Source organism: Heptranchias perlo, chromosome 40, assembly GCF_035084215.1.
Source record: "Heptranchias perlo isolate sHepPer1 chromosome 40, sHepPer1.hap1, whole genome shotgun sequence".
NCBI classification, from domain to species: domain Eukaryota; kingdom Metazoa; phylum Chordata; class Chondrichthyes; order Hexanchiformes; family Hexanchidae; genus Heptranchias; species Heptranchias perlo.
Genome location: NC_090364.1, coordinates 10,955,198 through 11,099,376, shown reverse-complemented (window position 1 = coordinate 11,099,376; position 144,179 = coordinate 10,955,198). Strand labels below are relative to the sequence as shown.

General features: G+C 44.0%; 5 protein-coding genes across 5 annotated transcripts in view; 3 read left to right on the top strand and 2 right to left on the bottom strand.

The window, feature by feature from the left end:
- rps19bp1 (ribosomal protein S19 binding protein 1) overlaps positions 1-112 on the bottom strand; it is a 6,946-nt gene extending 6,834 nt beyond the window's left edge. The window contains exon 1 of the mRNA XM_067974213.1: positions 1-112. This exon is cut by the window's left edge and continues 53 nt beyond it. Within this exon, the coding sequence (XP_067830314.1) occupies positions 1-8 (8 nt within the window). The 5' untranslated portion in view covers positions 9-112.
- Positions 113-2,879: 2,767 nt separating this feature from the next.
- Positions 2,880-9,772, bottom strand: mpst (mercaptopyruvate sulfurtransferase). Its single transcript, XM_067974582.1, has 2 exons — positions 9,165-9,772; positions 2,880-5,851 (listed from the first exon to the last, which is right to left on the bottom strand). Exons 1-2 carry the CDS (start codon positions 9,742-9,744, stop codon positions 5,550-5,552), a joined length of 882 nt encoding a protein of 293 aa, XP_067830683.1. The 5' UTR covers positions 9,745-9,772; the 3' UTR covers positions 2,880-5,549.
- Positions 9,773-27,578: 17,806 nt separating this feature from the next.
- Positions 27,579-67,258, top strand: LOC137305678 (SUMO-conjugating enzyme UBC9). The gene is made up of 8 exons (XM_067974581.1): positions 27,579-27,777; positions 42,290-42,349; positions 50,177-50,262; positions 52,966-53,049; positions 55,889-55,961; positions 59,348-59,457; positions 59,555-59,634; positions 60,885-67,258. Exons 3-8 carry the CDS (start codon positions 50,197-50,199, stop codon positions 60,946-60,948), a joined length of 477 nt encoding a protein of 158 aa, XP_067830682.1. The 5' UTR covers positions 27,579-27,777; positions 42,290-42,349; positions 50,177-50,196; the 3' UTR covers positions 60,949-67,258.
- A 6,787-nt stretch (positions 67,259-74,045) lies between these two features.
- LOC137305375 (uncharacterized) lies at positions 74,046-95,394 on the top strand. Its single transcript, XM_067974212.1, has 7 exons — positions 74,046-74,096; positions 74,187-74,210; positions 75,398-75,499; positions 80,644-81,125; positions 87,347-87,491; positions 91,901-92,011; positions 95,291-95,394. Exons 1-7 carry the CDS (start codon positions 74,069-74,071, stop codon positions 95,371-95,373), a joined length of 975 nt encoding a protein of 324 aa, XP_067830313.1. The 5' UTR covers positions 74,046-74,068; the 3' UTR covers positions 95,374-95,394.
- Positions 95,395-109,660: 14,266 nt separating this feature from the next.
- On the top strand, positions 109,661-137,715 carry LOC137305677 (BTB/POZ domain-containing protein KCTD5-like). The gene is made up of 6 exons (XM_067974580.1): positions 109,661-109,835; positions 115,374-115,482; positions 121,164-121,255; positions 123,095-123,190; positions 124,063-124,188; positions 134,628-137,715. The coding sequence occupies exons 1-6, from the start codon at positions 109,680-109,682 to the stop codon at positions 134,655-134,657; spliced, it is 609 nt and encodes a 202-aa protein (XP_067830681.1). The 5' UTR covers positions 109,661-109,679; the 3' UTR covers positions 134,658-137,715.
- The last annotated feature ends 6,464 nt before the right edge of the window (positions 137,716-144,179 follow it).

Here is a 144,179-nt window from a genome sequence, read left to right as displayed (position 1 = left end):
GCCGACATCGCGCTCGGACCCGCCGCACTCCCACGGTCAGTTTAAACCACGCTGCGGGCAGGCCGGAGCAGCGTCGGGCCTTTAGCGATCAGCCAGCCAAGAGGGCCCGTCGGCGGCAAATGCGCCCGCCCGCTCCTGCACAGCGCCACCTGCAGGTCGGGCAGACCACTATCGGGTTGCAGGCGGAGCATTGCATCTCGGCTCAGACTCAGAATCATAGAATGGTTACAGCGGAAGGAGGCGATTCGGCCCATCGAGCCCATGCCAGCACTTTGTAAGAGCAATCCAGTTAGTCCCATTCCCCTGTAGCCCTGCGATTTTTTCCCCCCCTTCAAGTATTTATCCAATTCCTTTTTTAAAGCAACAATTGCATCTGCTGCCACCACGTATCATGCAGTTCATTCCAGATCATAACCACTCGCTGCGTAAAAAAAGTTTTTCCTCATGTTGCCTTTGGTTCTTTTGTCAATCATCTTAAACCTGTGTCCTCTGGTTCTCGACCCTTCCACCAATGGGAACAGTTTCTCTTTATTTACTTTATCTAAACCCTTCATGATTTTGAACGCTTCTATCAAATTTCCTCTTAACCTTCTCTGCTCTAAGGAGAATGACACCACCTTCTCCAGTCTATCCACGTAACTGAAGTCCCTCATTTCTGAAGCCATTCTGGTAAATGGTGGTGCCAGAGACGTACTGCCCTGGAACCACTTTCGAATATTTTGTCTCTGCCCACCCCCCCTCTCAGGAGAGAGCAGTATTTTAATTAATGGAAATTAAAGATTATAAATAACTAATTTATCACTGAGCACATAATCTGCTCTGATACTCCAGTGCACTACTGAAGGAGTGTTGTTTGGTCAGAAGTGCCCTCTTTCAAATGTGATGTTAAACAGAAGTTTGTTTACTTGTTCAGGTGAACGTGGTCTATTCATCTAGAAAACAAAAATATAATAGTCAGCACGGATTTCAGAAGGGAAAGTTATGCTTGACCAGCCTTATTGGACTCTTTGAAGAAGTAGCAGAAAGAGTAGACAAGGGTATTGTAGTAGATGTAATATATGTGGATTTTCAAAAGGCCTTCAATAAGGTACCACATTGTATACTCATGATTAAGGTCAGAGAATGTGGAGTCAGGGGATAGGTAGCAGAATGGCTAACAAGCTGGCTACAAAACAAAAAAAGAGTAGGAGCTAAGGGTAGCTACTCAGACTAGGAAAAGGTGGGAGGTGGTGTTCCACAGGGATTGGTGCTGGCACCACTGTTCACAATTTACATCAACGATTTGGACTCAGGAATTGGAAGTATAATTTCAAAATTTGCAGACGACACAAAATTGCAGGGTGTAGTTAATATAAAGGAAGAATGTGTTAAAATGCAAGAGGTCATTAATAAACTTGCAGAATGGGCATGTAATTGGCAAATGAGTTTCAATATAGATAAGTGTGAGGTGGTGCATTTTGGTAGGAAGAATAAGGAGGCCACATATTGTTTGGATAATAAGTCTAAATGGGAAAGAAGAGCAAAAGGATCTGGGGTACAGATACACAAATCACTAAAAGTAGCAACGCAGGTTAATAAGGCCATAAAAAAAATACAAACAAAGCACTGGGGTTCATTTCTAAAGGGATAGAATTGAAAAGCAGAGAAGTTATGTTAAACTTGTATAGAACCTTGGTTAGACCACACTTGGGAGTGCTGTGAACAGGTCTGATCTCCATATTATAAATAGGATACAGAGGCACTGGAGAAGGTACAAAAAAGATTCACAAGGATGATACCAGAATTGAGAGGATATACTTATCAGGAAAGGCTGAACAGGCTGGGGCTCTATCATCTAGAAAAGAGAAGGCTGAGAGATGACCACATAGAGGTCTTTAAGATAATGAAAGGGTTTGATAGGGTAGATGTAGAGAAAATGTTTCCACTTGTGGGGGGAGTCCAAAACTAGAGGCCATCAATATAAGGTAGTCACTAATAAATCCAATAGGGAATTCAGGAAAAATTTCTTTACCCAAAGAGTGGTTAGAATGTGGAACATACTACCAGAAGGAGTGGTTGAGGCAAATAGCATAGATGCATTTAAGGGGAAGCTGGATAAGCACATGAAGGAGAAAGGAATACAAGGGTATGCTGATAGGGGTAGATGGAGTAGGGAGTGAGAAGGCTCGTGTGGAGCATAAACACCGGCGTAGACCAGTTGGGCCAAATGGCCCGTTTCTGTGCTGTACATTCTATGTAATCAAAGAGCACTATGAGATCGCCCAGTGGCCTAATCAACACCCTTCCCTCAACCAACATCACCAAAAATAGATTAAGTACAAGCAGCCATTTAGGGGAAAACATTTTTGGAACAGTCCTTTATGCCTTTTGTTAATGGAACTTAGTGGAGGGAATATTAATGCAATTTTAGTAAAAAGGTTAGCTTGGGTATAAAATATAATTTCAGTTTTGTACTCATCCCCACTTTTTCACTAAAGTTAATCGGCAGGAGAAAATTCACCCCCCGAAAAATCTCTTTTCCTTCCTTCACACCGTAGTTGTGGACGTGGCACAATTGAGGATCACATTTTCCTTGAGTTTTGCTGACTCAGTGGATCTGTGGCTTAAAATGCACACCCCATTGCATGATCTTCTCACAGCTAATGCTTTGGTCCTTCAACTTAGGAGCAAACAGTTGGTCCAAACGAACCACAGTGAAATCATTATCTGATTAGCTTATTTCTAAGAATGGTCTTGTACATGATGTGTTGCTGTATTTTGATGGAATCTGTAGCCATGTCAGCAACATTCTAATTCCTACCCAACATAAAACACACGATAGAAAGCGCACAATCTTAAACAAACTACTTTGATGCAAAAGATAGAATGAAACAACTTACTCAACTGAATGTACCTTAGTTTTATTGAAAGAATATAATTACAATTAGCATCCATTGGGTTCAATGTCACATTTAGCAATTAATGTACAAAAGTATCAACACTTCATTCAATGGAAAGTTAATGGCCTGATGCTGTAATGTTATGTATTTCACTCTCCCTTTTACATCCACTTATGAGGGCAGACGGGGCCTCGGTTTAATGTCTCTTCCGAAAGACGGCATCTCCGACAGTGCAGCACTCCCTCAGTACTGCTCTGAAACGTCAGCCTAGATTTTGTGCTCAAGTCTCGGGAGTGGGACTTGAATCCACAACCTTCTAACTGAGAGGGGCAGAGTGCTACCACTGAGCCACAGCTAACACCATCTAACCATGAGGGATGTTCACAAATGAGAGAGCCAGATACAGTGGACAGGTGAAGGGATGGGAAAGCTTAAAGAAGAGTTATGGCTTTAGACAGCAAGGTACAGGAATTATCACTGTATACTGTCCACTTAAAACCTCCATGATATTTCACTAGTTTTAATGTCCTTACAAATACATTAGCTATCCAAGAAAATGGACTCTATTGGTAGAAATTTCATCATCCATTACGTTTATCCAACAGGCAAAGCCTTGTACCCACTGTAATGTAATATATGTAAGAATTTCTAGACACATGCAATTAGTACACAGAATGCAGAGTAACACTGGAAGCCTCATGGGAAGAAAGCTACAGCACCAAGCCTTGCATTACTCCTAAAATTAGAGTCGGTTGTCTGTTAGAGACCCACTTAATGGTTCAAATTATATTTTACATAGTTAGTATTTTTATTCATAGAATAATCCAGGTCTAACCAAACCAACTTTACCACCCTCTTTACCTCTTCAAATATTCATCTTGATTAAGGCTCCCTCTAAAGACCTTTTAACACATTTGTCTCTCACAAATTTTAAAAAAATTGTTAGTCTCTAATCAAATACTTCAGCTAGCCTGATAGCAAATTTATAGAGTCAAAAATAGGTTCTCTCGATGTTGACCCTGCAACTTCCATTTCATTGTTCCTTTTACGTGCAGTAAGAGTTTATGGGAAGGCATTGGCTATATAATTTTTAAACAATGTCCCCCTCCTTCTCCAATGTATTAGTTAAATCTGCATCACAGCACACTTGGCCAGTGTGTGAAATTCAGAAGATCTCAGGCACATTTGGTATGTAGTGAGGATTGAGAAAGGGCCTGAAATAACGACAGGACATGTTGCTGGATAACAGTACTCAGTGTTACCCAAAGGAATCATTCATTGCAACATGTGGAATTGGTCATTACATGCAAGTATCAGACTCCACACAGATACTATTTATACAGCAAAGCAAACCAACTTTACTGCCTTAATTGACCACTGGAACAGTTTGCAATTTATTCTTCCCTCTTAAAACAGGAAGCAGCTACAGCTGTGACACACACTGTCCACCAGGAAGGCAGATTTACTGAAAACTGGCTTCGAAACCTCTTCTGCCCAGAAGGCAGGCATGTCACTAGCTCCAGTGAAGCATTTCCAGTGGGCTGCCAGGTGTCATTAAGGACTGCTCAGGTGCTATTCTCCTCTCCAATATGTCTTCCTTGCTGAAGGGAAATGTATAGCCTCTGCTTGGCATGGCTTAGATCAAGAATAGGATTGTGGGGTGGAGCATGAGCAATCTAACTCCTGGGCCAAACACACATGGACTGAAAAACTGCACAGTTTGCATGGTTCCAGATATTAAAAACAAATGAAACTTTGGCCTTTTGACAAACAATTTCACTTAGAAAAAGGCAGATATTCCAGACACAGCTTCCAAATTCTGGATCCTAAACACATCAAAAACATCTGGTCTCACTTTGAAATCTGGGATGCACATATAACAGTCGCTGCATTCAAGGAATAATTCATTGTGTGAAGCACTTTGAGACATGTTACTGGACAGCTGACACTCAGTTAATTTGAACCATGTGCACATAGCAGCTGAGCACACCAAGTATCCTGGGTAAATGCCAATATAGTGCCTCAAAGAAGCACGTGGTTGATTCTGGCAGATGTCTGCTTTCATCAGAAATGGACTGTCCCCTCGTTTTCAGGTTTTCCCCTCACCCCAACCACACCATTTTGTCGCCAAGGCACCATTCTCAATGCCACTTGTCACTCGAGACAAACCATCCTTGGCTTTTCCCTGATCCCCTCCCCCTGTTCTTTGTGAAAGGCTGAGCCTCCAGTTTATTCACCAACTTCAGAAACTCACAAATATGCATAGAAACAATATTACAAAGGCAGGTCCTTTATTGTTGAAGAGGAAAAATTTGCAGGGCTATGGGGAAAGAGCAGGGGAGCGGGACTCATTGGATAGTTCTTTCAAACAGCCGGCACAGGCACGATGGGCTGAATGGCCTCCTTCTGTGCTGTATGATTCTATGATTGTTGCCACAAACTACATTGAAGAACACCAGCCAAGTACTTGAAGTACCCCTTTAACAGGGAGTAGACTGAACCTTTAAAATAGCTCCACAAGCTTTGCTTTAAAGGCTCCACTCTCTTATCTCCCAACACAATGAAAGATAAGAGTTAAAAAAAACTTAAAAGGGAATCTCACTAGCTACATTTTTCCAGTAATCTCAACCGCTGGAGCAGCACAATCTGAAATGTTGATTTCAGTGCTGCCTAGTTCATATTCCCTTTTCTATCGGAGATGACGTTATCTGGGTCGGCTCGGGAGAACCACTCCACCCAGGCGCCATCGTAGATCATGACGTCTTCGATCCCACAGAGGTAGGCAGCAAGAGCGACATGGCAGGCGGTGACCCCAGTGCCACAGGTCCCCACCAGCGGTTTGGTCAAGTTGACGGCGTGTTCCTCAAATAATCGCCGCAGCTCCTCAACGCTCTTCACCTTTAGAGACTCTGGATTCAGGAAGGTGCTAAAGGGGATATTGATACTGCCGGGGATGTGACCAGGTTCAAATCCTGTAAAATTAGACAAAAAATGATGAGTTGGGGCAAACGCAGTTGCAGATAAACACCACACATAGCAACGGTCAAATACTATATGGATCAGATTACCACACCATATAATACTTCATGTCTTTTCTCACAATCTGTCTCCAATCCCTTCTCGGGTCGTCCTCCTAAAATCTATAGGTTTTTGAAATCCCACCTAACCACAACTTCTTGGTTTACCTAGTCTTTTCAACCTTGGACTGCAAGGCAGAGGGTCCTGCACCATTGGCCTTGGCTGGTCACCCAGGTTTAATAAGAATAAATTTGCCTCTTTTCAGCTACCTTATTTGCCAGTGGTGATCATTCCAAATGTTCACGTTGCTTTCTAGCAATCTTATCGGCCAACATTAAGGATAGTAACAGACTTCAGGAGGACATAGGCACATTGGTGAAATGGGCAGACACATGGCAGATGAAATATAATGCACAGAAGTGTGAAGTGATACATTTTGGTAGGAAGAATGAGGAGAGGCCATAAAGACTAAATGGTACAATTTTAAAAGGGGGTTCAGGAACAGAGAGACCTGGGGATGCACATACACAAATCTTTGAAGGTGGCAGGCAAGTTGAGAAGGCTGTTAAAAAAGTATATGGGATCCTGGGCTTTATTAATAGAAGCATCGGGTACAAAAGCAAGGAAGTTATGTGTTCAATTCTGGGCACCACACTTCAGGAAGGATGTCAAGGCCTTAGAGAGGGTGCAGAAGAGATTTACTGGAATGGTATCAGGGATGAGGAACTTCAATTATGTGGTGAGACTGGAGAAGCTGGGGTTGTTCTCCTCAGAACAGAAAAGGTTAAGGGAAGATTTGACAGAGGTGTTCTAAATCATGAATGGTTTTGATAGGGGAAATAAGGAGAAACTGTTTCCAGTGGCAGAAGGGTTGGTAACCAGAGGACACAGATTTAAGGTGATCAGAAAAGAGCCAGTTGACGAGTAAACATTTTTTACGCAGCGAGTTGTAATGCACTTCCTGAAAGGGTGGTGGAAGCAGATTCAATAGTACCTTTCAAAAGGAAATTGGATAAATGGTTCAAGGGAGAAATTTGCAGAGTTATGGGGAAAGAGCAGGGGAATGGGTCTAATTAGATAGCTTTTTCAAAGAGTCAGCACAGGCACAATGGGCCGAATGGCCTCCTCCTGTGCTGTACCATCTATGATATAACTATTCTAGGAGTGTCGGTCTTGAACAGTAACATTCTACCAAAGTGACAATAATGTAACTGTCGGTGATAGTTGGTAATCATAACAACAAATGACATTATTAAGCAATTAGATTTTTCTTGGGCTACAGAAATTCACAAATGTGTTACCGGGATCATAAATAAACAGAATATAAATTGGGATAGTTGAACATTTTAGAATTATAATACGTGACAGCATTGAAATAGCATGTGATCCAGTTCCTGTCTTTATTCCGTGTCCTTAATTGCAGAATATTAGGCAAGAATCACTGAACAGTAATCAGGAGTTGGGACCATGGTACAATTTTCCAGACCTGTGCACACTTGGAACTTCCCCAAGTCTTTTCTCTTGCTAATCTGTGCCTAACTTCCCTGGAATTATGTAAATGGGGAGTGTATCTACGTTGAGGAGAGAGTATTCACAGCCTGACAGAATCTCTACCTCTGTGGATTTCTGAGTAACTTGGTGAGGAGACTCAAACATCGTGATGCATTTTCATAAGTGTCAGAAACCCAGTTGATCAAAAAAACACCATGGCCAATTATTGTAGCTCTGCTACTGGCCATGGCCAGTATTTTTGATATAAAGGAGATCTCTACTGCTTGGTTAATGTGTTACAGGCTATACATAAAGGACAACGGTACCTTCAGGACCCTTAAATTGGACACAGTGGAAATCCCTGGTACAGGGAGACTCCAGTGGAATATTTCAAAATGACTGATTACAATCTGAAATCTGGTTGGTGATAAGCACTGATGCGTGCAGATGTTCCCATGCCCATGAAAAAATAAATTAAATAGTAAACTCCAGGTCCTTGAAGTTGACCTTTGAATGCCCGATCAATCATTTGCAAAGCTCTATTTGTTGCTCTGAATCAACATGGATGTTAATCATCACAGAGATTTGTCAGAAATCAAATAACTGTCCTGCTCAGACTCTCACTGAACTAGTAACCAGGAGGGGGTAGCTTCACACAGTGCAGAACATAATCAACAACACCCCACATGTGGAAATTTGGCCCGTATCCAGCTCAAGGGGAGTCAGGTTTAACACCCATCAGTTTTGGATCAGAGTATTCTAAAATGTAAACCCAAGAAAGAAAGAAACAATTTAAATAGCACCTTTCACAACCAATGAAGTATTTTTGAAGTGCAGTCACTATTGTAATGTAGGGAAACGTGGCAGCTAATTTGCACACAGCAAGATCCCACAAACAGCAATGAGATAAATGTCCAGCTAAGCTGCGTTAGTGATGTTGGTGGAGAGATAAATATTGGCCAGGACACCGAGAGAACTCCCCAGCTCTTCTTTGAACAGTGTCATGGGATCTTTTACGACCACCTGAGAAGGCAGACAAGGCCTCGGTTTAACGTCTTATCCAAAAGTTAGCACCTCCGACAGTGCAGTAATCCTTCAGCCAAATGCACATTTCTGGAAGTCACAGGAATTAAGAAACTGGAAATTGCAAACCACAGACCCAAGATTTCCCAACATGCATGACCAGCAGGCAAGGATTTCCAGCTGTACTGCAAACTTACAACACTAGCTGCTTCTAACGTTCACCGCCAGCAGATAAGCACCAGCCAGATTACACTAATTTGATAATTTCGATGGCCATGGCAATTTGAGTTCAGTTTTAAAAATCTGGTAATAAAAAGCTGTTGTTATCAGTAAAAATGATCATGAACCCAAACAGTCTGGCCTATAATGTGACTCCAGTCTTAAGCCAACGTGGTTGACTCATAACTGGCCTCTTAAGTGGCCTGGCAAGTCACTTAGTTGCTTCAAACAGCTACAAAGAATAACACCACAGACTGTGGCAGTTCAAGGCAGCCGCCCACCACCACTACCTTCTCAGAGCAACTGGCAATAAATGCCAGCCTTGCTAGTGATGCCCACATCCCAAGAATGAAGTTTTAAAAATGTTTGTGTTCACAACAAAAACTGGAAACAAAAATGACGTTTTAAAAATTGTTATATAAAACTCAGTGCACTATGCTGCAGGACTCAAACTTCAGCTGAATGTAATAGGGAATAATACATAAAACAGGAATTGGGAGGAATAAATAAAAGTTTCAAGATCTTTTAAGAAACCTTCTCTGGGTTCAGGCTGTGTTCCTCGGAATCGCCCCTCTGGTCTGGCATCCACCAGCTGAAAGCCCTTGTTCTTGATGTTGTCCAGGACCTCCTGGTAAGATTTGACCCAGGGTTTGCCGTTCGCCTTGTACTCGGCGGGCTGAGAAACCTCCAGGTCTGAAGTGACCGGGAGACCCTCCCGACACCAGTTCACGAAGCCGCCGTCCAACACCGACACCCGCTCGTGCCCGAAAGCCCGGAACATCCACCAGACCCGGGAGGCGCAGAAAAGCCCGAAGTCGCTGGCGTCGTAGACCACTACGTGAGTGTTGTTGCCGATGCCCAGGCTACCCACGTACTCGGAGAAATGCTCCTCCCGGGGCATCATATGTTCGTAAGGGGAGGACCGGTTACTACATTCATCCAGGTCGAAATGAACGGCGCCGGGGATGTGCCTCTCCTTAAATTCCTTCTTCCCGTCCCGCTGCATCTTCGGCAGGTACCAGGAGGAGTCCAGGACCCGCAGGGCTCGTCCCTGGGGAGTTCTGATGGCCTCTAACAGCCACTTTGCCGACACCACTGTCCGGATCATCGCCATGCTTGGAGTCCCCGACTGGGGGCGGGGCCACGATAAGCTAATCAGAAGCCTGGAATCGATTGCAACACGCTCGAGTAGCAGAGTATCGTCCAATACAAAATCGTGGATCAGTCACAAGATACAGTTGCACAACTTGCATTTATATAGCGCCTTTCACTGCCTCAGGACGTCCTAAAGCGCTTCAGAGCCAATGGAGTACTTACCATGTGTAGACACTGATGCAATGTACCACAGTCCAACAAACAGCAGTGAAATAAATGACTGGATCATTTTAATTTAGGTGTTGGTTCAGGGATAAAACCTGGGGAATTATATAACATAGGAAATAGGAGCAGGAGTAGGCCATAAGGCCCCTCGAGCCTGCTGCGCCATTACTACTGCCTCCACTACTCGCCTTCAAACAGCCACCTAACCTCAAACAGACCATCATTCGCAGCAAATTACCCAGCTTTCAGGAGAACAGCGTCCACGACACCACACAACCCTGCCACGGCAACCTCTGCAAGACATGCCAGATCATCGACACAGATACCACCATCACACGAGAGGTCACCACCCACCAGGTATATGGTTCCTACTCCTGTGACTCGGCCAACGTTGTCTACCTCATACGTTGCAGGAAAGGATGCCCCGGAGCATGGTACATCGGCGAGACCATGCAGACACTGCGACAACGGATGAACAGACACCGCGCAACAATCGCCAGACAGGAGGGTTCCCTCCCAGTCGGGGAACACTTCAGCAGTCAAGGACATTCAGCCTCCGATCTTCGGGTAAGCGTTCTCCAAGGCGGCCTTCGAGACACACGACAACGCAAAATCGTCGAGCAGAAATTGATAGCCAAGTTCCGCACCCAGGAGGACGGCCTCAACCGGGATCTTGGGTTCATGTCACGCTACATGTAACCCCACCAGCGAAAAAAAGTTTTCTGTTTTTAATACAACTGGTCATTCTCTCTCTCTCTCTCTCTGTCTTTGTGATCTGACCGCTTGTGTATTCAGTATTCTTGGATGTAATGTTTCCCTGTCTGAACACCATCCACTCCTTTGATTGCTGTGATTATCTCTCTGCCGAGGTGTGATAACGGGCAGTTGGAAAGATTATCTGTAATCACCAGGCATTGTCCTCTGACTGTATATGCTGTGCTTTTATGGAACCCTTCACTCACCTGACGAAGGAGCAAAGTTCCGAAAGCTTGTGATTTCAAATAAAGCTGTTGGACTATAACCTGGTGTTGTACGACTCCGTACATTTGTCCACCCCAGTCCATCACCGGCATCTCCGCATCATGGCCATTCAATAAGATTATGGCTGATCTTCGACCTCAACTCCACTTTCCTGCCCGATTCCCATATCCCATGTCCAAAAATCTATCGATCTCAGTCCTGAATATACTCAATGGCTGAGCATCCACAGCCCTCTAGGGTAGAGAATTCCAAAAATTCACAACCCTGAGTGAAGAAATTTTTCCTCATCTCGGTCCGAAATGGCAGACCTCTTATCTTGAGACTAGTCCTCGACTTTCCAGCTAGGGGAAACAGCCTCTCAGCATCTACCCTGTCAAACCCTCTAAGAATTTTATATGTTTCAATAAGATCACCTCTCATTCTTCTAAACTCTAGAGAATATGGGCCCATTCTACTCAATCTCTCCTCATAGGGCAACTCCCTCATCCCAGGAATCAATCTAGTGAACCTTCGTTGCACCCACTCTAATGCAAGTATATCCTTTCTTAGGTAAGGAGACCAAAACTGTACACAGTACTCCAGGTGTGGTCTCACCAGAGCCCTATATAATTCCAGCAAGACCACTTATTCTTACACTCCAACCCCTTGCAATAAAGGCTAACATATTGCAGTTGGTGAGACCACACCTGGAGTATTGTGTGTGGTTTCGGTCTCCTTACCCAACGAAGGATACACTTGCCATAGAGGGAGTGCAGCAAAGGTTCACCAGACTGATCCCTGGGATGGCAGGACTGTCGTATGAGGAGAGATTGGGTCGACTCGACCTGTATTCACTTGAGTTTAGAAGAATGAGAGAGGATCTCATTGAAACATATAAAATTCTGACAGGGCTAGACAGACTGGATGCAGGGAGGATGTGTCCCCTGGCTGGAGGGGTCCAGAACGAGGGGTCACAGTCTCAGGATATGGGGTAGGACATTTAGGATTGAGATGAGGAGAAATTTCTTCACTGGTGAACCTGTGGAATTCTCTACCACAGAAGGCTGTGGAGGCCAAGAAGGAGCTAGATAGATTTCTAGACACAAAAGGCATCAAGGGGAATGGGGAGAGAGCGGGAATATGGTATTGAGGTAGACGATGAGCCATGATCATATTGAATGATGGAGCAGGCTCGAAGGGCCGAATGGCCTACTCCTGCTCTTATTTTCTATGTCTATGTTTCTAATACCATTTGCTTTCCTAATTGTTTGCTGTACCTGCATGTTAACTTTCTGTGATTCGTGTACAAGGACATCCAAATCCCTCTGACTACTAACATTTCTTAGACTCTCACCTTTTAAAAAGATTCTGCTTTTCTATTCTTCCTACCAAAATGAATAATTTCACATTTCCCCAAATTATACTCCATTTGCCACCTTCTTGGCCACTCACTTAAACTGTCTATATCCCTTTGCAGACTCTTTGCGTCCTCCTCACAGCTTACCTTCCCACCTAGCTTTGTATCGTCATCAAACTTGGATACATTACACTCAGTCCCCACATCTAAGTCATTGATTTATACTGAAAACAGCTGAGGCCCAAACACTGATCCTTACAGCACCCCATTAGTTACAACCTGCGAACCCAAAAACTCCCTGTTCTTCTTTGAATAGTGCCGTGAGGTCTTTTAAGTCCACCTTGCCAAGCCTGCCAGATTGCCCGAGGGTCTTCGGGAATGGGATATGCGACTGCTGGGCGCTGCTGCTTGCAACCCAGGAGATCTTCATGCTTTAAATTTCCCATTGCAGCAGCGCCCACCCCCTGCCACTATGTCACCCTCGCCGCCGCAGAGCCAGGTCTAGATGATGTGCCTGGAACAATCAAGAGTTGGAAGGAGGTGGGGGGGGGACTCGATAGTTGGAACTCAGGATAGGTCGGGTGTCGGAGAGCAGGGCTTAGAAGTCAGAGGAGTTCGAGACTCGGAGGCGCAAGAGTCGGGAGTTGTCGGGGGGCTCAGGAGTTGAGGGGGCTCGAGAGTCAGGGGACTCGGAAGTCGGACGGGTGAGGTAGATTGCGGAATGGGGGCCTGGAAAGATGGTGTCTGGGTAGACAGGGAGAATGGGAAAATTGGGGGTAAGAGAATGGGAGAATTAGAGGTTGGGGAGAAAGGAAGACGGGTTTGTGCGATTTCTCGGATTGGTTCAGGTCGGTCTGTGCTGGCTGGTTTTGATGTGTGAAGTCCAAGTACGGATCGGTTCTGAATGAGGTTCAGAGTTCAGTGTCGATGATGTCAGACAGATCCAGCTGATGACTCGACTGCAGCTCTCAAATTTTCTGCAGAATATCGTTTGTGATTTTCAGTTCATAGTTCACCAGTAAAATGCCCATGACTGTCACCATAATCTCTTTCACCAGCTCTCCATCAGAAAACAGTTTCTTTTCTCGTGCCAGAATCCAAGCAGTTTTGTAACTAGCTAAAGTTATAAGTTCCAAAGATGACAGAAATTGTTTCAGAACTCTTTTCTGTTGATTAAGAGTTGATAACCTTCTACTCCTTTCTTCCATATGTGTTTATCTCGCTTCCCCTTAAATGCATCTACGCTATTTACCTCAACTACTCCATGTGGTAGCGAGTTCCACATTCTAACCTTTCTGACTGGAGGCTCCACTGGGGCTTCAGTCAGCTCTCCTAAAGAACTATTCACAGAAACTGTTGCTATTTCCCGTTTTCTTGTGACAAATCCATCTGACGTTAAGTACGATTAATTGACAGCCCTAGTTTAATAACATCATAAAATTATTGAAACAGATGTAAATAATAGAACATTTTAATGCAAAAAGAACTGATATAAACCTAAGCACAACTTATATTTCTATAGCACTCCTCAGGTGCAGGAAGATATTTTATTATGCTTTAAGTTAAGTGGGAATAAAATAACAAATAGTCAATAAATGATATTACAGGAGCACCAGTTAATCTTTTAAATATTTTCAAAAGTCACTCTCCTGCATTCAATCCCCTGTTAGTAAATTATGTCCCGTGTCTCTAAATATAATTTGGGTTCAGGCTTGTTGAATCAGACATGACTACATATATGTGCATTTTAAATCACTTTAATCTTTATTTATGACGGATTTCAGATATACCAGTAAAGCAGCAACATGTCCCTAGCAGAAGGAGCACAAGCCACTATGGGACAACCTTACTAATCAGAACAGAGTGATTGGGCTCAATTTTCAAATGAAAGTCCGGGTACGTTGGTGGGGGAACGGTGGCAGCGAAAGTCGGTAAAATCTGGAGCGAGTAAGGAACCCGGCTCCAACTCGCCGACTTCCGCGTCTCACACAGACGCATCTGTATGCGCGCGGGATTCTGGAATCTGGAAGTCCTGCCAGCAATTAAAGCCGGCGAGACGATATTTAAAGAAGCAAATGTACCTGAGGTACTTAAGGTACTTTATTTGTTACATAGTAGGTAGTTGCAACGATTTTCAACTTGCCTGGGCGGCTTTCGATTCACGAAGGGCCGGATCAGGCAAAGTAAACTAAATAAATTAAATAAAATAACATTTCACAAAGTTAAAAAAATAAATAAACCTACCTTTCAAATGATCTCACCTGCACCCTCCTGCTCCGATGTCTCCCTCCCCACTCCGACGATGTCCGATGTACCCCCCGATCTTTGTCCCCCCCCCCACTCTCTGTTCCAGCGCCTGATGACGTTTCTCTCTCTATTTCTCTTCCTTCCTCCCCCCCCCAACCCTGGGGTTGCAGGCTCCTGTCGGCAGGCAAAAATAAACTAAATAAATTAAATAAAGTAACATTTCACAAAGTTAAAAAAATAAATAAATCTACCTTTCAAACGATCCCATCTGCACCCTCACGCTCCAATGTCCGATGTCTCACCCCCCCCCCACCGATGTCTCCACCCCCCCTCCTCCGGCTGCCTGCCAGGCGCGAAACCCGGAAACAAGATTAATGAGCATCAATTACCTTGCGATTGCTTGGGGAATGGTGAGATTTTATTATCCGGGTTTGCCGTGAGCCCATTGACCACCACCCCTCCCCCACCGCTGCCATCTGAAAATCGAGCCCATTATCTCTGTCACCAAGTTTTTTTCTTCTGTGCAGGATTCATTGTAGTACCCTGCCTAGGTGCAGACCCTCGATATATTCTTTCTCATCACTACTATGTGACAGCTCTGGCTGCACCTTCTCGGTTTCCCAGACTTTACATTAACTTTATTACATCTGACTGAGCCCTCTTACCAAATTAACGCTCTGGTGTCCTTGCAATTGGCACCAGTAAATGCTAACTATTTTGTCACCCAGCACACTCTGTCCATCTCTTATAACGAGTCTGCTGTTGACTCCAGGTCCACAGACCCCTCCAATCCACCCAAACTCAGCACTTACCACGAGAGCATTTGTATACTGTCTTGTCTATTCCCACAGATTTCACTCTCTTATTCATTTCCCATGCAGGACAATCAACTCAAAACATTCAGAACAGTCCAGACATTGATTAGCTATTCCAAAATATTTTGGCTCAGGTGACAAGTAAAATTCCCCACAGCTACAATGCGCTCAGTAACCTCATTATCTAAAAAAGCAGAATTTCTGCTGCTGCCCTGATTAACTCATTCTATTCTGATCTATTACATTCAACAAAGTGCAGGGAAGAACAGGCAGGTGTGAAGTGACTGTTTGGTGAGTCAACCTTTATTCATTGACAGTATCGGGCTATAAATTTGTCCTTTCTCTGGCTGCTGCCTGTCCTAATCCACATCCTCCCCTTCCTGTGTACCCTCCTGATGCTGCAGAGATGGAAGTGCTTTCCTCCCTATCTTCATCATCATTGCCTTCAGTTTTCAGAAGCAGCGAGCCTTTTGTCATTGTGGTATTATGTAGTACACAGCAAGCTACAATAAAGAGATGGAAGAGGCTAGATTGGCGCTCTTAGAGTGTCGCCTTACAGACTCTTGCCAGGCTACACTGCAGGCCTCTGCCAGATTTATCCAGGTACCTAAAATTAAATTTTAAAATGACTAGTCTGCTCTATGATATTTTTTGTAGTTACTTGGACCTCATTATATCTGTTGTCTCTCCCTTTCGGTAGAAATCTTACTGGCATCATTAGCCTGGACTGCAGGGGTTGGTCCTGATCATCAATCAACCATCTCAATAGATGGCTCCAAATCACGAGGGTGGGCATTGTAGATTGTTGCATGAAAGTTCCATGACAGCTTCCTGGGTATCAGGGATTCACGGGTAGGATAAGGTAATTCGCATCGCACACTAGTTGTATATTAATAGAATTAAAGCCTTTTCTGTTCGTACGAGCAAAGGAGTTGTCACATGAGGCTTTGAGTGCCACATGCATTCTGTCAATTACTCCCAGCCACCCTGTAGATATGGATAGTTCTCTCTTTGTTTGTCTGCTTCTATTAGGAAGGATATGAATTGTGAAGCCTTCCTGAATAGAGCATCAATCGTCTTTATGCAGTGATGAATTGCTGCCTGACTAATGTGGAAAAAGTCACCAGATGCTGTTTGGAAAGATCCAATTGCAAAGATAGTCAAGGGAGTGAAGACCTTGATTTGTACAGGCAATGCTGCTCTGGTGGAAGTAGGCTGTAGGTCTTCATCCAGCAGTTGACAGATCTCTCCAGTAACCTTAGTGGGGAGTGACCGCGGGGGGGGGTGAAAGAGTACACCTTCTGAGGCACTGACTTTCAGAAAATTCTATGTTAAACCTTCATGGTTTGGAAACCCTGGTGAGGGAGTATCTGCGTGTAGGAAACAAACACTTTCCGTAAAGCCACACTCTAAAAGCGCCAATCTAGCCTCTTCCATCTCTTTAAAACAAAGGAATATAGGGATTACCATTGGGAAATCCTTCTCCCACATCCAACGTTGTACTCTTTATAGAGCTAACTAAAACTAATGGCAAAAGTCCTGACAGGAGCTGCAAAGTACCGAACAGTTGGATACGCAGACAAAGAAACACCAACCTTTAGTTGCAGCAAATAAAATGGATTCCTCCAAGCAGAATCTACCTCAGGTATCCTTTACTGGTACTCCTACTGTCATTTACATAGTAGCGAAAATAATTTGGGGTTGAATTTGTGCAAAATGGTGTGCAGAGGTTGGCCAAGCCTATTTGACCCAATTTTTTAAATGCAGTGGGGTGGGTTCCTGCTGGGCCTTAAAGGGGACTGGCAATTTTTTGAAAGGATAATTCTAATGCAATATTATATCGGTGGTTTTGAGACAGTCGGCATTACTGCTCCATTTTACTCTGTGTATTCCCAACAATCTCTCTGCTTTAACAGTAAAGTACTACTTCAAAAATTATTTGTGAGTTGTTTTAATATTCTGTCCTTTCTTGAAACCTTCCAACAACTTTCTAATCGTCTTGGAAACCTTTTAATTTGGGGATGGGCCAAGCTATCTCTCTCTATCGAAGATATGTTAAATTTGCTATGGATGTCACACAATCCCATTTGGGTATCATCATTCTGTGACACAGTTATGCCATCTACTCCACACTTCTACCACTAGATGGAGTTTCATAAGCTCCAGAAACTGCAAATCCCCATACAGCACTAAAGCATTCGGAGGGAAATTCATTTTGTCCTGACTTTCTGTGAGCAAAGCATAGGAGATCCACTAGTACATCTTTAGTTTTAATAAGTCAATCCCATTTAAGGGACAGGGCCTTTAGTGACCAATCCAGACCATCAAATCTGTCACGTGGATTTTTTCCAAGGTGTCATCAACTGGAAAGTTAAGTGTCGGAGACAACGATCGCCAGATGTCAATTAGTTTGACAAAGGACAGTACTCCAATTAGGTGCTATATTCCTTTCCTTTTCGCTAATCTCCAGATCATAACCAGGACAACAGGGCCCTGCTATGAACTGTCTTCCTGGATTCTTTCTTGCAAAGACTCATAGCCATTCAACCAGTGCAGTCTACAACTTTGAGCGGTCTCGTTCAGACTGCAGCCAAGCAGGCATCGGTTTCAACTAGGAACTCTGGATACTGCAGGATGTATAAGCCTCTGTCTGAGTTTCAGCTTTGAAGAATTCAAAGATTAGCGCTTTGTTTTACAGAATGTTTTTTTTTATTCGTTCATGGGATGTGGGCATCGCTGGCAAGGCCAGCATTTATTGCCCATCCCTAATTGCCCTTGAGAAGGTGGTGGTGAGCAGCCATCTTGAACCACTGCAGTCCATGTGGTGAAGGTTCTCCCAAGTGCTGTTAGGTAGGGAGTTCCAGGATTTTGACCCAGCAACAATGAAGGAAGGGCAATATATTTCCAAGTCGGAATGGTGTGTGACTTGGAGAGGAACGTGCAGGTGGTGTTGTTCCCATGTGCCTGCTGCCCATGTCCTTCTAGGTGGTAGAGGTCGCGGGTTTGGGAGGTGCTGTTGTAGAAGCCTTGGTGAGTTGCTGCAGTGCATCCTGTAGCTGGTACACACTGCACCCACGGTGCGCCGGTGGTGAAGGGAGTGAATGTTTAGGGTGGTGGATGGGGTGCCAATCAAGATGGTGTCGAGCTTCTTGAGTGTTGTTGGAGCTGCACTCATCCAGGCAAGTGGAGAGTATTCCATCACACTCCTGACTTGTGCCTTGTAGATGGAGGTGAGTCACTTGCCACAGAATACCCAGCCTTTGACCTGCTCTTGTAGCCACAGTATTTATGTGGCTGGTCCAGTTAAGTTTCTGGTCCATGGTGACCCCCAGGATGTTGATGGTGGGGGATTCGGCGATGGTAATGCTGTTGAATGTCAAGGGGAGGTGGTTAGACTCTCTCTTGTTGGAGATGGTCATTGCCTGGGACTTGCTGGCACGAATGTTACTTGCTAATTATCAGCCCAAGCCTGGATGTTGTCCAGGTCTTGCTGCATGCGGGCTCGGACTGCTTCATTATCTGACGGGTTGCGAATGGAACTGAACACTGTGCAATCATCAGCGAACATCCCCATTTCTGACCTTATGATGGAGGGAAGGTCATTGATGAAGCAGCTGAAGATGGTTGGGCCTAGGACAATGCCCTGAGGAACTCCTGCAGCAATGTCCTGGGGTGAGACGATTGGCCTCCAACAACCACTACCATCTTCCTTTGTGCTAGGTATGACTCCAGCCACTGGAGGGTTTTCCCCCCGATTCCCATTGACTTCAATTTTACTAGGGCTCCTTGGTGCCACACTCGGTCGAATGCTGCCTTGATGTCAAGGGCAGTTACTCTCACCCCACCTCTGGAATTCAGCTCTTTTGTCCATGTTTGGACCAAGGCTGTAATGAAGTCTGGAGCCGAGTGGTCCTGGTGGAACCCAAACTGAGCATCGGTGAGCAGGTTATTGGTGAGTAAGTGCCGCTTGATAGCACTGTTGACGACACCTTCCATCACTTTGCTGATGATGTGTCACTTAACCTTTCTGAGGCGACTTAGCCAAGATTGAAAACTTAACATAAGGAAATAATTTTTGACATATGCCTTCTCTTCTCTGTGACCAATGCACTCCATACTTTCCAGTCTCTGCATGGGTCGATTGTATCAGTTCCTGAAGTTACATTCCATCACATTATCTAGCCATATTTATCTCTGCCTGTCTCTTGATCAAGAACCATCACCTTTTCCAGACATTAACAACCCAAATAACTTTCCTGGTGAATCTTGAATGTGTCCCCAATGTGTCATCTTTCTGATAATAATTAGCCTCATCGTTTCTCTCATTTCTTATGCTGGTTCATGGACTGTCTCTAGTTATTTTTCTTGCCAAGTTTCAACGTGCACAGATTGAAGTGAATAGCAAGAGAAAATCCATGCTGTATCACCATGAGGATTTGTGGGTCACAACATTATGACACCTTTTCCCGTGAGACATGGAAAGAGTAGCGTAGAATACAAATTTCATAGTCTGGATTGAGAGACACAGAAGAGTTCTTGTTCTGGCACTTTTAATTGAGCTCTGCTTATTGGGAATGGTTAAAGAGGCAAAGACCGTGCATTGTGAATGCAGAACAGTTATAAATCTAGAACACAGAAGTGGGTTTTTATTTTCCTTCCTTTGACTATATTCTTCCAAAAGTATTGCCTTGCACCATCAAAATGTATTAAATATAATATAAATGGAGTTCTGATGAAACAACTGTTCCCAGCTCTCCCAGTTCCTCAATTGTCTTTTTTGTTTTATAGAAATCAAAATTAGATTCATATATTCTGTGGAAGTCAGTGACAGCTTTGTTGTATGTTACTTGCAAAAGAACAATTTGGCACATTAGCAGTGTCAGTATGATATTCACATGCAAGCAGCAAGCACTGTCTGGAGGAGGGGGTTAAGATAATTTGAAACAGTCCCTGATGTTCAGCTGCATTACGGAAATATCAAGGGTCCTGCCTTACATAGAGACAGTTCTTGCAGGGTTAGGTCAATTATATGGCAAATTGTTATTCATGGCTGATTTGTCCTGAAGAGCCACTATCCCTTTTGGTCACGTCCAAATCATTGCTCCTTAGAGAGGAGTGACCTGGAGTGGAGATGGTGAAGGAGGGGGTGTGGGGAATGATGGGAGTTTTTCCCTCTTCAGACCAAATTTTAAATGTGATTTTCCTGCTCATGCAGGAATCCCTGTTGTACACAGTATCCCTCCTGTGTTCCTAAGCACTGGAGGCAGAGGGCATCTCAAAGACATTCCAGTTAGAAAGCAGGCGTACAGATCCTTCTTTCTCTCTATGTACATATTAATAGCCATGCCTGCAAGATACCTCAAACATTTTCCCTTCAAAAGATTGTAATTAGGTTTTTTGTTAAAAATACATTAACCTGGAAATTACTGTTGGGCTATTAGCTGATGAACAGATTAACACCTGGATTTAAAAAGTGGGGCGGGGGGGGAGGAATATCACATGAATCTGTTAAAAGTTCATCCACTAATATCACCAACAGTAATTTCTAGTCTGTTAAAAGGGGCCACAAATTGGAATAGGCCATTCAGCCCAGCTGCAATTTTAAGATTATGCTCCCTTGTTCTGGAGTCCCCCACCAGAGAAAATAGTTTCTATGTATCTACTCTATCGAGTCCCTTTATCATTTTAAAGACCTCAATTAGATCACCACTCAACCTTCTAAACTCAAGGGAGTACAAGCCAAGTCTATGCAATCTGTCATCATAATTTAACCCTTTAAACCCTGGTATAATTCTGGTAAATCTGTGCTGTACCCCCTCCAAGGCCAATATATCTTTCTTGAGGTTTGACGCCCAAATCTAAAATGCAGTACTCCAGATGGGGTCTGACCAAGGCTCTGTACAGCCAAAGTTTCACTTCCAAACTTTTGTATGCCAACCCTCGAGATAAATGCCAACATTCCATTAGCCTTTTTGATTACTTGTTGTACCTGTGCACTAGTTTTTAGTGATCTATGTACATAGACACCTAAATCCCTTTGCTCCTCCATAGCTCTCAGTCTCTCACTGTTAAGACAATATTCCAATTTTGCTTTCTCGGATCCAAAGTATATGACCTCACACTTCCCCACATTGAACTGCATCTGCCATCGTTATGCACAATCACTTAGTCTGTCTACATCCCTTTGTAACTTCCTGCTCCCATCTACACAACATACTGTGCCTCCTAACTCAGTGACATCTGCAAACTTGGATGTACAACTGTTTATTCCTTCATTCAAGTCATATATGGTGATATATATGTTCACTGCTGTTCACTGGGTTGTTGTACAGATGATCCTTAAGTTTATTCCTGATAATCAATTCCATTACTTTACACAGAATTGAAGCAAGACTAATAGGTCTGTAGTTCCTTGTATCTGTTTTGTCACCCTTTCTGAATATAGGTATCGTAATAATACGTTTCCTATTTCCTGGTACTGTCCCAGAGTCAATGGACTCCCTCAGAATGATGCCAGTGCCTCACAAATGTCCTTGTTAGTACCTCTAAACATTCTGGGATAAATATCATGTAACCCTTGGGATTTATTTGGTTGAAGCCCTTTTAGCTTGTCTGGGACTTCATCTTATTTATATCAAAGTCCTCAATTTTGCCTTTGTCCTTTTTTATTGTGGGGGGGTGGGGCTTGCTGTTCAGGAGCTCCCATGCAAATGTGTTGAGGAAATAATTATTCAAAATACTTACTATCCTTTGCTCATCCTCATTTCAAACCTATTGGCATTTTTAATGTTCTGATCTCTTCACTGACAATTTTGTTGCTATTGTAGTACCAAAAGGGGTGACAGTAGCTGCCCCTGACATGAAGGCAGCATAAGATGGAGTATGGCACCAAGGAGCAGTAGCAAAATTGAGGTCAATGGGATAACCTTCCAGCAGCTAGAGTCACATCTGATGCAAAGGAAGATGGTTATAGTTGTTAGAGGCCAATCATCATAGCCCCTAGGACATTACTGCAGATGTTCCTCAAGAAAGCATCCTGAGCCCAAACATCTTCACCTGCTTCATCAATGACTTTCCCTCTATCATAGCCAGGAGTGGGACTGTTCACTGACAATTCCACAGTGTTCAGCTCCATTCACAGTTCCTCTGATAGTGAAGCAGCCCATGCCAGCCTCATCCAGGCTTGTCCTGACAGGTGGCAGGTACCATTTACACTATGTTCTGGCCAACATTTATCCTTCAACCAACACCACTAAAACACATTATCTGGTCATTATCTCATTGCTGTTTGTGGGAGTTTGCTGTGTACAAATTAGCTTCCGCATTTCCTACATAACAACAGTGACTACACTGCAAAAAAAGTACTTCATTGGCTGTAAAGCGCCTCTGGGACGTCCTGAGGTCATGAAAGGCGTTATATAAATGCAAGTCTTTCTTTCTTTCATATAAGTGCCAGACAATGATTATCTCAAACAAGAGAAGCCTTCCCCCTAACTTTCAACAGCACCAGTATCACCAGGTCCCCCAGAATCAACTTCTGGGGTGGAGGGGGGGGGGAGGGTCATCATTGACCATAAGATTAACTGGCCCAGTCATATCAACACTGTAGCTATAAATGCAGGGTACAGGCTGGATACTTTGTGACAAGTGGCTCAGCTCATGACTCCACAGAACCTCGCCACCATCTACAAGGCTCAAGTCAGAAGTGTGATGGAACACTCACTACTTGCCTGGATAGGTGAAGCTGCAACAGCATTCAAGCAGCCCAATAAGATCCAGGTCGAAGCAGTTTGCTTGATCGGCATCCCTGCTATTGGATTCAATCTCCACCCCCACCACCACTGGCACAACAGCATGTACAATTTACAGGATGCACTGCAGCAACTCACTAAGGTTACTTCAACAACACCTCCAACCCCTGTGGTCTCTGCTACCAAGAAAGGCAAAAGCAGCAATGTCATGGGAACGCCATCAGGTCCAGTTTCCTCTCTGAGTCACGCACCATTTGGACATGGACATATATCGCCATTCCATATTGTTGGCTCAAAATGCTGGGATTCCCTACCTAATAGCATTGTAGGAGCACTATCAACAACAATAACTTGCATTTATATAGCATAGTAAGATATCCCAAGGTGCTTCACAGGAGCATTATCAAACAAAATCTGATACCGAGCCACATAAGGAGATTATTAGGACAGGTAACCAAAAGCTTGGCCAAAGAGTTAGGTTTTTTGGAGCGTTTTAAAGGAGGAGAGAGAGGTAGAGAGACAGAGGTTTGAGGAAGGAATTCCAGAGCTTAGGGCCTAGGCAGCGAAAGGCATGGCCACCAATGGCGGAGCAATTAAAATCAGGGATGCGCAAGAGGCAAGAATTGGAGGAGCGCAGAATTATCACCGGAAGGAATACAGTGATTCAAGAACCATGAGAAGGCCCATCAGCACATTCTCAGGGCAACTAGGGATGGATAATAAAAGTGGCCTTGCCAGTGTCACCCATATCCCAAGAACAAAAAAAGTACTGTTATATTTTCTCTCTGCGGTTATTTTTTTTCCCTAGGTCTCTTTGCTCCTGATCATCCTTTATACTTGTTTCTCTGTGATCCTATATTCTTCCCAGATTTGTAATCATTTTTCCTCTTTCTTTCACTTTTAATTTATTAATCCACTTAGGTCAAGCTTGTTTAGTCTGAACTTGTTGATCTTAAGTATGTACTTATGCTGAATTTCCAGCATTATGCTTTTAAAGTTGTTCTATTTGTCTTCTATGGAATTGTTGACAATCCCCTCAAAACCATTTGTTTTAATTCTTTCCTCATCTCTTTGATGAATGCTCTTTTGAGCTTGTGGGATAGTAAAAGGGTGTTTTTAACATGCATTAAAGCTGACCTGAGGGTTCTTGATATTCACACAGTGTCCCTAAAGTGGAAGAACATTTCACTGTCAGCACTGATAATCCTCAAAAAGGGTAAAAATGCACAGATTTTTTAAAAATTACAAATCGCCAGTTCCTTGATTCATCTGGTTAAAACATATATTCCAGATACATTTCTGCTTATTCAGAGCACCTTCTGATATATGACCAAACAGTAACACTGCTGACTGATTAGGAGTGGCCGATGAATTATAATGAACATGTTTTTTTGAATACCCATGCCAAAAATCAAAGATAAACAAAGCAAAACTAACTAGCCTTGCATCCTACACTATACATCATTGACCAGTCGTCTTGCTTGACATTTTATTTTCTCAAATTAAAAATTCTCATCCATGTCTTTAAATCCCTTCACGTTCTTGCCCCACCCTATCTCCATAACTTCCTCCAGTCCTACAACCTCCTCAACTCTCCATTCCTCCAACTCTGTTTAACCCCCCTCTCCTTTCACCTGACCACTGGCAGCCGTGCCTTCAGCTGCTTAGGGCCTATATTCTTCTTTGGCTCAGTGCCCATTTGTTTTCCGACTACGCCTCTGTGAAGTGCCTTGGGACTTTGTCTACATTAAAAGCGTTATATAAATGCAAGTTGTTGCTGTTATTGTAGTCCCAGCAGGAAGTATCTTGTTCTGCACAACATTCTATCATCTCAATCAATACTCATTACAACTTCCAATCCCACCTTTCACCATGTATAAAAGAGCACCTCCAATTTTATACCATTTAATAAAGCAACTATTTGTGCAATGCAGCATAGAAGCAGGAGTAGGGCATTTGGACCACTGAGCCTGCTCTGCAATTTAGTTTTTATAACACCGGTCCCCCTCATGTCCTTTAACTCCCAAGTAAATATCTCTGACCCTTTAAAACATCTTAATTGCTTCTGCATCTATGGCATTCTGGGGCACTGCATTCCATACACTCCCAACCCAATGTGTGAAGATTTTTTTTCTGGATTTGCTTCCAGCTCAGTACAAATTTTATTTCTGCTTGTTCTGAATTTCCTTACTACCTGAAACAGATCACTCCTTAATCTCCTCATGTTTAGGCAATATCATCGAATCTTACAACACAGAGGAGGCCATATAACCTAAAATTTACCCAGTCTCTCCTCACAGTTAAGTCCCTTCATTCCAGGTATCATTTGGTGAATAATCACTGCACTCCTTCCAAGGCCATTGTTTCCTTCTTAAGGTGGAGAGCCCAAAACTGACCATGATACTCCAATGTTTTTATATTCTATACCTCTGATGATAAAGCCCAGCATCCCATTAGCCCTTTTGGATTGCTTTTGGCAGCAGTGAGCTAGTTTTTAATGACTGTATCTGTACCCCTAAATCCCATTGTTCATTTATTCCCTTTGTGCTTCCTATTTAGACTGTATGTTCTTGTGGCCAAAGTGTACTGCCTAATGAATTGCATCTGCCATCAATCTGCTCTACTACTTAAACTACCTATGTCTTTTTTGCAATTTTCTGCTTCCTTCTTCACAAATTACAAGACCTAATTTGGTATAATTGGCAAACTTGGATATACTCCCATCTATTCCCAAATCCAGCTTACAAGTAGGGAAGACAAGCTAGGCTCCATCAAAGATCCCTGGATGACACCACTTGTCACTTCCTGTCAGAAAATGTCTCTTTTATCTTAACTCCGCCTCTTACTGCCCTACTGGAGCGAGCCTTTGGCTTGGCTGTGGAATTCTCATCCTACTCCACAGTCCCAGTGAGAGGAGACCAGAGCTCAGGATCTGAAAACTCACTGGACATCCAGAAGGAAATTTGTGTCTGGTGGGTGTGGGTGCCTCCTCTCCCATTGTATGGGTTGTGGGAGCCCATAAAATCCTCTCGCCATATAGGACTAACCATCCTGTTGGTTGGTATAAAGATGGTTATGGCTTTGGAAGGAGCATTCAAGTTGTGGCTGTTAATCCTTCCACTACTTCACATTACTTTCTCCAAGGGAAGAGTGTGAACATGTGTAAACAACAGCTTCCCTACCTATTTCCTAGTCACGTCACAAAGCCGCACCAAAACCATATACCTCAATCCCTTGCCGATTTATATTAATGCACAACATTGGGTTAACACCTTTTACCAAGATTAAGGCAAGGCAGCAGCTGCAATCATGACATGAGTTCTAGGGCATATAGGAACTTAGAAGTAGGCCATTCAGCCTGTTTGACCATTCAATTAAATCACAGCTGATCTGTGTCTTAACTCCATCTTATGATGAAAAGGTGTTAAAAAAAAAACGAAGATTTATAGGAACAGGAGGAGGCCATTCAGCCCCTCCGGCCTATTCTACCCTTCAATTAGATCATGGCTGATCTGTATCAACTCCATTTTATGGTGAAAAGGAATTAAAAACAATACGAAGACTTATAATAACAAAGGAACAGGAGTAGGCCATTCAGCCCCTCGAGCCTGTTCCGCCGTTCAATTAGATCATGGCTGATCTGTATCTTAACTCCATTTTACGGTGAAAAGGAATTAAAAACAATACAAAGACTTATAGGAACAGGAGGAGGCCATTCAGCCCCTCCGGCCTATTCCACCCATCAATTAAATCATAACTAATCTGTATCTTAACTCCATCGTCCGGTGAAAAGGAACCAAAAATGATACTAACTTTAACAACTAATGGTCCCACATTGTGTGACACCAAAGTAGATAATAAAATGAACTTCCATTTGGAGCTTCTGTTCAAACTATGAATACATACTTGAATATTGGAAGAGTTTGGAACTGCAGTGTGAAATTCCTCCACCCCACAGAAGTTTAAAGAGTTAACCATGACGTCATCGCAACACCCGCGTGACGCCATGTGGCGGCTTCCAGAATATTCTTTGGCGTTTTCCCCTTTAAAAGAACTTTTTTTTTTGTCTGCGAAAAATAACAACCCCAGTTTTTGTTTTTTTTTTGTTTAATCAAAGTCCGCAAATGAGATTAAAAAAAGAGCAAAATATGAAGAGAATGCCTGAAGGAACGCTCCGTAACGGATTTTTTTTTTCAAACCGGGACCGGATCGAACCGGTTCCAACCGGTTTGCGATTCTGGCTTTTAGGTAGCAAAATACGCGCCTATTTCATTTCCCCCCCCTCACAAATAAATATTTTAATTTCTTAAGAGGGGGTTATAATAAAATGCGATATTTTACTTGAGCGATGTAATTTTTTTTAACACACACACACACACACACGGTGGTGTGAAAGTTCATCGCTGACGGTGGGTTGGGATTGGTGAATGGGTTTTTTTTTGGTTGGGGGGGGGGAAGTTCTGGTTCTTTTCTTTTTTTTTTCCGCTGGCGGAAGGTAGCCCTGGTCGGGGGCCTGACGGGGTGGACGGGTCCTGGCGCCGCCATATTGCAGCAGTCCCTTGTTGTTCTGTGGATGTGAATGAGTAGCGGGAGATAGATAGAGAGAGAGAGAGAGTGTGTGTGAGAGAGAATTACTTAAAACGCTCCAGCTCCGCCACGTAAAATACCCCTGCAAAAAAAAAAAACACCCACTGAAGGTAAGAAGCGCGGCATGTCAAAATAATAATAATAACAACAATAATAACATCCCAATAACTGGGCGTGGTTCACATGAGGACAGTTTTCTGACTGATCCAGAGCTGACTCCATGCATGGTCCTCTGTGGAAGATACAAACTGGATGCGAACGGAGGGAAACGAGAGGAGGAGGAGGGGGTTGGGGGAGGAGAGAATGGATAAACTGGGAAGTGTTTACACTTTTTTTACACACTCACATTTACACCTCTCTTCCCACCTTTTATTCCAGGTGTTGTACAGTGTAATAATCTCTCACATGCTTTTTTTTTTAATCTTGCACTGGCATTAAGCTTCATAAAGTTCAATCAAAATATTTGCCCTGGTTAATTTTAAAAATGGAAATTAATGTTTACCAATAAAACATACTTTTTTGGGGGGGGGGGTGGGGCTAAAATAGTAACTTGAATTGGAGGCTTTTGTAATTTTGAATGAAATTTGGTAGTTTCAAATATGAATTTATGTGGCAATTGGAAGGGATTCAAACCAAGCATATGTATGTAATACATTAAAGAGGTCCTTTTTTAAACAAAGTTTGGCAACCCATGATATTTGTAGGGGGGGGTAACGATACCCCTGTGCTGAACTATCTCACTGCTAATCCTATTAATTTTTCAAAACTTTACCATTCACTTTGTGTTAAATCTCTTAAAAATTTTGAAAGCATTTGGTAAAGTCTTATCCTAGTATGTCCTGCTATCTTAGGATCAAGTATACTGAATTTTACTAGCTCATTGTTGTGTCTGCTCCTGTATTGTGTAAAGAGTAGAAAATGTGCATGTGGGAGATGCTTCTGGCAGAGCAGTGGGAGTGTTCTTCTGAAAATCTAATGTTTGTTGGTGTTCTGGTAGAGGAAGGATCTATGACTCTAAATTAAAAATACTCTTGCACTGATTCTAGAAATGAGCAGCATAAAGTACTGTATTAAAGTTAACTTTTTGAAAAATGATTTATACATAGTGTATGTAGAAGTAGGTAACTGCTGCTAACATTCAATTGAAGAATGGCTTTAGTGCAGACATTAACCCCCATATGTGAGTATGAGAGCCTTGTTTTCAATAGACTATATTGATTACATAGAATTTCACAGTACAGAAACAGGCCATTTGGCCCAATAGGTCTATGCTGGTGTTTATACTCCATTTGAGCCTCCTCCCACTGTACTTCATTGTGCCCTATCAACATATATCCTTTTATTCTTTAAATAAAAAATCAGAAAATGCTGGAAATACTCCAAGTTGGGCAGCATCTGTGGAGAAAGAAAGTTAACTTTTCAGGTCAAGGATCTTTCGTCAGACCTTTCTGTACCTTTCTCCTTCATGTACCTATCCAGCTTCCCCTTAAATGCATTTATGCTAATTGCATATTGTAATATCATAATCATATGATCAGTATGAGCATGTTAAATGCCATCACAGCTAAGGCTGATTCTGTTCTCCCCTGTCTGCGCTCATGTGTTTCAAACAGTGGTCACTAGATAGCAGTTAAAACTCTGGCCATTTCTTCCTCTTCCCCAATATATATTGCCGCTGGCTGTAGCATCCCTACTGTGGTCCTGGCTGAAATCAGTTAATTTGCCACAGACCAAGTGTTGAATCTAGAACTTTTCTGTGAGTCAGCTATTCTGGATAAACTTGTTGAGCTTTTGGGAGGCCACAACATTTTTCACACTTTTCTCCCCTCTCCTGTGGTGGAGTTCCATGAGTGTTGCAGCTTTCCCAGGCAGTTATTCAGGACAGTGATGTTAATAGGCTGTTGGACTGTGGAGGAAATGACAGCTGGGCCTGACCCTATCCTCGTTTGACATCCCTTCTGTAGCTCAGGGGTGCTTAGTTCAATTGTTGTGCCCCAACTGCTTTTCCAGTTAACTGCAGCTAATTCAAGGCAGACGAGGAATTGAACCTGGGACTTTCTGGTTTTCATGGCTCTGATACATGTCACTTTTACCAACTGAGCCATCAGGGGAGCTTTGAAATTCTCTTTGTAAAATAAAGTTAACCATTTAAAAAAAAGGTGTCTTTAGCATTACTAATTAAACTCATTACCTTTTAGGAATGAGTTCCATAACTTCAACCTAGCAGTCAGATTGAGCAGCTTCTGGTTACTGAGCACTCCCATTTCCATGTGGATAGAAAAATATCAGGCAGACCATTATGTTCGTAGTGTTTCTCGTGTTGACCTATATGCAGCAACCTCAGAGGAATCTATTTAGTTTGTAAGTAGGTGAGAGGTGTTCTCTTGCTCAGATCCAGACTATGCCCATCTGCTTGAGCATCTTGATTTTGTTCCTTTAGATTCTTTCATCTTTTTTGAAATGAGTGTTGCAATCACAAGCCCAACCTTTTTTTAAAAAAAAAAATAACCTGCCTAGATTGATCCTAAGATCCCTCCCCCCCCCCCCCCCCCCCCGAAGACGCTGACTTGTCCCTAGGCTGGCCACCTTCCAGTATTTTGGCCAAGTGCTGCTCTTCATGTGAGACTAAACAGTTGTGTTGGCAGGCTATTCAACTGTAGGAAGCACCACAACTGCATCTGCCTTCAGTCATGCACATGTGCAACAGACTAGCAGAGATCACTGGATCATGGTGATTCTTTTCCCTCACTTCCCCTGCTGAGCCCTTCAACTACCTGCCTGAGATCAGCTAACGCAAAAAGTTCAGATTTATGTTTTATCCACCATTAAGGCAAATAGTCCTTTTTAAAGCTCAAACAAGACAAACCAACACTTGAACAATGGAAGTGAAAATAGTTGCATGGGCTGCAAGGATTGCATTATCAGGGCTTGGCTGCACATGCTTGTAGGACCACATAGGAACAGGAGTAGGCCGTTCAGCCCCTCAAGCCTTTTCCGACAGTCAGTTAGATCGTGGCTGCTCTGTATCTTGTCTCCATCTACCCACCTTGGTTCCATAACCCTTAATATCCTTGCTTAACGAAAACCTATCAATCTCTTTGAAATTTTCAATTGATCTAAACTCAACAGCTTTTTTGGGGAGAGTGTTCCAGATTTCCACTACTTTGTGTGAAGTGCCTCTTGTTGGACGTCCCAGCCTTGTGGTAACTTAATGAACATGAACATTTACTTAAGTTTGTTTAATGACTGTCGCAAAATGATTTTGAAACTTTCTGTCTCTGGGACCCCCACATATATTGATTTGAGCCTGGGTGCCTCAGTCGCGAAAGACGTAGCACAGTTTTCCTTTGAGTAATTGGCAATCATTGCAGAAAACATTCTTGTAGACTAAGTGGTTGCTGTGTATGGTATGTCTGACCCCATGTAGACAGACCTTGCTCTCTCTTAGACTCAGTGGACCTGAGTTTGGAAAAAAACTGCTTTACGGTGTAGTAATTTCCTCCGCCTGTAGAAAGTTTGCAGATCCAATAACTTCCGAAATTGCTAAGTGTGGCTGTGGAAACATAAAGGTGATTGTGGAGTAGTAGAAAGTCAAAGTTAACACAAAAGCACTATAATACGGGAGTGGGGTAGAAATTAAGTTAATTTTTTTTTAGGGCTCCCACAATGCTGTAAGTTAATGTTAAGTGATGTGTTACTGAACAGTGTGGACTAGGAGGTTCCCAGGTTTAATCTGTGATTTGTGCCGAGCTGGCTGCTTTCAGCTGGGGATGTCACAGTTAGCCTCAATATTCTGGGTTAGGGAGTGGAAAATTCTTGATTGCTTTCCAATGATCCCTGCTGAAAGTGCGTGTGGATATTGGATGAGGATAGATTAGGCACCACCTATCTCCCTGAAATCAAGCAACCTAATGATGCTTATCTAGGCTTACATAAAGAATGGCTGCTGACAGTTATGAATTGGTGCCCCAGCATCAGACAGCACCTTCAATGTGGAGGGGGTAGAGGGAAGAAGAATTATTTTTTCTTTTGTCAAGTGTTCATACATCAACTTTGCTTATATTTCATTGAAGGGAATGTGTCCCATAAGTTAAAATGGAAGATACTAGAATTCTGACTTTCAGCTAGAGGTAAGAAATTTGAAATATGGTGTGTACTGTAAAATGTTCTTCCTTCCCCTCCCCACCTGCGCTGTTAACCAGTCTGGAGAAGGGCAATACCCTATGCTCCTTGCCGATGCTGCTGCATAACTGAATGTTTAGAGTCAGTCTGGGATAACTCGCAGTCATGCTTTATTTCCCCCAAGCTAGCTGGGACTCTGTATGGTGCCGGCTAATGTTGTATACCGAAGCTTTAACCAAAGTGTTCTTAAAGAAAAATGTGCTGTTTTGGTCCACATGTAAGATGGAACATTGCTGTGAGATGCCATTATGTATCAGCAGCTTATGGTTGAGGGACATTGTTTGTAAGCTGGCAGGACACTTTTTTCCCACCCAGCTTGGCCAAAGCTGGAAAGAAATGTGCCCTTGGCTAGCCAGAATGGAATTTTCTAGCCATGTTGGAAACTTCCAGTTAACTCTGTGCTTTGGATTTGAAAAGCTTTGCAGGGGTAGATATGTAAGAAGAGTTTTCGAGTAGTATTTATTAAAGCTGCTAATCAAAGGGTCTCCAAATTTTCTAGCCTAAAAGAATCCAGTGCTCTGATGGTGGAGGCAAACCCACATTCCACTACTGTGATTTTTCCACCTGCTGTTTATTGGCCAGTCCATTAGAGGGAAGCAATGAGCAGAGGCCAAATCCTTTTCCACAGTGATGGAAAGAAAATTGACACATTGCTCTCTGAATCTCTTGGGTGTTGGTTTGTGAGATATTGGCAGGGAACTGGGAGCAGGATGGGTGGAGATAAGTAATAAGATATGAGCTTTTTAATTTGATGTGACCAATGCAATGGACCTTAAAACCAACACTGCCTCAGATACTAGTTCAGCAGTTTATTAAATGCATACTAGTGAGGGCGTGCTTGCAACATTTTTTTTGCACAAGGTGTGACTTTCAACTGGGTTGAACTGGCTGAGTTGGTAAAAGCAGGTTTGGTGCCTAGTCTGTGCTGAGTTTGTTGATCTTGGTTGGGATGGCATCAGGGGCACTAAAATGAACTCAGTGCCCTGGGTTTGGAATAGGAAAATCAGCCAGGGTTCCTGTTCTCAATGGCTGTCTAGCAGACTCTGCTGGAAAATGTGTGTGTGGGGCCTGGGATTGGGTTCTGCTGTGGTGTCTCCCATGATGGAATAGGCCGTCTTTGGATAGGTATACAGTACTGGAGGGCTTTGTTTCCTGTGAAAATGTACCTGTGTGGGTGTATTTGTAGGAATTGGGTATATTTGTAGGAATTATGTAAGCATCTTATAAAATGCACTGACCTTTGACATAGTCCTCCTGGAGCTATTTGGAATTGACTGTTCCTCTTTTAAGTAAATTAAGTTTTACTAGTGTTCTGTAGGCACTAAGTTCCCCTAATTGTGTTGTCCAGTTCAGTGGGATTGTACTCGCTTAGTTCCACTCTTACCTATCTGATTATAGCCGGACTATCCTCAGCAATAGCTTTTCTTCCCATCTCTGCACTGTTGCCTGTGGAGTCCCTCAAGGATTTGTCCTTGGAACCCTCCTCTTCCTCATCTACACTTTGCACCTTGATGACATCATCTGCAGACACGAGGTCAGCTTCCACACGTATGTTGATAACATCCAGATCTACCTCTCTCGACCTCTCCGCTGCCTTTGTGTCGTCAGACTGCTTGTCCGATAACCAGCCTTGGATGAGCCACCATTTCCTTCAGTTAAACATTGGAAAACCATTGTCTTCGGTCCCAGTGCAAACTCTGTATATTTGCCGCCGATTCCATCCCCCATCCCAGCTATTGTCCTGGGCTGAACCATTCTAGGAACATTGGGACTAGGGGTAGGCCATTTAGTCCAGCTGGTCTGCTCTGCCATTCAATTAGATTATGGCTGATCTGCTCCTCAAATCCATTTTCCTGGCTTTGCTCCATTTCCCTTGTTATCCGTACCTAATAAAAATCTATTGATCTCAGTCTTGAAAGCTTCAATTGACCCAGCATCCACAGCCTTTTGGAGGAGTGTGTTCCAGATTTCTGTTACCCTTTGTGTGAAAAAGTGCTTCCTAATTTCGTTCCTGAATGGCCTAGCTCTAAATTTAAGATTATGTCTCCTTGCTCTTGATTCTCTCACCAGAGGAAATAGTTTCTCCGTATCTACCCTATCACACCCTTTCAACATTTTAAACACCGTGATCATATCACTTCAATCTCCTATACTCAAGGGAACACAAGCCAAGTTTGTGCAGCCTGTCCTCATAATTTAACCTTCCAAGCCCCAGTATCATTCTGGTGAATCTGCATTGCAGCCTCTTCAAGGCCAATATTTCCTTCCTGAGGTGCGGTGTCCAAAACTGAATGCAGTACTACACATGGGGTCTGGCCAAGACTCTATACAACTGATGCATAACTTATTCCCCTTTGTATTCCAAGCTCCTTGAGATAAAGGTCAACGTCCCATTAGCCTTTTTGATTGCTTTTCGAACCTGTCCACTGGCTTTTAACGATTTGACACTTGCAGTACTGAGGGAGTGCTGCGCTGTTGGAGGTGCTGCCTTTTGGATGAGATGTTAAACTGGGGCCCCGTCTGCCCCCTCAGGTGGAGTAAAAGATCCCAAGGCTTTATTTCGAAGAAGAGCAGGAGAGTTCTCCCCGCTGTCCTGGCCAACATTTATCCCTCAACGAACATCACTAAAATAAATTATCTGGTCATTATCGCATTACTGATTGTGGAACTTTGCTGTGCACAATTTGAATGCTGTGTTTCCTACATTACAACAGTGACTACACTTTAAATGTACTTCATTGGCTGTAAAGCGCTTTGGGGTGTCCTGGGGTCATGAAAGGTGCTATAAAAATACAAGTTTTTTTTCTTTGAACTCCCACATCTCTCTGCTCCTCTATTGTCCCTACTTTCTCACTGTTTAGAAAATACTCCGATTATTATTCTTGGGTCCACGTTGAACTCCTTTTGCCCACATTGAACTCCATTTGCCATAGTTTTGCCCACTCACTTAATTTATCAATGTCCCATTGCAATTTCCTGCTCTTGTCTGCACCACGTACTACGCCTAACTTCAGCTCATCCAAAACTCTGCCTGTATCCTGTCCCGCACCAATTCCTGCTGACATATGTTGGTTCCCGGTGGCCCAATGCCTCGCATTTAAAATTCTCATCCTAGTTTTTAAATCCCTTCATGTCCTTTCCCTCCCTATCTCTAATTTCCATGTTCCCCCCCTCCCCCCCCCCCCCCCCCCCCCAACCTTGCGTCCCATTGAATGGCCTTTTGCGCACTTCTCTTTTTCCCCCCCCCCAGCTCCACCATTGGCGGCCGCACCTTCAGCTAACTAGACCCCAAGCTCTGGAATTCCCTCCCGAAACCCTTTTGATTGATTGCATCTCTGTAAAGCACCATGGGCCATTTTTTGACGTTAAAGGCACTGTATGAATGCAAGTTCTAGTTGAATGTCAGTAATTGCTGCTCCCTGCAAACTTTTGTACCTTCAGTACGGGTGCTGGGAAGAATTGTTCATAGTGATATGTGGTTGGGAGATCATGAGCACTTCAGACTTCAAACTGTGAAAGTTACGCTGGGACAGAAATGGAATTTTACATCAATTCCTTGCTGTAATTGCAGGTGACTTAAAATGTTCCCCCCCTGTAATCTGATAAAACAAATGCCTGCTTTGTGACCAGGCTTATTTAGCTTATTGGTAACAATATGTTCTAGGAAAATCATTTGAGCTAGTACGTTTTATTGTTATGCCATTTATACTTGTGTGATTGCTAATTCATCTCAAACCATTTCCACCAGTGACGGTTCTATAACCTGCAGCACTTCAGTCTAATGTTATGCAACACAAAATGCTTTCTCCAGAGAAATACCATAAACAGTACTGCAGGTATTTTCAGTTTAAGTGGACATAATGTAAACATTTCATACACCCACAGTTATCCTTCACTGATATTCCAGTGACATTGATGTCAGCTTTGAGAACAACAGAAATGATCCTATTCAAGAGAGGAGGGAGAGAACTATAGGCCAGTTAGCCTGACCATTGTAGGGAAAATGCTAGAATCTGTTATTAAGGAAGTGGTAACAGGACACTTAGAAAATTATAATATGATTAGGCAGTCAGCATGGTTTTATGAAAGAGAAATCATGTTTGACAAATTTTAGAGTTTTTTGAGGATGTAACTAGCAGGGTAGACAAGGGGGAACCAGTGGATGTAGTATATTTGGATTTTCGAAAGGTATTCGATAAAGTGCCACATAAGAGGTTTGTACACGAGATTAGGGCTCATGGGATTGGGGGTAATATATTGGCATGTTGGTTAACGGACAGAAAACAGTAGGAATAAACGGGTCACTTTTGGGTTGGCAGCTTGTAACTAATGGGGTGCTGCAGGGATCGGTGCTTGGGCCTCAGCTATATACAATCTATATTAGTGACTTAGATGAAGGGACCAAGTGTAATGTATCCAAGTTTGCTGATGATACAAAGCTAGGTGCGAACGTAAGCTGTGAGGAGGATGCAGAGAGTCTGCAAAGGGATATAGACAGGCTAAGTGAGTGGGCAAGAAGGTGGCAGATGGAGTATAATGTGGGGAAATGTGAGGTTATTCACTTTGGTAGGAACAATAGAAAAATTGAATTTTTTTAAATGGTGAGAAACTATTGAGTGTTAGTGTTCAGGGGGATTTGGGTGTCGTTGTACACGAAACACAAAGTTAGCATGCAGGTACAGTAAGCAATTGGGAAGGAAAATGGTATGTTGGCTTGTGTTGCAAGGGGTTTGGAGTACAAGAGTAAGGAAATCTTGCTGCAATTGTACAGAGCTTTGGTGAGACCATACCTGGAGTACTGTGCACAGTTTTGGCCTCCTTACCTAAGGATGGATATACTTGCCTTGGAGATGGTGCAACGAAGGTTCTCTAGATTGATTCCTGGGATGAGAGGGTTGTCCTATGGGGAGAGATTGAATCGAATGGGCCTATATTCTCTGGAGTTTAGAAGAATGAGAAGTGATCTCATTGAAACATAAGATTCTAAAGGCTTGATGGGGTAGATGCTGAGAGGATGTCTCCCCTGGCTGCAGAGTCTAGAACTAGGGGACATAGTCTCTGGATAAGGGGTCGGACATTTAGGACTGAGAGATGAGGAATTTCTTCACTCAGTTGTGAATATTTGGAATTCTCTACCCCAGAGGGCTGTGGATGCTCAGTCATTGAGTATATTCAAGGCTGAGATCGATAGAATTTTGGACTCTAGGGGAATCAAGGGATATGGACATTGGGTGGGAAAGTGGAGTTGAGGTCAAAGATCAGCTATGATCTTATTGAATGGTGGAGCAGGCTCGAAGGGCTGTATGGCCTAATCCTCCCATTTCTTATGTTCTTATCCAGTGCCATTTGGGTGGCTCTGTGACTGCCATGTCTTCCCCCTTTTGTGTAAACTTTCCATTTTGTGAATGCTGTAAGCTCTGTACTGAACTCTGTACTCAGTTTATAGTAAAACTCTACTGATGGCTTCTAAACATACTGACAGCCATCAATCATTTTAACTTATTAATTATCAGATTAATTGCCACAATCCCTCATTCATTGTTAAAAGGGTTATGAACTGAAATTGGCAATTAAAAACATGAAAATGACAGGCAGGAAAAGACTATCGAGCCTGACCCACACATAATGCCTGGAGCACTTCCTACCTCCCCGCAGCCACAGAATCTCTTGGGGCAAAAAAAGGGGGGATAAAACCTAGGGCCAGTAAGGATTTAAAAGAAAAAATTGGTAAATTTCTCTCCGACCTCCCCTCAGGTAATTGAAACTAGTCCAGGAGATCACATTGACCATGCGTACGTCAACTGTTAACCCACGTACTTTTTATATGATGCGATCTCTACCCCAGCCAAGAGCCGATCCAGATCCCTCTTGAAGTAGTAAAATATTTAATTAATGACCAAAAACTTTTTTTAAGTCATTGAGGGTTTTAAAAAAATGACAGAACTAAAATTTCCTCCTAGCCATTTTTCCTCCCACACAAATTGCAGCAGTCTAGACTGTGACCTGTTTCCTTTTTTAAAAAAAATTCTCACTTTTGACACATCATCCATAAATCAGTGTATGAAAATAACGAACAATTGATTGCAATTTCTAAAATCTTGCATCAGTGATTTAAACATTTTCTTTCGCTATCAACTCTCTACAGTATCCTAGACAGCAGTGATTTAACAGTTTGAAGTTTCATTGTGTACGTGAAGAGGTTTGTTACTTAAACTTAATATGGGTTGGTGGCAGTGCAGCATTTTACTGTAACAACACATTGTCTGTTTGCTTATATGATTCCTAGCTTGGGAAGTTTGCGATGTAGGTGCAATCACCTAGAGGAGGCTTTGAAGTCCTGCAAGAATTATGTGACCTGAGCTGCTTTTGCAGTGAAGTAGAAATGTGTTACCAGCCTGCCCTCTGACCGGGGCAGTGATGGAGAGGGATGCAAATAAAAAAAAAATGGGGAAGAACATAAGAAATAGGAGCAGGCCATAAGGCCCTTCAAGCCTGCTCTGCCATTCAATCAGATCATGGCTGATCTTCGACCTCAACTGCACTTTCCTGCCTGATCCCCATAGAGTCCAAAAATCTATCTAATTCAGCCTTGAATATACTCAACGACTCAGCATCCACAACCCTCTGGAGTAGAGAATTCCAAAGATTCACAACCTTCTGAGTGAAGAAGTTCCTCCCCATCTCAGTCTTAAATGGCTGACCCAGGACTGAGGGAAGAATGTTTCAAGTAAACCCTCTTGGGAACTTTAACGCCCATTGGTATTTAATGTTGTGATTAAAAATGCTAGTAGTGTGAAAACAATGGAACTCTGCTAACCCAATGATAATTAAAACCAGCATTGCATATGGAAATAGTCTTAACCTAGCCAGTATATAGCTCTCTGACTATTTTGAAGTGTTTTCTACTATTTTAATCTCTCTCCATGTAATGGCTGCCAATGGCTTTAATTAAAACAAAATCATATTGAGCCATTCGGTACTTTTTTTTTGAAGTCTTTAATTTTTTGATGGTTCTGAAGTCCTCAAGTCAATGGTGGATTGTAAAATAGGGAGTAGTGATCCTGTAGCACAGAATTATAGAAAGCATGCCCCTCAGTAGTTTGTGTTTAGCTAAATTACTTACATCTGTGGAAATGCCTGGACAAGATTGTCCTGCTCTCTTGACATGGGACGATTTATGCTCATGAAACAATCAGGAAATTGGTTGAAAGAAAATAACATTGCTATTTACATAGCGCCTTTCAAGACATTTCAGGATGTCCCTAAAAATCTTAGCCAATGCGTTACTTTTAAAGCGTAGTCACTGTTGGGGCAGGTTGCATAAATGGTTTGTATACCCTTGAGTTCAGAAGTTTGAGGGGTGATCTAATCGAGACGTTTAAAATAATAAAGGGATTCGATAGGGTAGATAACAAGGGGACATAATCTTAAAGGTAGAGCTGTGCCATTCAGGAGTGAAATTAGGAAGCACTTTTTCATAAAAAGGGTAGCGGCAATCTGGAACACTCTGCTAAAAGGCTGTGCATGCTGGGTCAATTGAAATTTTCAAGACTGAGATTGATTTTTTTTTGTTAGGTAAGGGTATCAAGGGATATGGATCAAAGGTGGGTAATTGGAGCTGAGGTATACACGAGCCACGGTCTAATTGAATAGTGGAACATGCTCGATGGGCTGAATGGCCTACTCTAGTTCCTATGAAATGTGGCAGCCAATTTGCACACAGCAAAACCACAGTGAGATAAATGACCAATTAAATTGTTTTAGTAGTGTTGGTTGAGGCATAAATATTGGCCCGAACACTGGGAAAATTCCCCTACTGCTCTTTGAATGATGTCATGGGATCTTTTATGTCTTCCCGAGAGGGTAGGCAGGACCTTGGCTTAAAGTCTCATCTGAAATACTGCACCTCTGACAGTGCAGCACCCGCTCAGTATTACACTGGGGTGTTAGCTGAGATTGTGTGCTCAGGTCTCTGGAGTGGGGCTTGAACCTACAACCGTCTGCCACTGAGCTACGGCTGATATCTAAATGCACAAGCGGAGAGATAAATTTCCTTCTAGGAGATGGCTTGCAAATGTCTTTTTCAGTACAGAAAATACAACCATGCAACTTTTACAGTTTGGGCTAATCGAGCTCAGTTAAACTCTATTAAAATTCATGGGCTAGATTTTGCTGGAACACGATATCTTGCAGCATGCCCCGTTAGACTTACAATTGCATGTTTTTAAATTTTTTTCCCCACAAAGTTGCTGAATGTGCAAGCTGACAACAGCGCTGAGGGGGCCGGGGCATCTGGGACCTTGGTGAATGACGGGGCCAATGATTGGTTAAGGAAATAGCCAATGAGATTAAAAGATTGAGAAATAAACAGAGGAAGGGCTAAGAACGAGAGTGAATTAGTGGGTGAATTCAATGTCCAATCAGGTACAGAAAGAGAAATAGAGGGAAAGAATGATTGGATTAAGAGAAAGAAAAAGAGACAAAGGAAAAGTAAAAATTTTTGACATTTTAAAAATCTATAAGAAATCACAAGCTGTAGGAATGAGACTCTACACTTAATTGTTTAATTTCTGGGTCAGATTGATTGGCAGTCATTAACAATTATCACATTGTTAAAAGGGTACTTACGCTGATCACTGGACTTAATTTTCTGTGGCGAGTTTAATGGGCAATTAATGTGCAAATGCAGCAACTTCATGAAAATCACGGGAGTGAGATGCCGTTATCGCGAAGCTAACAGCGGAGTGGCGCAAATCGGTCAGCAACTTGTGGTGATTCGCAATTCATGGGATATCTCTTCCTTGCCAAAAGTTGCTGGCTGATTTGCGTATTAACGGCATGCGTCGTTCAGACACTTTTTCAGCAAAATCTGGCCCATAATTTTGTCAAATAGAATTTTCTTTTGGGTCCTTGCACCCAGTGGCAGGCTATGCATACAAAGTTTTGTAATCTTTTGAGAAACCATGAGAGGGGGGACAATTGAAAAGACAATTGTTTTTCAGCACTTCACCCAGTGCTGGTGGGTACAGACCAGCATTGTTAGGACGTAGGGTAACATTTCTGTCAGTTGCTTGTTTCCCACCCCCACCTCCCCCCTTTCCAGGTAGGCTACCTTCAAAAAAATGGTAAAACAGCCTCCATTTTTAAGAGACTTTGAAAGACAACAATATCTAGGACTGTACAAAATTAAATCTGTGACCTTCCAATTCTTCAGGATTTCAATTTGGGAACATATGAAAACTCACTGGACACAGTCCCTTAAAGTTCGTTTACTATTGTGATGATATGAGATGAAATAGGTGTCATTTTGTGGGTGCTCTGAATAAATTTTTTGTGATGAGTGAGTTTGAAGCTAACTGCATATTTTTTTCCCTCCTCTCCTGAAAGTGCAGGCTCATAGAGTAGCAGCCCTTTGGTCACATTCCTCATGCGAGTATTGGTGGGCTGTTTGCACAACTGGGCCCAAGCCACTGGACACTTTCCTCTGACATCCATTGTACACTTTCCAGAAGAGGTCGCTAAACAGCAGCCAGGAACTAAATTATTGCCTGCTTACCTCGCTCTCCTTTAGGAGCACTGAAGCCAGTTGTAGTGTCCATTTGATTGATGTCACTAACCAGGCCAGAGACCTTCCTGGACTGTGGTACATTACCCAACCGACATTAGGGAGAAATAGTTAAATATAATGTTTCAGTTCACAGTTTTATGGTTGCTTGGAAATAATTAAAAGGAAAACAAAACCATTATAGTTTGGAGTTCTGAGTTTGATTGAGCCAAAAACTGTTGGAGCAAAATATTGTATGTTTGCTCCCATTCTGCGTTTGTACTATCCACCTTTGTCCAGCTGCTTCTGGTTGCATTTTGTTGAGGAATGTTCTTAAATAGCTGGATTGAACCATGTTTAAAGAATGTTAGCATGGTGGGGTTTAAGGGAAAGCTGCATAAGTGATTTACTCCATACTCTTCTTGAATGATGGTTGTGGTAAGAAGGGAAAGGCTCTTGATGATGGCTATCCTGCGAGTGTATCATAGCCATGCATGGGTAACCATTTGCATTTTATTGACTTACCAATTGGCTGCAAAGCTATTGATAATTTTCGGGACAAAGGGCTCCTGGTAGTTTGTTGACCTCAGGACATGAACTGACTTCCCTTAAAAGATTCAATGGCCTCTGCCTGAACCACTCCCGGTGGCAAAGCATTCTGTGCTCCCACAGCCCTCTGTGTAAAGACATTTCTGTTAATCACCCATCTCACTTTCTTGCTGCAAATAGTGCTGAATTGCCTGGGCTTCGAGGGTGAGATTGCCAAAGCTCTGGGCCACAGTTTGGGCACCCCTACTGTACTTTGTACATTTGTCAGGGCAGTTAAATTTAAGATGGTAAAGCCAGTGTGCAGTCTTCACATTTCCATTCTTCCATCTCTTTTGATTTACACACAGGACTGTGAAAGAGCGCGTGGTGACGAGACAACACTGAAAGTGCCCACGTCCAACTTGAAGGTACAGAACTTGAAAACATTTCTCCATCCAATGATTAATTACTTGCATTTATTTACATACCGATGTGGTAACATTTCAGGTGTAGACCCTGCGTTAAAACTGATCTTGGGGCTCTATCCAAAATATTAACCTTTCCTTTCTTTCAGATGTTGGTTGACTTGCTGTGTATTTCCACCATTTGCAGTTTTGTTTCCATCTTTACTTGCTTATAGTAAACAAATGAGTTAAGTTTAATTTTTAACAAACTACCCAAAGCACGCTATTGTACATTTATACTGTAAAACAAAAGCATTGGTGGACAATCTCGGGTTGTTGATGATATAAAGCTGTTGACTTGAGCTCCTGAATTTTAAAAAAAAAAAATTTTTTTTAAATGTATTTGTGCGATGTGGGCGTTGCTGGCAAGGCCAGCATTTGGTGCACATCCCTAGTTGCCCTTGAGAAAGTGTTGGTGAGCTGCCTTCTTGAACTGCTGCAGTCCATGTGGTGAAGGTGCTCCCACACTGCTAATAGGTAGGGAGTTCCATGCTTTTGATCCAGCGACGATGAAGGAATGGTGATATATGTCCAAGTCAGGATGGTGTGTGACTTGGAGGTGATGGTGTTCCCATGCGCCTGCTGCCCTTGTCCTTAGAGGTCACTGGTTTGGGAGGTGCTGTTGGAGAAGCCTTGGCGAGTTGCTGCAGTGTTCCCCAAGATGGCACACACTGCAGCGGTGGTGTGCCGGTGGTGGAGGGAGTGAATGTGGATGGGGTGCTGATCAAGCAGACTGTTTTGTCCTGGATGGTGTCGAGCTTCTTCAGTGTTGCAGTTGCACGCATCCAGGCAAGTGGAGAGTATTCCATCACACTCCTGACTTGTGCCTTGTAGATGGTGGAAAAGCTTTGGGGAGTCAGGAGTTGAGTCACTTGCTGCAGAATACCCAGCCTCTGACCTGCTCTTGTAGCCACAGTATGTATGTGGCTGGTCCAGTTAAGTTTCTGGTCAGTGGTGACTCTCCAGGATGTTGATGGTGCGTATTAGATGATGGTAATGCCATTGAATGTCATGTGGGGGTGGTTAGACTCTTTTTTGTTGATGGTCATTGCCTGGCACTTGTGTGATGCGAATGTTACTTGCCGCTTATCAGCCCAAGCCTGTGTGTTGTCCACGTCTGCTGTGCAGGCATGGAATGCATTATCTGAGGATCTGCGAATGGAGCTGAACACTGTGCAATCATCAGCGAACAGCCCCGCTTCTGACCTGATGATGGAGGGAAGGTCATTGATGAAGCAGCTGAAGATGGTTTGGCCTAGGATGATGTCCTGGGACTGAGATGATTGGCCTCCAACAACCACAACCATCTTCCTTTCTGCTAGGTATGACTCCAGCCACTGGAGAGTTTCCCCCCTTATCCCCATTGACTTCAGTTTTACTAGGGCTCCTTGGTGCCGCACTCGGTCGGATGCTGCCTTGATGTTAAGGGCGGTCACTCACCTCACCTCTGGAATTCAGCTCTTTCGTCCATGTTTGGACCAAGGCTGTAATGAAGTCTGGAGCCGAGTGGTCCTGGCGGAACCCAAACTGAGCATTTGTGAGCAGGTTATTGGAGAGTAAGTGCCGCTTGATAGCAGTCGACGACACCTTCCATCATTTTGATGATTGAGAGCTGATGGGGTGGTAATTGGCTGGATTGGATTTGTCCTGCTTTTTGTGAATAGGACATACCTGGGCAATTTTCCACTTTGTCGGGTGGATGCTATCAGGTCACTTGCCTCTTAATAGTAAATTTGTTTTTCATGGTTGGAGGCACCAAAAAAATATAATTGGTAGAGTAGCACATATAGGTGGGTAGATGGACTTAAGATATGATCAGCCATGATCTAATTGAATGGCAGAACAGGCTCAAGGGGCTGAATGGCCTATATTCCCAGGTTGTGAGCCTCCTTTTGAGGGCTGCTCGTCTGAGACCATGTAAAAATCCAACTGTAAAGAGCAGATTATTGGTGTACATTTGGGTAGACCACTTGTATTTCAGCAACAAGACTCCTTTTGGTGTAGCGTGATGGTTAAGGGGGTTTTCAGGATTTGTGCCATGGATACAACTGCTTCTTTGCTAATGTTGATTGACTTGTAGGGCACAGTCTATAAAAATTTCCACATCGTTCACCTGAGGAAGGAGGTAGCCTCCGAAAGCTTGTGAATTTAAAATAAAATTGCTGGACTATAACTTGGTGTTGTAAAATTGTTTACAATTATAAAAATCTATTAACCATTGCTGTAAGAGGTTTGATCGGAACTGTATATTTCAGTGAAGGGGCTGAAAGTTTTCATAGAACTGCTGTTAAAGGAAAGTGAATTTGAGATTTTTTTTTTATTCGTTCACGGGATGTGGGCGTCGCTGGCGAGGCCAGCATTTATTGCCCATCCCTAATTGCCCTCGAAGGTGGTGGTGAGCCGCCTTCTTGAACCGCTGCAGTCCGTGTGGTGACGGTTCTCCCACAGTGCTGTTAGGAAGGGAGTTCCAGGATTTTGACCCAGCGACAATGAAGGAACGGCGATATATTTCCAAGTCGGGATGGTGTGTGACTTGGAGGGGAACGTGCAGGTGGTGTTGTTCCCATGTGCCTGCTGCTCTTGTCCTTCTAGGTGGTAGAGGTCGCGGGTTTGGGAGGTGCTGTCGAAGAAGCCTTGGCGAGTTGCTGCAGTGCATCCTGTGGATGGTACACACTGCAGCCACAGTGCGCCGGTGGTGAAGGGAGTGAATGTTTAGGGTGATGGATGGGGTGCCAATCAAGCGGGCTGCTTTATCTTGGATGGTGTCGAGCTTCTTGAGTGTTGTTGGAGCTGCACTCATCCAGGCAAGTGGAGAGTATTCCATCACACTCCTGACTTATGCCTTGTAGATGGTGGAAAGGCTTTGGGGAGTCAGGAGGTGAGTCACTCGCCGCAGAACACCCAGCCTCTGACCTGCTCTCGTAGCCACAGTATTTATATGGCTGGTCCAGTTCAGTTTCTGGTCAATGGTGACCCCCAGGATGTTGATGGTGGGGGATTCGGCGATGGTAATGCCGTTGAATGTCAAGGGGAGGTGGTTAGACTTTCTCTTGTTGGAGATGGTCATTGCCTGGCACTTATCTGGCGCAAATGTTACTTGCCACTTATGAGCCCAAGCCTGGATGTTGTCCAGGTCTTGCTGCATGCGGGCTCGGACTGCTTCATTATCTGAGGGGTTGCGAATGGAACTGAACACTGTGCAGTCATCAGCGAACATCCCCATTTCTGACCTTATGATGGAGGGAAGGTCATTGATGAAGCAGCTGAAGATGGTTGGGCCTAGGACACTGCCCTGAGGAACTCCTGCAGCAATGCCCTGGGGCTGAGATGATTGGCCTCCAACAACCACTACCATCTTCCTTTGTGCTCGGTATGACTCCAGCCACTGGAGAGTTTTCCCCCTGATTCCCATTGACTTCAATTTTACTAGGGCTCCTTGGTGCCACACTCGGTCAAATGCTGCCTTGATGTCAAGGGCAGTCACTCTCACCTCACCTCTGGAATTCAGCTCTTTTGTCCATGTTTGGACCAAGGCTGTAATGAGGTCTGGAGCCGAGTGGTCCTGGCGGAACCCAAACTGAGCATCGGTGAGCAGGTTATTGGTGAGTAAGTGCCGCTTGATAGCACTGTCGACGACACCTTCCATCACTTTGCTGATGATTGAGAGTAGACTGATGGGGCGGTAATTGGCCGGATTGGATTTGTCCTGCTTTTTGTGGACAGGACATACCTGGGCAATTTTCCACATTGTCGGGTAGATGCCAGTGTTGTAGCTGTACTGGAACAGCTTGGCTAGAGGCGCAGCTAGTTCTGGAGCACAAGTCTTCAGCACTACAGCTGGGTTGTTGTCGGGGCCCATAGCCTTTGCTGTATCCAGTGCACTCAGCCGTTTCTTGATATCACGTGGAGTGAATCGAATTGGCCGAAGACTGGCTTCCGTGATGGTGGGGATATCGGGAGGAGGCTGAGATGGATCATCCACTCGGCACTTCTGGCTGAAGATGGTTGCAAACGCTTCAGCCTTGTCTTTTGCACTCACGTGCTGGACTCCGCCATCATTGAGAATGGGGATGTTTGCAGAGCCTCCTCCTCCCGTTAGTTGTTTAATTGTCCACCACCATTCACGACTGGATGTGGCAGGACTGCAGAGCTTTGATCTGATCCGTTGGTTGTGGAATCGCTTAGCTCTGTCTATAGCATGTTGCTTCCGCTGTTTAGCATGCAGGTAGTCCTGAGTTGTAGCTTCACCAGGTTGGTACCTCATTTTTAGGTGAGCCTGGTGCTGCTCCTGGCATGCTCTTCTACACTCCTCATTGAACCAGGGTTGATCCCCTAGCTTGTTGGTAATGGTAGAGTGAGGAATATGCCGGGCCATGAGGTTACAGATTGTGGTGGAATACAATTCTGCTGCTGCTGATGGCCCACAGCGCCTCATGGATGCCCAATTTTGAGCTGCTAGATCCGTTCTGAATCTATCCCATTTAGCACGGTGGTCGTGCCACACAACACGTTGGATGGTGTCCTCAGTGCGAAGACGGGACTTCATCTCCACGAGGACTGTGCGGTGGTCACTCCTACCAATACTGTCATGGACAGATGCATTTGCGACAGGGAGATTGGTGAGGACAAGGTCAAGTAAGTTTTTCCCTCGTGTTGGTTCGCTCACCACCTGCCGCAGGCCCAGTCTGGCAGCTATGTCCTTCAGGACTCGGCCAGCTCGGTCAGTAGTGGTGCTACCGAGCCACTCTTGGTGATGGACATTGAAGTCCCCCACCCAGAGTACATTTTGTGCCCTTGCTACCCTCAGTGCTTCCTCCAAGTGGTGCTCAACATGGAGGAGGACTAATTCATCAGCTGAGGGAGGACGGTAGGTGGTAATCAGCAGGAGGTTTCCTTGCCCATGTTTGACCTGATGCCATGAGATTTCATGGGGTCCAGAATCAATGTTGAGGACTCCCAGGGCCACTCCCTCCTGACTGTATATCACTGTACCGCCACCTCTGGTGGGTCTGTCCTGCCGGTGGGACAGGACATACCCAGGGATGGTGATGGAAGAGTCTGGGACGTTGGCTGAAAGATATGATTCTGTAAGTATGGCTATGTCAGGCTGTTGCTTGACTAGTCTGTGGGACAGCTCTATATAGGACAACCTATGTGTGCTACTCCTATCAATAAATTGTAATTAAAGTGGAAAATGTCTGATTTTTGTGTCTGTATAGTTCAGACTTTGTTAATGGCTCATTTAGAACAAGACCACAGTTAAATCCATACCTAACCCTGATGTGCATAATTAAAGTTCCAGTTTTGCTCGGCATTGTCTGTTACAATAGATTTGGAGAGGAAAGCATTTTATGTCGCTGGATTCCAATGTATTTTCTAAATTGTGAACGGGTGCAATGCAGATTTGACTTTTCTATCTCTCCGCACATTTACAATCTTTTTCTGCCCTTTCCCCTCTCTCCAAACCTCTGGTTCCGATTTTAGAAGACTTATAAGCTAGGAAAGAGATGCCTTAGAATTTTTGTGCACACTGCAGACTGACCAGTTTGGTGGCGGCCTAGGAGCAGATCAGCCGTAGCTCCTGGTCCGGCAACACCTTGATTTTTAAAAAAATTCTCATTCTTGTTTTCAAATCCCTTTGTGGCCGTGGCCTCGCCCCCTCCCTATCTCTGTAACCTCCTCCAGCCGTTCAGATCTTTGAGATCTCTGTGTTCCTCTAATTCTGGCCTCTTGCGCATCCCCCGATTTTCATCGCTGCACCATTGGTGGCCGTGCCTTCAGCTGCCTAGACCTTAAGCTCTGGAATTCTCTCCCTAAACCTCTCCGCCTCTCTACCCCTCTCCTCCTTTAAGTCACTCCTTAAAACCTACCTCTTCGACCAAGCTTTTGGCCATCTGACCTAATATCTCCTTACGTGACTGGGTGTCAAATTTTGTTTGATCACGCTCCTGTGAAGTGAGTCATAGAGTCATAGAGTCATACAGCACGGATAGAGGCCCTTCGGCCCATCGTGTCCGCGCCGGCCATCAGCCCTGTCTACTCTAATCCCATATTCCAGCATTTGGTCCGTAGCCTTGTATGCTATGGCATTTCAAGTGCTCATCCAAATGCTTCTTGAATGTTGTGAGGGTTCCTGCCTCCACAACCCTTTCAGGCAGTGAGTTCCAGACTCCAACCACCCTCTGGGTGAAAAAGTTCTTTCTCAAATCCCCTCTAAACCTCCCGCCTTTTACCTTGAATCTATGTCCCCTTGTTATAGAACCCTCATTGAAGGGAAAAAGCTCCTTAGTATCCATCCTATCTGTGCCCCTCATAATTTTGTACACCTCAATCATGTCCCCCCTCAGCCTCCTCTGCTCCAAGGAAAACAAACCCAATCTTCCCAGTCTCTCTTCATAGCTGAAGCGCTTCAGCCCTGGTAACATCCTGGTGAATCTCCTCTGCACCCTCTCCAAAGCGATCACATCCTTCCTGTAGTGTGGCGACCAGAACTGCACCCAGTACTCCAGCTGTGGCCTAACCAGTGTTTTATACAGCTCCATCATAACCTCCTTGCTCTTATATTCTATGCCTCGGCTAATAAAGGCAAGTATCCCATATGCCTTCTTTACCACCTTATCTACCTGTTCCGCCGCCTTCAGGGATCTGTGAACTTGCACACCAAGATCCCTCTGACCCTCTGTCTTGCCTAGGGTCCTCCCATTCATTGTGTATTCCCTTGCCTTGTTAGTCCCTCCAAAGTGCATCACCTCGCACTTTTCTGGGTTAAATTCCATTTGCCACTGTTCCGCCCATCTGACCAACCCATCTATATCGTCCTGCAGACTGAGGCTATCCTCCTCACTATTTACCACCCTACCAATCTTTGTATCATCAGCGAACTTACTGATCATACCTTTTAGTGCCTTGAGATGTTTTACTATGTTAAAGGTGCTATCTAAATTCAAGTTGTTGTGAGGTAGGGCCCAGAGCAATGAGTGAAACTTAGTATGAAATGTCTTTTCATTCAACACAAAAAGTGGAAGATCGTCATGATTTTGAATCTCAAGGTTTGATGATATATTGTTTCTTCTACTTTTAGAAATCCCTAGTGGCGTTCTGCTTTGTTTCTGCTGTGGAAAATGTCAGACCTATCTGGGAATGGCTTGAGATGACACTGACTGTGCTACTGTAATATGAGCATGCTTAGCCAATGGATGTTTCTCACTTTTGTTTTGAAGGATTTTTTGGGGCTGCTTCTCCTTTTTTGGTACCATATGTGGATACAGAGTTCTGTGTATCTTCCTTTTTCATTATTTCACTTTTAATTGCGCTGCTTCAGTTTGTCATTCATTTTATCGCCTTTTTCCTCAAATTCATGGTTTTCATTAGGATTTTTTCCTATTGGAGAAACGGGCACAGGCTTGTTTGTGTATACTATAGAAAATGTTGCATTTAAACAAATGCATTTTAAGGTTGTGCCATTGTATTTCTTTGCTTTTAATTTGTTGCCTTAAGTTGCTCCATTCACTCCATACCATGAGTGATGTACCTGTAACTACTGTCCTACTGCCCAAGTTTGGAGGAACAAAACATGTAATTGTTCTGTTGTATTTTTTTAAACACTCCTCAGTACAGCTGCTTAAAAATTTCACCCACCTGTCATTTGTTCTTTACTGAAATCCCTGAGAGAGCACTGGACAGGGCTAAAAATCTGGACGATAGATGATATACTCACCTATTCAATAGGTGAATATATATATAACTGGACAATTCATGAAAACCTTGGCTAATTGCTTATTTATTCTGCAGGGGACTGTTGAAGTAAAACAATGTCTGGAATTGCTTTGAGTCGACTTGCACAAGAAAGAAAAGCCTGGAGGAAGGATCATCCTTTTGTAAGTACACTTTTTGGCAACTATGTTTGTCACTCCTTTGCGAATGTTTGGGTATTGGGGATAGGAAGCCTGTTAGATCAAGAAGTGGAGTACTGGAATCCTTGAAGGGTTGTAAGCCATGACCCCAGACTTGACTTCTGTTTTACCAGTGTTTTGCTTGGACTATTAGTGTTGACTCCACATCATGGATTACAGTGGAAAATGAAAATCTAGCTGATTCTTGCTTCATAAAAGCTTGTCTGCGTGATAATTGTGGCAGCATTGGTACATTAAACCAAGAAATTTGCTATTTTAGCTAAGTGAGGAAATTTGGTATGGGAGGGGGGGCAATGTGACTAGTACTCCCCTCTTCAAAAAATGCGTTTCATTTTCTACGCTGGGAAAACCACTGTGCTACCAGTACAAAGATCAATGTAATCACCTCCCTGCTTGTCCTTTGTAGCTAAAAATACAGATTAATCTAGGGATAAGCTATTTTGAGGTTTTTATATTACGCAAGAAAGAACAAACCTGAGCTTTTTCAGAGCTTCAAAAGGCACCTGCTTTGAGTTAAATTGAAATTATTTTGCATTCCATTGGATGACCTTTGTAGAATTTAATATTTAGTGTAATGAAGGACAAGGTGAGGCATGTCTTGTGCTGTGGGCTTGTGTCCACTTGGCTAGGTTCAGCCTGTTGAAATGCATTCCACATAAGATCCTTGTAGTCTTAGAAATGAAAAAGGCCGAAGAAAATTTTTTGTTGCATTTATATAACAGCATCTTTCATGTGGTCAGGACATCCAAAAGTGCTTTATAACCAATGGAATGCTTTTTGAAGCACATTCACTGCTATGTAGGCAACTCGCTAGCAGTCTAATAACCAACTGTGTCACTCAGTCTTGTTGAATTGCCGTGACATATAAGCATTGGCATTGTTGCACTGAAGGGTCAGGAATTTCGAGTATTTTGTTAAAATGCGTTTCTTTAAATTATACTGAGTGTATTTCCCAGAAAATAAAAATGATGAAACTAAGTATCCTCCAGAGGAGGGCTACGAAGGGTGATTCCTGAACTAAGAGGGATGAGTTAGGAAGAAAGATTTGTCTACCTGGGGACTTTACTCTGGTAAGAAGGCACTCGCAATTATGAAGAATTTACATCCAGAAGAGATCTTCTGATGCAGGATTTGAGTATTGGGACAGAATTGGTGTCAAAAGAAAATAATAAGAGGGTGATAGAATAGGTTACCGGTGGGGGTGATAGAACAGGAATTTATGGCAGGTTTTTTTTAAAAAAGGATGGGATAAATAAACAACTTTCATTTATACAGCACCTATAACGTAGTAAAAGGTCCCAAGGCGCTTCACGGGAGAGTTATCAGACAAAATTTAACTGAGCCACGTGAGATATCAGGACAGGTGACCAAAAGCTTGGTCAAAGAAGTAGGTTTTAAGGAGCGTCTTGACGGTGGAGAGGTTTGGGGAGGGAATACTAGAGTTTAAGGCCTAGCCAGCTGAAGGCAAGGCCACCAATGGTGGGGCAAAGGAAATTGGGGGTGCACAAGAGGCCAGAATTGGAGTAACGCAGAGTTCTCGAAGGGTTGTAGGGCTGGAGGAGGCTACAGAGATAGGGAGGACAGAGGTCATGGAGGGATTTGAACACAAGGATGAGGATTTTAAATTTGAGGCATTGCTGGATTGGGAGACAATGTAGATCAGCTAGCACAGGGGTGATGGGTGATTGGTGCAAGTTAGGTTACGGGCAGCAGAGTTTTGGATGAGCTGAAGTTTATGGAGGATGGAAGGCTGGTCAGGAGAGTATTGGAATAAGCTGTTGGTTAAGGGGTACAGGACTGTTGGTTCTAGAATCACATTAAGGAACCTGATGGGATGTTTAGGAGAATGGGTTAGATGGGCCAATGCCTGTCTCCTTGCCAAAACTTTACTATGTAAATGTAATTTTGACAGTGGTCCTGGACTAGTTGCCTCCAAGCAAAAAGTACCACATCTGATTTGACCAGATTAGAATTTGAAATTCTATTCTAAACAATTTTTGGCCTTCCTTCAGACAGATATTGCCAGTAGTTAGCTCCCACCTACCGTATGCCATAGGGCAAATAAACTCAATGTTAAACTTCTGATTTTTAAAATATATCCCTATTCCTAACTAGTGGAATACCACACAACTCCTGCTCTTAGGCAGAGGGCTGAAAGAAAGAAGAAATTTGGTCTCGCAGACCAGTGTGCTATGTGCTGTCAACAAGTTTTCTTATTGTAGTGTTGCTGTTTGTGCCTTGGCAGTAGGAAACAGATCAACTTGAAAGGAAAAGTGCCTGCTACTCATTGTATGGCTCATTATTGAATTGGGATCTAGAACAGGGTATTTTTTTTTAGATTGAGCTATAAAGTAAAAGACAGTTTGTCTGCCCTCTAAATAACAGCAGCCAACAAATGGAATCTTCATGACTAGTTTCATGTAATTTAATGAAAGTCCCTCTCCTCTCCAAGTGTGTGTCCTAGTTAAATACAGCCGTAAATCAATTCTTTTTACTGTAAAATCCAGTGTACCCCGTCTTGCTATTTGGTGATGTGTTATAACATTATATTCCTGTATGGATTCGCACATGCATGAACATAGATTATACTTCATATATAAGTATAATCTTATATATGACTTGTACAGTCATATCAGCTCTAACTCTTGTCTTCTGTTTTACTGACAGGGCTTTGTTGCAGTGCCCACGAAGAATCCAGATGGTACTCTAAACTTAATGAACTGGGAATGCGCTATTCCAGGCAAAAAGGCGGTAAGTATAATGTGCATTGACGCATCACCTGATTTATGAGACCCTTCCTGCAGTCCTCTTTGTGGGAAGGATGGTTGCTTGGAACAGGAGACATTTGTGACTTATTACTGACTCAACACTGATCTAATTAGCTGTGGCATCAACTAGGCTAAACCTGTGTGCATATGTAGATGAAAGGTTAAAGAATTAATAGAAGCTGCATGTTGTTAGCATGGTGGTATTGGAGCACAATAATGTGATAGTGATAGGTTGGAGTTTGTTGATTTGTTCTTTCTGCCTCCACAATGAAGCTTCAGAGACCAGCTCAGTAGCATGAAAAGTATTATTTCCACATGGGAAAGGGAGTGGGGGAACCTGAGGGAGTCATTTCTGGGCAGCTGCACATCTAGTAGCAGGGTGACACTGGCAGCATACCAACAACAAGAAGCCCACCTTCTCTTTTGGACCCAGTTGGTGAGATGGGAGAGAATGTCACCTTTTTTAAAATGACCCAGCACTTTCTGTAGGTTGAGTCTGTAGAGGAGTAGCTGCCGTTGAATTTCTTGCTTTAGTTATCTTGCTTGACATACTAATACTTTCCATGCCTTTCATCATTAAGGGAATGATTGCAATGTACTGGCACATTAGTTATCTACTTTTGAGTTGTCCGTTGAGTGAGATGTTTTAGAGATTGATGTAGACGACCTACACTTGGAGTAAAGTCAACTTTTTCTCTTCAGTGAAGGAGATTTGGGAGGGTGGAGAAACAACTTTTAAAAAGTTATTTAAAAATCTGTGCCACTGCCTTAAATCTTGTTTACAAGCTCAAGCAAAATTATTGATTATCCTACAGTGTACATTTATTTAAAAGGTTAGTGGTTCTTCAGACTTGCAGTATTGCCTTGGAGAAGTTACTGTGCCCAATAGAGTGTAAAATTGAACCATTTCTGGTGCGTTGCTGAGGAGATGCCCTCTTTCACTCGGTGTAAATTTAGTCCTCAGCTCCCTCTGCTTGGCTGAAGCCCTGCAGTTTGACAGTGTGGGAGGGAATCTCAAGAGGCCCACTCCTTGGCTACTATAAAACTAAAGTATCGCACTATAGTTTTATTACTTCTGAAAATGCTACCTGCAAGAGTGGTGAAGTGTTGAGTTTTACCTTTTTGATCTTTTTATTCTTTCATTCCCAAATAATTGTGGTATGTCTCTTTTGAACATTGATCCCAGTCACTAAGCACTTTTTAAAAAAAAAAGTCCACTTTAATTTTATAATCGCAAGGAGTGGACACCTTGAGACTGCCTCCCACACTGTCAAACTGTAGGGCTGAGCTGAGGACTAAATTCGCACCGAGTTAAGCACCTCTTTGACCAGTGATTATTTCATTGTTTTTAGAATCTGAGAAATGCTGCCTAGCTGGAGCCCCAACACACGAGTGTTTCCGTGGTAACAGTGGTTGAGCAGTTGTATGTTCCAGGCATGTTTTAGTTTCAAGTGTCTCTGACTCTGTAAAATGACTGCAAATTTCTTGCTGGTACTTAATTTATTTGTAAGGCACCTTAACCAACAACTACTTGGATTTATATGGGGCCTTTAACGTAGGAAGACATCCTAAGGTGCTTCATGGGTGTAAATAGGTAAAAATTGACATTGAGCCAAAGGAGGAGATAGAGTCATAGAGTTATACAGCACGGATAGAGGCCCTTCGGCCCATCGTGTCCGCGCCGGCCATCAGCCCTGTCTACTCTAATCCCATATTCCAGCAATAGATATTAGGAGGCACGGCCACCAATGGTGGGGGCAGGGAATGGGGAATGCGCAAGAGGCCTGAATTGTACGAATGCAGAATTCTTGGAGGGTTGTAGGTCTGGAAGGACTTAGAGATAGAAAGGGTTGATGCCATGGTGGGATTTAAACATGAGGATGAGACTTTTAAATTTGAGGGATTGGTGGACTGGGAGCCAAATTAGGTCAGCAGCCACAGGGGTGATGGGTGAGAGGAACTTGGTGCGGATTAGGATGCCGGCGCAGAGTTTTGGATGAACTCATGTTTTGGAGGGTGAATGATGGGGAGGTCGGCCAGGAGCACATTGGAATAGTCGCCTGAAGGTAACACAAGCGTAGATGAGGGTTTCAGCAGCAGATTGGCTGAGGCAGGGGTGGAGACGGGCGATGATAGAGGTGGATGAGAATGAGTTCAAACCCCACAATGGGAGTTTTGAATTTGAATTCAGTTTTAATAAATCTGGAAATAAGATTATACATAATAATAAAAGATTTATAAAGCTGTCTTAAAAACCAAACTGGTTGACTAATGCCTTTTTTTAAAGAAGGAAAGCCTAGGCCCTACATGAATTTGGTTGACTTTTAACTCCACTGTGAAGTGGACCAGCAAGCCACTCTGCTGTATTAAACCACAAGAAGGTGGCCCACCACCACGTCAGGGAAACCCCAAGGTATCCTCCTTTCAGATTAGATCTGTACAAAAATAATTGCGATAGCAAGGTAAATTTCAGCTGTGGGGCTGAGTTCCCAGTCCTCCTCTATACTCCTCAGTATACCTTTTATTTTCTTGAGGAAAAAATGAAGAGGGCTCCTGAAGCTTTAAGTAGCACTTTAGAATAAGAACTCTAGTGCAACTGAATTGTTTACAGAAAATAGTAATTTGTGCATTGTTCTCGGTTATTGCCAGTACATTGAGAGTTGGTTTGGGTTGGTATTTGTTTTTATACCCATGTTTTGTTTGACTCTGCCAAATAACTAATGATTGTGAACTGATGGTTTACTCAACCCACTAAAGCAATATTGATTAGTAACCTGGACGGGTGTATTTGGTTGCCTGGTAACGACATTCTTCTCTTCCAGACGCCGTGGGAAGGTGGGCAGTATAAGCTTCGAATGCTGTTTAAGGATGACTACCCCTCATCGCCACCGAAGTGTAAGTGTGCAAACACTTCTGTTTTTTTTGTGCGTCAAGGGGGAAGCCAGATGACTGATCTGTTCCAGACCCCTCTCAATGCTCCAGAGTTGGATGCTCTGGGGTGAACGAGGCTTGGTGACTGGCATAGTCTGTTCATATTTTTTTCCCTCTTTGCTTGCCCTAGTTCAATTCATCTTCGATCTTCTATGATTAGAACTTTTGAGATTTGGTTTTTTACTTTTGGAATTTTTCAGTGTTCATTTTGAACCTTTCAGAACAGGTTAAAAATTGTTGGCAGTATTTAATTATTTATGAATGTTAATTTGGTTTTAATGAATTCCGTGTGTGTAAATGCAGAAGTATTCTTTAACAATTAGCATGTAGGGTTAAAAAAAAACACTCAGGTTTTTTGGGGAATCAGATGTGGCATTTGCAGTTCAAACCAGTTTAAATTGCAAATCCACATTTCTCCCCCCTCCTTCCTCTCTAAGGTCCTTAAATGCATCATTCCTACCCAACACTACTTGCCCCTCCAACTGCCCTGTCCACAGCACCTGTCCAAACTCGCAAATATCCTATGACTGATGTGCTATTCTTCCTCCATCTCTCTGCAGCTTTCAACAGTTGATCACTCCATTCTCCTCCACTCCCTTTCTTCTGTCTTTACCTCTATGGCACTCCACTATCCTGATTCCACTCCTAACTGTCTGAATATAGTCAGCACATCTCCTCCAGTGGCATCATCTCTGGCAGTCCCTCCCTATTCTATGATCTACCTTGGCAATGTTGATAAGTACAAGATTAGCTTCCATATGCATGCTCACAGCAGATGCCTTTACCTGTTGACAACCATACTTGACTCCACAATTACAGTAGCGATGTCAGACTGCGTGTCCCACATCAAATTGTGGGCGGGTCAGATGTTGTCCGGCTCGACATTGACCAAACCAAAGCCGTCCTATTCGCTTCTGCCTGAATATTTGCACCATGTGCAACTTGCTTGGGTTGAACCCGATGCACAACTGCAGTTCCTTCAACTCCAGAGCTGAGCTTTAAATCCCACATTCTGTCCTTACCAAGACCACCTACTTCCACTGTGGCAGTATCACTTATTTATATCCCTGCCTCATCCATTCTGTTGCCACCTCCTAGATTTGATTTCCGATGCTCTTCCAGTCTCCCAAGCTCAATGTTACATAAACTCCAACTAGTTCAGAGCTTTGTCACTTGTATTAGATGACTTCAATTGCCTACCTCCCATATTTTTCCCTTTCCTAATTGTCATTTTCATGGCCGTGCTCCTATATCCCAACATACATCTGACTCTGGTCTACTGTGGGCCCCTCCTCCCTGTGCTGTACTGTTGGCTGACCCTTCAGCAGTCATGCCCCAGCACCTCTGAATTCTCTTCCCAAACACTTGTATCTCCCTACCCCTTTCCTCCCCCTCAATGTCTCCTCAAAACCAACCCTTTCGACTGTAGCTTCAGTCACTGTGCTTAACTTCTCTCCCTCTTCCTGCCCAGATCCCCTTCCGTAAAGCACCTTGGGATGTTTCATCCTGAAAATATATTACATATATTTTTACACACACGAGTTTTTATTGGGAGGTAATGGGATGCTGAACAAAAGAATAATAGTTTCTCAGGGGGGAAGTGGAACTATTTTTGGTGAAAATCAGCTTTTTTTAAAAAAAAAATGAAAATGTGCAGTCCTATTTATGATCAAATCAAAAACAGAAAATGCTAAAAATGCATAGCAGGTCAGTCATCATCTGTGGAGAGAACAGAAAAGTTTACATTTCTGGTATGGGCCCTTGGTCAGAACCCAAAATGCAAACTTGTCTGTTCTCTCCACAGATGCTGACTGACCTGCTGTGCGTTTCCAGCATCTGCAGTATTTTGCTTTTTACCTGTTTGGCTGTGTTCTGCGCTGTAAGGTGGAAATCTCCAACTGACAATTTTGTCAAGAACAATGTGGAAAGCATTAAGTGGGGTAAATATTTTGAATGCAAAGCACTTAACTCCTATCACTTTTTTTACATTTTTGGAAATTGCAATCTGGTGTCTAGTGGAACAAATCGCTTGTAGGCTCAAGGCCTAATCGTAGCTGATGGTAAAGCAGTCGCCATAATGACAGATGGATCAATTCTTCAAGCCTGCAGCTAAAACGCTAATTGTGCAAATGTGATTTGCCTGCTATATGTGATGGCCGGTATATCGGGGTATGCTTTCTTCGATTTTTCCCTACCCATTTCACGCTGGGCTGCTCAACAATTCAAATGACTGAAGAAGCCACATGGCTAGAATCTTCTACTTTTATAATAGGACAGTAAGTAGAAATGCAGGCTCGAAAAACCAAAATAGAGCTAAAGAGGGAAAGGAAAATAAGGATGTTAAAAGATTGAATCAAGGTGAGTAAATAAAACAGGATAAAGTTAATGCAGTGAATGAAAAGTAAAATGGAGCCATAGCTGGGTTGGATTTAAAGCTGAAGTACCAGATTCCCTCCAAGGTCAAGTAGAGCAGATGCAAAGTAAAGCATTTTCTCCAGGCCAAACTCAACGGCAGCCCCTACTGCATCTAACTTTAAAAGGATTTTGAATTAGTAAATCCATGAAGCCTAGAAATTGCCTTTAGTGTAAAGCTGGTGGCAATTAAGCCAAATTTGTGGTATAGCCTCTTAATTTGAAGACAGTTTGTCATATCGAGTGAGTAAACACATGCTTCAGCCCAAAATAAATGGAGCCCATAAGACGCTATAACCGGCAACTTGAAAATTGACAATGCAGATGGATAATGGTTATCCCTTTGTGGCCGATATAAGCGACTGCCCTTTTTAAACGTGGACATTTTAAGTGGTGAGGACTGTACCCAAATTCTGCTACTGGAATATTAACTGACGTGACCGCCTGCTAATGAAATGTTTAGTATGGGAACGTCACCATATTGAGGGGACGTCTGCACACACCCACGACCCACACCATTAATACTACAAAAGTGTTCATGTCCTGAAAAATTTTGGTTTGAGACTTCAGGTGGTACCTGATTAGGTCTGTTTATTATGACTGCTTTTAAAAAAAAAACCATTGGTACTTCAGATGCAAAAGATAAAAAGGCTTTTCAGTAAGAAGATCAAACCGTTTGTAAATGGAGGAAGCAGAATGGGGCAGGGTGATTGAAGAATGAGGTATGTGCCAGAAGGAACTTGGTCTAGCACAAATGAAACCTGAAAACTTTGCAAACATTGTATATTTATGTTCTATTTTAGTGGCAACTGGAACAGAAGGAATATAGTGCAAAATAGGAATTTATTCTTTGTACCTGCCCCTGGGCAATCTTACATATCCTGTAATTCTATCTGCATGATTCAAGATTAAATTTTCTCTTTTTTACTGCTCAACAGGTAAATTTGAGCCTCCAATATTCCACCCGAATGTGTATCCCTCTGGCACGGTGTGTCTATCCATTCTAGAGGAGGATAAGGATTGGAGGCCAGCCATCACTATCAAGCAGGTCAGAAATAATTTTCACATTTAAAAAAAAATATTTGGTTAGCTGCTGCAATTGTCTTACTCTCCAACATTGACTCGCGATCTATTTTTCAAAATAGATATTACTAGGAATTCAAGAACTTCTTAACGAGCCAAACATTCAAGACCCAGCACAAGCAGAAGCATACACAATCTACTGGTATGTAGGACATGTTACGACAAATGAAATGAACAGCTTTAGTAAGCAGTGTGTTGGAGTTTTGCTTCCCATCCCGTGACCAGTCGCCTTAAGAGTAATGCCACAAGAAAGAACATAGTTAACTGAACCACTGGGACACATTGTTTACTTTTTCTTTTCAAATGTTTATCCTGTTAGCTATGAAATGTTAGGAAGTGGATTGCTTAATGAACACAAATGGATGGTACCACTGAAGCCATTTAATTACTATCCTGTCCCATTGTGATTGGATGTTTCAGATGCTGGATGATCATTGTAATAAAGATGGTGATATTTTCCTGGCTCTGGTGCTGGGAGTATCTACAGATCAAGCATGGAACAAACTGCCAGCCCATTCTTAGCATCTCACCTTTAATCCAGTTACTTGGTTATGTGCTCTAGCCCAACTTCTGATTTGAAATGATACCTGGTTAGGTGATCTTTAGTACCTCTGTTACATTACCAAACCGTTTAGTGCTTTGCTAATATTTGTCTTGGACGTAAACACTAACAATTAGACCAGGGAAGATGTAATTTAATCATCATGTGGGCTGAAACTGACCTCAAGTTCAGAGGAAGAAGATATGCAGACTTAAATAATCCAATCTGATACCTGCCTGGAAACAAGTTGCAGAGTACATTGTGTTTATGCAGCCCATGTGTTTTTGAAGGGGAGGTAGCCAATACAGGATTTATTTTTTCTCTTGTTCGCACGTGCACGCACACACGCGCACACACACATTAGTACAGATGATAGGGGCATACATTTTTGGGATCTAGGTTGAAATCCAGTTTAGATTGGGATGAGAGTTGCCCCCCTCCTGCATTAGGCTTACATGCAATTAGTTTGAGCAGTTTCGGTCCTGTGGGATAGGTCTATGATGCATTCTTACCCACAGAGATTATTAGGATAGCTGGAGTGGGGAAGTGGCAAAATTCATCCTGATGCTGCTCTTGAGTTTTCTAAGAACTGCATTTCCTTGTTGTTGGACACCTGGAAGCAAGCTGCTTGCCTTCTTGGCAGTGATTATGGGGCCGGAGCTAATGGAAGAAACTTCTTTATTGTAGTGTCCTCGGGGGGGAAAAAAAATGGAGTGGCTCTGAGCAGTTTGTGTCACCTAATGGATTCGGGATTATAAGATAAACTAATTGCGCTTGAGATGAAAAAGTATTCAAAAGATTTCTGTTCTCATCAAATATGTAACTCCTTGATATATGTTTCTCATTCACAGCCAGAACAGAGTAGAGTATGAAAAACGAGTGCGAGCACAGGCCAAGAAATTCGCTCCAACATAAAAACAAAGCAACAAAAGGATGTGGATTTCTGACTGTCGGCTGAGAAAAGAAGGCACGCTTTTCACATTTAGCAAGTTCCTGTTACAAGCAATTGGCTGTCTTTGGGGAAAATAAATTTGCATCATTACTCGGACAGTTCTAGTTCACAACAAAAAAAAATGAGGCAAATCATCTCGGCACGAAACTTGCTGTGTTTCTGTGGTGGCTGTAGTAAAATGGTTTTTTCAATCAAAAAAAACCCCTAGTGTTCGGTGGGTCGATTGGACATCAGTGTAGCCAGAATCGGGGCTCCTATTTAATGCTGGCTGACTAGCAAAATGCGGTTGGATTTTTTTTTTTCCATCTTGCTAGCCAGCTTACGTCCACTATGAGTGGTTTTCAGGCCTATCTCTAAGCATCCTGGCACAGTTGTCAAGCCTCCAGGTCCATTCATCGGGAGGAAGATTTTACAAGAAGAAAGTGAGAACAGTTACAAACCCATTTAAATACAGTGATCTGCATTTTGCTCTTAACGTCAAGGTTTTCTTCAATCCAAAGTCGCCCTTTAAAAGAGACTTGGAAGTCCTGTAACAAACGGTGTATTTTAAAAAAGAAACCTTTAATAAAAATGTCTTTCTGTCCACCCATTCTGCCCCCTTCCCCTGTACTTGTATAAAATGCACGTGGGATGTTGCCCTGTATAAAGCATCTCTGCGGTGTCACAGGTTGCTGTCTTAGTTGAAAGAACCTGCAGCTCTTCCTGAGCAATTTGTTCTTAGTTCTCATTCAGACAAGCTGGCTGGGTGAGCCTAGTTAGCAGAGTGGATGCTCTCGGCCCGCAGTGTGGCATGTTTGCTTTTAACTTTTTTTTTATTTGGTAACTCCTTTTTAAATGCGGTGGCATGGTACATGTGACTTGTCTGACTGCAACTCCCGGCATGTGTGTACTCTTGTCACCTGCTCTCACTTTTTTTTGCTCTAGACTTCCTCCCTGTGCATTGTAGTTTGGAGTAAAGTTACACTCATTATTTTCTCCCTGGAAAGTTAAGTAAACCTTTACAGGTGCCACAATTTTTAAAATCTGGAAGTGATCTTTTAAGTGGAATGAAGATATGTTGTGACATCTTTGTGCACGTTTGCTGGTTTTGCAAAAGACGTTTTAAATAAAATGTAAAGCTGGTTTAAAAATGCCTAACCATAAAAAGAAAATGCATGTTTAAGATTGGAATTTAGACTGTTGTATTTCACTTGCGAGGAGGGATTCTACTCCTGAACCTGCATTTTCCTGTATTTTGCAATTAGTGTTTTCGGTGAGGAGAGAATTTGGCAGTAATTGTTTTAAGCAGTCGTGCCCCTGGGAATAGTGCAGAAGGTGTTTTTTATATATGGTTACAGTTTAATTGGGTACGGCTAATCTCTTGATCCCTTTCACCTGTTTTGGGCGTGAATGAGGTTTGGGTTTTACATGTTAAGGGCATTGGGTGGTGACTGGTCCTCTTCCATTTGCTTTCCTTTCAGAACTGATTGTAGGTCTTATTTTGGTTTAGTTGTGCAGTGTTATGCTGCTTTTCTGGAGGCCAGTTGCGTTATCAGAACAAAGGGGAAAAAGTGGCTACTTTTTGGGGGAAACTAGAAGAAAGAATACACAGTGAAGCATGTTCTTTAATGGTCGTCTTACTTTCAGGAGCAATGTAAAATCTCAACCTGTTGCTGGTATTGGGTCACATTACCAATAGGATCTCTTGTTAAACTGTTCTGAATTTAGTTTATTTTCTAAACAGTTAGAGAGCTTGTACCGTTTGGTGTCTTTCAGGCTTGAGTCTAAAACCTGCTGGACAGTTTGATATAATTATGGAAATGCCTGTAATTCATGAGATTCAATCAGGGCAGACAGCAGTATGGTAATAAACTTTTGTGGCCATTTTTACTACTGAGGCTTCAGAAATCCAATTTGATTTGCATGTTGGGATGTACATTTATTAAGTAGTTAACAACGTCACATTTTGGAATTGCAACCTTTACATCGGTGGCATGGTGTATAATGGATCTGGAGCCCAATATGTGAGACTGTTTTAGTATCCGTGGATACAGCTCCTGTCAGTAATATTATAGATGAAGGATGCTTATGATTCAACTGCTAAAAGCTTGACCACCTGTACTAGAAACCACGTGGCAAGTAGTACAATGCTACTGTTTACTTCTGAAAAGATTGTTCCGCCAGTACCAAAAACACACCTACTTGCTGACCCACGTGAGGTGCTTGTTCTCTGCAAAGTTATTGTTTTCAAAGTGTACCTTTGGTATTGTCATCAGGTATTTAAAGTACAGGCGACCTGATCTGTTAAGGTAGTGGATGCCCAATGCACTTTAAATGGCCCCTGATTTCCACCTAGCTTTGTGCTGTCTGACTTCTGGGTTTGATGTGCAACATGCTGTAGAGCCCTCCCCGCGCACTCAGATTGCTACCTGCACTGGGATCACACCTAATGGCCAATTATTAATAGAATAGCTCTCTTTGGCTTGCTTCATTTAAATTTGAGGCTGCTTGATCTGCTCAGTTCGGTCACATTTTCTACAAGTCAATTTTTAAAAATTAATTCTCGGAGTGTGGGCATACATGGGCAAGGCTGGCATTTATTGCCCGCCCTTAGTTGAGCTCTGCTGCACAGCCTGCTCCTCTGGAAAAATAGTGTCTCCAGTTTTGAAAAGGATTTGTATACAATATAAGGAAACATCCATCAGTGTTCTTTGCTGAAATCCTAGTGAAAACATTACCTTTTCTACATCTAACACTTCATGCTGGTTAGCACTTGGATTAAGTTCGTATCTTAGTATATATTCCTTAAAACATCTCAACACTTTTATTAAATGACAAAAACAAAAAATCTCTTCAAATTTCTTTTTTTTTTACATCAGTTTATTACACATATCTAGTTGAAAATGTACAGAATTATATCTCACTTCTTCCTCCCCACCTTTTGCAATACATTTGTTTCCAAAAGCTGCAATATATTAGTTGCATTATTGATCCGCATCATAAATTGAACTACAACTCTCTCTCTCAACCCACCCTTGCAGTTCCCTTACTGCTGTATCTTTTTTGTAATCTGAATTGGGTCCAGACATGCTCTAGGCTCTTATCGCCATGCTCCACGCCCAGTGATTTAGTTTTTGTTTCAATGCCTCGTGTTTCACAATTTTTAAAAATGTGACCAGGCTGTCTGTGCCCAGCATGGGTGAATTGGTCTAGTCTTTGGGTGAAATAAGCCTGTTACACTCCTCGCTCTGAGCAGATAGCACTATATGGGAGAAGGTTTTTGGTGACGTTGGAACAAGTCCCCAATCTACATATTAATATTGTGGGCCTCTGAAATTTATATTTTTTTATTGTTTTAATTCCCCAATGTGGTATAAATAGAATACACTGAGCCATAGGATATAATCTAAATCCCATTCTTGGCTATGACGGTTGCTTTTAAGTTATCTGCTCCTAAATCATATCCCACAGTTCCTCGTTTATCCTTTATATACATTCCATGGAAGGCATTGGTTGCTGATTTTGTTGGTACTGCCATTTTAGTCATGTGAAAGAAAGAAATGGGACTATATAAATGGTGATAAAACACAAAATCTGTCTTGTGTGACATCTTGTTGAAATTCTTCATAAGTATTGCCTTTCACATTTGAGTTATTACAAATGTGAATTGGACCACAACAGAGCAGCAGCGTGGCTGAATTCCTACGGTGTCCTTGAGACTTGGTGGGAAACAGGTGCCCATAGGAGAAATGTCACTTCTTTTCATTCACGAAGATAGATTTTTGACTTGGTCGTGCCTAATGGGCATTTCACACTCGGAAGAAATTCTGTCAGTCACCGGTGTTATACCCTTCGTGTAAACGTTTATGTATCTTCATTGTATGTGTACAGTGCCGAGCATGAAGTAGTAATGTATGTAAACTGTAACGCTCACCAAGAAGGTTCTGCTGTCTCCTTAGATATCAACTAGCAACAAACCTCTCTCCGCAGTCTGGTTTCGAACAGTTGGTTGCCTCGTGAACCTGTGGAATCATGAGTTAAGGATGTTCTCTCCCAGTGTGTTCCTGGCCAGATGTATAATTGTTTGGCACAGTGGTGCATTCACATGTACAGCATTGAGAAGTGAGACTTTGTCGTAAAATTTGAAAACGCTGATTCCATAGAAGAAAAGGGAATTTATGCTTTTTTAATATATTTATGGAATATCTTTTTCAATTCAAAATTCTTGTCTAAATAGCTTATCTGAAGTAATACAGTAGTTGAAAATTATGGCAAAATGTAAAAAAAAATTTTGGGAATGAGGGCTGATCACCAAGGACTCACTTTCTCTCTCCCTGTATGGATAAAATATAATTCACAGTGAACCTCCTTAATTGTGCATCCATTCCAATTGACCCAGAACAGGCACTTGCTAAAGTAATAATAAAAAAATAAAGAAAACACCCTTGGAATACTGGTACATCCATTTCTTTGTTTATATTTTTTGATGGATAAAGCAACAAAAATAAAATTTAAAAAAACGTAAACCAGTATTCCAGGGTGGTGCTGTAAACTTGTACAATACTTTTATATCTTTTTTTCATAGTCCATTGGATTTTGAGTATGAGATTGGCATGTCTTTAGAATACATGCTAATTTTAATGTCCCCCAACCCTGCCCCCTGGGAAAAGAAACAAAAAAAAACAAAAAAAAAATATTGATGGTTGTAATGGTTGCCTATTGCATGGCCTCGTGCGGTTGGGACTACGTAGTGTTTCTGTGTCTTAAGTGTGTCACCTTGCTCACCATGTTGTAAAGCTGGAAGACCTTGAAACTGTGGTTATTGCATGACTGAATCAATCTCTTAAACCTGTGGTTAAAATTTTTACTATGCTCAAGTCGATATGATTTTGAGTGAAGCCAAAGTAACATTTTAATTCAAAGAGTTAAGTGCCCTTGCATTCCCTGACCTTCATTACTTTCATTGGTTTTTTTTTGCATCCCTCAGATTGGAAATCGTTACCTTTTCACTGAATTGTGATGAAGTTTTTGAGCTATCTATATCATACTTTTCAAAATAGTGTTTGAGCTTTGCACCAAGCACCAACCTTTTTTTAAAAAAAAATTGAAAAAATTCTATGGGTTAAATATGAAGGGAGTTCCCAACATGTATTAAATGTTTTGTAGATTTATGCAATTGTCTGAACTTTGTAATTGCTTTTAGATTTTGGTAGAAATGTAGGTTTAGGTTTGGGTGCTTTGCTTTCTCTTCTCCCCCCCCCCCCCCCCCCCCCAACTTGTATTCATCTGCATTCAAAGCTGCATGACTGGTTTGTTTCTAACATCTGACCATGTAATCATCCAAACTTGGGGTGATTGAGAACCAGTTCACTACTTACCAGCTTTGATTTGCCACAGTTATGCAATATTTGAGTATAAGAGCTGGAGTTACTTGTATATCTTGCTCATGTACAGTAGTATTTATTTCAACTGGACAAAGTACTGATGGAGCACACTTGGCAGAGCACCTATTTGGACAATTGAAGTTCTTTTAAAAGTTTGACTCAAGCTTTGTTTTTCTTGTCCTTTTTATAACACACTGAATGAAGTGCAGTTGGAGGACTGTTGACTTGTGCCAGGGCTCAATATTAATGCTACAGGACTAGTTGACAAGTTGGTGGCCCACAGCATTTCCTCACTGGACCTCCAATGTTATACGAGCTAAAAGATTGTAACTTTGCTTTAGTATACACTGGTGTTTTTGGAGTCTGGAAAAGCAGGCAGAAGGTTATTGCTTCAGCACACGAGCTTAATCTGATGTATATACTGTTTCGCTGTTTAAACAACTTCCATCAGAATTGGACACAAACCCACTGTTAACTGGTCCATTGCTAGGTTACTTGTTTATCCAGGCCCTTGTTCATTTCGAAGCCTGATTGTGTGAAATGTGCATCATTCTATAATAATACAATATGGTGGCATGTGAGACATTATTGACATGGAATCTGCTGCCTTCCCAAGCACACCTTTCCAAAGGCCATGTTTGCTCTCTTATCTCTTGCTTGCCCGAAAAGTGAAATTGTAATATTGAGAAAAGCAGCTCGGACAGCGAGAAAATGCGCTTGTTTAAAATAAATTTCTAATGAATGGAAAGTTTAAACGTGAAGAAATCATTCCATTGTTGAGGCTCAAGCGGCCTCTGAACACCATGTACCATTGCAGCACACGCACCATTTCAATCACTGATACCTCTGTTTGTATGCTGTTTGTTAATGTATTTGTGTTTAGAAAAAGAAATTAAAAAGAGAAAAGTAAGCATGGTTTCCTTGTCTTTTGTAAATCGCTCAGACAAATCAACATTTACGTTTTTTTGTCTAACATGTAATGCTACTCTGGTGACAGGTTTACTTAACGGTCTTATGGCAAGATCTATATGCATTCCAACAGTGATGGTGTAGTGATGGTTCTACCTTATTAACACTTTTAAGCAGTTTAGCAATGTTAGAATTCTCCTTGACTTATAACCATTAAGAAAAGTGAGGATGCCTTAATGTTGGGTTTCTGTTCTCTTTTAATGCCAAGCCTTTTGCCTTCTAATCACAGGAAGGTCATTACTGCAGGTACAGAGATGAGCAATGCAGTTTATTCCAGTTATGAGGATTTCATGTTCTGAGTAAAGGTTATGGAAGTTTGGTCTGGTTTCCTTTATTTAATGTCACATAATTAAAGTCTTCAGGACCACGAGAGAAATTGGTAAAATTGATCCAGGCTAATTGTTCACTGATGAAAGACACTGCCTTTAACAATAACTGCTTACATTTCAGTAGTGTCTCTCATTTAGAGCCGTATCTGATTGCCTTGGATCCAAGAAAGACAAATCGGAATATTTTCTAAAAATAGTGGGACTTAAAGGGTTGAATTATGAGGACAGGTAGCATCAACTTGAGTTATATTCCCTTGAGTTTAGAAGGTTGTGGGGTGACCTAATTGAGGTGTTTAAAATGACAAAAGGATTCGATAAGGTAGAGAAGCTATTTCCTCTGGTGGGGGAATCCAGAACAAGGGGGACATATATTTTAAAATTAGAGCTAGGCCATTCAGGAGTAAAATCAGGAAATACTTTTTCACACAAAGGATAGTGGAAATCTGCAACAATTCTCTTCCCCTCAAAGGCTGTAAATGTTGGGTCAGTTGAAATTTTCAAGACTGAGATTGATAGATTTTTTTTTTAATAGGCAATGGTATCAAGGGATATGGATCACAGGTGGGTAAATGGAGTTGAGGGACACATCAGCCATAATCTAATTGAATGGTGGGACAGGCTTGAGGGGCTGAATAGCCTCCTATGATCCTTTTACAGAGTAGTGAACAAAAAGTAGACACTTAAACAGGATGGAGAAAAGGAAAAGGGTGAGTAGTTGTGACAGCACAGTGGTGGGAAGAGTCTTTTGAAAGCCGGGAGAAAGAACATGAATTTATATAGTGCCTTTCATGAACTCAGCTGTTCACAGCTAATTAATAACTTTTGAAGTGCGGGCACTTAAGTAGATATATGCGGCAGACATTTTGAGCACAGCTTGGTCGTGCAAACAGCAGATAAGAGGAATGACTGACTGACTGTTTTTGTGGTGATTGAGGGGGTGAATGTTGGCCAGGGCACCAGAACAACCCGCTGCTCTTTGAAAAAGTGGTATGGGAACCTAAATGTGGCTCAGCTTATTGTCTCGTTCAAAAGGCAGCACCTCTGACAATATAGCATTCCCTCAGTACTGCACTGAACAATCTTCTCATAAAATTATACAGTAGAGAAGGAGGTCATTAGGCCCATCGTGCCTGTGCCGGCTCTTTGAGAAAGCTTTCCAATGAGTCCCACTGCACTGCTGTTTCCCCATAGCCCTGCAAATTTTTCCTTTTCAAGTATATAACCCAATTCCCTTTGAAAGTTGCTATCGAATTTACTTCAACCACCCTTTTGGGTAGAGCATTCCAGATCACAACTCGCTATGTTTATAAAAAAAAAAAAAAAAAATTCTCTGCATCTCCCCCTAGTTCTTTTGCCAATTATCTTAAATCCGTGTCTGCCGGTTACTGACCCTCCTGCCAGCGGTAACAGTTTCTCATTATTTACTCATCAAAACCCTTCATGATTTTGAACACCTATCAAATCTCCCCTTGACCTTCTTAGCTCTTAAGGAGAACAATCCCAGCTTCTCCAGAGTCTTCATTTAACTGAAGTCTCTATTCCTGGTACCCTTCTAGTAAATCTCTCTAAGGCCTTCCTGAAGTGTGGTACACAGAATTGGACACAATACTCCAGCTGAGACTTAACCAGTGATTTATGGTTTAGCACAACTTCCTTGCTTTTGTACTCTATGCCTCTATTTATAAATTGTAAACAATTTTACAACACCAAGTTATAGTCCAACAATTTTATTTGAAAATCACAAGCTTTCGGAGGCTTCCTCCTTCCTCAGGTGAATGTCAAGAAATCCTCGAACCTTTCGCATTTATAAATCACAGAACAATATCTGTAATCACCAGGTATTGTTCTGTGATTTATAAATGCGAAAGGTTCGAGGATTTCTTGACATTCACCTGAGGAAGGAGGAAGCCTCCGAAAGCTTGTGATTTTCAAATAAAATTGTTGGACTATAACTTGGTGTTGTAAAATTGTTTACAATTGTCAACCCCAGTCCATCACCGGCATCTCCACATCTATTTATAAAGCCCAGGATTCTGACACTGAGACGAGGGTGCTGTCCACTTACCCAAGCTGATTGAGGCTAAGAGCAAGAGGAGAAGTCGGGGAAAAATTTTCCATCCAAAGTGTGATAAGAGTATTATACTTTTGGATGGAAAGGCTCTGCCCGACATCAACTATTCCAATGGATGGCCTCCCACCCCTCACCCTACGTAAACTCAACTGCTCATATCACATCCTGCATCAGCTCCTACTCTCCCATCAACCTTCATGGCCTTGCCTCTCTTATCTTTGTAACTGCCTCCAGCCTCCCACCGAACTTGCCGTTCCTCTGATTCAAGCCTCGTGAATCCCTAATGCCTTGCCTTACAATTGGGGGTCGTGCCTTCAGTTGCCTGGACCCTAAGCTGTGGAATACCCTCCTAAGACTTACCTTCTTGCCACCTCCCTCTCCTTTTAAGACCCTCCCTAAAACACACCTTTGACCAAGCTCTTGGTCACCCCTCCTAATATTTCTTTGGACATTTTTCTATGTTTAAAGGCACTATATAAATGCAAATTGTTGCTGAGTTGTGGAATAAATTACTAGGGAAAGTCATTAAGACAATCTGTAAACAATGTGTTTGTGCAGACAGAAAAAAGTGAAGGATGTGAGAGGAGACTGGTAGCTGGGGCTTATTTATGAAAAAGGGTCTTGGATTAAATGGGTTGTCCAGCCTGTGCTGTCAGCTGGTTGGTACTATAGGGCACTACAGTGGCCTGAGTAATGGAGTGCAAATTTTGGCCATGGTTTTGGCTTCTAACTGGTGACCTGTGCGGTACGTGGAGATGTCGATTGAGGGCAAACTGGTTTCTGTTACGATGCCCCCAAGGCTCACGTGAATAATGAGGTACCCCATGGTTCTTGTGGAACTCTGCCCAGTCAGGAGTCTATGCCTTCAGGAGAGGAGAAAATTGATAAAAATGTATGGAGAGAAGAATTAGTTTATTTTTAAAAAGGCACAAAAGACCTTTTGATCTGTCTGGTCATCCTCTGCCCAAAAAAAGCTGTGCTAATTTGTAACATGGGTACAGGAGGAGGCCATTCAGCCCCTCAAGCCTGTTCTGCCATTCAATTAGGTAATGGCTGATCTGTATGTTATCTCCATCTTGGTTCTGTAGCCCTTAATACCCTCGCCTAACAAAAATCTATCAATCTCAGTTTTGACATTTTTAACTGATCCCCAGCCTTAACAGTTTTTTTTTGGGGGGTGGGGGGGGTGGGAAAGAGTTCCAGATTTCCACTACTCTTTGTGTGAAGAAGTGCTTCCTGACATCACCCCTGAATGGCCTAGCTCTAATTTTAAGGTTATGCCCCCTTGTGGACTCTTCCAACAGAGAAAATAGTTTCTCTGTATAAGGTAGTCACTAATAAATCCAATAAGGAATTCAGGAGAAACTTGTTTACCCAGAGAATGGTTAGAATGTGGAACTCGCTACCATATGGAATAATTGAGGCGAATAGCATAGATCCATTTAAGGGGAATCTAGATAAATAAATAAGGGAGAAAGGAATAGAAGATTAGTCCGATGGGGTTAGATGAAGAGGGGTGGGAGGAGACTTGTGTGGAGAATAACCACCGGCATAGACCAATTGGGCTGAATACCCTCTCTGTGTTCTCTGTACATTCTATGAAGCCTACATTAATCTTTGTACATGATTTTCACTTAATTTTTGGAGACAACAAATCTTTGAAATTAAATATCTATAATATTTTATAATCCTTCTTGAATGTTTTCATATTGGTAGGTGGCAATATAGCTCTTCTGTGTGACTAGGAGGCAGAGAAGGCTGTGCATGTGACTTTTGTTGATGTTTCTCCATTTAAAACAATGGGAATATAGCAAAAGTTGCCCTGCAATTTTTGATCAGTGAGCGTATTGGGGATATATTATAAAGGTCCCAGTATTGCATGCAGTGAATTGAGGGAACCGATGATTAACCTTCAGCAAAACTAGGAGGAAATGTGATTTTGAGTATGAAATTTGGGGAGAAACTTAAATGGAAGGTACTGAATTCTTCGATCTGGATGTAGGCCAAGGAAGTAAGGTTTCAGATGTAAGGAGTATGTGAAATGAGAATTCACAATAAGTCTGCAGCTTGCTTCAAACCCGCCAGATAAAATGGGGTTGATAAAACAGCTAGTCACTGCATCAACTTGTGTACTGAGCTAGTTATTTTGCAGGTCAGTTTGGAGAACATGGTCACATATTGGGAGCTGGACCCTCACTGGAATATCTTCAGTTTACACTGCAGGCTTCAGTCCAGGTTCAGTGCTGCAACAGATACATATTGAATAAACTCTGAATTACAATACAGTGCTTTTGCAAACATTAACCTTTTTGGAAACGACCGAATAAATTAGCAATCGGGCATGCTGTTTCACCAAATATTGAAGTCCCGATTTCTGGAAACACTCAAATTATGCCAAGTTCAAAGTAATGGAATGGATTTTTTGCATACCATGCTGGAATTGTGAATTTGTTCAGCTGGAGTGTTTGTGATGCCGCTTCTGTTACCGTTATAACCTGCCCTTCAAAATGGTAAGCTAAAATAGTACAGGATCCACTTAACCAGTCAACTGTGACTAGGCCTCAAACCGTACAGAATCCTGTAGCACTGTTAACAGTTGCAAAACTATTCTCACTTTTATACAACCAACTCCAAGTAATTGGGTAACAAAGTAACCCAAACTCACTGTGCTTTGAGTTTTTAACTGCTGAGAAGTGGAACTTTTTTCTTTCTTTCTCTTCCTATGTCGTCTCCTTCTGCCCACTTTTGGTTCTCTCTCTCTTGATTCAATCGCCTGGGCTCATAATTGAAAGTGCCCTTGTGTATTGCACTACCTAGTTCCATGAAGAAAGAATCTGGCATCAGGAGGGGAGGGCTTCTTAAACTGGAACAGCAAACTTTGAAATGATAGGAAATAAATAGGAGGCCGGTCAGCATCTGAAAAAGAAAAGGTAGGTCACATGGGCTTCAGCTGTGATCAAGCGTTACATCCAAAACATTCGCATTTCCAGCATTATCTATTTTTATTTAAGGGTTCGAGCAATTCAGTCTTAATTTTCAATAGGTGATGCTTTTGAACACTGGCTCTGCTCTAGTATGAATACCTACCCTCTACAAGGTAATATATTCCTATAAAACCTTGTTACTTCAACATATCTTTAATGATAACAGCTTGTATTTCTAAAGTTCCCTCCATATCTGAACACTTCACTACAGCAGTGGACAGAAAGAGTAGACACTGAGCAGGGTGGGAAAGCACGGTGGAAGAGAGGTTTTTAGATGGCCTTTGAAAGCAGGGCCACTGATGGTAGCGTGGGAAACGAGGAGCAAGCTGGTGTTGGAAGGGGCTGGAGGACATTGCTGAGGTTGGGCGGTATGAGATCATGGACAGATTTGAAAGAGAGGGCAAAAATCTTAAGTCAGTTTGTTGTGAGACGGGGAATCAGTGAAGCTTGCAGAGTGCGGGGATGCTGGTGTTCGTGTGAATGTGACCGACAGGAGCAAATTCTACAAATGGAAGAAAATGCACTTGGTGGAAAAAGTCTGAAGTGAGGGAAAGCTGGAGACTGAACAAAAACTTTAAACCCCCCTGTTTCCCCCTAGGCTTTTCCCTTTTTTTCCTCCTTCCACCCTCCAACAAAAGTTGCTGGATTAAAGTGTACCTCCAAGACCTGTCTGGCAACAATGGCAAAGACGCCAATGGCTTATGTTGTTTGTCCGTGTTAAGAACGCTTCAGTGTACTGCTGTGGAAAACACTTTATTCACTCTACAGCATCTTGATGCAATAATGGCTTTGAGCTCATCTTTAAGGTAAATGCTCAACAAACAATTTAACACTGAAAACTAATGGCACGGTTTATGTGAACACATGTTAAAAGCAATGCAATAACTTAAGATGCCAGTGTGACAGAGTTCCCCCTGCAATATGGACGACCTCTCTCTGTAAGGACCTGCCCAGTTTTGTTTGTGGAGCCGTCTATTGCTCTAAAAGGAATATACTCGGAGGATTAACGGTGCACCTCTCGCAATTGCACCTTTAGATTTTGTCTATAGTGCTGGAGGGAGATGTTACATTTAACAAACGTTATCCTTTCTGTGAACTAACAGCGTTAGTGGTAATTACTGCTCCAATAGTCCCTAAGAATGACAATCTCTTTGTAATTCTTTCCAAACTGTTGCACTTTAATAGAATGTTGATACATGTTCCCATGGTAACTGGCGATACTTTTCTACATCACGTGACCTGCTAACTGGCTGCCGGTTGGTAGAGCGCATGTAGCGAAAGCCCTGATTGGCAAGGCGACAAACCAATCTTAACTACAGTCAAGTTAGATAGGCCGGAACCATAAGTCTATTTCAACAGGAGTTACAATGGATCCCGACTGTCCTCAGCTCCAAGGTTTGTTGTTTCACAGCACTGAAAATACAAAATGTTTAAAATCTTAAAAATGCTAAATTAACTTATTGTTTTTATTTTTTTCCCCCACAGTTGCTGAAATTAAAAAATTGACAGGTAATAACTTTTTAAAATGTTTCTCTCTCTTACTTGAAGCTCCTTGATGAGCCTTTAACTCAAATCTGTGGGTTTTACAATTGGGCTCCAGCAACACTTGAAATCCGAAGATGAAAAATCCGCTTGGTTCCTGGCTTCTGAAAGCCCTCCAAGATAGTAAAAGGAAGGGGGAGATGGGATTGTGGGCTTTGAAGTCCTGGAAAAGAATGGATGAGAGAGGATGTGCAATAAATGTAAACGATAGACATTTGAAATAAAAGCAGCAATTGCTGGAAACACAGCAGGCCTCTCAGCACCTGTAAAGAGAAAAGACACATGTTTTTGTGTAAAGATCGTGTCAGTCTTGGCTCAGTGGTAGCACTCTCGCCTTTAACTCAGAAGGTTGTGGGTTCAAGTCTGGAATGCACTGGCTGAAAGGGTGATGGAAGCAGATTCAATAATAACTTTCAAAGGGAATTGGATAAACACTTGAAGGGGAAAAATTTGCAGGGCTATGGGGAAGGAGCGGGACTAATTGGATAGATCTTTCAAAGAGCTGGCACAGGCACGATGGGCCGAATGGCCTCCTTCTGTGCTGTAGCATTCTGTTTCATCAGAACTCAGTTCTAAGGCCAGGAAAATTGGGGGATTGGTGGGGGGGGGTTGCAAAGTAAACCCAATATGGAGAAGCCTAGGCCACCACAAACATTTCACCAACTGAGGAATATCTCCCTGTAGACCAAATCCAACAGTCATTGACTCATTCATTGTGAAATCTCCTTATATTGGTAAACAGAAGAAGGAGAAATCAAAAAGCACTTTCCTGTGAAGATAAATAATCCTGCCCCCAATCCCTCCAGGTAAAAAGAAAAAAGAACACAATTCCTATTGTGCTCGCTCTTAATTATGTCTTGCTGTTCCAAAAGGTGGAAAATTTTGTTGCGATCTGGGTAAGGCATCAATGTATGGATAACACGTGGAATCTGATAGCTATCGCGCTGAGAGTTCCCCTTAATATGTGCTAATTAAAATGGCAGTCTTCAGGTCCGTGGGGAGGAGCCCTTCATTTAAGAAATACTCTTCAACGGGAGGCAGTTATTAAAGAAAAGAAGCGCACAAGGCGGCTAGTAATTTTATTTAAAGTATGCTTCTCTACAGCTATTAACTTTTAAAAGAGCTTTTTTAAATTAAGGGTGGTTCTTTTCTAGCTGAGCTGTTGAAGAACAAAACATCAATGGGTGAAAAGGGCCAGAGGTACCCTGGTCGAACACTTTTTGGCACTACGTTGGATAGCAAAGGTATCAATAAAGGTAAAGAACTACATAAACTGTAATGTTTTATAGCTGGATTTGTAAGGTTGCTGCACCAATAACTGTATTTTTCTTGTAAAATGAAGGCAAGTGGCATCACAACATGTTGGACCACCATTGTGCCAGACCGTGGAGTGTTTGGATGTTTTTCATCCTGGATTTTTCCCTACGCACATGTGCACACATACACCCGCCCATTCACACACACACACACACCCGCCCATTCACACACACACACACACACACACACACCCGCCCATTCACACACACACACACACACCCGCCCATTCACACACACACACACACCCGCCCATTCACACACACACACATACACCCGCCCATTCACACACACACACACACCCGCCCATTCACACACACACACATACACCCGCCCATTCACACACACACACACACACCCGCCCATTCACACACACACATACACCCGCCCATTCACACACACACACACACACGCCCATTCACACACACACACACACACACCCGCCCATTCACACACACACACATACACCCGCCCATTCACACACACACACATACACCCGCCCATTCACACACACACACACACACCCGCCCATTCACACACACACATACACCCGCCCATTCACACACACACACACACACACGCCCATTCACACACACACACACACATACACCCGCCCATTCACACACACACACACACGCCCATTCACACACACACACACACACACCCGCCCATTCACACACACACACACACACACACACGCCCATTCACACACACACACACACACACACCCGCCCATTCACACACACACACACACACACCCGCCCATTCACACACACACACGCGCCCATTCACACACACACACGCGCCCATTCACACACACACACGCGCCCATTCACACACACACACCCGCCCATTCACACACACACACACACACGCGCCCATTCACACACACACACGCGCCCATTCACACACACACACACCCGCCCATTCACACACACACACACACACCCGCCCATTCACACACACACACACACACGCGCCCATTCACACACACACACGCGCCCATTCACACACACACACACACCCGCCCATTCACACACACACATACACCCGCCCATTCACACACACACACACACACACACACACACCCGCCCATTCACACACACACACACACACCCGCCCATTCACACACACACACACACACCCGCCCATTCACACACACACACACACACGCGCCCATTCACACACACACACACGCGCCCATTCACACACACACACGCGCCCATTCACACACGCACACGCGCCCATTCACACACGCACACGCGCCCATTCACACACGCACACGCGCCCATTCACACACGCACACGCGCCCATTCACACACGCACACGCGCCCATTCACACACGCACACGCGCCCATTCACACACGCACACGCGCCCATTCACACACGCACACGCGCCCATTCACACACGCACACGCGCCCATTCACACACGCACACGCGCCCATTCACACACGCACACGCGCCCATTCACACACGCACACGCGCCCATTCACACACGCACACGCGCCCATTCACACACGCACACGCGCCCATTCACACACGCACACGCGCCCATTCACACACGCACACGCGCCCATTCACACACGCACACGCGCCCATTCACACACGCACACGCGCCCATTCACACACACACACGCGCCCATTCACACACACACACGCGCCCATTCACACACACACACGCGCCCATTCACACACACACACCCGCCCATTCACACACACACACACACACACACACCCGCCCATTCACACACACACTCACACACACACACCCGCCCATTCACACACACACACACCCGCCCATTCACACACACACACACCCGCCCATTCACACACACACACACCCGCCCATTCACACACACACACACACACACACACCCGCCCATTCACACACACACTCACACACACACACCCGCCCATTCACACACACACACACCCGCCCATTCACACACACACACACACACATACACCCGCCCATTCACACACACACACACACACACACACACACAAACACCCGCCCATTCACACACACACACACACACACACACACACACCCGCCCATTCACACACACACACACACACACACATACACCCGCCCATTCACACACACACACACACACACACAAACACCCGCCCATTCACACACACACACCCGCCCATTCACACACACACACACACGCCCATTCACACACACACACCCGCCCATTCACACACACACACCCGCCCATTCACACACACACACCCGCCCATTCACACACACACACACACACATACACCTGCCCATTCACACACACATACACCTGCCCATTCACACACACACACACCCGCCCATTCACACACACACACCCGCCCATTCACACACACACACACACACACACACCCGCCCATTCACACACACACACCCGCCCATTCACACACACACACACACACACACACACACACCCGCCCATTCACACACACACACACACACACACACACCCGCCCATTCACACACACACACACACACACACACACATACACCCGCCCATTCACACACACACACACACACACAAACACCCGCCCATTCACACACACACACCCGCCCATTCACACACACACACACACGCCCATTCACACACACACACCCGCCCATTCACACACACACACCCGCCCATTCACACACACACACACACACATACACCTGCCCATTCACACACACACACACCCGCCCATTCACACACACACACCCGCCCATTCACACACACACACACACACACACACCCGCCCATTCACACACACACACACACACACACACCCGCCCATTCACACACATACACCTGCCCATTCACACACACACACATACACCTGCCCATTCACACACACACATACACCCGGCCATTCACACGCACACGCGCCCACTCACTCGCACGCGCCCACTCACAAACGCAACTCTCACACATGCAGTTAAATTCCCAATTTTGATTTTGTTGCAGTGCATAGTGATTTCTCCACAGGACCTTCGTTTAGTGGCTCATCCTTGTGCTGTGGCTCAGTGGGCAGCACTCTCGCCTCTGAGTCAGAAGATTGTGGGTTCAAGCCCCCACTCCAGAGACTTGAGCACAAAATCTAGGCTGACACTTTAATGCAGTACTGAGAGAGTGCTGCACTGTCGGCGGTGCCGTCTTTCGGATAAGGTCCCATCTGCCCTCTCGGGTGAACGTAAAAGATCCCATGGAACTATTTCGAAGAAGAGCAGGGGAGTTCTCCCCGGTGTCTTGGCCAATATTTAACCCTCAACCAACATCACTAAAATAAATTATCTGGTCATTATCACATTGCGTTAAGTGGCACAAATTGGTTGCCGCGTTTCCTAAATTGCAACAGTGACCTCACTTTAAAAGTACATCATTGGCTGTAAAGTGCTTTGGGACATCCAGATATCGTGAAAAGTGATTTATAAATGCAGGTTTTTTTTTGTGCTTTCACCTCCTGGCTGCTAGTCAGAGAAGCATTGACAAAGGGCTGGGAGCATTTACTGACTTGGCCTTTTTGAGTGTATTTGTTATGTGGCCAAGGAATATGGAGAAACCTGGAGACGGTCTTGCCCCTTGAATCGAAAAGGACAGCAAACATTTTAATGGCTTCCTACCGACAATAATCCCTTTACTGCCAACAGTAATGAGCACAAAATCCAGTGAGGGAGTATCACATTGTCAAAGGTGGCGTCTTTTGGATGAGACATTCAACCAAGGCCCCATCAGCCTGCTCAGGTGGACTAAAAGATCCCCTGGCACTGTTTGGGAGAACCCCATGCTCTTCTTCAATGTCCTGTTTAACTTTCCTCCATCAACCACCACCAACAACAACAACTTGCATTCATATAGCGCCTTCAATGTGGTAAAATGTCCCAAGGAGCTTCACAGGAACGATTATCAAACAAGATTTGACACTGAGCCATAAGGGGACATTACGATAGGCTTGGTCAAAGAGGTAGGTTTTAAGGAGCGTCCCAACCCCACCAAAACAGATTGTCTGGTTATTTCATTCATTTGCTGTTTGTGGGATGTTGCTGTGTACAAATTGGCTGCCACGTTTGCCTACATAACCAGAGCAACTGCATTTCGAAAGTAACTCATCGGTTGTAAGACACTTTGGAACAGCTTGAGGGCTCGATCCTTCCTAACTCCTTTCCGACCTATCCAGGCCTGAGCCTGGCGAAAGGATGAGCAATCATGAACCCTTTCTCTCTTCACTTCGGGTCATTTATGTTTTAATCCTGTAGTGAATTGCTGACCAGAATCGAGCAATTAATTTTATTGCTGAGCACTTCCTCCTGACTCTTTGCTTCTGTCAGTCATTCCAGCATAAGTTTATAACAATACGACCATTTAAATGTTTTTAAAGGTTAACTTGAGAAGCTGGCCTCCTCCAATAGCAGTTTTGGCCAGTGCTGAGTTACCCAGACTAGGAAGGTCCATGTTCTGTGCTGACTTGGGGAGCAGGGGAGGTGCACTGCCGAGCTCAGGAGGGGAAAATTGGCCGTTCATTGACTCCTGCTGGGAAGTGCACACGTGGATGTCAGGTGAGGACAGGATTGGACTTGGGCTGTGGTGACCCCCGTGGTTAAATAGCCCCTGAGAATTCGCTGTCTGAGCCCACGCATGAAGAATGGGCATGTTGTCATTTTGTTTTTCCTTCCTGTAAGGCAAGTTCTTTGCCTCTACTTAGCTTCTCCCTTTGGGGTCTAATTTGAGATTGAGAGTCCCTGGTCCTACCGTATCATGTCAAAGTGCTGCAATGCACTACTCTGCCAAGACATGCTTGCTGTGGTAGGCCAGATATAGTATGGGTCATATGCAACGTAAAGCTTCCTCTGATGCATCACAAATCAAGCGTGTTCCCCACTGTTTTGTGTTGGGCACTGTTCCCTAGTCGGGACTGGTTTAGACTGGTCAAGCTCAGTACTTGAGGCAAGAATCTCACAAATGACCAAGGGCAGCAAAAAAGAATACGTCAATCTGTAATTCTGAGTAAATTCAAACCCAGTTCCCAACGTTGAAAGGAAAGTGTGCCACCCAGTTCCTAAATGATTACTCTTCTGAATTACAGAGCTACCAGAGGAAGAGCTACCTTTTGATAAGTCGAAGGGTGCCCAGCCCTGTCACCAACTAGTGCCCCCGTTGGTACAAGACGAGGGCAACCTTTGCAGGACTGAACCAGTAGGCACTACGAAACCAGCACAGTGGAGCTGCCTTGATTCCGAAAGAGCGATGAGCCCAGAAGCTGCCAAGAAGGCTAGCGGCATCAAACATGACACCGAAGCTGGCTTGGCCAAGGCTAGCAAGTCTAAACCAAAGAGGCCTCACAAAACAGTGCCCCTTAGCCCTGACGGAGGAATCGCTGAGAAGCAGAACGGCAGCGAGAAAAGTCCTGGGCCTAGCACGCAAAGAGAGATGACTGAGAGCGTGCGGTCACCACTGTGTGTGACTCCAGAAAGGCTTCCGAGCCGAGAAGACGAATGTATCATTCCAAAAAATATTGTGCACAAGTTTGGGAGCAGTGTTGTGGATGATCTCCTAACGGACACAGAGGTCAGTATGAAAGAATACTTTTTGTATAGCTGGCTTCTATTTGTAATACAGTAAATCCCAATGGTCCAAACTTGCAAGCCTTTTTCTCCCCTCTTTTTATTTTCTGTCCCTTTTTTCTACTGTCCCTTTTTTGACTTGTCTCCAAACATAAGTCCCCTCCTTCACCTCAAGAAGTTGTATATGAAGGGAATCGCCGCATAAATATTTCTAGATCCTCAAAGGTAATTAAGCCAAATTGTAGAATACTTTGGAACTCTCCAGTATTAAAGCATGACCTGCCATGCTCAAGACAACATCCTACCATACGAATTAAGAGGAGTAGGCCATTCGGCCCCTCGAGCCTGCTCTGCCACTTGATAAGATCATGGCTGATCTGATTGCGACCTCAACCCTACTTTCCCGTCTACCTACTATAACCTTTGACTCCCTTGTTAATCAGGAATCTATCTAACTCAGCCTTAAAAATATTCAATGACCCTGCCTCCACCGCTCTCTGGGGAAGGGAGTTCCACAGACTCACGACCCTCTGAGAGAAAAAAATTCTCTTAATCTCCATCTTAAACAAGAGACCCCTTATTTTTAAACTGTGGCCCCTAGTTCTAGTCTCTCCCACAAGGGGAGACATCCTCTCAGCATCCACCTCTTCTAGTCCCCTCAGGATCTTATATGTTTCAATTAGATCACCTCTCATTCTTCTAAACTCCAGTGTGTACAGGCCCAACTTGTCCAACCTTTCCTCAAATGATAACCCCCTCATCCCAGGAATCAGTCGAGTGAACCTTCTCTGAACTGCCTCTAAAGCAATTATGTCCTTTCTTAAATAAGGAGACCAAAACTGTACACAGTATTCTAGATATGGTCTCACCAATGCCCTGTACAACTGTAGCAAAACATCTCTACTTTTATATTCCATTCCCCTTGCAATAAATGACAACATTCCATTTGCCTTCCTGATCACTTGCTGTACCTGCATACTATCTTTTTGTGATTCATGTACTAAGACACCCAGATCCTCTGTACCTCAGAGTTATGCAATCTCTCTCCATTTAAATAATATATTGCTTTTCTATTCCTCCTGCCAAAGTGGACAAGTTCACATTTTCCCACATTATACTCCATCTGCCAAATTTTTGCCCACTCATTTAACCTATCTATATCCCTTTGCAGACTCCTTTTGTCCTCTTCACAACTTACTTTCCTACCTACCTTTGTGTCATCAGCAAATTTAGCAACCATAATTCAGTCCCTTCATCCAAGTAATTGATATAGATTGTAAAAGTTGAGGCCCAAGCACTGATCCCTGTGGCACTCCACTCGTTACATCTTGCCAACCTGAAAATGACCCATTTATGCCTACTCTCTGCTTCCTGTTAGCTAACCAATCCTTTATCCATGCTAATATGTTACCCCCTACACCATGAGCTCTTATTTTGTGTAATAGCCTTTGATGTGGCACCTTGTCAAAAGCCTTCTGGAAATCCAAGTACACCACATCCACAGGATCCCCTTTATCCACGTTGCTTGTTACTTCCTCAAAGAACTCTAATAAATTAGTCAAACACGATTTCCCTTTCACAAAGCTGTGTTGACTCTACCTGATTGCATTGAGATTTTCTAAGTGCCCTGCTATAACCTCCTTAATAATAGATTCTAGCATTTTCCCTATGGCAGATGTTAAGCCAACTGGCCTGTAGTTTCCTGCTTTCTATCTCCCTCCTTTCTTGAATAGAGGAGTTACATTCGCTGTTTTCCAATCTGATGGGACCCTTCCAGAATCTAGGGAATTTTGGAAAATTAATACCAATACATCGACTATCTCTGCAGCCACTTCTTTTAAGACCCTAGGATGAAGTCCGTCAGGACCTGGGAACTTGTCAGCTTTTAGTTCTAATATTTTTTTCAGAACCCTTTCCCTGGTGATTGTAAATGTTTTAAGTTCCTCCCTCCCTTTCACCTCTTGATTCACAATTATTTCTGGCATGTTATTTGTATCCTCTACAGTGAAGACGGACGCAAAATATCTGTTCAATTCATCCGCCATTTCTTTATTCTCCATTATTAATTCTCCAGATCTCTCTCTAGAGGACCAAAGTTCACTTTACTTACTCTTTTCCTTTTTAAATACCTGTAGAAACTCTTACTATCTGTTTTTATATTGTGTATATATATATATATATATATGTATATATTTTATTATAAACTCTTACTATCTGTTTTTATATTGTGTATATGTATATATTTTATTATAAACTCTTACTACCTGTTTTTATATTTTATATATATGTATATATTTTATTATATATGTTTATCTAGCTAGCTTTCTCTCGTACTTTAATTTTTCCCTCTTTATTATTCTTTTAGTCATTCTTTGCTGTTTTTTATATTCTGTCCAATCTTCTGACCTGCCACTAATCTTCGCGGAATTGTATGCTTTTTCTTTCAATTTGATACTGTCTTTAACTTCCTTAGTTAGCCACGAATGGTACGTCCTTCCCCTAGAGTCTTTCTTTCTCACTGGAATGTATCTTTGCTGAGTGTGTTGAGGTCTCTTATTAAACGTCTGCCACTGCATCTCTACTGACCTATCCCTTAACCTAATTTCCCAGTTCACTTTAGCCACTTTAGTCCAAGGGAACAGAAAATCATTATGTTCTAAATGTATTTGATCATATTAGACTATACCTGTCCCTGTAAATCTCCAATCCCAACTGATTTATCTCGCTCCTTTTGTAAGGAATTAATGATCATCAACTACTTTTTCTGGAAATCTATTCTGCACAGGGGAATTTTTTTTCCCGTAAATTTCTAGTCTCCGTTCAGGCTTGTTGCTTTTAAACTGAGCCTTGGAGTCCCGCAGGGATCTGTCTTGGGGCCTCAATTATTCACAATATTTCTTAACGACTTAGATGAAGGCATAGAAAGTCTCATATCTAAGTTTGCTGATGACACAAAGATTGGTGGCATTGTAAGCAGTGTAGATGAAAACATAAAATTACAAAGCGATATTGATAGATTAGGTGAATGGGCAAAACTGTGGCAAATGGAATTCAATGTAGACAAATGTGAGGTCATCCACTTTGGATCAAAAAAGGATAGAACAGAGTACTTTCTAAATGGTAAAAAGTTAAAAACAGTGGACGTCCAGAGGGACTTAGGGGTACAGGTACATAGATCATTGAAGTATTGAAGTGTCATGAACAGGTGCAGAAAATAATCAATAAGGCTAATGGAATGCTGGCCTTTATATCTAGAGGACTAGAGTACAAGGGGGCAGAAGTTATGCTGCAGCTTTACAAAACCCTGGTTAGACCACACCTGGAGTACTGTGAGCAGTTCTGGGCACTGCACCTTCGGAAGGACATATTGGCCTTGGAGGGAGTGCAGCGTAGGTTTACTAGAATGATACCCGGACTTCAAGGATTATGTTACGAGGAGAGATTACACAAATTGGGGTTGTATTCTCTAGAGTTTCGAAGGTTAAGGGGTGATCTGATCGAAGTTTATAAGATATTAAGGGAAACGGATAGGGTGGATAGAGAGAAACTATTTCCGCTGGTTGGGGATTCTTCCAGTCTAAAAATTAGAGCCAGACCTTTCAGGAGTGAGATTAGAAAACATTTCTACACACAAAGGGTGGTAGAAGTTTGGAACTCTCTTTCGCAAACGGCAATTGATGCCAGCTCCATTGCTAAATTTAAATGTGAGATAGATAGCTTTTTGGCAACCAAAGGTATTAAGGGATATGAGCCAAAGGTAGGTATATGGAGTTAGATCACAGATCAGCCATGATCTTATCAAATGGCGGAGCAGGCACGAGGGGCTGAATGGCCTACTCCTGTTCCTATGTTCCTATATATTCCTCAGGCAAATGTTTCAAAACATTTGCCTGAGGAAGGAGAAAATCTCCGAAAGCTTGTGAATTTAAAATAAAATTGCTGGACTATAACTTGGTGTTGTAAAATTGTTTACAATATGTTCCTATAATGATGAGAAGCTGGAGCCCTGGGTGACTTTCTGTCCCCCGCCCGCCTGCCAGAACCATTGGGTGGCTCAGTACTACATTGTTGGGGGGGTGGGGGGGTACATTTACTCACCAAGCCAGCAGGGTGCTAAGATTTGGTTGGTCAACCAGCGAATTCCTTTTGCAGGTTGGACTTTGCCATTGATTATTTTTCTCCATCCCCTGGATTAGCTGGATTGTTATCTGTGCCACATCAGAGGCCCAAACCAAGACTGGTGGAACTTGCCGAATGGGGCAGTAAGCTGAAATTGCCAGACAGGGCTGGGTTTAAACTTATAATCCCTTACTGGGAGTTTGACACTTTCCAGTGGGCTCCCAGACACCAGTGCAATTCCTGTAAATGCTGTTTAACTGTGAGTGGCAAGTTCCTATGAAAGAGGCAGTATCTTGTTAAACTGCGTCACAATTCTGATATTTCTCTATGTTTTAAGGCTGTTTCTGGTTTTTAAACACAGGATAATTGCATGAGGAAATGATCAAAACTACAAAAGCAGCATTTTAGTAAAAGACCAATCGGGAACTGGGAGCCTTGACTCAGAACAAGTCGGCCATCAGTAAATTGCATCGTCCCTGTTCTAAGAACAAAAGAAATAGGAGCAGGAGTAGGCCATACGGCCCCTCGAGCCTGCTCCACCATTCAATAAGATCATGGCTGATCTTCGACCTCAACTCCACTTTCCCTCCCGATCTCCACTTTCCCTTGATTCCGTTAGAGTCCAGAAATCTATCGCTCTCAGTCTTGAATATACTCAACGACTGAGCATCCACAGCCCTCTGGGGTAGAGAATTCCAAAGATTCACAACCCTCTGAGTGAAGAAATTTCTCCTCATCTTGGTCCTATATGTCTGATCCCTTATCCTGAGACTAGACCCCCAGTTCTCGATTCTCCAGCCAGGGGAAACAGCCTCTCAGCATCTACCCTGTCAAGCCCTCCCAGAATCTTTTATGTCTCAATGAGATCACCCCTCATTCCTCATTCTGCACTGAGTTAACTCATCTCATTGAGCACCTCCTCACACAGGAGAATGTAAACATTAAATAGAATTGTAGAAAGGTTACAGCACGGAAGGAGGCCATTCGGCCCATGGAGTCCGTGCTGGCTCTATGCAAGAGCAATCCAGCTAGCCCCACTCCCCCGCCCTTTCCCCGTAGCCCTACAAATTTTTCCCTTTCAAGTACTTATCTAGTTCCCTTCTGAAGGCCATGATTGAATCTGCCTCCACCATCCCCTCGGGCAGCGCATTCCAGATCCTAACCACTCGCTGTGTAAAAAAAAGTTTTTCCTCATGTCACCTTTGGTTCTTTTGCCAATCACCTTAAATCTATGTCCTCTGGTACTTGACCCTTCCGCCAATGGGAACAGTTTCTCTCTATCTACTCTGTCTAGACCCTTCATGATTTTGAATACCTCTATCAAATCTCCTCACAACCGTCTCTGTTCCAAGGAGAACAACCCCAGCTTCTCCAGTCTATCCACGTAATTAAAGTCCCTCATCCCTGGAATCATTCTAGTAAATCTCTTCTGCACCCTTTCTAAGGCCTTCACATCTTTCCTGAAGTGCGGTGCCCAGGACTGGACACAATACCCCAGTTGTGGCCGAACCAGTGTTTTATAAAGGTTCATCATGACTTCCATACTTTTATACTCTATGCCTTCCAAATATAAAGCCCAGGATCCCGTATGTTTTTTTAACCGCTTTCTCAACCTGCCCTGCCACCTTCAACGATTTGTGCACATAAACCCCCAGATCTCTCTGTTCCTGTACCCCTTTTAGAGTTGTGCCCTCTAGTTTATATTGCCTCTCCTCATTCTTCCTACCGTAATGTATCACCTCGCATTTTTCTGCATTAAATTTCATCTGCCACGTGTCCGCCCATGCCACCAGCCTGTCTGTATCCTCTTGAAGTCTATCACTATCCTCCTCAATTTTTACTACCCTTCCAAGTTTTGCGTCCAAGAATGAGGACCGGATTGGCTCAATTGTGATGTTCCCCCATGGAATGATAGCCTCAGATACTCACTGGGTTAAGATGTGAAGATTGGTCACTTGTGTGAGGTACCAGACATAGCTGGTACCCATGGAGCCATATCCCACCTGCCTCCCGAGAGAAAATTTGGAGGGGAAAATAAAATGCATTACTTGACTTCTCTGTCCATACGGTCATCCTGACCTGCTTTTTATTATTGTTTCTCTGAAGGTCAGGAAGTTTTTGAATCAGAAAGAGCTGCCATCAAAGAGCTCGGACTATGAGGAGTCAACAGTGTCGACACAGGAGAACGCTATTGATCATGTAAACTCGTACGAAAGCATAGGCTATCCTCTCCGATGTAACATCTTCCCAGGTACTGCCAATTCTTGTTAAAAGTCTGGCATAAAATATTCACTTAAAGCATTCACTTTGTTCTTGCTGAACCATTAGTGCAGGTAATTCCGTTAAAGAGAAGAGGAAAATGTAGCAAATGAGCATGTTCCTACATAAGGTGCTATGTTGGCTATAAAGCGCTCTAGGATGTCCCGAGGTCGTGAAAGGCGCTATAGAAATGCAAGTCTTTTTTTTAAATAATTGTGCCCTGATGACTCAGCGAGTTTGTCGACAACAATTTGTATTTAGAATGGTAAACTTCCCAAGATGCTTCAATGCGAGGATGGTCGCAAAAGAGAAAGGAGAAATGACTGAAAAGATGGGTCTTGAGGAGGCGATGGAAGATTGGGAGAGAAATGGCAAGGCGGAATGGTTTAGGCAAGGAGTTCCGCAGAGCAGGCTCAGGCGGCTGAAGGCCCCTGCCACGCGCGGAGCAGAGGGAAGCGGGGAGTCAGAGTGCGAGTACTGTGGGGCATGGGCAGGGATGTAGAGCTGCAGAGATAGGGTCGGGTGCGGCCATGGAGGGATTTATAAAAGAGAGCAAGGATTTTGAATTCATTGCTTTGGAGCAGAAAGGGGGTTGGTGAGAACTGGAAAGATGGGCCAGCAGGGCCTTCTGCCGGACAGGATGCGGATATTTGGAGTTTGAGATCTCAGGCTGGCAAAACAGGATGTTGGAGAAGTTAAGTTTGGGGGTAACGAGCGTAAATTAGTCTTTCGGTATTGCTGGGGGTGAGGTAGGAGTGGAGGTGGAAGTAAGTGATGAATTTGAGGTTAAGCTTTTGGTTAAGCAGCACACCACAACTTGGTCCAACCTGAGAGAGCACTTGGGGAGGGCGATGGAGTTGGGGGCAAGGGTATGGAGAGTTTGTTGGGAGACAAATAATATGATTTTTGAATTTCTCAATGTTCACTTGAAGGAAATTTTGTCTCATTCGTGACTTGATGTCGGAAAACAGTCTGACAACTTGCAGTTGGCTGTGGAGTCAATGGTGGAAGATTGGAGCTGAGCGTTGTGGAAACTGCCCAACGCTTACAGATAATGTCACTGAGGGGCAACATGTAAACGAGGAATAGGAGGGGAACAAGGATGGAACTGTGGAGTACTCTAGAGGTAATGGTGTGGGGTTGGGAGGGGGTCACCATTGCTGCAGATGTGGTGACTACATTGGAACACTCTGGAATAGAACCAAGCAAAGGAGGTCCCACGGAGAGGGTGAGAAGTGATGGACGAGGGTGGAATGGTTGAGGAAGATAAGGATGGAAAAGGCACCACGGTCACAATCACAGAGGTTGTCATTGGTAACTTTGACCAAGGCGCTCTTAGTGCAATGAGCAGGGTGGAAGCTCGACTGAGGGAGAATATGAGAAAACGTTCAATGACCTCAGATGGTCTCTGGCCCATTTTCCTCCTGTTGGCCCCAATTACTCTAATTTCCTGGGACTGTCATGTGGAAGGTGGCGATAGGCCTGGGGTAGCAGGTGGTAGTGGCCTCAAGGTCAGGGAATGTAGGTCGAGGGCCTAGCAGAGGCCTCCTATCCTTCCATATAGACCTCCATTGACTTGCCTGTAAAGGCTTTGGTTATCTGCTGAGGCCTACAAGGTTGCAGCTCCATTTATCTTCAGGGCTTTCCTGCCCCGTTTAAATGCTCGGCCAACCTCTTCTGGTACCGCAGCAGCTTGACGGTGGAAATCTCAGCAGGGGCCCACTGTGCGTAACGAATGACCCACAACCCAGGGAAACGGGGCTGAATCAGAGGAATGTGCGGCTGTCCTGTCCTGTTGCTTCTCCGCCTCCAAGGGGAGAATCCCACCCAACGTGTCGAGGCGTGATCTCCCACTTGTCTTCCTGGAATTGTGCTCCTGATCGAGGCAGAGTAGATGTCTGTTAGCTCTGGCTCGGGTGGTACTACTCTTGGCTCTGAGTCCGAAAGTTACGGGTCGAGTCCCATACCAGGGTTTGACCGCATAATCCAGCCTGATGTTTCAGTACCGTGCTGAGGATGATCTGCATTGTCAAAGGTGCCATTCTTTGGCTGAGACATTTAATAGAGGCCGTGTTGTGTACCTCGGTGATTCCTGTGGATGTTAAAAGATCCCATTGATTTTCAAAGAACACGGTGACCTGGCCATCAATCCTCTCTCTGCCTCAACCAACACTATCGAAACATTTACAGATACGTAGAAATACATAGCATGGAAACAGGCCATTCAGCCCAACCAGCTCATGCCAGCGATTACCCTCCATGAAGCAAATAGTTCTAATGGATACATTTACTCCAGTACTCCCTTTACTTCATCCAAATTAACTTATTCATTTCATCTCATGGCTGTTTGTTGGATTTTGTTGGCACAGAACGACTGTCCAACTTGCCTCCAGAACAACATTCTCTGTACTGTTAATTCATTGTGTGAAGTGCGTTGAGACATTTTGATGTGAGAAGGTTCTACATAAATGCAGGTGTTATTATTTGAAGTTGTCCTGAAACCAGTGGTTAAGGTGGAATTTAAGCGCACCCCCAGCTCTCCTTTGCCCTTTGACCCCGCTTCCATAATGTTTGGTTCTGCCAACTTGTATGATTTTTAGCCCTAGTAAAGTTTGGCTTTTTTTTTGTGTTTTTTTTCCCAAAGGCAGGGCATTCACTGAAGGTGAGACTGGCAGGATTTTTTTTTAAAAGAAGTAAACTCCATTGGAATTTTTTAATTTAAAGCAAAAGGAGGAACAGAACAAGCTCCTCAGTGGACAGGGGGGGGGGGGAAAAATTCAATATAACAAAATCTAGTTAACGATAAAGTTCACAGCAACTGATGCCTCTCCTTCTTTAAGGCCCTCCTTAAAACCTACCTTTTTGACCAGGATGTTGGTCGCCCCTCCTAATATCATCTCCTTTGGCTCGGTGTTGATTTTTGTCTGATTAGGTGTTGATTTTTGTCTGATTACACCTCTGCAAAGCACCTTGGGACGTTCTCCCGGTTAAAGGCCCTAGATAAATGTAAGCTGTTGTAAGACGAACAATTTCAATACTGATTCAATTGAATCTTTATCGCGTGTAATAGACTGGCATTTATATAGCTCCTTATTACATCTCAAATATCTAAATGCTTTGTATGCAATGTATTACATTACGTGACTGTTGCATAGGTAAACGCAGAAGCCATTTTGCACACTGCAGCATCGCCACAAGCTGCAATGAGGTGAATGCCAGTTAGTCTATTTTTAGTGGTATTGGTTATGGGACCAATGTTGCCCAGGAGACTAGAGGAATAGGGTCACAGGACCTTTTTAATATCCATCTGAACAGGCAAAGGTCAGCATTTGTGACGATGCAGCATTCCAGCAATATTTCACTGAGCTATCAGCCTGGATTATGAGCCAAACTCTTGGCTTGGGGCTCATTATCAAGAGAGGTGGAGGGGCGGAGAGGTTTAGGGAGGGAATTCCAGAGCTTAGGGCCTGGGCAGCTTCTGATTCAGAGGTGAGATTGCCCCTGACTGAGTATATATTTCAATAAAGCAATTCACATTGTTTTCAGATCTTTCAGTTGAAATATATAGTTTCAGCTTTCTGGCACTGTAATATTAATCTGTAAAGCCCCTTTTCCACCTCCCTCCAACCCCCTCACCCCTTCCTGCCCCAGTTAGTTGCTACAGTGACCGTTCTTTAAATATGCAATCCTAAGATCATGATAAGTAAACTCTGGATTTTCAGAATTTCAAACTCCAAGTTATGTTTGTAAATGGGGCTGAGTATTATTGAACTCTCAACTATAGTTACATCTTATTAAAGTACATAAGTAACCAATGTCCTACCCCTAGCGACACAGCCCATCTTTATATTTAGTTTTTCTACGTTTCTTTCATTGCCTGTGTTGTAGCTGCACTCACCGATTCCATGCCATATATTGTAGAATGTAAATGAATGACAGTGGGGGGGGGGTACGGGGGGAAGGGGGGAGGGGAGGGAGGGGAGGAGATGGTGACAAATTGGCACCACCCACCACAAGAAGGGAAACAATGAGGACAGATGGGTTGAGGCCACACTATTGGGTTTCTGAGCCACTTTAAGCGCAAACTCATAATTGCGATCGTTGACCTGTACAATTCTGCAGTTCTCCTTTCTGTGGGTGACTTTTCTGAGTTTTGCTTCTTGCCCCCTCCCCCCGCAGCTGGCTGGTGATTTTAACACCGCAGACAATTTAAAAAAAAAACCCTCGAAACCCGACGCATCACTGTGCCCGATGTCGATTTCAGTGGGATGGTGAGTTTCTGAGGAATTAGTCAATGGCCGCGTTTTGTAAATGAAGTGTTAAGGTGCATTGGCTGTACAGAGTAAAGTCCTTCTGGTATGGGTGAGAAACACTCTTGGATGCTCTATTTTGTGATGTCAGGTTATTCAGGTGAATGGCAGAGTGAGGCACAGTCCACCTACACAAAGGAGGTGCATCATCGCTTTAAACAGGACCTGCAACATTGGCATGGCAAAACCACTGATGAATTGGGTACAGTATAACTTTTTACCACTTGTCCTCCATGTGTCTTTCCTGCTCCGGACATGATTCCCTGGTTCCAGGTGCCTGTCAATGATACCTTGTAACAATCTGTTTGGAGCTTAATGAGTAATGTAGATGGGTGGCGGGCCCTCATTTCGCCCTCTTGCCAATTTTCTCCCTCCCTCCCTCCCTCCCCACTCCCCTAAAGGCAATGAACCCGTTGTTGGGCTGTGTTTCAAGAGGCAGCAGTTACCACCTCCCCCAAGTGCCCATTCTTCATGCGAGTCTTGACTGAAGTCCTCAGTAGATGTCCTTGCATGTGCAGGTCTGTCTTAGGTTAGGAGCAGGGACTCTGGTCCTTGATACTGCTTCCTAACTCAAGGCGGTTGTAGCCGAGTGTGGCACTTCTACTGTGGCCTCAGTTCCAATCGGCTGGACCAGCAAAGATTGTGGGGGTGAGCAGAGAGTGGGGGGGGGCAATGGTGGTGGAGGGTGGAACCTGGGACGTTTCTGGCTCAGAGATGGTATGTTTCCATTGAAACCATCAAGGGAGCAAGGAGCAAAATACTGCAGACGCTGGATAATCCGAGATAAAATGCTGCAAACACTCAGCAGGTCAGGCAGCATCTGTGGAGAGAGGAAGGTATTATTTCAGGTCGATGATCTTTCGTCAGAACCCTGAAGGGAGCAGCTTTCCTGCCACCCCACCCCACACACCCCGCATCTCGCTTCTGCATCTCCCATTCGGGACAATTCATGATCTCAGCCAGACCCATCGGGAAAACCTTGCAAGCAAAAGGTGAATGAATGAAGTATTTTAAAATTCTCATCCTGGTCTTCAAATCCCTCCAAGGCCTCGCCCCTCCCTATCTCTGTAACCTCCTCCAGCCCTACAACCCTCCGAGATCTCTGCGCTCCTCCAATTCTTGCCTCTTGCGCATCCCCGATTTTAATTGCTCCACCGTTGGCGGCCGTGCCTTCAGCTGCCCAGGCCCTAAGCTCTGGCATTCCCTCCCTAAACCTCTCTACCTCTCTCTCCTCCTTTAAGATGCTCCTTAAAACCTACCACTTTGACCAAGCTTTTGGTCACCTGTCCTCATACCTCCTTATGTGGCTCGGTGTCAAATTTTGTCTGATAATCGCTCCTGTGAAGCGCCTTGGGACGTTTTACTACGTTAAAGGCGCTATACAAATGCAAGTTGTTGTTACCCATAACTGAAGAGGGAAAAATAAGGCTGTGAAGGAGTAGCAAAGGATGTCTGAGCTCCAGTTTGGGACTCTGTGCTGTTTGTCTAACTGAATTCTGAATAAAACTAAAGTGAAATCGCACATTACTAGCCTTGTTTTCTATTCTTGCTGCTAAGTTGCACATCTTCTTAAATTGCTGACTTGTATACCAGCTAAATACTTAAACCTGGAATTTGCTCCCTCTGGTGGACACGTTATATTCCACCTCCCCCCCCCCCCCCCCCTCCTCCCCGGACATGGCTTTGGAACAGCACCTCGTCTTTTGATTAGGCACTTTACAGCCTTCAACACTGAGTTCAACAACTTTCGATCATAACCACTGCTCCCATTTTCCCGGACAGCAGGTGCTGGTAATGGTTCTACTGTTGCCATTTACACTTCCTCTGGACCCGTCTTTTTTTTATTTGTTCATGGGATGTGGGCGTCGCTGGCGAGGTCGGCATTTATTGCCCATCCCTAGTTGCCCTCGAGAAGGTGGTGGTGAGCCACCATCTTGAACCGCTGCAGTCCGTGTGGTGAAGGTTCTCCCACAGTGCTGTTAGGAAGGGAGTTCCAGGATTTTGACCCAGCGACGATGAAGGAACGGCGATATATTTCCAAGTTGGGATGGTGTGTGACTTGGAGGGGAACGTGCAGGTGGTGTTGTTCCCATGTGCCTGCTGCTCTTGTCCTTCTAGGTGGTAGAGGTCGCGGGTTTGGGAGGTGCTGTCGAAGAAGCCTTGGCGAGTTGCTGCAGTGCATCCTGTGGATGGTACACACTGCAGCCACAGTGAGCCGGTGGTGAAGGGAGTGAATGTTTAGGGTGGTGGATGGGGTGCCAATCAAGTGGGCTGCTTTGTCCTGGATGGTGTCGAGCCTCTTGAGTGTTGTTGGAGCTGCACTCATCCAGGCAAGTGGAGAGTATTCCATCACACTCCTGACTTGTGCCTTGTAGATGGTGGAAAGGCTTTGGGGAGTCAGGAGGTGAGTCACTCCCTGCAGAATACCCAGCCTCTGACCTGCTCTTGTAGCCACAGTATTTATATGGCTGGTCCAGTTATGTTTCTGGTCAATGGTGACCCCCAGGATGTTGATGGTGGGGGATTCGGCGATGATAATGCCGTTGAATGTCAAGGGGAGGTGGTTAGACTCTCTTGTTGGAGATGGTCATTGCCTGGCACTTATCTGGCGCGAATGTTACTTGCCACTTATGAGCCCAAGCCTGTCCCATTACCACTCTCCTTGCCTTGCACCATCATCCCTTTTGTAATTTAAATTTTTCCTGCCCTCGGCCCTACCACAAACCTTCCTTTTTTTGTTCTTTCCTGCAACCCCCCACCGCCTTTTTCCCTGGCTCTGCACTTGCACAAAAGCTGTTCATCTCTTAACAGCTTCCAGTTCTGATGAAAGGTCATCGACCTGAAACAGTTCACTCTGTTTCTCTCTCCACAGATGCCGCCTGACCCGATGAGCGTTTCCAGCATTTTCTGTTTTAATTTCGGATTTCCAGCATCTGCAGTAGTTTGCTTTTTTGTAGCTTCACAATGTTGCCTTAAACACTGCACCATGGAATGATCGGGCCCTGTTTTACAAGTCTTTAATCTCATACGGTCAGTTCATGATCTCAGCTGTTTCACTAGGGATGTGTTGAGTGGAGACCCGACAGTTTGCCTCCCAGATATGGTGCGATAGTCACCCCAGGCTCCTGTTACCCACCCCCTGGTTGCTAGGAAGGGGGGACAATGGAATTGTGGACAATGGCCAGAAACTCGGCCAATCCTTGATCTTCAAAGTGCTGCCCAGCAAGATTTTGGGATGCAGGCAAACCCATTTTTCCAATAATAAGGTTCCTATTCTTGGGCCGGGTGCAGGGGGGAAGAGAGGTGGAGCACTTAGAGCTTTTCCCAAAAGCCATCAGTGAGTTGAGGAGATCTTCGAAATTTCCACCCCCCCCCCCCCCCCCCTTTTTCTTTTTTAAAAAAGAAATCTAGATTGAGGAAAATGATTCAATTCACAAGTTTGCATCTTGACACTAGCAAGACTGTCTTGTCGTTTTTTCAGGTCACTGGGTTGAGATGAACATCGTTCATCAGAAAATGAAGAAAGCACTAGGGGAGCTGGAGAAAAGAGCGGACAATGCCTAGAATTACCAAGGACATAAAACAATGAAACAAAATCGCTTTTCTTTTGTCTGTTTTTGTGCAATGAAAAACAAATTCCTCAAGATCCAGTCTCCTATAATTTTGAATGAGGGCAATTTTAAGTTAGAAATGAGAGTGAAAGATTATAACCCCCAGATATTGGTCTCTATCAGGCAGAGGACATCTGCTGCTGTGGCGCACTGATCCCCATATCCATTGAACAGCCAGGAGATACATGACTGTGTGTGTCCCTGTGGTCTCCTGTTTTCATCCCAGGTCCTAAGACCTGGTCCTCATTTCGTCCACCTTGGAAGGATGAATGGCTAACTGGATCCTTCCTGGTATCAAACCCAAGATCGTCTGGCTCCAGAATTGAGATGCCCAATAATGTAAAATTAGAGACTGGGGACCTGATCACGAGTAAAGAACTGGTTTGCCGATTTAGTTTGTCTTGTGCAGTGAGCTACATTGTAAGCCATGAGATATGAATTTCACACATTATTTTCATGTCATTTTTAGGCTTAATGCAGCTTGGGGCCAGTTTGTAGATTGCCTCCCATCATCTGTAGCCTCTGGGACTTCATGACCTGGCTGGCTGTGTGATGTTGAGATCTAGAATGCAATTTTGTACCCTCCTTTTCTTGCTCCATAACGAGAGAAGGCAACGACCACCTCACACCCAGCATCAATGTGACGGGTCTGTGCTAAACTTCAGCATCTGTAGTTCTTTTCTCTACCGATGGTGAGATGCCAGGCCTCCACATGGCAACTATCCACAGCAATCTGATTGAAATTAGGAGCTCACTGTGTGGGGAATCGGTGATAAAGACAACTTGTCCCTTCAACCTGTGGTGCATTGTGTCAGAGTCTTGCTGAAAGTGGTCCTCAGGCAAGAATCTAATTGGGATTGTGACCTTCTACAAAAACTTGGGGAATAACTTTGGCTAAATAGAACAGTTCGAACCCTTTAACAGTTGTCTCCCCTTTACCGGGGTGGCGTTGGGACGAGATTTTTTTGTGTGTGTGTGTGTGAAAGAGCCTGGCTACGACATTGAGGCTTTGATAGTAACGCAGGAAGTGGAGGGTCTTGCTGCATTCTGTGGCATTGACTATTGGTGTTCCCATGTAGTGTGCTGCCCAGATGCCATACTTAAGAGTGGCCAGAGGTTTAGTTACGTGATATTCAATGTTGCTTTTGACGACTGATTTTTAAAAAAAAAACTTAGCTATTTCATTGGTCCTGCCAAACTGCCATTTTGGAATCTGGTCTCCAAGCAACGAGATTGCTGTAAACAACGGACCCATTGCTGTAAAATGTGATGGGCCAGGTTTGCAGAGGTTAAATTCAATGTAAACAGCTTGCCTGACAGTAACGTTACAACTGCTTTAGTATAAGAATAGGAAGCACGTGATTTGTTCTGGATTTTTATGATAGTCAGTGATTTGAGAGGAGATGAAATAAATTTAAATGGTTCAAGTGCACAGTACATCCAAATGCAGTAATGTTAAATGCCACCGCTATGATTGTGTTGTTGGACGCAGACCTGTTTTTGGGAGAGTGGTCCATTTGAAGATGGTCTGGACTCCCATGGACTTTGTGCACAGTATTGTTGTAGTTACCAGTCTTTGCCACTTGAGGCTGCGAAAGCACCAGCTTTAAAGGACATCTCCAATTCAGTTGCTAACAGTAAACTTTGCTTTCCGGCAAGTAGCTTCCTCATTGAAACTTTATCCAGTGAATTTAACATCCTGATTATATTTTTCAGCTCTTTTGTTAAATTTATCACTTGCCCTGCTGTCTGTGAGCTGTTTAACTGATGCATTAATGAGGTGAATTATACTTTGCTCCTGGTGTGATCCATTCAACTCACGACAGAATTGCATAGAAATTACAACATGGAAACGAGACTTTCCGTCCAACCAGTCCATGTTGGTCTTTACTCTCCACGTGACCAGTAAGCCTGGTCTGATGCGCCTGCCCTGTTCCCATATCCCTTTATCCCACTTTTCCTTCAACAATCCTTAAATGTTGACATGGTCTCTGCTTCATTCACTAACTCTGCATTCCACAGTCTCTCAACCTGTGTGCAAAAAATTTCTCCGGCTCTCTGTCCTAAATCTCTTGCATTGAATTTTATTTTCATGTTCTCTCGTTCTAGACCCCACAACTACTGGAAATAGTCTGTTGTTTCTTCTCTTCTCCCATCCCTTCATAACTTAATGTGGAGATGCCGGTGATGGACTGGGGTTGACAATTGTAAACAATTTTACAACACCAAGTTATAGTCCAGCAATTTTATTTTAAATTCACAAGCTTTCGGAGGCTACCTCCTTCCTCAGGTGAACGATGTGGAAATGAAGTCCACGAAATGAAGTCGCATTTATAATTCACAGAACAATGCTTGGTGATAACAGACAGTTTTTTCAACTGCCCGTTGCCAAGGCAATCAGTGTGCAGACAGACAGGTGTTACCTGCCAGGTCTCAGAATATACAAATCACCAAAAAAAACAACAAACAAAAAAAAACAGAGATAGAGAGGTAGAAACATAGAAAAGACAGCAACTGACCCGTTATATTAAAAACAGATAACATTTGTTCGCTGGTGGGGTAACGTGTAGCGTGACATGAACCCAAGATCCCGGTTGAGGCCGTCCTCATGGGTGCGGAACTTGGCTATCAATTTCTGCTCGACGATTTTGCGTTGTCGTGTGTCTCGAAGGCCGCCTTGGAGTACGCTTACCCGAAGGTCGGTGGCTGAATGTCCTTGACTGCTGAAGTGTTCCCCGACTGGGAGGGAACCCTCCTGTTTGGCGATTGTTGCGCGGTGTCCGTTCATCCGTTGTCGCAGTGTCTGCATGGTCTCGCCAATGTACCATGCTCTGGGGCATCCTTTCCTGCAACGTATGAGGTAGACAACGTTGGCCGAGTCACAGGAGTATGAACCATGCACCTGGTGGGTGGTGTCCTCTCGTGTGATGGTGGTATCTGTGTCGATGATCTGGCATGTCTTGCAGAGGTTACCGCGGCAGGGTTGTGTGGTGTCGTGGACGCTGTTCTCTTGAAAGCTAGGTAATTTGCTGCGAACGATGGTCTGTTTGAGGTTGGGTGGCTGTTTAAAGGCGAGTAGTGGAGGTGTGGGGATGGCCATAGCGAGGTGTTCGTCGTCATTGATGACATGTTGAAGGCTGCGGAGAACATGGCGTAGTTTCTCCGCTCCGGGGAAGTACTGGACGACAAAGGGTACTCTGTTGGTTGCGTCCCGTGTTAGTCTCCTGAGGAGGTCTATGCGATTTTTTGCTGTGGCCCGTCGGAACTGTCGATCGATGAGTCGAGCGTCATATCCCGTTCTTACTAGGGCGTCTTTCAGCGTCTGTAGGTGTCCATCGCGTTCCTCCTCGTCTGAGCAGACCCTGTGTATTCGCAGGGCCTGTCCATAGGGGATGGCCTCTTTGACGTGGTTAGGGTGGAAGCTGGAAAAGTGGAGCATCGTGAGGTTGTCCGTGGGCTTGCGGTAGAGTGAGGTGCTGAGGTGCCCGTCTTTGATGGAGATTCGTGTGTCCAAGAAAGAAACTGATTCTGAGGAGTAGTCCATGGTGAGCTTGATGGTGGGATGGAACTTGTTGATGTTATCGTGTAGTCTCTTCAGTGATTCTTCGCCGTGGGTCCATAGAAAGAAAATGTCGTCGATGTATCTGGTGTATAGTGTTGGTTGGAGGTCTTGTGCAGTGAAGAAGTCCTGCTCGAACTTGTGCATGAAAATGTTGGCGTATTGGGGTGCGAATTTGGTCCCCATGGCTGTTCCGTGTGTTTGGGTAAAGAACTGGTTATCGAAGGTGAAGACATTGTGATCCAGGATGAAGCGGATGAGTTGTAGGTTGGCGTCCGGAGATTGGCTGTTGTTGGTGTTGAGTATTGATGCTGTCGCAGCGATGCCGTTATCGTGGGGGATACTGGTGTAGAGTGCCGAGACGTCCATCGTGGTGAGAAGTGTTCCTGGTTCAACTGGTCCGTGGGTACTGAGTTTTTGTAGGAAGTCTGTAGTGTCGCGACAGAAGCTGGGGGTTCCCTGTACGATGGGTTTCAGGATGCCCTCGATGTATCCAGAGAGGTTCTCACACAGAGTTCCGTTGCCTGATACGATAGGACGTCCGGGTGTGTTGGCTTTGTGTATCTTTGGGAGGCAGTAGAAGTCTCCCACGCGGGGAGTACGTGGGATGAGAGTGCGTAGGATGCTTTGAAGGTCTGGATCGAAGGTCTTGATCAGTTTGTTGAGCTGGTGGGTGTGTTCTTTGGTCGGGTCTGCGGGTAACCGTCTGTAGTGTTCCTGGTTGTCCAGTTGTCGGTATGCTTCTTTGCAATAGTCCGTTCTGTTCTGTATGACTATGGCAGACAGAGGGATCCGCGGTACAGCAACCGAAGAGGAAAGAGTCAAACTGGACTCCTCCAGAGGGTCGCTGCCCTCAGCTGGACATGTCTGCTCAAGCTGTCAGGAAATGCGTCAATGCCAGATTCATCAGCCGCACTCAGAAGACAGTCCAGAATGTCACCCGAGCACAACGCAACGCCATCAACGCTCTCAAGACCAACCGCAACATCGTCATCAAACCAGCGGACAAAGGAGGAGCCATAGTCATACAGAACAGAACGGACTATTGCAAAGAAGCATACCGACAACTGGACAACCAGGAACACTACAGACGGTTACCCGCAGACCCGACCAAAGAACACACCCACCAGCTCAACAAACTGATCAAGACCTTCGATCCAGACCTTCAAAGCATCCTACGCACTCTGATCCCACGTACTCCCCGCGTGGGAGACTTCTACTGCCTCCCAAAGATACACAAAGCCAACACACCCGGACGTCCTATCGTATCAGGCAACGGAACCCTGTGTGAGAACCTCTCTGGATACATCGAGGGCATCCTGAAACCCATCGTACAGGGAACCCCCAGCTTCTGTCGCGACACTACAGACTTCCTACAAAAACTCAGTACCCACGGACCAGTTGAACCAGGAACACTTCTCACCACGATGGACGTCTCGGCACTCTACACCAGTATCCCCCACGATGACGGCATCGCTGCGACAGCATCAATACTCAACACCAACAACAGCCAATCTCCGGACGCCATCCTACAACTCATCCGCTTCATCCTGGATCACAATGTCTTCACCTTCGATAACCAGTTCTTTACCCAAACACACGGAACAGCCATGGGGACCAAATTCGCACCCCAATACGCCAACATTTTCATGCACAAGTTCGAGCAGGACTTCTTCACTGCACAAGACCTCCAACCAACACTATACACCAGATACATCGACGACATTTTCTTTCTATGGACCCACGGCGAAGAATCACTGAAGAGACTACACGATAACATCAACAAGTTCCATCCCACCATCAAGCTCACCATGGACTACTCCTCAGAATCAGTTTCTTTCTTGGACACACGAATCTCCATCAAAGACGGGCACCTCAGCACCTCACTCTACCGCAAGCCCACGGACAACCTCACGATGCTCCACTTTTCCAGCTTCCACCCTAACCACGTCAAAGAGGCCATCCCCTATGGACAGGCCCTGCGAATACACAGGGTCTGCTCAGACGAGGAGGAACGCGATGGACACCTACAGACGCTGAAAGACGCCCTAGTAAGAACGGGATATGACGCTCGACTCATCGATCGACAGTTCCGACGGGCCACAGCAAAAAATCGCATAGACCTCCTCAGGAGACTAACACGGGACGCAACCAACAGAGTACCCTTTGTCGTCCAGTACTTCCCCGGAGCGGAGAAACTACGCCATGTTCTCCGCAGCCTTCAACATGTCATCAATGACGACGAACACCTCGCTATGGCCATCCCCACACCTCCACTACTCGCCTTTAAACAGCCACCCAACCTCAAACAGACCATCGTTCGCAGCAAATTACCTAGCTTTCAAGAAAACAGCGTCCACGACACCACACAACCCTGCCGTGGTAACCTCTGCAAGACATGCCAGATCATCGACACAGATACCACCATCACACGAGAGGACACCACCCACCAGGTGCATGGTTCATACTCCTGTGACTCGGCCAACGTTGTCTACCTCATACGTTGCAGGAAAGGATGCCCCAGAGCATGGTACATTGGCGAGACCATGCAGACACTGCGACAACGGATGAACGGACACCGCGCAACAATCGCCAAACAGGAGGGTTCCCTCCCAGTCGGGGAACACTTCAGCAGTCAAGGACATTCAGCCACCGACCTTCGGGTAAGCGTACTCCAAGGCGGCCTTCGAGACACACGACAACGCAAAATCGTCGAGCAGAAATTGATAGCCAAGTTCCGCACCCATGAGGACGGCCTCAACCGGGATCTTGGGTTCATGTCACGCTACACGTAACCCCACCAGCGAACAAATGTTATCTGTTTTTAATATAACGGGTCAGTTGCTGTCTTTTCTATGTTTCTACCTCTCTATCTCTGTTTTTTTTTGTTTGTTGTTTTTTTTGGTGATTTGTATATTCTGAGACCTGGCAGGTAACACCTGTCTGTCTGCACACTGATTGCCTTGGCAACGGGCAGTTGAAAAAACTGTCTGTTATCACCAAGCATTTTTCTGTGAATTATAAATGCGACTTCATTTCGAGGACTTCATTTCCACATCGTTCACCTGAGGAAGGAGGTAGCCTCCGAAAGCTTGTGAATTTAAAATAAAATTGCTGGACTATAACTTGGTGTTGTAAAATTGTTTACAATTCATAACTTAAAGAAACAACTCATCAAATCATCCTTTAATCTCCTCTGTTCTAATGAAAACAGCCCCGATTTTTAATGTCTTTCTTCATATTTGTATTTCCTCAAACCAGGCAGCATCCTAGGGAATCTGTGTTGCATCTCAATATTGGCTCAACATCCTCCCTATCTCTAGTGCGGAGCCCAAAATGACACATGGTCTCCAACCGTGGTCTTACTAAAGTTTCATGTAGATTCACTATTACGTTTTAACTTTGATATTCTGTACCATTAGCTTTTTTAAGGCTTTATCCACTTGAGGTGCTGCTTTTAATGTGTTATGAACCAGAGCTCTCAATCCCTCTGTTCATCCACATCACCCACCTTTCCCCACACCTATTCAAAATATAATTATTGCTTTCATTTTTTTAACCAAAATGTACCACTTCACGATTATTAACAATGAATTGCGTCCGCTACTTTTTCCTCAATCCACCATCTTCTCAGTATCCCCTTGCAGATTCTTTTGGACCTCAGAATTATTTACTATGCCTCCTATTTTAATATCATCTGCAAATTTGGACACCACTCCCTCTAGCCCTACATCCAAATTATTGATGTACACAATGAACAGAAGCGGTCCCAGTGCAGAGCCCTGTGGGACGCTGCTACCTCATTCCATCCACTCTGGAAAAACAGAACAAGATCTAGCAATGCCCCTTCCCCTGTTGTCATACGAACATACTGCTTGAGGAAGGAGACCTGCACACATTTTTAGGAACTCTTTTCTCCATTTACTCGCACCCTATCCCAATTAATGAATGGGCAATTAAAACCTCCTGGAACAATTTTGTTGTTCCTACACTGGAGTGTCAGCCGTGGCTCTGTTGGTAGCACTCTCGCCTCTGAATCAAGAGATTGTGGGTTCAAGACCCTTTCCAGGGCCTTGAGCACATAATCTAGGCTGACACTTCAGTGCGGCACTGAGGGAGGTGCTGCACTGTCAGATGTGGGTCTTTTGGATGAGATATTCTGCTCTCTCAGGTGGACGCAGAAGATCCCATGGCACTATTTGATGAATAAGGGAGTTTTCCTGGTGTCCTGTTTAACATTTAACCCTCAACCAACACAGTGACTACAAATGCACTTTTAAAATATTTTCTTAATCATCTCCCTGATCTCTCGACAGATTTCCTTCTCCATTTCCTCCTACAATTAGGGGGCTTGTAGTACAAAGAAATAATTTGCATTTATATAGCACCTTTCACGGCCTCAGGACATCCCAAAGCACTTTACAGCCTGTGAAGTATAGTCACTGTTGTAATGTAGGAAATGCAGCAGCCAATTTGTGCACAGCAAGCTCCCACAAATAGCAAAGGAGATAATGACCAGATAATCTGATTTTTTTTAAGTGATGTTGGTTGAGGGATAAATATTGGCCAGGACATGGTGGAGAACTTGCTTGCTCTCCTTTGATATGGTGCCATGGGATATTTTACATCCACCTGAGAGTGCAGACTTGGTTTAATGTCTCATCTGATGGCACCTCTGACAGTGCAGCACTCCCTCAGTACTGCACTGGGAATGCCAGTCTGGATTTTATGCTCAAGTCTCTAGAGTGGGACTTGAACCCACAACCTTCTGACCCAGAGGCGAGAGTGCTACCCACTGAGCCATGGCTGACAACAAATGTCAGTGTGAAAGAAAACATGGGTGAGAAGGTACGTTGACAATCGGGCAGGCCCAGGGCGAGAAATTGGAGGAATTTTTGTGTCACATTCTCTCCTCGTTCTGCTGTTCAAAGGTGCCTGGACCACAGAGCTGCTGGCCAGCAAGAGGCTGTCGAGAAACCTCCAGCGGTACATTGAAGCGCTGCGGAAATTCCCAAGGAATTGGCCTGGGGTTAGCTCCGCACTTGAACCGGGTGAACCTGCTGCGTTACCGCAGCCAAGACAACCCAAAGCACCGAAGAAGGTCACTGCAAAGCCAAAGACAATCACCCCAAAGCCAAAAAAGCCCACCGTGAAGCCGGGGATTGAGGTGGTGACCGAATCTCAAACGCCAACTGAGGCGCCGGCTGTGAGAAATGTTAAAAAGGATGAGAAATTCTGGGAATTTTATAACCAACCTCTTCCACCGCTGTAAACCTGAGACTGCTCAGGTCCAACTGGTCCTTTGCAATTAGACCATGTAACGAATGAAATCTTTCATATAGGGAGGGGGATGGTTTACACAGGTACTGAGCGCACGTTGAGATCACTTGTCTCCCTCCTTTGAATCATGTGGCCGTATTCTGACGTTGTAGCAGGAACTCACTCTTTCAATCTAAGTTTCAGCTCTACCTGAGGGGTATTGATAGAGTAGATGGGGAGAAACTATTTCCACTGGTAGGAGGGTCGGTAACCAGAGGACACAGATTTGAGACAATTGGAATCACAGAATCATACGGCCCAGAAGGAGGCCAATCGGCCCATCGTGCCTGTGCCGGCTCTTTGAAAGAGCTATCCAATTACTCCCACTCCCCATAGCCCTGCAATTTTTCCCTTCAAGTGTTTATCGAATTCCCTTTTGAAAGTTACTTTTGAATCTGCTTCCACCGCCCTTTCAGGCAGCGCATTCCAGATCATAACAACTCGCTGCGTAAAATAATTTCTCCTCATCTCCCCCCTGGTTCTTTTGCCGATTACCTTAAATCCGTGTCCTCTGGCTATCGATCCTCCTGCCAGTGGAAACAATTCCTCCCTATCTACTCTATCAAAACCCCTCATAATTTTGAACACCTCGATTAAATCTCCCTTTAGCCCTCTCTGCCCTAAGGGGAACAATCCCAGCTTCTCCAGCCTCTCTACATAACTGAAATGAACTGAAGTCTCTCATCCCTGGTACCATTCTAGTAAATCTCCTCTGCACTCTCTCCATAATTAGCAAAAAAAAATCCAGGGGGAAAATTAGGAGAATTTTTTTTCACTCAGTTGTTCTGATCTGGAATGCGCTGCCTGAAAGGGCGGTGGAAGCAGATTTAGTAGTAACTTTCAAAAGGGAATTGGATAAATAGTTGAAAAGGAGATATTTACAGGGCTACGGGGAAAGAGCAGGGGAGTGGGACTAATTGGATAGCTCTTTCAAAGAGCTGGCACAGGCACCATGGGCTGAATGGCCTCTTGTGCTGTATGATTCTATGAGTCCCTACCATCAGTTTGTTGGCATTTTATTAACCCTTCGACTGCTGACAGGTCCAGGGAAATGACAGTCTCCCTGAGTTCACCAGTTTTACAAGTTTCAGCTCACGCACTGTGACTCTGGAACAACTACTAATATTACAGTAACAATGCTGGTCTGATGTCAGGAGCACCATTATTATTGTTATATTAAAGTACAAATATAAATCCCTAAAACATCCTTAAGGGGAAATAAAACAATTTTGACTTTTATTCGACTTGCCTTGCACTCTTCCCCATCTCTGTCCTTTTCCTTTCTCTCTGTCCTATTTTATTTTAAAATTATAATTTCTACCTAATCCGTACTTTATATTTCCCTAAGAGACCATAAAGCAGTGTTTCCCTTTGCGCCCAGTTCTCACTGGAGGTAAGAAATAACTTAAAAAAAAATCTTGTAGTGTTGCCAGGCCTTGAACATGTGACTCCTGTGATTTGGTGCTCATGCTTTTTAATGGCTTTTTTCAAGTTTAAATTTTCTGCTTGAATGGCGAATTTTGGGTCACTCCTGTAAGTGGTTTAAGAGTCTTGTGTTTAGGGATGCTGGCTGTACTGCCCAGTATCTCACTAGGACCCCCTTATGATCTGAACTGGATTTTGTGGTCTAGAAAATTGTTTGTGCCAGCCTGCGTCGGAACGGGCAGGCCCAAGGCCCACTCGATATTGGGCCTCGGGCCTCTTTTACGTGTTTCCTGCAAGCTGCAATCACCTGTGGGCTTCCCCAGGCAGCTCAGTGGCGAAAAGGCCAACTGTTCCATTTAGCCTGTCCCATACAGTCGCGATGCCTTATGCCTCACAATACGGACATTCCTTATGCACCAGGAGCGGTGTAACCTCCTGGGAGCGGCGAAAAACCAGGTAACTGCCAGACCAATCGGGGGGAGAAAAAACCTGGAAAATTCCTCTCCGACCGGAAACTATTCCCAGAGACCAGACTGACCCTGATTTATATTACAAAGGACTTACCTCTTGTACGACATAACGTGTCGAGCTCTCTCTTGAAGGTACACAGCTAATCAGCGTTCATAGCATGAGTTGGCAACCACAGGTCGTCTATTCTCTGGGTAAAGGAGAGCCACCCAATGTCCATACTAGTTCATCCCTTACGTAACTTGTAAGCATGACCCTTGGTCATCCCTATCCTATTCCGTTGAAATCATTTATCCAAGTAAACACAATCTAGACTCTTCATTATTTTATAAAGCTCGATCAAGTTGCCTGCAGTTGTAGTATAGGGTAACTTCCCCCCCCCTCCCAATTGTACACCACTGTGCCCCCTTCTCTGGTGGGCCTGTCCTGCCAATGGGACAGGACGTACACAGGAATGGCGATGGAGGAGTCTGGGACTTTGGCTGATAGTCATACTCACAGAATCATACCTATGTTGGGCTGTTGCTTGACTAGTCTGCGGGACAGCTCTCCCAACTTTGGTTACTGAGGAGGACTTTGCAGGGTCGACTGGGTTGGGCGTGGCTTTGCCATGTCCTGATTCAATGCCTTGGTCGCAACTCACTGATCCGTCCGGTTTGATTCTCCTTTTTCTTTACATGGAAACATAGAAAATAGGAGCAAGAGTAGGCCATTCGGCCCTTCGGGCCTGCTCCGCCATTCAAAATGATCATGGCCGATCGTCTAACTTAGTACCCTGTTCTCGCTTTTTCCCCATATCCCTTGATCCCTTTAGCATTAAGAAATATATCCATCTCCTTCTTGAATACATCTAATGACTTGACCTCCACTGCCTTCTGTGGTACAGAATTCCACAGGTTCACCACCCTCTGAGTGAAGAAATTTCTCCTCATCTTGGTTCTAAGTGGCATACCCCGTATCCTGAGACTGTGACCCCTGGCTCTGGACTCCCCAGCCATCGGGAATATCCTCCCTGCATCTAGTCTGTCTAGTCCTGTTAGAATTTTATATGTTTCGATGAGATCACCTCTCATTCTTCTAAACTCTAGTGAATATAGGCCTAGTCGACCCAATCTCTCCTCATATATCAGTCCTGCCATCCGTGGAATCAGTCTGGTAAACCTTCGTTGCACTCCCTCTGTGGCAAGGACATCCTTCCTCAGATAAGGAGACCAAAACTGCACACAATACTCCAGACGTGGTCTCACCAAGGCCCTGTGCAACTGCAGTAAGACATCCCTGTTCCTGTACTCAAACCCTCTTGCAATGAACGCCAACATACCATTCGCCTTCCTAACTGCTTGCTGCACCTGAATGCTCGCTTTCTGGTGGTTTGATACAACTGAGTGGATTATTAGGCCAATTCAGAAGGCAGTTAAGAGTCAACAGGGATCACTAATAGGTCAGACCGGGTAAGGTCAGCAGGTTTTGTTCCCTAAAGGACATTAATGAACCAATGGTTTTTTGTGACAATTTGACAGCTTCACGGTCACTTTTAATGGACCAGCTATTTTTATTTCCAGAGTTTTTAAAAAACTGAATTCAAATTCTTAACCTGCTGTGGTGGAATTTGAACTCTTATTGACCAGATTATTAGTCCAGGTCTCTGGAATACCCAGGCCAGTAAAAAAAGAAGTCAAATTTGAATAAGGAAAGAGACAACTCCTTTTCTCTCATTGTCTACAGATGTTGTAAATTGGAATCTCTGTCTGAGTAGAAAGTGCTACAAGCTAAAGAAAAATATTCCACTATGTACAGCTGACTGAGCGTTATCTGCTTAGACTGCACAATCCAAATTCAGCTCGCAGCGTTAAAGCTCTGGGGAAAAAGCATCAACATCCTTTTTTGGGAAAGGAAGAGGCCTTAAATTTTAAAACTGTAATGAAGACATTAAACAACACAAAATGGACTAATTTAATCGTGTTATTGTGAAATGAGTATTTTCTGAATTGTTTTATTTTGTTTAAACCCTTATTTTGGATATTAGAAATTTCAGTTAGTGAGGGAAAAAAATGTCAGATTAAAAAAAACCATTCAGCAGGCACTTTGAGAGGATTGTGATAATCCAGTGGCCAGATTGTCCGCAGGGATGAGTTTACAAAGGCATGTTTTATTCTAAATGTGAGCATAGGAACTTATAATTTTAAAAATGGACACAAAGTGTGACAAAAGCATGATAAAAGGAAGTCAAGTGGCATGGACAAGAAACGTAAGATGTTTAATATGGATAGATTTATTTTATATTTATTGTTAAATAACAAGTTATGGCAATTTGGGAAGCAGAGACGTGTAGTTGGCCGGAGCAGAGCAGTGCGGGCTGAGGAGTTGGCCATTACAAAACAGACTACATCACCACCACTGGTGGGAGGCTATAATTACAGCATTACAAGTTTGCATAGGCAGTTAGCATTATAAATGTGACGATTGTAGTTTATAATTGGAAAAATTGACATTAAGCTGTGACAAAAACATGACAACAGGAAGTAAGGTTTTGTAGACAGGAGGTGCATGTGGACCTAAGGTTTTTTTATAATATATAGACATTGATAAGATTGCCCCTCATATTGAGGATGACTGCATCATTAGAAGTTTCTCAGGTGTCCGAGAGCATCTGCGATTTGTTATCACTCAGATTTTATCAAAAAACTGTATTTTCGCTGCCTCCGGGACTCACTCTCGGAGAGTCTAGAACTAGGGGGGCATAGACTCAGGATAAGGGGGTCGGACATTTAAGACTGAGATGAGGAGGAATTTCTTCACTCAGAGGGTTGTGAATCTTTGGAATTCTCTACCCCAGAGGGCTGTGGACGCTCAGTCATTGAGTATACTCAAGGCTGAGATCGGTAGAGTTTTGGACTCTAGGGGAATCAAGGGATATGGGGATCGGGCGGGAAGTGGAGTTGAGGTCGAAGATTAGCCACGATCTGATTGAACGGCGGAGCAGGCTCGAGGGGCCGTATGCCCTGCTCCTATTTCTTATGAACCAGCAGTAAAGTATTGACAGTAATAATACTGCGGCAACTGAAAGATGCTGGTACGCTTGAGACTTTCCGCGACCGGTGGGACTGGACGGCATCCTTGACCAGAACAATAAAATTATTATTTGACCCTGTTTACTATTTGTTTTTGATTTGCTTTTAAAAAATAAAGTTACACCCTAACTTCCCCCTTCTTATAAAAGGGGGGCCTTAACACACAAAAAAATAACAAGGAGGTATCATTGGGGGGGGGGGGAAATCCTTATTTAAAGGGGCTAAAATAAAACCTGCAAGATCAGGGTCATACTCCCTCTGGTCATTCAGAACCTGTCAATCACATGAGTTTACAATGGAGAACTACAACTCCCAGCATGCCGCGTGGCGGCTGACTACAACTCCCAGGGAGCAGTGCGGCGGGTGTGACGTGTTTTGTTTAGGGGAGGGAGGGGGGAGGAGAGCGTCAGATGGGAGATGAAGATGGCGGAGGGGAAGGAGCCGAATAACAAGTGGGTTCGGCTGAATGTCGGGGGCACTCACTTCCTGACCACCCGGCAGACCCTGTGCCGCGAGGAGAAGTCGTTCCTGTACCGGCTGTGCCAGGAGGAAGGGGAGCTGCTGTCGGACCGGGTGAGGCCGGGGGGGTGGTGGTGGAGGGGGAGGGGGAGGGGGAGTGTAGGCCCGAGTGGGAGAGAGAGGAGAGGAGGGGGAGGGTGAGGTGAGGAGAAGAAGAGAAGGGTGAGGGGAGGGGGAGGGTGAGGAGAGGAAGAGAAGGGTGAGGGGAGGGAGAGGAGGGTGAGGAGAGGAGGAGGAGGAGGGGGGTGGGGAGGGGGTTGAGGAGAGAGGGGAGGGGGTTGAGGGGGAGGGGGGTGAGGAGAGGAGTCCCCCATCGGTATTATCCTGGGGAGAAACCCTCACAGACTCGGGGACAGGCCCCTCGAAACCATCACTGACCAATATCAACTCGAGGGAGAAATCCTGACCCATTCGAAACAGAGAGATCAGTGTAAACACAGACAGTGATGTCCAGTCACAAGAGGTTGCAGGAAGGGCTACTGTCCCCACATTCAGAGGCCAAGGGGCCAGTGTAGACACAGGAAAGGTCATCGACCTGAAAATTTAACTTTTTAAAAAAAAAAGCAGAAAATGCTGGGAAAACACTCAGCAGGTCAGGCAGCATCTGTGGAGAGAGAAACAGAATTGACGTTTTAGGTCATAGAAATTTACGGCGCAGAAGGAGGCCGCTCGGCCCGTCGTGTCCGTGCCGGCCGAGAAAGGGCCATCCAGCCTAATCCCGCTTTCCTGTTCTTGGTCCGTAGCCTTGTAGGTTACGGCACTTCAAGTTGCACATCCAAGTACTTTTTAAATGCGATGAGGGTTTCTGCCTTTCATCAGAACTGGGAGGTGATCGAGATTTTAACTATTTAAGCGAGTGCGGTGCCAGGGAAAAAGGGGCAGGAAAAGAACAAAGGTGAAAGTCTGCGATAGGGTGGAGGGCAGGAGTGATTAATTGACAAAAGGGATGACGGTGAAAGGCAAAAAGGGGTGGTAATGGGACAAGTAAGGAAACAAAAGATGGGTCTAGAGGAGATATAAATGGTTACAGCAGAATAGCAGGAGGGGGGGAAACATGGAAAAATCTGGCATGGAGAAGAAGGCTCCTGTGGCCCGGGAATGTGGTGGAGAAAGGTAGGTAGACCCCAGGGGTGCTGACCACCCCACCAGCAGTATAGCGATAACTGTTTCTCTCTCCACAGATGCTGCCTGACCTGCTGAGTGTCTTCCAGTATTTTTCATTTCCGAGACCGAGGGACCATTATAGACACAGGGTACGGAGCTAGGAGAGGCTGCAGTCAGAGTAAGAGTTCATAACACAGTCAGTATAAACACAGGGAAAATTCCTCACAATCAGGAGGGATACCCCAGAACAGCAGTAAAAGTAACTGATGCAGAACCAGTATAATCACAAAGACACACTGGAGAGATTGCAACCAGAGTTAGTGTTATTGAACTATTCAGTGATCAAAAGGATCAGTATAAACACAGGTAGCCTATAACGAGGATTTGTCAGGAGAGGCTGCACGCAGTAGTGGCTATCAAAGCAATATCAGTAACCAATGCAAGATCAGTATAAACACACAGAGGGATGCTGAAACAGACTTTGGGAGGCTGCAGAAGGTAGAGTAAGGAATATTAATCAAACAGTCAGAGTAAACGGAATAAAAACAAAATACTGAAAATGCACAGCAGGTCAGTCAGCATTTGTAAAGAGAAAATACAGGTTATGACACTTTGTGCATTCCTTCATCAAAACTGATTAACGAAGGCAGTTTAAGGTCTCATTTAGAGAAATTCAACAATGCAACACTCCTAGATTATGATTTCAAATGTTGACATGAGGCTTGAACCTACAACGTTCTGATGCAGAGGCAAGTGTGGTACAAACTGTCCTCGCAGAGAGAATTCTCTTTTAAATAGACTGAGAGGTAAGGTTGTTTTCAGATTGGGTAGTGGTTGTTAATCAAAACAGTAACCAGTAGTAGTTTAACAATCCATCAAACTGTCCGTACAAAAACACATCCGATCTGGGGGTGGAGATGGGAATTCTTTTCATACCGATTGTGGCAGGAGGAGGAATAACTGTGTTGGAGTGTTGACCAAAACCGGATTGTCAAAGCATGATAATTTATAGATACTGGCTCATGAGTAAAATATATTCAAATTAATCTTGACTGTGATCCAGCTAACAGTGGTATTTTCCCTCACATTACGTGATCAGCAAAAATGCTAATTGTAAAAAATTAGCAGCACGCTCAGAACTTGGCATGTTCCTCAAACTGACAAACTAAAACCGTAGTGAATTAAGACTTTAGTTTATCTGGTGGGGGAAGGAATGCTGGCTGAGATGTTCAGACCTAAGCTTCCTCTCGTGCTTCTGTCATCTGGCACCACATTGCATGTAACAAGGAGTTGAAGGATGGCAGGAACTAGGGCACAGGCTGTTACTTCTGCGACTTGTCTTTTGTTGTCTCCTCTCTCTGCCAGCTGTAAGTATCCTACATGAAACGAGTTTGGGCTTGTCAGTGGGTGTGAGTCCAGAGTGCAAGATTGCTGTTTATCTTGAACAGCTGTGGCTAAGCCAGCAGAGTTACTTCGAGAGGCCATATTAGGGTTGCCAACCCTCCAGGATTGCCCTGGAGCCGCCGGGAATTAAAGATTAATCTCCAAGACACTGCTGCGAGCAACACCCGGGAGAAAAAACATAGGGGCATTTAAAAAAAAAAGTTTTTTTTTTCACTTTCTTTAGACACTTTTGTTTATTTGTTCTAAAAATATTGGGAATGGGGGGAGAAAAAAGGATTTTTAGGATGAATCTTGACTGTGAGTCAATCAGGTGACTTAAGAGTGTATTCGCTTTCCAGTTGGCGGTTGGAAGTCTCTGTGTCACGAGGATGGACATGTTGGCCGATCATTGGCAGGAGTGTGGGGACAGGGTGGTTGGAGACAGGAGGTCATGTGATGATAAACTCCAGGAATCCGTCTAGTCTGAGTTGGCAACCCTATGCCATATAGGTGGCTGGTATGAGAAGTAGATCTTGGTGCTTTTCTGAAGTTAAAGTGGGTTTTTGGAATAGGGTCGGGGGAATCTCTGTTTTGACCTGATCTGGAAACGTATGAAGCCGATTAAAGGAATGGAAATTACTTCCATTCTCCAGCATTGACTTCCCTCACCCTGATGAGCAAAGCTTTTCTTTAGTAAATAAATAGGTGATCGTTACAACTTGTTAACTTACTGCAGGGGCTTTGGCTACGCTCTAAATGTTGAGGATGAAGCAAACTGATACAACAGAGGTGATGATACTGTATGCAGCCTGCTCAGTAAAGTGAGGAAGATATTCCAATATCTTTCTGTGATTTATAATTTGCTGATTTGAAGCTGTCAAACATGTAGTGGATCCTTGTGTAATTTAAGAGGGTCAGGAGCTGGATCCAGTGTTTACTGTGGGTAAATGAAGAGTCAGGCGTATAGGTTAGAAAGGGCTGAGAAGAACTATTGAAAAACAGCAAGAAAAAGACTTGGAAAGAGGCAGTAGTATTTATTAAAAACTTTTTAAAAAGAAAAAGCTGAACAGGAACTGAAGGGTTCCCATTGTTCTGAAGGTCAGCAAACAGAATTGAGATTCTTCTCTTAGGTGTGGCAAGGAACAAAAAGAGCTATGGTTTGTAGGGTTTCTGTTAACCTGCGGATTCAGGTTTACGCTGCACTCTTGAAGTTGGAGTCAAGCTGGGGCCTGGTTCCATGGATACCAGCTGGCATCTGAGTGGTTATTCTGGATGGTGAGTGTCAGGAGGCTATTTGACATGGAAGGAATCACAGCCTAGTCCAAATTGAAAATTTCGAAACTGAGATTGATAGATATTTGTTAGGTAAGGGTATTAAGGGATACGGACCGAGGCAGGTAAATGGAGTTAAGATACAGATCAGCCATGATCTAATTGAATGGCAGAACAGGCTCGAGGGGCTGAATGGCCTCCTCCTGTTCCTATGTTTACCTGATATCCACACACACTTCCTGGCATGAATCACTGGAAAGCGACCAGGAACATGAACCCTGGGTGATTTCTTTCCCATTCCTAGCTGAGCCTCTACTGCTTTGCAGGCAATTAAAGGACTTTTTTCCTGTAAAGGAACTGTAATTTTAATCATGCAGTTTAACGACTCATCCGACAATACAGCACACCTTCGCTGGAGTGACGGCCTGAATTGTGTGCTCGGGTCCTGGAGTGGGACTTGAACCCACAACCTTTTGACTTGGAGGCAATAGCGCTGAGCCAAGCTGATCACTTGTAAAGATAGCACTCCACCCCTTCTCTGTTCTCCTTCCTAACAGACTCTTCTTGTTGCTCTTAAGCCTGATGTTAGAAGGTGCTGGAGAGTGGCTGGACAGAATTATTACTAAGATTTTAGTAAAACTAAATGGCAGGTATTATAGTAGGTACAGCACAGGAGGTCGTTCGACCCATCGTGCCGGCTCTTTGAGCTATCCAATTAGTCCCATTCTCCTGCACTTTCCCCATTGGCCTGTAAATTTCTTCCCTTCAAGTGTTTATCTAATTCCCTTTTGAAAGTTACTATTGAATCTGCTTCCACCGCCCTCTCAGGCAGCGCATTCCAGATCATTACAACTCACTGCGTAAAAATTGGTGTGAAACACTCAGCTGTAGATTTATAGCTTTCATCCTGGAAATGAGATTCTTTCAGTTGAATAACACAAGGGTGAATTGCAGGTGGTGGTGGTTTTGGGAGCAGATTGAGGCGATGAATTATGAGTATCACAGGAGGCACATTGTACAAAATTATAGTGTAACTTGAAGGCTGAGCTCTTATAATGATAGTGGGAAGAATTGAATTCCTTAATTGGTGTGAAGGTTTGTGAGTGGGGGCGGGGCAGGAAACTAGCCTTAGTACAGCTTGATCCCTGAAGAAATACAGATTGAGATCGGCAAAATCCTGGATCGAGGTTTTGTTGTGCTTCAGAATAAAAAGAGCAGCTAATTGATCATTTTTTTTTGCCCGAACGACCATTCACCAGTAGAATCTGAAAAGACAATTCCTTAAGAGTCTTCACAGATTGACTACACTTTTAAATGTGTAAAATTGGACCATGGGTTGAATATAGTTTGCTGAGCAGTAAGATCTGGTTAATTGTATAGATGTAAACAGATGATATATTTCTGTGGCAGTTTGCACGTAGAATGGGTTTTAATGCCTTGAAATTCAGTGCATGTGTTTACTAGAAACCAGCTGTATAAATAAATTACTGAGGTGTACTGGATTGGTGAATCTCTGGTGTGTTACATGTTCAGCAAAAAAAAAGTATGACGCAAGACATATTGCACAACATCGTAGTGTGCTGGCTTAACTGTGTTTTTGTCTATTGTTATTGGTGTTGATCCAGTAAATATGCCAGACAGCACTGTGTTCCCTGTTGGGCAACCTCTGCTGCACACCTTCCATTCCTGTGCATCCAAGATAACTTCAGTGGGCAGGGAATTGTGTAAGCTTATGCCTATTACTGCGCAGCAGGGCCGATTTATGTGCCACTCGCCCACCTTTTGGTTCGGCTGTATCTTCCAGAATAGTAAACCAGTGACTTTGTTCCTCAGGATGAGACGGGTGCGTATCTGATAGACCGGGATCCCACGTACTTTGGACCGATATTGAACTATCTCCGACATGGCAAACTTGTCATCAACAAGGAGCTGGCAGAGGAAGGTAAGGTGGTTGGTACACTTAGGAACATAGGATCAGGACTAGGCCATTCAGCCCCTCGAGCCTGTTCCCCCATTCAGTGAGGTCATGGCTGACCTGTATCCTAACTCCTTTTGCCTGCCTTGGTTCCATATCCCATAATATCCTTGGCTAGCAAAAATCTATCAACCTCAGATTTAAAATTATTCATTGAGCTAGTATCTAGTGCTTTTTGTGGGCGAGTGTTCCACACTTCTACAACCCTTTGCGTGATGAAGTGTTTCCTAATATCGCTCCTGAGCGGCCTGGCTCTGATTTTTAACATTATGTCCCCTTGTCCTGGACTCCCCCACCAGTGGAAAAAAGTTTCTTTCTACTCTATCAATTCCTTTCAAAATCCTACAAACCTCAATCAAATCACCCCTTAACCTTCTATATTCCAAGGAATACAAGCCTAGTTTAAATAATCTCTCCTCATAATCCAACTGTAGGCGCCCTGGTAACATTCTGGTTAACCTGCACTGCACTCCTTCCAAGGCCAATATATCCTTTCTAAGGGGCAGTGCCCAGAACTGTACACAGTACTCCAGATGTGGTCTAACCGGGGCTTTGTATAGCTGTAGCAAAACTTCCTCCCCTTTATATTCAAGCCCTCCAGATGTAAAGGCTAACATTCCAGTAGCCTTTTTGATTTTTCTTTTGTACCTGACTACAACATTTTGGACCCCTAAATCTCTTTGGACCTCCACTGTTCAGAGCTTTTCACCATTTAAAAAAAATACTTGGATCGATCGATCCTTTTTTGGTCCAAAATGGATGACCTCACACTTGCCTGCTTTGAAATCCATCTGCCACAGTTTTGTTTTTGTTTGCCTCATTGGGTCATAGAGCAAATAACCTTGAAGAATTGCTTGGTTACAGGTCCTGATTCATATTAATTACAAACTCAAAGGCTAATTTGACAACACACTTAAAGTGGGTTGGTCACATATGAAACAAAGCAGGTTTAATTTTTTTTTAATAAAGAGTGACTGTCATTTAAATGCTAAAATATTGATGAGCAGGGAGGTTGGACCATTAATCTTTATCCTGACCGTTCCACATGTCTTTTGGTAAAAGGTGGATCTTTAACTAATGTAGGACTAACACTCGATAGCAAAAGAGTTTCATTTAAATGATTCATAGCAGCCACTTCAAGTGTAGAAAAGGAGAGCACTTGAGTGTACATTTTTCACCCAAGGAATAATAGTTTGAGGAGTGAATTCCCAGGGAAGGTCATTGCGACAGTGTTCAAGAGACAATTTCTCGCCTTTCTGGAGAGAGGGATATGATAACAAAATGGATGGGTGGGTTTGATCTAAAAGCTTGTTGGACTCGGCCTTTTCCTGTATCTAAAATTCTTGTATTTTTTAATAAAATATTTGGCTGCTTGTCATTCACAATAGCAGGTCTGGGAAGTTAAAAATTCCAACAAATGTAAAACCAATAAAAATTGGGAAAGGTTCATTAACAATTATTATCAGCATTCAAGTAAAGTGATATCCTGTTATTATTATTGAGCGACAATAGGAGTCTCCTGTTTAACCAAGCTCAGTGATTTCAGAAACAAACTCACAGGCTTATAAAATGGCCACTTGCATTTGCCTGTGCTGATGGAAAGAGAGTACTTTATTATTTAGTACATTGGTGGATTTTTAGTTTACTCTCTGGATAGCAGAGATTTGGGAATAAAGTTCAGCAATCTGTTTTGTTGGGTTTTCTTAGAGTTCCCATTTAACAAGGATCCCACAGTCACGTTTTACGGGCCAGTATAAAGAAGGATGATTCTGGGTATTGGGGATTTAAGCTGTGAAGAAAGGTTGAGGAAGTTTTGGACTTGTTGAACTATAGATGATTATAGCACAGAAGGAGGCCATTGGCCCATTGTGTCTCTGGCAGCCTGTTGTTGGCACATCAAAAACTATTCCCACTACTCCACACTCTCCCTAAGGCCTTGTATCTTCCTCTTTTTCAAATATTTATCCTATTCTCCCTTAAAAGATGCAACAGCCTCTGACTCAAACACTTCTTGAGGCAAACCATTCCATGCTCCAACACACCCCTGTGTAATGAAATCTCTCCGAACTTCCTTAATTTTAAATCATTGACTTGTTACAGATTCTCCAGCCAGAGGAAATAGTCTTTCGTTATTCACCATATCAAAGCTCTTCACAATTTTAAAAACCATAATTAAACCTCCTCTTAACCTTCTCCGCTCCGGTGGAAATAGTCCAGTAACTCGCATCTATCCTCGTAACCTTATTTTCCCAATACTGGCATCATCCTGGTGAATTTACTCTATGGCATGAATGTCCTTTCTTTGGATTTAGATGATGTAACTGAAGTTTTCAAGATTATGAAGGTAACTGATTGAAGTAAATTGTTCGCCAAGGGGAAGGATTCAAATACCAAAGCACAATTTCAAAATTAAAGAAGGGAAGTTAGGCAATAGAGTTATGGAATAAGTTCCCAGGAAAAGCCATTGAAGTGGGTGTTTTAATTGGGTCAGGAGACAATCGGATGTAATTGTAGAGAGAGGGAGGAGAAGCGATGGAGGGATAGGGCAAGAAGCTCAGTGGGTGCAGTGATTATTGGGCTTAATTGTAGGGCCTGGTTGCCCTTTTCTGCTTCTAAAGATTGTTCAGTGCATTTTCAATTGTTCTAATGAGAAGACTAGCTCGTTTGTGCAAAGATTCATTTTCTGTTTTTTTTTAAGCAATCTGTGCTTCATTTTTTTCTCTCCATCCTTTCTGTTTGTACTCTTTTCCACGCCCCCCCCCCCCCCCAAAAAAAAATCTATCCTTTTGTCTTAACCACAGGACTCGCAAAGGAGGGCAAAGTGCAATTTTTATTTGCATTTACATATTAGTCATGCGTTCAACAGAATCTCCTAAATATTTACATTTTATGTAAATGACGTGCCTGCTCAGCTCTCCATTGAGTTCCCTGGTGTTCTATGCTTCTGTCTCACCTCATTGTGAAATGTGCAGCTTGTACAGAGGAGCCATTTGGGATCTGCTAGGAGAGCCTTGCCTGCCGGTAATTGTGGACACTATCCGGCAGCTTGCTTGGACTAGAGACGAGCATCATTAGAAGGGGATTGGATGATAGTCATTGGAGGAGGGTACAAGGTTTGATTTGTATTAATGAGAAACCTGAATAAATCTAATAAGGAATTCAGGAGAAACTTCTTTACCCAGAGAGTGCTTAGAATGTGGAACTCACTACCACATGGAGTGGTTGAGGCGAATAGCATAGATGCTTTTAAGAGGAAGCTAGAAAACTACATGAGGGAGTAAGGAATAGAAGGATATGCTGATAGGGCGAGATGAAGTAAGGTGGGCGGAGGCTCGTGTGGAGCATAAACACGATGGACCATATGGGCTGAATGGCCTGTTTCTGTGCTGTAAATTTTATGTAATCGCTTGCTCTTCTCCCTATTCCTTTATTCCCCTATAAACCTGCTGCAGCTGCAAAACTGGACGAGCAACCTTCTAGATCTTAAGTTGTACTGCATTTCATAATTTTTTCTCCCTTTCACGGGTATCTGGTATCTCAGCCCAGTGGCCATTCGTCACGTGCATGCCTGGCCTATGAGTATCAGCGGGCTATTTGACTGTGGACGATATCCTTGTTGAGTTCAGTCCTTCTTATCTGATGTATAAACATATACTTTCCAACAGGGGCCACTGGATTAATATAATCCCTTCCCTGACTTGGGACAGTTTCTCAATCACTGCCCCAGTTGCGATCAGCACAACCCAGGAATTCTGTATGGCTCAAGCCCACACTAGATTTGTCCACTAATAATAGTCACTCTTTATTAAAGAACATTATTTTATCATGGTTGAAAGAATAATTTGTTTCATATATAACCAATCCAGGTCAACTTTTTTTTTGAGGAGTACAATCCCCCTGTTTTCTTCCTGTGATATATAGCGGCTGCACTTGAGAAGGTGGATTGCCAACCTGCACCTTGACCCCCATCTCAATTGTTCATTAGAAAGTATCTTGTCACCCAAGGATGCCTTTCCCATTATTTGCGTCTTTGTCTTAGTGAGGAGATCATAACACCTGATGCTTCACCACAACCACGTCGTTGCAATTAAAAAAAAAACTAATCAGTGTGGGCATTGTAACGCTAACCTGTGCTTCATCAACGTGTGGGGCAACACCCAGGTCTTCCCCTGCACCGTGCAGCCATAATGGTGACGCTGAAAGCTTCCCATACTCTACATTGGGCTCAGAAGTGTACTCCTTGAATCAGTGTGGCGTGTCGAGAAAGAGGATTGAGGGATATACAGAGATTAATAGATCTGGATGATTGACATGGGGGGCTAGGATGAAAGTGTAGAGATCTTGGAGTTGGAGAGGCAGCGGGGAAGTCCATGTCTCAGGTAGTCATGCACGGATTTTGGAAAGAGTGGGGTTGATGGGCCGAAAGTCCTTTTCTTATTTTTGTTTGAAACTTCACATCCTTGCACGGGCGGGCTGTCTAAGATTTCAGCAGGTGGTGCTGGCTCACTGAGAGGATGTCAAGGTTCAACACCCCAACATTAGAAATGCGGAGTGGATTTTTTCCTCCTTCCCGTTCCCAAATTGAGAAGCCATGTGGTGAGTTTATAAAAACTTCACCCTTCTCCAAAGTTGTGACGGTGATTTTAGAGCAGCCAGAGATGCAAACTTTATGGGTGACATTGGAACCCTTTTTTAAAAAGAGAGACAAATATTCAATTAGTAAAGAGCTTCTCGTGCTGAATTAAAGGCAACAATGTGTCCACAACACACAACTAACCAATGTCTAGGTTGAGGCCACCCAGTCTAATCTCATTTAGGATTCTTACAGTCGGCAGAGAGAGATAAGTTCTGTCAAACCCAAGTGCCAGAGGTGAAATGACTGTGTACTAACCTGCTGCACCACCCGGTCCCTTATTTTAGACATTCTGACGTCTAAAATATCTCTTGTTTCCAGCAATGCCTCATTTAAAATTCTCATCCTTGTGTTCAAATCCCTCCATGGCCTCGCCCCTCCCTATCTCTGTAACCTCCTCCAGCCCTACAACCCTCCGTGATCTCTGCGTTCTTCCAATTCTGGTCTCTTGTGCGTCCCCGGTTTTCATCACTCCACCATTGTCCGCCGTGTCTTCAGCTGCCTAGGCCCTAAGCTCTGGAATTCCCTCCCTAAACCTCTCCATCTCTCTCTCCTCCCTTCAGCCACTCCTTAAAACCTCCCTCTTTGACCAAGCTTTCAACCACCTGTCCTAATATCTCCTTATGTGGCTGGGTGTCAAATTTTGTTTGATAATCGCTCCTAGGATGTTTTACTACATTAAAGGCACTATATAAATGCAAGTTGTTGTTATGTATGTATGAATACCAACAGATCTAGATTACTGGGTACAGTTAGCTACCACTATATATAAGCAGGGATGAAGTTGTCTCTTGGCTGGTAGCAACAGACTGAAGGTGGTCGTGAGGGTGGGAAACTATAGGAAGATTAGTTTAATTGTCAAGACTAAAATTAAATATGTTAAGGTTTTGAAAAGGATAGCTTAAGATGGTCTTGTGTGCCCTGCATAACTCTGCCTGGGTGGCACTGGATTACACTGGCATTTGCGGCTTCTGTAGACGGCCACAGCAATTGTAATAATGTTTCTCTGTTCCAGGGGTTCTTGAAGAAGCTGAGTTTTACAACATAGCACCTCTCATTAAACTAGTGAAAGAGAAGATCAAAGAGAGAGACTGTAAACCCGCACAGGTAAGGAAATGGCACACTGCGGGTGGGTAGGAAGTACAATCAAAATATTGGATACACTTTCCACCCCCTCCATTTTTGTCCTCTCCCAAAGGTGCTTATGCTGGCATATAGTGAGGTGGTACCTCCCCCGAGGCCCCCCTTCAGATGTGAGCTTACCTGTTGCGTGTCAGCCAGCTATTCGGCTGTGTGGGGGAGCAGATCTGAAACACAACTGTGTCCTTAACCTATGCCTTCATGGGTGTTTTTCCTAGCCGGGGCGGGGGTGGTGGGGGTCACTAAACAGCAATCAGGAACAGGAACCCCCTTATCATTATTTTTGGACTTCCCTAGCCCAGCAGTGCTAAGGTTAGTCACAGCTGTCACGACTGATGAGGTCAGCTAAATCGGCACAGATCGGGCTCGAATCTCGAATCGTCCTGGTTCAGTTCCCCACGAGGTGGCGCAGTTACCAACTGAGCTACTAGGGGAGCTCAGGTACTGGATACTTGACTGGTGCTGGGACAGGCCGTCAATGGCAACACCGCCAAGGGTTAAAGTAGAGATGCCGACATTTGATAAAAACAAATTACGTTGTGAGTCAGCAGTGTTTGAATTTTTAATTTGTTCGAATTAAATTCCTCCCTCTGCTATTTCAAAGGAGAAGTTGACGTAGTGCGTGTTGTAATGTTTGGCTGCTGATGTGGCCTATACAAGATCACCATTGAAGTGCTCCCTAAATAAGCAACTTTACAAATGTTATACTCCTGAGGTCATTCAGAGGGCAACTGCTAGCTGTTTGACCACACCTGAAATTTATAATGACTGGCTCTTTTTAATAGATTGTTTTTGCACTTGTAAAAAGTGTGATCGACTGAGGTGTAACATCTGGAGCATGATTAACACACTAGATAGATGGGAAGCTTTTAATTAAAGAAGGTGGGCTGAAACCTCTGTTAGAATAGTGAGGAATTTCACATTATCTTGTTCAGTGTTCATACGCTCCCATACAACAGTGTAACTCGAAGGCCTGGATTTTACAAAGATGCGGAAGAATGGAATTCCTTAATTGGTGTGAAAACTTGAGTGGGGGCAGGGTAGTATACGTAGCGTTAGTACAGTTAAATCCTGATGAAATACAAATTGGGATTGCCAAAATCTGGATCAAAATTTGTTGAATTTCACATTTTTAAAAACCCAGCTGTTTGGTAAATCTTTGTCCCCCATGTGACCCTTCACCAATAACATGAGAAATTCATTCCTTAAAAATATTCAGAGATGGACTATACTTCTAAATGTCTGTGTAAAATTGGACCATGGATTGACAATAGCGTGCAGAGCAGTAAAATCTGGTTAATTGTATAGTTGTATTTAGATTGTATACTTCTGTTGCAGTTTGCATGGGGAACAGGTGCCTTGCCTTGAACTTCAGTGCATGTGTTTACCAGAAATCAGCTGCATAAATAAATTACTGAGGTGTTTTGAATTGGTGAATCTCTGGTGTGTCGCATGTTTGGCAAAAAAAAGTCCTGTTTTCAATTAAGACCACGCTCTTAACAGCTCTGTTTATGGCTCTCAAGCTCTCTGAAAGTGCTGTTTTATAAGAATGATTTCCCATTTATACAGGAGCGAAACTGCTCATGAGACCCCACACAGGAGGTTAGGAAATTGACCAAGAAGCTCATTGCTTTCTGTTGTACAGCAGGTTTAGGCTCGTAATAACCGCGTTACAATGAGGGTTTACTATAATTATAAAGTTATTTTTTTAAAACTGTATTACTGTGAACCAGGTAAAGTGAATTGCTGCATGTGGGGTTTGAATGGAAGGGGCTAATTGCAGCCCATGTTCTCATGTTTCTGTAGGTTCCCACAAAACATGTTTACCGAGTTCTTCAGTGTCAGGAGGAGGAGCTGACGCAGATGGTTTCCACCATGTCTGACGGCTGGAAGTTTGAACAGGTGAGGCCGGGCACGTGTCCCTATGGTTTTGTGTCAAGAATGTTTGATAGATGGGGCAGAATAATAGGATCTTTTTGTTTTATTGTGACCCTTTAAATGGGAATTTACCTCAACATTTCCCCCACCCCCAAAGCAAGGAAAACCCCTGCGAGTTTTCGAACGGTGGGGAAGAGAGCTGTGAGGCTGTGGAATCCACTTATAGGGTTAGTGGTTGAGGCAGGAAGTGTCAACATTCAAGATCCGATTGGATAGGTGGATGAAAGAAAAGGGATATGGAAACAGTGTGGATGAATGGGGTTAGGTCTGTTTGCTTGAGTACAGGGTATGTGTTGATACAGACTGGTTGGGACAAATAGTCTGTTTCCATGTTGTAACTTCTATATATTTCTGTGTATAGCCCTCTTCATCCTGAACTCTCCGTTCCTTTGACTATGGCCTCCTGTGCATCCTCCCTCCCTTTGCCCCATTGGAGGCTGTGCTTTCGGCTGCATCTCCACTTCTCTCTCCTCCTTTAAGTCGCTCCTTAAAACCGAGCTTTTGGTCACCTGTCCTAATATCCCCTTATGTGGCTCGGGGTCAAATTTTGTTTGAAAATCGCTCCTGTGAAGGGCCTTGGGACGTTTTACCTCGTCAAGAGCGCTATATAAATTGTTGTTGTTGTGGGTTCCGCACTTTGGAGTTTCTTCCACCTCCCTCCTCCTTTAAGACCCTCGTTAAAACTCAGCTCTTTGACCAAGCCTTTAATTACCCCTCTGAGTATCCTCCTCTCTGGCTCAGCGTCCATTTTGTGCGAGCCTCTGTTGAGCACCGTGGGATTTATTTCTACATTAAAGGTGTTGTATAAATGCACGTTGCTGTTGTTGTTTTTGCAGTTGGTCAGCATTGGATCTTCTTACAACTACGGGAATGAAGACCAGGCAGAGTTTCTATGTGTTGTTTCCAAGGAGCTACATAACACCACCAACGGGATAAGCTGTGAACCAAGTCGGAAAGCTAAGGTGAGGCATATGTGTTGTGTAAAGTGAGATTCAGGCTAGGCAGAGGATGGAGGGGATTGGGGTGGGAGGGGGGCTGAGATATGCAAACACTTAAACTGGTTTGTGTGCAGTGAATTTGTCGTAGATAAGATACAGTTGTAGTTCAATATAACAATGGTCCAGGTAATGTGATCATTTTCTGTTTATAGAAGGTGACTTGTTTTTCAACGTATACAGCAGTTTTCCCAGGGCAGCATGGTGTCCCTATTTTAGGGGTTGCCAACCCTCCAGGATTGTCCTGGAGTCTTCAGGAATTAAATATGAATCTCCAGGACGCTGCTGCGAGCAACTTAGAAGAAAAGTCATAAGGGTATTCAAAAAATGTTTTTAAAAAAAAAAAATTATTTGAGCACTTCCGTTTATTAGTTACAAAAATACAGGGGGGGATGGGGGAGAGACTTTGACTAGGCAGGATGGTTGGTGGTGGGAGATCATGTGATGAAACCTCCAGGAAAATGATCCACTAGAGTTGGCAACCCAACCCCTGCGTGCCGGAGCTCCCAACATCCTGTGCAGTAAAAGGACACAGCGGCAGAGCTTGGTGTCTGCTATTCTCGCATCTCAAGTTCCCAAACTCCATTATCCCGTCTGGTGGAATAAGCTGTTGTGAGGAGGGGAAGTGCTTCCCTATAGTAAGAGCAAGAAAGGAAATTGTGAGGACGAGTTCTTACCCCTCCCCCTGCCTCTCTGCTCCCAGCTTCCTGCCCCCCCCACCCCCACAACTGTTGAGCAAAGGTCTGGGTGCAAGTCACTTGCCCACCCTGGGGAAAGTGCTAAAATAGGGGGAAGAAGAATTATATTTTAAGGGGCCATGGGTTCGGTTTGTTATCTTACTTTAAGTTTAGGCGGCTCAGATGTCCTGATGCTGGCTCAGACTGGTCTGCTATGGACATTCGGAGACTGTAAAAGCAAGTTTCAGGCTGTCTCAAACAATTTCTAGTGGTCGTGTGTCCACAGCACATGTTTTAGCACATAATCCAGGCTGACACTTCAGTGAAGTACTGAGGGAGTGCTGCTCTGTCTTTAAGATGAGACGTTAAACCGAGGCCCCATCTGTCCTCTCGGATGGTAAAAGATCCCATGATACCATTTCGAAGAAGAGCAGGGGAGCTCTCCCCGGTGTCCTGACCAATATTTATTCTGCAACCAACGTCACTGAAACAGGTTATCTGGTCATTATCACATTGCTGTTTGTGGGACCTTGCTGTGCACAAATTGGCTGCCGCGTTTCCTACAGTGATTAAATCTTAAAAGTACTTAATTGGCTGTAAAGCATTTCGAGATGTCCTGAGGTCGTGAAAGGTTTCTATATAAATGCAAATCTTTCTTTTTCTTCTTCTTTCTCTTATTCAACACACATTTGGTAATCTGATACAGATGGGCCACACGATTGGTTGTGGGGAATTAGAAAAATGTTGCCCTGTAAGAGACCATCCTCCATGGTTGAGATGCATTGTTAGGGCAGAACGTGACTGTATCTCACCTGTGCTGTACCTGACCTGGGAGTGCAGGCACTGAATGCCTAAAATGGAAAGTATTCTCAGCACTGTTACTCGTTACCTTAATGGACACAAAAACCTTTTTTTTAACAAAAATATAATCCTATAAAAGGGAAGAATACTCGCATAGTGGATTGTACCATTAACTGTGACAGTTAAATTTACAACTTCGTACTCTCCTGTGTTAGTGTCATGCGTGGGGTCTGTGTTAAGTAGGAGGTCCCAGTTAACTGCTCTGCACTGAGAGAAAATGTTTAGAGGAACATTGCTTTGGAGTGAGGGGGTGCAGTACTTTCACTGAGATACTCCCTTCCAACTTAGCTTAGAAATGTTTGATGTTTGTTTTCGTCCTCTTTCACGTCGGGAGGAATCATAGACTGTTTCAGCTACTGGCTGGAGACCCACTGCGCTGAGTCTCAAAGTGGAAGATGTCATGATGCTGACGTGCGCACTGGGTCTGTCTGTCATTGACCCCGAGTTGTGCAGACTGACAGTCCCCTGTCCTGGATGCCAATTATGGAGCAGGTGCTACTGGTTCACTCTGACCTCGATACACTGCCCCAAGGTGTCACTGTTGCACTGTGTACTATGGTACTTCAGAGAACGAGAAAAGTCTAATAAGAGAAACCTTAGTAGCAGTAAATAGGTATTAAAGGAGTATTCCGGGGTAATGGAAGCTTTATCCTGAAATGTTCCTCCTCAAATACAGTTGGGTCTTTTTATGTCTTTTTTAACCTGTTATTGACCGGCCCCAATGACTGGAGCTGCTATTCCCATACCCTTTCCAAGGCTGGATATTAAGTCATGACATCTCTGCATTGAGCCTCAGCCTCCCAGTTCTCTCTTCTGTTTCACTGAATTCAAGAGTGTCTGCGAACCACTGAGGTACTTAGTGACGTATACCTGTTTTGATTTGAAACTGCAAAAGGTTTTGATTAAAACTTTTGAGGATTCCTTCTCTAATTTAAAAAAAAATAAAATGCACTTTACATTCTACAAGTTTTGTAAAAAAAAATGAATGCAGTGACATTTATTCAGAACTTTAATTTGTTTTGTGGCAATGAATTCTGACCTCTTCAGGCCACACATTGGCAGTGTCTGAGCTGTTCGTAGGCCTTCACCTATGCTGCTCTGAGGCACGTGCCAGGCATTGCAGCCTCAGGATGTCCCTTCGTCCGACCATTGCCCTTCTCCTTTCTGTCCCGACCCAAGGAAAGGTGCAGCAGCATTCCTGAAATCAGGAACTCAGCAGAGGGTGGTGATCGAACAAACTCCTTTCTGTCAGCTGGTTGCTTACTCCTGTACCTTCAGCTGCCTAGTCCCTAAGCTCTGGAATTCCCTCCCTAAACCTCTCCGTCTCTCTACCTCTCTCCCCTCCTTTAAGACGCTCCTTCAAACCTACCTCTTTGACCAAGCATTTGCACCTGTGCTAATATCTCCTTATGTGGCTTGGTGTCAAATTTTGTTTGATAATCGCTCCTATGAAGTCTCGGGACTTTTGACTACGTTAACGGTGCTATATAAATGCAAGTTGTTGTTGTACCTGATTTACAGATGAATTGGCTTTATAATCTCAAACACAATCAATCTGAAGAAAAGCCCGATCATCTTTAGCTATGATGAACTTCAAAATAAAACTGTCCCTTTTTAATAAAGAGCTAGTTTTTTTTTTAGTTTCCCTAAAAGCAGTTGCAAAACGGACGGCAAAAACTTTTTTTTTGCACAATCAATTTTTTCCCCTTCTCATTTTTTCCTCTAGACATCCACTAATGCTGCTGTATTGGCACTTTTATATTACTGCAGTACTGGGTTTCCATGTAGGCTGTCCTTGGAAACGAAAGCCCGCTGCTTCGCGCACTCATGGGCTCTTTGTGCCGGCACTGTGACGTTACAGCTGGTTCGAATGGGAATCTGGCACAGGGCCGGTCCTGTTTTCGTCACCCTATTTATGATGTGACCGCCGCTTTGCATCGTGAAGTAAGCGTGCAGACGTGCCAAATTAGTTCAAGGCAGTACTGTGCACAGTTCTAGTCTCCACCTTGCAAAATGGATACAGAGGCACTGATGGTGCAAATAAGATTTACAAGGCTGATACCAGAACTGAGAGGATCAGGAAAGATTGAACAGGCTGGGGCTCTTTTCTCTAGAAAAGAGAAGGCTGAGAGGTGACCTGATAGAGGTCTTTGAAATTATGAAAGGGTTTGATAGGGTAGAGGTAGAGAAGATGTTTCCTCTTGTAAGAACGTCCAAAACTAGGGGTCATAAATATAAGAGTCACTGATAAATCCAATAAAGAATTCAGGAGAATGGTCTTTATCCAGAGAGTGGTTAGAATGTGGAACTTGCTACCACATGGAGTAGTTGAGGCGAATAGCATAGATGCATTTAAGGGGAAGCTAGATGAGTACATGAGGGAGAAAGGAATAGAAGGGTATGTGGATAGTGTGAGATGAAGTGGGGAGGGAGGAGACTCGTGTGGAGCATAAACACTGGCACAGACCAGTTGGGCCGAATGGCCTGTTTTTGTGCTGTAAATACTATGTAATGTCCAGCAACAAATCCAGAAACTCAGGAGAAAGTGGGTCTCTGCTCAGTCGGCCGAGCATTGCCCAGTAAATTTACATTTGCTTGTGCCATTGCTTGCACAGGACCCATGCAGCAGAAGTCAACAGCACTGCAGTGATATAAAACTACCTGAAATAGTTGGCTGCTGAGGGGCGGTCTAGGGAAAGAGTGGGCCCGAATCTCTTTTCCTCCACCCCCCCCTCCCCCTCCCCCACCAAGAATGTGGGCCTGATCTCTGATTCACTCTCCCCACAGTTCATACTTGATATCTAGATATTTATAATGGAAATCATTGCAGACCTGAGTCCGACCTCTCCGTGGTAGTGTGCTGAGTGAACTTCCATAACTTTGTTCTCTAATCTTCTGTTGAAAAGGATTTCCCCTGACTATTTGAAGTACTTTAAATAAGTGTACATTGTAACTGCGGGTGTCCATGTAGTTCTAACACACTTTAAAATCTTAACTTGGCTCCCAGAACAGCGGGGAGCTCTGCATTGCATTCATCGCACTGTAAAACTGACCCGGGAGAGTCTGAATGGTGATTTGGTGACAAGTGGGGGGGAAAAATGTTTGTTTTTCCAGGATTACCTTTTCCTTTGAGAAACGATGGCTTCCTCAGCTACAGATAACGTGAAAAGATTGCAACTTAATTTGTTAGAGGATGTCTTAAATCTACCAATATAAATCTACTAGTAAAATTTGAACACTTTAAAAAAAAAAAAAAAAAATCCTTTTACAAGTGTAAAAAGTATTAATTTCTTGTTAATGTTTAGCCATTTTTCATTGTTTAACATTTGACCCTCTGTGCATGCTGCATGCTGGATAAAGGGCGAGGACGAGGAAGCTGATTGTGATATGAATGACGGGGAATAAAATGTAACTCACGTACACGGTGGTGAGAACTGGTAGTGATTTAGAATGAGTTGGTGGTGCGATCGTTTCAGCACTGCTTATGGCTGTTGTGTTGTAATTTTATGAAAATATGTCACACAACATATTTAAAACACCTCAGGGTGAACGAGAAGGTCCTTTTGGCTGTGTGTGTGTTGCTTACTGTATTTATGCGTCACTCACTTGGTGAGTGTATATGTGTGTGCGCCTCTTTTCTATGTGTGCGCATCGTGGGTCTGCTCGCTTGTGCTTTTTGTGCATGTGTAAGCGTGTGTGAGTCTGTCTCTTGTATGCATGCTTCTTGTATGTGCACTCATGCCCTTTGTATGTGTATGCGTGCATGCCTGCACTTGCACCCCTTGTTTATGTGAGCGAGCCTGTCTCCTGTGTGGTGTGTGTTGCACCATCCTCCTTCAATGCCCTTCCTTCGTTGTCCGATTCAGTGGGACTGCCCTTGCTTGGTTTCACTCTTATCTACCTGATTGCAGCCAAAGCATCTCGGGCAGTAGCTTCTCTTCCTCTGCACCATTACCTCCTGTCCTTGGCCACCTTCTCTTCCACATCTACGTGCTGCGCCGTGACGGTATCGTCTGCTTCCACATGGACACTCAGGACACCCAGCTCTATTTCTCCTTCACTTCTTTTGACCCCTCCACTTCATCTGTGTTGTCCTTCAGTTAAACATTGGTAAGACTAGAGCCATCGTCTTCGGTCCCCGCCACAAACTCCGTGCCCTCCATCCCCATCCCCGGCATTGTCTCTGGCTGAACCAGACTGTTCAATCTTCCTATTCCCGAGCTGACCTTCCAACCCCATATACTCTCCGTCACAAAGAGTGTCTACTTCCACCTCCATCCCTGCTGCAGCCCAGCTGTCACTGAAATCCTTATCTATGCCCTTGTCACGTGCAGACTTTGACTGTTCTAATGCTTTCCTGGCCGGCTTTCCATCCTCTCCCCATCGTAAACTTCAGCTCATTCAAAACTCTGCTGCCTGTATCCCTTCTCAAACCAAGTCCAGCTCACCCACCACCCTTGTCCTTGCTCCTGGTCCCCAGTGCCTCCAATTTAAAATTCTCGTCTTTGTATTTAAATCCTTTCATGGCCTCACCCCTCCCTATCTCTGTAACCTCCTCGACTTTGTGTGTGTGTCGTTGTGTGTCTCTTGTTTTCTGTCTTTTTTTTCTTTCCCTCCTATCTTGCAATGAGAAACGAATGTCTGATAAGTTTGTGTATGTTGGGACTAGCCAGGCGGTGCAGCTAGGACAGGAGGTCTCTGGTAGTCTAAGTGCATGCTTAAAATATTTACAGAAAGTTATGAAAATTATTTGTGTAAAATTTCTATTTACCTAAGAATGGTTTAACTTCATAGAGTTTTGCTTCCTGCTGATAAATGGATGAGAAGTATGACTTGGTTATAGTCTGTATGCTCGTCACTTGAATGTGCCTGTAACAGACCAGTAGGTGCAGCTCTCCAGGCAGATGGAGGTGAAAAGGAAATTGAGCCTTATCGTGGTTCGGGATTCTTTGTCCAATTTTTTTTTAGGGAAAGGATTTGAACATGAACTGTGTCAAGGTGTGTGTTTCCTTAGCAACAGCTTGCCTGAAAGCACTGACTTCTCCACACAGCCCCTGCCGGGTCGTGGATCCGCGGTGCGAGATGGGCAGTTGTTTCTCTGAGACGCAAACAATGGACAATTCGTTAACCGTGCCTGGATATTCAGAGAGACATCCTTTTTCTCCTCTCTCTGTTTTTGATTATTTGATCCCATTTTGATCTCTGGGGTTGTAAGAGAAGCTTTTTAAAAATGAGAACACCGACACGTGGGGTAAATTTTATCCCCAAGAACGGGTGGCTTGGGGGCGGTTGGGAGGTTAAAATAACAGCTTTTTGGAGCAGGACCGCATCCCGTCTCCAGCTCGCCCACTTCTGGGTTTAACCCAGGCAGGTTTGTATGCGCGTGCACAGCAGACACCAGGAAGTCCTGCCCCCCTTAAAGCCAGCGGGCCGATACTTAAAAGGGCAATGTACCTCATTGAGATACTTGAGGTACTTAATATTTTGATTATTGGACACTTAAAATGAATTTAACCTTACCTGTTCAGGTTTCACATCGCTTCCGATTCATGTCAGGTGAAAGCAGGCGGGAAGGGCCGGATCCATTTTGTTTTTATTCGTTCATGGGATGTGGGCATCGCTGGCGAGGACAGCATTTATTACCCATCCTTAATTGCCCTTGAGAAGGTGGTGGTGAGCCGCCGCCTTGAACCACTGCAGTCCGTGTGGCGAAGGTTCTCCCACAGTGCTGTTAGGTAGGGAGTTCCAGAATTTTGACCCAGCGACGATGAAGGAACGGCGATATATTTCCAAGTCAGGATGGTGTGTGACTTGGGGAACGTGCAGGTGGTGTTGTTCCCGTGTTCCTGCTGACCCTGTGCTTCTAGGTGATAGAAGTCACTGGTTTGGGAGGTGCTGTCGAAGAAGCTTTGGCGAGTTACTGCATTGCATCCTGTGGATGGTACACACTGCAGCCACTGTGCGCGGTGGTGAAGGGAGTGAATATTTAGGGTGGTGGATGGGGTGCCAATTAAGCAGGCTGCTTTGTCCTGGATGGTGTCGAGCTTCTTGAGTGTTGTTGGAGCTGCACTCATCCAGGCAAGTGGAGAGTATTCCATCACACTCCTGACTTGTGCCTTGTAGATGGTGGAAAGGCTTTGGGGAGTCAGGAGGTGAGTCACTGGCCTCTGACCTGCTGTTGTAGCCACAGTATTTATGTGGCTGGTCCAGTTAAGTTTCTGGTCAATGGTGACCCCCAGGATGTTGATGGTGGGGTATTCGGCGATGGTAATGTTGTTGAATGTCAAGGGGAGGTGGTTGGACTCTCTCTCTTATTGGAGATGGTCATTGTCTGGCGCGAATGTTACTTGCCACTTATCAGGCCAAGCCTGGATGTTGTCCAGGTCTTGCTGCATGTGGGCACGAACTGCTTCATTATCTGAGGGGTTGTGAATGGAACTGAACACTATGCAATCATCAGTGAACATCCCCATTTCTGACCTTCTGATGGAGGAACGTCATTGATGAAGCAGCTGAAGATGGTTGGGTCTAAGACACTGCCCTGAGGAACTCCTGCAGCAATGTCCTGGGGCTGAGATGATTGGCCTCCAACAACCACTACCATCTTCCTTTGTGCTAGGTATGACTCCAGCCACTGGAGAGTTTTCCCCCTGATTCCCATTGACTTCAATTTTACTAGGGCTCCTTGGTGCCACACTCGGTCAAATGCTGCCTTGATGTCAAGGGCGGTCACTCTCACCTCTGGAATTCAGCTCTTTTGTTCATGTTTGGACCAAGGCTGTAATGAGGTCTGGAGCTGAGTGCTCCTGGCGGAACCCAAACTGAGCATCGGTGAGCAGGTTATTGGTAAGTGCTGCTTGATAGCACTGTCGACGACACCTTCCATCACTTTGCTTATGATTGAGAGTAGACTGATGGGGCGGTAATTGGCTGGATTGGATTTGTCCTGCTTTTTGTGGACAGGACATACCTGGGCAATTTTCCACATTGTCGGATAGATGCCAGTGTTGTAGCTGTACTGGAACAGTTTGGCTAGAGGCGTGGCTAGTTCTGGAGCACAAGTCTTCAGCACTACAGCCGGGATGTTGTCAGGGTCCATAGCCTCTGTTGTATCCAGTGCATTCAGCCGTTTCTTGATATCATGTGGAGTGAATCGAATTGGCTGAAGACTGGCTTCTGTGATGGTGGGTGAGGTGAGTGCCTTTATTACACTGCTTGTGGGCCCAGAGGAGCAGGAGTCCTTCATCCAGGCCCAACATCCTGGCCGACAGGAACCCTAAGATCAGCCGACCCTCTCCGATGTCGTCCACTCCCCCACCCCCCCCCACCTCTGATTTTCTTTTCCAAGCCCGATGATTTCTCTCCCCCCTCCTCTCTGACCTGGAGCTCCTTTCACCGCCTGTCGATCTGGCTGCGTGGGAAACCCGGAACCCCAAATACTCACCTTCAGCTGAGATGCGATCGCCGATTGAACTGAATTCGAATATCTGCGGACACACGGGGTACCCGGCTCAGAGTGAAAATGATGCCTCGAGTGCTGGTTGAGCAGCAGGAAGGCTGCGAAAGGAGAGGACCACTGCTCTGTGCAGTGAGCCAGCTTTCAGGGAGAGATGGTTCTTTTGCTTGGAGTAAGGCAGTCCACCAAAGTGGACTAGTGTTGCCTGGTCTTTGTTTCTACAACAGTGCGTTATGTAACAAAAGTAGTATCACCCATACCAATCAACCCGCATCATACTCATCGTCCTGTATGTTTCATCTACTGTGGAACAAAGCAGCTTACGTTTTAACCAAACTTTGCCTCACCTAGTGTTAACTCAGTCTGACTCTGGAGAGATTGAAGGAGAGTACACGTGCGTCCAAGACGGAAGTCCAGTCCAGATCACAAGGGTGTTTCATAGTTACATTCCTGGGTCCCACTGCCGCACAAGTAGAAACAGGGCAGTTGGGAGTAAACTTCCATTTAAAAAAAAAGTACAGGCTCCGACCGTTTAATGGAGTGACTGAGCCCAAAAAGATGGCTCCAGTGATCCCGAATTCACAACAAGCCATCTTGCGTCATGACAGACTGGCTGGTCACAATAATTAGTGACAACGATTGTGGCCAAAGGAGACAAACCCGAACTTAATGTGGGGAGGGGAGGACTCTATATCGGACTGCATGATTTCAATTCTCCACATGACTAATGGGAACTGGAATTACAACTGCCGGATTTAAGGCCCCGTTTTCACATGTTTTCAAGTTCCCTCCATTTATATTAAAATAAGTTTTGGTTTGATGCTCAGTGGAATCAAGAATTTTGTATTTCCCCCCCCCCCCCTCCCAAAATGTACCATGGGGAGAGTTCCTCCTCTTCCCTCACGCTGCCTCCGGGTCCCATTACCAAAGGCACTGCTTTCAGTATAGGTGCATTTAGTTGGATTTCTGGGGTTAAAGTTTGCCTGGAATGATTGTAATAAGATTTCTTTTCCTGAAAATCTCACTCCTGTTTGTGGAGTGAGGCAAGGTGCTCCCTCCCCCTCCCCCCCCCCCCCACCCTCCTTACTGAGCCAGACAATCAGCGGATCAATTAACTTTGTCTCAAACGGGTGAGCACAGAGCACCTCTGCCCAGTGACCATGGAACAAGTTAATGTAAAAGGAGGTTATCTGCCTGCTCACCCCCTTAGCTCTGGAAATCAGAATTTAAAAAGGGGAGGGGAGGGAAAAAGTTTGGAGGGAACATACTAAGACAACAGGCCCATATTATTTCTCTGTTTCATTCCATTACTTAACTGATCAACTGATTAAGGAAAGACTGTGAACCACACTGTTTACAAACTTTTTATTGGTATCTGCATTAAAACGTTTTTTCTGACTTCCCTCCCACAGCTTTTACAAGCAAAAGGCTCGACAATGTGAGACGACTCACCCAACCCGCCTTTCCTTCCCTTTTTATACCTAATGTGTATCCCACTCTACGGAAGATATGGAACTCTACAGCATATCACAACACCAAAAGCCATAGCAGGACACACAGAGCCACTTCTCTGCGATTTATTTCTTTCAAATTCTCCTTTTGATGTTAAAATGTGGATTCTCTTTCCTCTTCCTATTTAAAAGGACAGCCGAGGGGGCCCAGTCAGAAAGGCCCCATGATCTCGGTACCTCAGCCTTTCTTGGAATCCATTTGTTTCTGTATTGTTGGTGGGCAAAAGGCGAGAGGTTCCATACCAAATTACAGCAAGGCATTTTGTACCGAAGGCGGTTCTGACGCTGGCAGGAAAACGGCAGCTAATTTTTTTTTTAAGGGGAATAATTTGTGGCGAAATCCCTATTGGACTTTTCCGTCTTATTGGACAAATCATTGGACGCCTCAACCGCCATTTTGAGGTCTGCAGTGCATGTTATCAATGTAGAGACCGTAGTGCAAGTGAATATTAACAAGATGCCATTGTGTTCTCCCCGGGTTTTTTTGTTTACAGACGGTTGAGAGCCAAAGCTTTGGGTAGTTGTGGTGCTGGGGCTGGGGACATACTTGAAAACGTTAACTTTTTAAACGAGAATTTTTTGGTACATTTTAGCTTTAGCTAATACAAAAGGTAAGATTAATCTATAGTGAACACTTTTTTTAAGAAAATTAAGAAATGATAGTTTTGAGGTGGCAGGTTGGGCTATCAGCCATTTACATGTGGAGACAGCATTGATAAAACAGTTATGTGGACAAATATTATATGGAAATACGTTTTTAACTCATTACTCCTTTAATTTTTTTTTATGGGTATTCAGTTTTTTTTTAGTGAAATGAGACCCTGGAAGCTGGTATGTCTCTCACATATCAAAGTGCTTTTTAAAAAAAAAATGCTACATACTCTCCAACACCCAGAGCAATTGTTCAATCCATCAGGGCATTTTAGAATGGGGGGCGGTGAATAAACTAATTTTCATTCTGCGCATTTAGCTTGGAATACTTCTATTGGTGAGATAACCTCTGACATATGGTGTAAGTAAAAGAAGAAAAACTGGATGTGCTCTACATCTATAATGGGGGGGAAAAAGAAAATGCTGGAAATATGCAGGCCAGTCAGCATCTGAGGTAGAAAGATGGACTAATGTTTTGGGTGGTAGGGTTGCCAACTCTGGTTGGACGTATTCCTGGAGGTTTCATCACATGACCTCCCGCCTCCAACTGCCCCACCCAAACAGCCTTTTTCCCCCGACTCCAATATTTTTATAACTAAGGAGCAAAAGTGTTCAATGAGAATGAAAAAAAAAATTTTAATGCCCCTATGATTTTTCTCCAGGGTGTTGCTCGCAGCAGTGTCTTGGAGATTAGTCTTTAATTCCTGGAGACTCCCAGCCAAGCCTGGAGGGTTGGCAACACTAATTGGGTGGGACCCTTCATCAGAGAGAGTATCCTACCAAAAATATTAAACAAGGAGGAGGATGGTTTGCTCTACGAAGAGATAAGGGCGTGAGAACAGGAATCTTACTTTTTAATTGGAGACTCCAATCAACCCAGTATCATTTGGGAAAATCCAGACTGCTTCTGTGTAAATAAAGCTACAGGAAGCAGTGCTTATTTGGACCTGGTATTTGTAAATGAATTGGATAACGTACAAGAAATGGAAGTCGTAGGACTGGGGGGAAGAAGCAGTAGCCAGGGGGACTGTCAGAGAAGAGGTGAGACCATTAAGTGAAGCAAATGAGCTTGATATCGATGAGCACATGGTGGGAAATACTCTGATGACTTCCATCTGATTTATATTGAAGCTTTGAATTACATTCAAAGTATTCAGAAGGCAGGACGTGAACAACATGCCCTCTCCCCAAAAAAAGAGACCCCCAAAATATAATTCAAGACTTCAATATAAACCAGATGGAAGTCTTAGACAAGCTGGAAGGGCCTAAGACAAATAAATTCCACGGGGCACCTGGTCTTTATCCCAGATTGTTGAGAGACAAGGGAGGAGATTGATGAAGCACTGACTTATTGTGAGGGAGTCGGTGGAAACTGGGAAAGTGCTACTAGATTTAAAGAGGGTGGCAAATCTGATCCAAATAACTATAGACTCATTAGTCTTTCTTTAATTCAATGTAAAGTAATGGAATTTTGATTGAACTTAAGGATTAGCTGCACAACAGCCCAGTAAATAGCAGTCAACACAGTTTTAGGCAGGAAAATCCTGCCTCACCAACCTTCTCTATTTCTTTAAGGAAGTGAAAAGGCGAGGTGACTGGGTGGGTAGACTAGTTGTGTACTTGGACTTCTAAAAGACTCAAAAGATGACTAATTAACCTCAAAACTATGGGGACTCGGGCATTTAGCCTGGAAAAGTGGGCATTTGAGAGGTGATCTGATAGAGGTGTATTAAGATAATGATTGATATGGAAAAGGCTAATGTAGAATACTACTTTTAATTAAACTATGGGAGTAGGCCAGTATTAAAGGATAAAAAGGACTGATGCGAGGAGCTCGTCACACAGAGAGTGATCACGCTTGGAATGGACGTCCCAGTGGAGTGGTGGAGGAGAAAACCCTGGTATTATGGATGAATTAAAATGGGGTTTGTCATCCGTAAGTATCTTGTGATCTTTCTCTTTCAGCAATTGCAATGTATTTCCAGCATTTTCTTTTTTTTAAAAAAAAACCCTGATGGTCTCTGACTGTGGACAAGTCCCGTTCGGGCTTTCGCTGAGTACTTAAAATGCTTGACCGCACGAAGAGTAGCTGGTTCTGATTTTCCAGAGGTGAGCAGCTGTCTGTGCACACCAAGACTCAGGTTGGAGAGATTTATGAAGACAAAGTGGTAGTACCGCCCAACTCCTCCAGGGGGCGCTTGCATGCCTTCTCTCTTCATTTGTTTGCCAGCTGTTTGACCAAACTGGTTGACATCCACGTAGCTGATTGGATGTGTTCCTTTATGCTGCCATTTTGTTTATTCATAACTGAGTTGAATAAAGCTACTGGTATCTCAAACTGTTGTCCTGGTCAACATTTATTCTTCAACCGACACCACCAAAACGGATTAAATGGGCATTTATCTCCCTCAGTGTTTGTTGGACCTTGCAGAGTGCAAATTGGCTGCTGTGTTTGCCTACATTACAACAGTGACTTCACTTTAAAAGTAATTCATTGGTTGTGAAGTGCTTTGGGGTGTCTGAGGGGGTGAAAGGTGCTATATAAATGCAACTGCTTTCTTTCTTGAAGCTTGCTTTGGAGCTCTTGAGATAAAGGCCAATGCTCCATTAGCCTTTTTGTACCTGTGCCTATGGATACCCAAATCTCATTGCTCCTCCACAGCTGCTAGGGACAATTGGATTCATCGTTGTTCAACAGAATAGCCAGCTCATCACTTCCCCAAAGGCATTTACCTTAACATCCACCCTCCCACCTTTTCCCTTCACAGAGGGACTCTTCTCTCCCTTCTGCCCATCTCTCCCTTACACTCCAGTTTTCCTGAAGGTCACGTGTATTTTGTGGAGTTAGCTGGAAAGCGATCAGGAAGCCTGGGTGATTTCCCCCCCTCAGTGACACTGAAGCCAATTGCAGTGTCCCAGTGCTGCCATAGTTGGAGTCATGTAATTCAGCCCAGGGCTGGGGCCTTCCAGTCTGTGTACGTTGGGTTGCCAACTCTGGTTGGACGTATTCCTGGAGGTTTCATCACATGATCTCTTGCCTCCAATTGTCCTGCTCTCCTCTTCTCTTTTCCCCCCCCCCAACACACCATTGGCCGCCCAACACATCCATCCTTGTGATGTTCCGCCTTCCCTTAACCAAGTGTAAAGTGAACAGACTGTTACTCGATTGGATGAATCTTGACTGTCAGTCAAAAAGTCAATTTTCCCATCTCTGATATTTTTACATCTAATAAATAAAAGTGCTCAAAGAAAATGACAACAACACAAAACTTTTTTTTAAATGCCTCTTTGATTTTTCTCCCAGGTGTTGATTGCAGCAGTGTCCTGGAGATTAATCTTTAATTCCTGGGCAATCCTGGAGGGTTGGCGACCCCTATGTGTACAGCTCAGCATCTTGCAGGCAATGTCTTTGACCACAAGGGAACGCCAGGAGTGGGGGTGGGGGGGGTTACATTCTCTCCAAGTACAGTTTGCTTTAATACATCAGCCTTTGCTGTGCTCGTCTTATTTACATAACCTGGGGGCAGATGTTGAACAAGCACAGTAAATGTTTAACCAGAGTGGTCTCTGTTTTGAATGTTGCGAAGAACAGAACTTGTCAGTCTCAGATGATAATTGCCTCATGGAGTGGGGGGTGGGGGGAGGGATTTTCAACTGCAGGCTGGAGAAACAGGCAACCAGCGGAATAAAGTCTGGTTGGTACCTTGGACATCCATTTGCCTGCCTGATTCACTCGAATCAGGCGCGTGGCTATTTAAATATTTAAATCAGGGTGCCAACGCCGATTGTAGGCCCACAATTGCAACTTTAAGGTATAAATGGGCAGAGCGTGCGCAGGGCATGCTAATTCAGTGGCACCAGACGTTGAGTGGACCATTTACCTGAGGAAGGAGGAAGCCTCCGAAAGCTTGTGAATTTAAAATAAAATTGCTGGACTATAACTTGGTGTTGTAAAATTGTTTACAATTGTCAACCCCAGTCCATCACCGGCATCTCCACATCATGAGTGGACTTAAGCAGTGGTCCTTAAAGGGGCCACAGGAGGCTGCTGAGGAAGTTTTTGGTGTTTATGTTCCTCCTAGCACCACAAAAGACTTCCGGCCTGCTGCCAGCCTGTTTTTTGGCGCCCCCCCTGAGATTCACACAAGCCCTCCCTCAACCTCCCCTCCCTCCCCTGCCCCCAACAGGCCCTACCTGCCGACCAGCTCTGTGCAGAAGATGATTTTCTAGGATGATACCAGAACTGAGAGGTTATAACTATCAGGAATGATTGAACAGGTTGGGGCTCTTTTCTCTAGAAAAGAGAAGGCTGAGAGGTGACTTAATAGGTCTCTAAAATTATGAGTTTGATAGGATAGATGTAGAGAAGATGTTTCCACTTGCGGGAGAGACCAAGACTAGGGGCATAAATATAAGATAGTCACTAATAAATCCAATAGGGAATTTAGGAGCTACTTCTTTACCCAGAGAGTGGTGAGAATGTGGAACTGGCTACCACAAGGAGTAGCTGAGGCGAATAACACACATGCATTTAAGGGGAAGCTATTAAGTACATGGGGGAGAAAGGAATAGAAGGATATGCTGATAGGGTTCGATGAAGTAGGGAGGGAGAAAGCTCGTGTGGAGCATAAACACCGGCATGGACCAGTTGGGCCGAATGGCCTGTTTCTGTGCTGTAAAATTCTGTGCTGGAGTGATGGGCTGGAGGTGATTTGGAAATTAAAGTGCAGCCTTTACAAAGCCACTTCCGGCTGAAGATTGCAGCAGCAGGCTGGGGACGTGGGAAAGTGTTTGGCTCACTCCTTTCATCGTCATCATGCACTGGATGGTTTGTGTGTGTTTTTGTCCCACATTGCAAGAATATCTGCTATTGGGGCACCTGGAAGTGACAACAACAACTTGCATTTATTTATATAGTGCCTTTAAAGTAGTAAAACATCCCGATTATCAAACAAAATTTGACACCGAGCCACATAAAGATATTAGGACAGGTGACCAAAAGCTCGGTCAAAGAGGTAGGTTTTAAGGAGCGTCTTAAAGGAGGAGAGGTTTAGGGAGGGAACTCCAAAGCTCAGGGCCTAAGCAGCTGAAGGCACGGCCGCCAATGGTGGAGCGATGAAAATTGGTGATGCGCAACAGGCCAGAATTGGTGGAGTGCAGAGTTCTCGGTGTGTTGTAGGGCTGGAGGAGGCGACAGAGATAGGGAGGGGGCGAGGCCATGGAGGGGTTTGAACACAAGGATGAGAATTTTAAAATCGAGGTGTTGCTGGACTGGGAGCCAATGTAGGTCAGCGAGCACAGTGGGTGATGGGTGAACGGGACTTGGTACGAGTTAGGATACGGGCAGCAGAGCATTGGATGAGCTGAAGTTTACGGGCCCTAAAGAGTCTTGCACAGGTTCTCAGTGCCGTCCATCAGGGAATGCGGACGGGTGTGTTTCAGGCCTGTGGCCTTTCGATCCAAATTCCTGGAAGCAGTGAAGGCTTCCCCTTCCGGCTAAACACGTTCGGGAGCCGGTTCGCAAGCCAGAAGAGGTCCAGCAGGTAAGTTGGACAGATTTAATTTTAAGTTTCCTTGTGGGCTGAGAGGAGCAAGGGTGTTCCTCTGGGACTCACAAGGAAGCCTAGGGCCTCCCTTGCCCTTGTCTCCCCCCCCCCCCTCCCCAGAGATCACCTCCCTACATTACCCCCCCCCACAACCCCTTAAAAATTGGGGCCAACGTGTTTGTAAGATCTTCCTGCAGCTTCAATCTGCAATCATCGAATAATATAACAAGGGAACCATTTCCCCCATACCTTCCATAATCTATTCTCCCGTCTGAGATACAATAAAGAGACTGAAACCCAGTTATTCTACAATTCCTTTAATACAATATATACTGATGTGGAGAGGCCGGTGATGGACTGGGGTTGACAATTGTAAACAATTTTACAACACCAAGTTATAGTCCAGCGATTTTATTTTAAATTCACAAGCTTTCGGAGGCTACCTCCTTCCTCAGGTGAACGATGTGAAAATGAAATCCTCGAAATGAAATCGCATTTATAATTCACAGAACAATGCTTGGTGATAACAGACAGTTTTTTCAACTGCCCGTTGCCAAGGCAATCAGTGTGCAGACAGACAGGTGTTACCTGCCAGGTCTCAGAATATACAAATCACCAAAAAAAACAACAAACAAAAAAAACAGAGATAGAATATATAGAATACAATATATACAGCAGCAGCCAGTTCAAGTATTGCAGCATCACTAAACATAGCAGCTTCAGAGTAACACGGATATTGCATTAAAATCATAGCACTGGAAGAGCTTCAAAAGCTTTAAACTGGCAGCAAAATAATCCAGTTTGGGGAGACTCTGTCAGAGAGCAGGTTTCAAAGGTTCGGGGACTCCAGCAATAGGCGGGATTTCCTCGTCCATGCACATCCAAGGTGACACTTTGGAACCATCGTCCCACTGGGAACTGGACTGAGACTATCCCAAACCCAGTTCACTGACAACCCTAAAAGAAATTCTTGCAGTTAGAAAACACCTTGGGGTAGAATTTCTGTGGCGGGTGGGGGGTGGGGAGAGGGGGGGAGCTCCTGTCGTAACTTTGGTGGAAGATTGGTGCAAACTCTGGAGAATTGCCATTTTTCCCGGGGTTTTCCCCCAAGGTTACGGTGGGAGATCGGGAGAACCCATGCGGAAATTCTACCCTCCCCATTTCTACCCCTCACCAAAATGTCCTAAAATATGTTTGACGTTTTTGGAGTGAAGTGACTGTTGCTCTGTAGGCAAGCAACTGCAGAGGGAAAAGGGCAAGTATTTAATCCCATCTTTCTGGGTTGGATCTAAACCCGGGTCTCGGAGGCGAGAGGAATGGTACACTCTCACTTCACCAACCAGACCAGGGACATCATCGCTGAAACAAGAAATAGTTGAATTCATCTTTCTAGTCCCATGACAGTGGGAGCGGATAAATGGAGTTCAGATACAGATCAGCCATGATCTCATTGAATGGCGGAACAGGCTCGAGGGGCTGAATGGCCTCCTCCTTCTGTTCCTAGGAGCAATTAAAAAGAGTTCTTGCACTGAGCTGATGAGAACTTGCTTGTGATTTCTTTGTATTACGGCACGGACTTGATGGGCCGAATGGCCTCCTTCTGTGCTGTAACCATTCTATGATTCTACAGCGAGTAAGTGGACCATGTGCTACAGAGCTGGGCCATCTACTTCTGATCGTTCAAAGTTGTTTCTTGTGCAAACAAAAAATGAAATTATCTTATAAATTGAATGAAGCAACTTTGAATTAAGAGTGGATTGTAGATCCGTGGAGGTCCTCAGTTGGCTGACCTCAACTGAGCGGGCGGTACAGTTAGCCTCAGTACCCCTGAGCTGGCGAGGGTTAAAGGTCAACCAGGGTTCCTGGTGCTGCTCCCCATCCGTTGACCTGTGCTGGTAATTGTGTGCCTTGACGTCAGGACAGTTCTGAGCTGTAATGGTCCCATTGATTGGATAAATGGCCAACAATCACCATGTCGATTGGTGTTCCACAGAAAAACCGTCCAGCTTAATCCAAACTTCAGGTATGTGCTGAGTGTCCAAAAAGAGTAAGGAAATATCCCCACCGCCCCCCCCTCAAAAAATGAAATCAGATTTTTTTTTGGAGCGTAGGAATTCATGGGACCAGAAAAGACCATTATGATCAACAATTACCAGATTATGCTTTATCTCACACCCACAATCAAAAAAAAAACTATCCACCTCCCACTTGAATTTAAGAGGGACATAGGGACAGGAGTAGGCCAGTCAGCCCCTTCGAGCCGGTCTGCCTCCACTTTTTCCCTTGATGGTCTGGCCTCCACATTCACCACCCACTGTGTGAAGTAGTTCAATCTAAACTGTGGATTTCACTCTTTCAAGCTTGAACACATGCCCCCGGTTTGGGTTTGTAGTAACGTTAGATAAACTTTTCATAAAGATCCCTTGCTAAGCATCAATCGAGGCGAACATTACATGATTTGGACAAAGTCACTCCACTTTGAAATAGTCATGGAACTTGGGCTGGTCTAATTATCATTTTGCGAGACTGCATCCCCGGTTCCATATTTCCACTATGTGGAGAGACTAGAGAAACTGGGGTTGTTCTCCTTAGAGCAGAGAAGGTTAAAGGGAGACTTGATCGAGGTGTTCAAAATCATGGAAGGTTTTGATAGAGTAAATAAGGAGAAACTTTTTCCACTGGCAGAAGGGTCGGTAACCAGAGGACACAGATTTAAGGTGATTGCTAAAAGAACCAGAGGCGAGATGAGGAAAACCTTTTTTATGCAGCGAGTTGTTATGATCTGGAATGCGCTGCCTGAAAGGGCGGTGGAAGCAGATTCAATCGTGTCTTTCAAAAGGCAATTGGATAAATACTTGAAGGGGAAAAATTTGCAGGGCTACGGGGAAAGAGCAGGGGGAGTGGGACTAATTGGATGGCTCTTTCAAAGAGCCAGCACAGGCACGATGGGCCAAATGGCCTCCTGTGCTGCATCATTCTATGATTCTAAAAGGCGACTAAAATTGAAGTTCAAAGTGTCTCAGTGGCAGAACACATTGGAGCATCAACGTTTGGTTAAATACACCACACCATGGAGACACAATAACCAAAAACCTTGCACCACCCTGGGGAGGAGTGAAAAGAAAGACTTGCATTTATATAGCGCCTTTCATGACCTCAGAACGTCTCAAACCGCTTTACAGCCAATGAAGCACTTTTGAAGTGTAGTCACTGTTGTAATGTAGGAAACGCTGCAGCCAATTTGCACACAGCAAGA

Bases quoted from the DNA above. Each gene is read 5' to 3' on its own strand.
- LOC137305375 (XM_067974212.1), top strand. From the start codon at position 74,069: ATGGATCCCGACTGTCCTCAGCTCCAAG. The intron at 74,097-74,186 runs GTTTGTTGTTTC...TTTCCCCCACAG, and splicing joins CGACTGTCCTCAGCTCCAAG to TTGCTGAAATTAAAAAATTG. The intron at 87,492-91,900 runs GTACTGCCAATT...TTGTGATGTCAG, and splicing joins CCGATGTAACATCTTCCCAG to GTTATTCAGGTGAATGGCAG.
- mpst (XM_067974582.1), bottom strand. From the start codon at position 9,744: ATGGCGATGATCCGGACAGTGGTGTCGGCAAAGTGGCTGTTAGAGGCC. The intron at 5,852-9,164 runs GTTTCTTAAAAG...CTAATTTTACAG, and splicing joins ACAGCCTGAACCCAGAGAAG to GATTTGAACCTGGTCACATC.
- LOC137305678 (XM_067974581.1), top strand. From the start codon at position 50,197: ATGTCTGGAATTGCTTTGAGTCGACTTGCACAAGAAAGAAAAGCCTGG. The intron at 50,263-52,965 runs GTAAGTACACTT...TTTTACTGACAG, and splicing joins GGAGGAAGGATCATCCTTTT to GGCTTTGTTGCAGTGCCCAC. The intron at 59,635-60,884 runs GTATGTAGGACA...TCTCATTCACAG, and splicing joins GAAGCATACACAATCTACTG to CCAGAACAGAGTAGAGTATG.
- LOC137305677 (XM_067974580.1), top strand. From the start codon at position 109,680: ATGAAGATGGCGGAGGGGAAGGAGCCGAATAACAAGTGGGTTCGGCTG. The intron at 109,836-115,373 runs GTGAGGCCGGGG...TTTGTTCCTCAG, and splicing joins GGGAGCTGCTGTCGGACCGG to GATGAGACGGGTGCGTATCT. The intron at 123,191-124,062 runs GTGAGGCCGGGC...TTGTTTTTGCAG, and splicing joins ACGGCTGGAAGTTTGAACAG to TTGGTCAGCATTGGATCTTC.